The sequence below is a fragment of the Gavia stellata genome, chromosome 21, assembly GCF_030936135.1.
Source record: "Gavia stellata isolate bGavSte3 chromosome 21, bGavSte3.hap2, whole genome shotgun sequence".
NCBI lineage: Eukaryota > Metazoa > Chordata > Aves > Gaviiformes > Gaviidae > Gavia > Gavia stellata.
The window spans coordinates 12,937,536-13,059,755 of record NC_082614.1 but is presented as its reverse complement, the minus strand read 5'-3'; the positions used below and the strand labels follow the sequence as shown (position 1 = coordinate 13,059,755).

Below are 122,220 nucleotides of genomic sequence, written 5' to 3'. Positions count from 1 at the left end.
CGTTTTTGAGACTTGTGTGAAAGGGCCTATTATCAACGCATTTAAATCTGCTGAATGGGGATCTGCGTCTTCACTGGAAGAAACACAACCACCAAAAAATAAAATCGAGACCCACTGAATTAGACTGCGGTTGACCAATTCTGCCATTTGTGTGTGTAGTATTTGGCTTACTTTTTTCACAGAACGCTTGTTTTGTTAGTACTATATAACATTAATTCAAAAAGCTTTGAAACTGTTTTGAGCTACATTTCTTACCAATTAACAAAAAAAAAAAAAGTACTCAAACAGGAATCCCATAGCAGTTAAAAACAGCAGCTGGTTAACTGAAAGCATCATAAATAAATACAAAATACTTGTGCAATGGTCTTGCAGCATTCAAAGCAGCAGTTTACAAGAATGGCTGTAGAGAAACTGAAATATTTTTCCGGTTTCCATACTTTCACTAAGAAAACACTTGAAATACATTGATTAATCAGTTCTTCTATAGTGCTTATTTCAGCATGTTCTACACCCTGGTGAATTCATCCTATGTTCTAACACTAAAGAAAAACCTTACATTCATTTCACGGATGGAGAACAAAGAGAGACATTAAGAAATATCGTCCTAGCAGTCTGTGATAATACCAAGAATAAATCCCTGCTGCCTTAAAGAAGTACACCACCTTCAAAGCACAACCATTCTTCTTTACAGGGCTTACAAGGACATGCTACCGGCTTCTAGAGATTTAAATTTTAATTATTTGTAAGTACATAGAGATATATCTCTAACAGAGAGTTTCAGAAGTATAAAAAATTATTTCTACCAGAAGAAAACTGATGGACAACTGTCTGATTTTACCCTGTTTTACTGTAGCCTCTGTGGCTTTAGCAGAAATGTTTTTCATGTACTCACTCAAGCTATCTCCTTTGGGTAGGGCTGAAAATGCAAGAATTGGAAGGAAGTTATCACAGATACACATATCCCTTTGGCAGAGCTTCTTGAGATAAATGAAAGAAGAAAAAAAAAAAAATTCTTCTGTTTCTAATGGTCAGAAGTCTGGAAAACTTGAAGGTTATCAGGCACCTGACCTGACAGACAAAGCAGAAGCTGGAGGTGTCTCAGGAGCAGCTGGATGGCAACAGTGGGGGCTACATCAGTCACCCCCCTCTCCCCAGGATTAAATCATGGGTGGCCTATCTCAGCAGCACAGCAAATGGGTGGGACTTAGCTGTGACACAGGCTCGTTTCATAACCTCATTAGAAGTCTGTTTGCAATAAAAATCATATTAAGCGAGCTATAACTGGGCCAAGGAACAGCTAAGCTGTCATCTGTTGTTTCCATAGCAGAGAACAGTCCTTATACGGCCAAGTCCCTACATAAAGGAGCAGGATTAAAAAAACAAGCTGCAAGGTAGTTTGACTCGTATCAGTGCTGATTTAGATGCGAACACCCAGGCCGGCACAAACCCGAAGACCGTGTGGTTCTGCATCTCTTCCTGACCGAGACCGGACTGCTGCCGATTCCTCGCAGATCGCTAAGGGTAGACAGGGCGCCTCGGTCCCCGCTTCCTCTCCCGCCGCCAAGCCCCCCCTCCCCAAGGACTTCCTGAGGGACCCTGAGAAGGGACAACGAGCCTCTGGGCTCTGAAGTCCCGGTCCCCTCAGGGAGCACCCCTGCCCCAAAAGCTAAGCCCCCTCTAGGGACGCCCTCCCGCCACGCCTGCCCCCTCAGGGTCGCCTCCCCTCAATTAGCGACCTCTTCCCCAACTCTGCCCCCATCCCGGGTCCCTTCCTCTCATAAGTGACCCCCTCCCTTCAACTCTGCCCCCTCAGGCTCCCCTCCCCTCATAAGTCACCCCTTACCCTCCGCTCTGCCCCCCTCGGGGTCCCCTCCCCTCACAAATGTCCCCCTCCCCCAGCTCTGCCCGCCACCCCGCAGAGACTCCGCCCCCACCGCCCCCCTCAGGTCAAGCTCCGCCCCCACGCTCCCATTGGGCAGCTGCCCCTCGCGCTCCGGGATGTTGACAGCGCCACCGCCTCGGATTGGCTGGCGGGCCCGCCACTCGTCGAGGAAAGGGGCGGTGCGGTGGAGGCGGCCTCGCGGAGCTGGGACGCGGCCAAGTGCCGGCTCCGGCCCCGACAGCTGCCCTCAGGGCTCGCCAGGTTCCTACCCGCATTTCTAGAAGGCCACGAGGAGGCGTCCGCAGCGGCCCGAGAGCTGCCTCCTCCAGCGACCGTTAGGCGATAAACAGGCGCGGCCCACCGCCTCCTTCTCGGCGATTGGCGGCCGAGTTTCGAACGTGGTGGGGTAGAGGGCACTCAAGACAGAGCCCAGCTCGACGATTGGCCGTCTTGACCGCGCGCCAGGCCGCGCCTTCCGCTCTGATTCGCTACGTTGAAAGGTACGCACGCCGCCGCGAGGGGATTGGCTACTGCGGCTACGCGCCGCACAGTTTCCCAGAACCTGATTGGTAGTGAATGGGAGGCGTGCGTAAGCCCACCCCTTGCGCAGCTATTGGCTTTCTGAGTGCCAGTTAGCCTGGCGGTAACGCCCTCCTCCATGGGGTATGCATGCGCAGATGCGGCCTTCGGGGCGCGAAGGCGTGCGGGACCGCATAGGGTGGCGTACGCGTGCGTAGAGGACCGCGCCTGCGCAGTGCGGACTCAGGAGGGGGCAGTGCCGCTCGCCCCGTGTCGCCTGAGGTAAGAGGTGGCGGCGGGGCCGGGGGGCGGCGCGGGGAGCGTCCCGGGCCCGCGGAGAGCTGCCCTCGGCTCCTCCCGAGCCGCTCCGGCCGGGAGTCGGGCTGCGGCGACGCCCGGTTCGTGACTTCAGTCCGGCGGGGAGGCGGCAGGCCGGGGAGGGCCGCGGTCGTGGCGCAGGGACCGCGAAGCCGCGGGTCTCGGGCGGCCGCTGCCCTTACCTCGTTACCGGCGTGTGGCAGCGTGCCTCGTCGGGCGCTCGGCGGCCGTCAAGCCGTGCTGGAGCCTCTACTGAAATCTTGCTATTCGCCTTGTCTCCTGGGCGTATGGGACAACACATGCAGTTGTTCGTGCAAGTTTTTCTGCCACAGAGTTGCTTTAAAACGCAATTTAATGAACTCTGCAGAGTGCACGGTGCGTTGTCACTGCACCGCCATCAACTGCCCCGGGTCCTTCCCAGGGAAGCTGAGAACCGCTGGTCACTTCTGTGTTTAAAAAATGGGAGACTAGCGTACTTACTGAGACAGCTCTTCTGTAGTCTGTGCTTAAAAATCTCTTAAGCAAAGCTTTTTTTTTAAGTAATTAAAGCATTATTATCTTAAGATCCTTCTGCATTGTAAGGCAGGTGTTTCTTGGAGACTTTCTGTGCTAAGTGAAATGTCGAGAAAGCTCTCTAGTATCTCCTAGGTTTAGTCTTGTTTTATAGCTGTAGTGTCAAGTAGTAGAAATAGGCTTACAGTGAACATGATTTTTTACGTTACTTATTAAGATCAGGCAGCTCGGAGAGTTGTCAGTCTTGGTTTCAAAACAGGCTACTTTAAACGGGCAGCGCCTGTATCAAACCTGCTGTTGAGTAAAGGCTCACTTCAGAACTAGGTAGTAGTTCTGCTAATTTTTTCTGCATGTTTTTGGCAGCAGTAAAACCCGTTACTAACTTCTAGTGCCACCAAGTGGACATCTTTACTTGCCAATAAAAGCTTTCTTAAAATTATTTTTATTTCAACAATTATGTTCAACTTTTATGGATGGTTATTGCTAAGTGCCACTTCCGCATGTGCTGAAGTATTTTCTTCTGAATCAAATAAAATATTTCAAGCATAACAGCATGTATTGTTTTAATTGCTTACCTAATGCCTTGTTGAAGAGTGCCATTTGACAGCGGTACAACCTGACATTCCTCATTATCCATGAGGATAGTGCATACTTCCATGCATACCTTTTGGCCTTTGTTATTAACTTGATCTGGGAAAAATCAACATGTGACGTAGTAGTTGAAAAACCCGTGGTCTGCTTACTCCTCCATTCTTTTTCCTTTGTCAGAGCCATATGATGGGCTATATAGAAAGTTATGAGAGTAGAGCAAGACGGGCAAGGTAGTTAACAGTATCAACACAGAACGCTTCTGATTTGAAATGGAGTTTTCCCCATTTGCTGATTTAGACCACTCACCAAATCCTATGTGTGCTAAAGCGCAACCTCAAAATTTGGAAACTGCTGTAATGGAGCAAGGTCTAGGTCATGTAATCTGTTTAGGTAAGGATTTCTGTTTCCTGTACTAACCTAGCATTGAAAAGGAATCTCAAAACTCAAAATCGTGTTATCAGTCTGTAACTGTAAATATACGTACCCGAGTTCCGCTGTGTACCGTTAGCCGGCTGTTTTGGCTGAGCAGTTTTGCATCGTTCTTACAGGTAAAAATTTGTCTTTACCTTTTGACTTGTTTAAACTACTCGAGCTCAGTTCTGCCAGACCTGACTTCTGATATCCGTATCCTTGGGACGGAAATGTTCTACATACAGTCTTGTTCTTTTTTTATTTTATTGTTTTGTTTTCCCTCCACCTCCTCTTTGCAGTCTACCATGACTGTAAGCCAGTGAAGATAGGAAGCCAAGACGTTATTAGGCCAGTTAGGTTATGTAAATTTGCTGCAGCAGGTTTCTTTCAGTCATTTAGAGCGCTGTTTAAGGCAATGTCAGAGGAGGATTCCTCACCTGTTCTCCCTTGATGTAGTTCAAACATGTGTCGACATGTGAACTGCAGGTACTGCTGCCAGCAAGACACAACCTGGGCATGAGCAGAGTGTCCGCAAAGGCTTCCCAATCAGGCTGTACAGCTCTGACTGCAAGATAAGAAATATCCCCTCCTTCCTCTCCTTTTTTTAGACATCTTTAATATTTTCCAAGTGTTGGTACGAGTACTAATTTATTTATTGTTTTCCAGATCCCTTTCAACAACAAAATAATCATCTTAACTATTTTAAGAAACCTAATTGCAATGAGAACCAAAATGCCATTCGGAATGGTAAATGTTTCAAGGCAAATGCCTGTGAAACCAGTTCAAATATCCTTGAAAATAAATCTGAATATCAAAATATCACTTAAGACGTGCAGCTAAACTAGATCATCTTAGAATAAGGATTTTCATGGTAAACTCCATTCCCCACTTCTATTTCAGGTTCCATTCCAGAGAAACTGTGTCCTCATTTCTGTATGAATGTTCCAAGTTTATTTCATTTTACATTCTTACTGAGAGAAGTACGAACACCATCATGGAGACCGTGGATTTTGAGGAAGCAGCAATTTTCTCTGCCCAGAGTGCCCTTCCTTCAGGCAGCAGGAAAGAAGAACTCTTCCAATCTCCTTGGACTAACTGAGGCAGAATTAAAAGAACAGTTTGTAAGAGGTGATGGCCCAGGAGGTCAAGCCACAAATAAGACAAACAACTGTGTTGTCTTGAAGCATATTCCATCTGGGATTGTAGTGAAGGTAATTATACTTTATTTCATTAAGTCACAAATTGCATCATGTCTTCCAAGTCTCCTTTCACAGTAAAGCATAATCACAGTGCAAATATCATGGAAAAGTTTGTATGTATTGTAAAGAATCTCAGCACAAAGCAGTTTTGGTTATTGGTAGATAATAAACTTGGGGTCATAGCTGATCTTCCTGGCTTTGACATGCAGTATTATTTTGTAGTTTTCAATAAAATGTATCTTCATTGTAACTGCCTTTCAGTGGCAGCTGTCGTATTCCTATCCCTCTTGTGAGTTAGAATGTCTTCCTTAACAAGTCAATCATACTCACTTTGCAGATTCTTTTTAAGCATTACTCTTACCTACATCTTGTGGATTAATACTTTGAAATTAATCTTTGCTTGCTTATCGTAAGGGGAAGACACAGTTAAGTTAAACTCAGAAGAAGCTTTCCAAGGTAATGCAGAAGCAGTCTGGTTTGCTGACAGAATTAAAGATTAATGCAAAACCCAGTCTGACAAGTTACAGTCGCAAATAATTATTAGGCAGCCTCACCAAAATAGATCATCTGGATACAAAAGTTCCAGCAGTTCTTGGTAGGAGGATGCCCTTGGCTTGGGGGTAAGGGGATTTTTTTTTTTTACTGTAATGGCAGGAATATGTAGACTGAAAGGGAAAGCAAAAGAATAAACAGGTTCAAGTTCCAGTAAAAATGTCCTATTGTATTTCTTTAGTGTCATCAAACAAGATCAGTGGAGCAGAACCGAAAGATAGCCAGAGAAATCCTGCAGGAAAAAGTTGACCTTTTCTACAAAGGTGAAGATAGTGATGTTTTTAAAGAGAAGAAAGCATCAGAGAAGAAGAAGCAAGAGAAGAAAAGAAGAGCAAAGGAAAACCTAGAAAGAAAAAAGCATTTTAAAGAGATGCAACAACTGGATAAGAAATAAACGTGAAATACTGACTTGCCCTAGTAGGGTAAGGGAAATGTCTGTCATTATACCTAAACACAGTTTTCAAACTGACAGATGATGTAGGGCTTCATAAGCACAACTGAAATACTGAGCAGTGACCTGCTGTTACTGTAAAACCGAAAGCAGTCACGTATTCCTACTTCCGTCTGCCATCATCTCATTAATCACATTTAGCAATCAGTTTTTCTGCCAAGTTCAGAAAATTATTAACCAATCCTTGTTAAACAGGAACTATAAACTTTCCACCATGGTTAAGAGAGACAAAAAAAATCAAATAGATCTCCTTCTCCCCGGATAATACCTTATGATGCTCTGTGGGAGTTCCAGAACCTACAGAGAACAGCCCTTAGAGGTTGTAACTTTCCATCCTTACTCGGGTAATGCCTCCACTGACATAAATCCTTTATAAACAGTGACCAGGTTTAGATACTGGTTCTGACGGGGTAAACAGACGTGCTGATAGAAGAGACACCATTCACTGGCTGCCTCCTTCAGATCTGTTAGCTGAACAAATGCTCCCTCCTACTCAATTCTGAAGGAAGTTTAAACAGCAGCTTTACAAATCTTATCTGGAGTGGTGATGAGCATTGGTGGGGGAAGGCACTCCTGCAAGTGAGGAGGGTTGGTCAGTCGTGTTCTTCCAGTTCGAAAGTAAAATTGGGTCATTACAGATAAGGAACAACACGTGTTGGAAGCTGCCTCCCAAGGCAACAGAATCCAGTTCATCCAAGCTATGAAGTAATTAACTTTGCCTCTTAATACTGTATTTTCTTCAAGTATCCATAGTTCCATAGGTATTGGATATCACAGATATCCCATCTGCCTTGGGATTTAGATTTGATTGTACAACAGCGAATTACAGTCATTTATTATGTTTATGCTGTGCTGCAGTGAAGCTTGGGCATTTTGGTATCTTCATTCACGTTGACAGTTTCCCATTTTATGCAAATACTTGCAGCTGCTTTTCCTTTGTTACTGTTACTTTGAAGCCACTAGTGAAGTACACTTTCCTGGTTTAATCCTGTTAAGAACTCTTAATCGCTTAACCAGAACTTCTCTTTCATTTTTAGACAGCACCCTCACCGGCTGCCACCAAGTTCCGGCCTTCAACAGTGAAGGGAGAGTGCTTCAAGAACCAAAGCCACAGCATGGATTTTGAAAGCAATGGAGACTACTAGCGACTACACCGCCTTCTTACAGAGATCAATGGCATCCGGACTGTACCATGGATGGAAACTCTCCAGTAATCTGCAGGCCCGTTGCCTTGTCTGTTCCCGAACTTGAGCTTCCTGCATGAAGGTTAAATCTTTTATCTGTTGAGGATTCTTGTTCATGGAGTATGAATCTGATTAAAGTGACTGTACATAGTTTTAATACAAACTGTTAATGAAAATAAGCTTTATTACGTCAAGTAATAAATACATACAAAGATGCAAATAACAGTTTTAGTAATTTATCCAGAATTTTCTTTTTTTTGGCAAACTTTTAAACTGAAATCTCCAGCCTTAATGTAGAAATTAGCTTTCCAGGACCTTGTTATTATTTAATAGGTTTCCCTATTTTCCATATAACTCATGCACTTTAAGTGGACTTCAAAGCACTAACAGTCATGCAAATGTTTATGCAAAACGAACAAAAAAGGAAAAATAAGAGAAGGGGAAGGTTATTTCTAAGCAGGGTCTATGCTGTATGACAAATTGTGACTTAGCAGACTACTAGGTACAGCATGCTATTCTGCATTTATTAAAAAAAATCCTTAGAGCTTATGTCAAGCTTTGAAAGATTGACAGTTTGGGGTTAAGTGAATATAGTCAAAGGAAAAAAACAGAATGAGACTGTGGCTGGATAAGAAGAGAACTGAAATATAGCCCAGGAGAGAAAGAGCATTCCTCTGCATGCAGTTCAGTTTTCATGTTTTAGAAACATTTTAGGGAGTTTTAACGTCTTTACAAAATGCAAACCCTCAGTAAGTTGGAAAAATCCTTGTTTTCTCATTCTTAACTATACATTTTTGCAAGGGCAAAAAAAGAAAGGCAAAACATTCAAAGTAAAGGAATTTGTCTGAATGTTTCAAGAGTCAAAAGGAGTTAAGTGTTACTTTTTCTTCATTAAGAGATGGAAAATCTTGCAACTGAATTAGTGGGCTAGGATCTTGCATTTCGTTCCGTCTCAGCCAGGCATTCCCGAACTAATCCTCTAGCATGAATAATGCCTGCAAAAGAATTGGACACATTTTAAATCACCTCATTCAGGTCACACTTGCAGTGACAGTTCAGAGAAAGGTTTACGTATTTCTGTCCCGAGTTGCCAAGGCTACCACAACATGCCTCAGAAAAGGGAGAGATCTCTCGTTTCTCAAACATCAGCTGCTGCTAAGCAAGTTTGCTTTCCCAAACTGGCTTTATAAATTGAAAAGAGTCTAAACCAGGAATCAGAGCATGGTAAGATTTGTAGGTCTGCAGTGACAGGTGTATCTTAATGTGCAGCGCAGGCCTATTTAAAATCAAAGACTTAGCAGAAAGAACAAAAAAAAATCATCGTACCTACCCGTGAGCTATTTTGCTACAGTGGAGTGAAAAAAAATTATGAAGTTATTTGGGGAGTCATTTTAGCAAGCTCTAGAAGTCTTAATACCTTGGGACAGCTCTGCTCTGAAAGGGTGCATCAAAATCCAAGCCTTCATAATACTGCTTAAACACAAGTTGTGTCTCTTCTAAGAATAAGAAGTTTTTCATGGTGTGTGCAAAAAGTTACCTCCTAACACTGGCTCAGCTCCCAGTGCAAGTCATCACCACTTTACATGCTGCCATTATCTACTCTCATCTGATAGACATAATGTGGAATTTTCCACTACAAGTCCTGTTGCCTTGAGTTCCAGCAATCTGGACCTTGATTCTTAATCCTGGAACTAAATCTAGATTCATGTTCACAGAGCTGCTGAAAGAACAGACCTTGAGATAGATTTTAAAATGAGATGGACAGATTTTTCTACAACAAACGAGGTTATATTTTACTGACAGGACAAGATAGAAGGTGATTTCTCTGCTCAATCATGCTCCTTAACAAGGTGGAGAAAGGACAATAAGGCAACAGATGAGGTTTAATCTCTATTTGGAGGTAATGGATTCTGTTTCGAGAAGGCTGCTAGCCCAGATCACAGCAACAGCCTTTACATCCAAGGAGTACTGACTTGGGACTTGATGGGTGCAAGGCTTTGCAGAGGGTTAAATTGACACAAGTAAAGCTGCATCCCGCAGCTGTTGGATGCAGGAATGCGTACTCAAAGCAGTGCATTAGACCTGGATCTGGTGGCAGGACGCCCAGTTTATGCAGCAGAACTACCCTGAATTATGTAGAACACTGGGAATTTGGCCAATTTTAGAGGTCAGTAGCCTCTGTGCTTAGGAGCAGGTGGAGCTGGGGAACAGGGACTGTATTCAGGAATAACCTCCACATGGCCATGGAGGCTGCAGTCACGTGGCTACCCTCAATCGCTTTTGCTCTCCCACTTGCACATGCTCCTTCAGCCATTAGGCTCCCAAAATGGAAAGAGAGGTATGTTTGTGACCAAAAGATGGCAGCAAAAAGTATTTATTTGGGATTCTTTGCAACACTGGCAAGTCACAGTAGCAGCATTGAATCTTAAACCTGTGTTAGCCAACAAACTAAATACTCACTGCAAAAAGCAGCAAAACAACTTTTCCTCACCGAATGGGACCATTCAGTTCAGAGAACGTCTACATCTCTCCCGGCCTCTCTCAAGTTGTCCCCATTAGCCTATTGCCATTCATGATCTATTAATACTGACTCAGGCAATGCAATAAAGAGAGACTCCAGCAACATTGATTTTAGCTGGGCCAGATTCCACTTACCACTCATCAGCAGACTTTATTGCATCCTTTCCCAGAACAGCTACTAGTCATTTTATTGCATGTCATGGCAGATATATTGCTCTCCCGTAATGGTTGAGCCTTAAATAAAGCTTTGTAGTCTTGGATAAATGTAAGGGGGATTTGCAAGGTGGTGAAGTTAGTCTGTTACAATAACATTCCCATTCAGGGTTGAACGCATGAGCCAAACTCAGCACAAGGACCACGGAAAGGGAAGAAAAGGTAACTACATTATACCAGCAAAGGACAGAATGGCCAGCACAACTGTTGTCGATGGCCTTTCAGGGTCGTTTCAGGAGCTGAAGCAGTGGAATGTCCCACTGCTCCCTCAGAAATATCCCTCACGTGTCCCCTGCAGAGGACAATGTCAAGCTGATGTCAGCAGTGGGGCATGCGGGGGTTTCTTTCACACTGCAAGGAAAGGGCATTTATTACCCCTTTTAGCTGATGAAGCAAAGCTGAAGAGACCTCATCAGCCAGGCCTAAAAGCTTTCCCTTACTAGTGGACTCTTAATGACATCCACCTGACAACAGGTGATGGAGCCTAAGCAGCCCACACTCCACAGAGAGGAGGAACGGGTATGTTTGACATCTCAGTCTGAACGGCCTTGACTGACCACCTTTTTTTTTTTTTTTGTAGCTCTTCTCTCCACCAGCCTTAGTGTGAATTACCACAATGTAGTATTTCTTTAGGCAAAATGCACTTTAGTAAAGACTCTTGGGTCAAGTAGATGGGTGATGTGTATGAGAAAAAGTAAACAATGCTTGGTTGTATATTTTGGAGACTGGGGAGAAAAGGGAATTGAAGGGGCAAGTAAGTCACCAGGAACCTAGAAGCACATATCCATTAGACACCTTAAGGGTTCTAAAATAAGGTTTGAATTATTAACTGAAACTCCCCTTGTGCACATGAAACGCATTTGGTCACTGGTTTATCTATCAAATACAGCATGGATAGAGTATCCCAAGGTTTCAGTTGCTTGTTAATACACCTAGTTTAATGATGAGCTCAAGACAGCTGTCTCCTTTCAAAGCAAACAGTTGTCATGAACTGTATACAAGCAGTCAGTGCACAAAGTATATGTGACACAATTTTTTTTTTTTTTCATAAATTTAAACGTTACCTCTTTTTAGCCTCTCCATCGCACTTTTACTCCCAGCGTATGTGGGTCTAATCTCTTTTCCTAATTCTTCTATGATAGCTAGAAGTTCTGCATATTTGCTTTGTGGTACTTGACTGCTGCTGGTACCCTGTAGTTGAAAGCAGATTAATCTCAGTTAAATACTGCTAAAACCAAAACAGTTACAACAAACAGCAACTGGAAATTCATGGAGGACCAGAAATAGCCCTGGAAGCCACTTTTTAAAACAGTAAAATTTCAGGTTTATTATATAAACGTGATTTGCTTTTTGCCATTGCCGCTACAGTTGGACACAACGCTACGTGCCCTTCAAAAATCGGGATCAACTGGGAGCATGCAGCTGCAAGATTGGGACCTTAGGTGGAACAGAAGTTAAAACAGTCCTGCAAGAACAGCAAACTGAGAACTGCTTATTTAACCCTCTTTCTGCTTTTATCAATGTTTAGGTGTATATTTTCTGGAGGAGTTAGGTAGGCAGGAAGAGTGAGAAGCAGATATAAACAAAACTGCCTATATGATAAGAGAAATCCTATTAAGTCAAATACATTTCACAGAAAGTTTGCCACCGGATTCCTGAAGCAGTCCATAGGACACACACTTCATGAGACTAAATTTTAGAGTATAAATTTGCCAAAGAAAAACAGTATAGGACTATTCCTTTTTTAACAAATAATTTTAAAATATGTTAGAACCCTTACCATCAGAACATAACTCAAGACATGTTTCACTGTGACTCAGAAGGGATGGGACTAACAGTTAATTAGTAACCAATCTCACTCAGCACTCTGCCTAGTCTAATTTGATCCCAAGACATGTGCGATGAATCAGTCTGCCATTTGGGTTTGATTTCAGATCTTGGTGGGAGGGAGGAACACCTCAGATTACAGGCCACAATCCATGCTACTATGCAAACGTAGGGTCAGTGATCTGATTAAAGAAAAACAACAAGCAGAGCTGTACCTGCATCCCTTGTGTATAGCCTAGAGATGGGGGTCCGTAGTCATTTATAAGCTGTCTATATTGCGCAGATGTTGCCATACTTGTAGAGGGAGAGTGAACACTCCCAGCTGTAAGAGAAAAGAAAAAAAAAAATCTGTTACTATCTAAAGATTAATCAGTCTGTTACATTGGGACATATTTTAGATCACTTTTTTCCTAAAGCTGTGACCTCTCACCTTTGTCTAAGCCCACTAATGCTATTTTAGAGTCACACTACTTCCTAGGAAGAGAATGGCTAAATTAATGCTTCTCTAACATTTGCTGTACATTTGAAAATAGCACGGCCTGCAACATTATAAGTGCAAATTGTTTGCCTGAAAGTGAAACACAGTGTAGCATGACAGGTTGTTCTGCTTAGACAATCTGTAAATATTAAGGAGCCCTATTTTTGCATATATACATTCCACATAGATGAGTCTAATGTACTGTGCTATTTTTACTTTTTCAGTGCAAGTTATCTGAAAGTAATTTTGCAACTCAAAGTGTCATCACATGGTCAATGCAAGTTACCCTCGGTACTATTTTCAGCCAATGCCAAAACTATTCGTAGGGAACAGTCAGTTGAGGTATATAAGATCTGCTGCTCATTGTATGACATCAGAGGCAAAGAGTGCTACCATTATTCCTCTTTGTGTGATATCAAACGTTTTTAGCCAGTGATACTGTGCTATAGAAGTAAACCAAAGGAAAAATAACTTTGGGTTATGGTTACTTTTTCTAAAGTTACAAAAGATTGTATTCAGATCTACAGGGTTTTGAGTCAGCTAAGAGTTACAGAAACAGACTCTAATGTGATCATTGCCAAACTGCTCCAGAAATGAACAATCAAAACACTTCTTCCCCCTTGCCCTGCAACGGTAAGAATTTGGGTTTGAGAAACAACTTTGAGATTTTTCTTATGGGGCTTAACTGTGCTGCCCATTTCACAACAGTGTTAGAGGACCTGCTGGTTATGGACTCTACACTCAGGACTAGGGGAGCATTACACCATTCAACTTGTTCACTCTTGCAGCTGAAGTGCCCCTGCATCCACTGGTGCTGCTGCCTTTGCCTGTAGGCACAGACACAGACTGCCAGCTGCCTGGAAAAATCTTCCCCCTTACAAACTCCTTTGCTGAAAATTCCCAACTGTCTTTTGTATGTGGAACAGATCTCATTTACCAGCCTTCATTTAAATCTAAATTAAACTGATGCTAAAAGTCACTGGGGCTCAGAACTATGTAAATCTCTAGCTTTGTTTTAAAGTTGCAAGCGATTTCATCCCGTATTTTCCCCTCACTACAAAAAGAAAGAGCCAGCAGTTACACTGTAAAAAGCACTGCTGAACATACTGGAACAGACTCTTGTCCTCAGCTGGGAAGTCTCCTCCCACTTCAGAATTAATCACAGGCTATCATTGTAATGTTGTCTTCATTACAAGAACAGAGTGTGTTCTTAATTTTAACTAGTTAACCGAATGTGAAATCCTAAAAAAGGTAAATTGGGCTGGTCACTAGATCACCTTAAAAAAGCAAGGTTTCTCTTTGTCTTCAACTAAGCTGCTAAATTTTATGGCATTACGATCTGCATTTCCATTGCTAAGGTTTCACATTTTGCTGAAGCAGAGTAAAACAAAAAAAACCTCAACACCGCATCCATAGAGTACAGCACTGTGAAGGAACACACAGTTGTCAGCTACTCTCTCAATTAGTTCTTCACATTATCAGCTCAAAATACATGCAAAACTGTAAGACTTCTGTACGTACAACTCAGTCAATATCTCAAGTCCAGATGACTGAATTTCAACAGTTATCAAACATGACACAACAGCAAACCGCATCTTTCCTCCAAGGACTTCAAAATGCTTCAAAAACATTAATGAGCCCCTTGTGCTGCAAGGTAAGGTTTAATTACCTCAATTAAGCAGAGAAAGAATTAAGCAATTCTTCCTCATGTACAATAAAACAAAAGACCCGTCCTGCAAAGACTTGTTCCTGAACTGTTACTGCAAGCAGTCACATACAAGACCTGGGAGCTCCAAACTGGTTCAGAATTAAGGCAAGGACTCAGATGACCAGGCTTAGGAATCCTGCTTTACCCACTGAGCAAACCTGAGCTGCAGCCCATGCAAAACAAAAAACCATCTACCACCACCATACTGGTTAATGATAATATAGTACAGATAATTTAGTGATTGTTTCAGGTTATGTTGATTTAAGCAATGCTTGGTCTGTACGAAGTAACACAGTAGGGTATGTCTAGATAAGAAAGAAAACCCTGTTAGAAATGTGATGTGTCAAGACAAAGCAGTGAATCTAGGGGCTGACCAAGAAGAGTTTCACAGATGTGAAAGCCAGCAACACACGGCGTTGCAGTGGACAGTAGCTGGTCTCAGCATGGGAGCTTGAATCCAGCAGCGACTCAGTCAACACTGAATGACAAAAACGAACAAGAACTTTCAGTAGGCAACTACGAGTAAGAACTCCCTGCGTTGGAGTAAGAACTCTCCTGATTTGAATCAGCAGTCAGATCAGTAGAGTGGCGTCGCTTGGGCAGCCAGGGGTGCTGTATCGTTTACTGTACCCACGACATATGCAGAGCTGTGCTGCAGACACTAGAGGCCATTGCTGAGTACGGCATGCCCTGCCAAATGACAGATCGTGGTAACCATGGTGAGTTTACCCGTTTCTTTGCAGTCTGCATCAAAAATGTAATAAGACATAATGCCATGCGCCGACCACTTTATCAGCAGCAGCAGGCCCGGAGAACAAAGAAAAGGATTTGACTTGGCCATGGAACCAGCCTCCATGCACCCATGTCAGAAGTTGTGCCAGTCAAACTCAGCTGGAGGGGGAAAAAAATGAAAAATCCTTGATTTCACCTCAATTTAAGATGATGCAATCATGAAAATGAAATTAATTGTGGGGGTATTAGTATCTCACAGGGTAACGGACCTTGAGCTTTTTGACCTATCACTTCGTATGTTAATCTCAAGGAGAAGCCCTGGGTCTTGGATGACTATTACTCAATTAACCCAAAATACATCTGCATGTCTGAACATCCTGTATATCTCAGATTAAAAAAAAAATTAAAAAATATCACCAGCTATTGCTGTTACAGTTAGCAAGAAAAATTAGGCCAGCAAGTCTCACAGTCAATACCCAGTCAAAAATCAGTGTGATGATTAGGTATTCACTAGAGAGAAAAAAAAGGAGGGGGGGGATTTAAATTGAGGCTTGCTCTCTCACGTTAAAATGACAATGGAGACAAGACAGTTTAGAATTGACAGAATCGAGAAGGGAGTGTGCTTGGTACTGAATTTAAGTGACACCCTGTATCACATCCCAAATTGTCTTAGTGCTTGCTGCTGTTTAAAACCTAAATTAATATACACACTTTCCTCCCTCCACTCTCCTAATTAAATGTACACAAAACCTTTTATACACCCATTTATGCTTGTGCCAACAATGTCTTTTATTTCTGTATTCAAACAGAAGACTGCCAGAAGCATTTTCTCCCACAAAAATACAGTGATTTGCTTGTTAATCAATATTAATCTTTATTAATTGGGGGGAGGGGGGGTGTCTAACAATACAGCAAACAGAAATGAATTTTTGTGTCAAAATCTCTTCCTTCCAGCAGCCTCTCTGAGCCCAAATTCACACCCTGGGAGACAAAGGATCTCGAATCGATCTTTGTTTGCCTAAACTCCCACTGACCAGGAATCTTCCCATTAATTTCCAATAGGTTTGTAGGGATCCCTTCAGCTCCTTTGCTACTGTCTCCAAGCCTGAGCAATGATACCAATTTGCCGATCTAAGTTTTAATTCTTAATTCTATTGCTGCTGCTTGGTGGAAAAATAACTGGGGAAGGCAGCTTGCTATGCACCCTGCAAGGAAGCAGTAGGAGCAGGAACACTAGGGTACACTCACCTGATCCACTCCCAGCAGATGCCATGGCATCTACACAGCTCAACTGCCACTCTGTTTTACTCTCACCAACAGCAAAGTAAAATCAGGAATAGTTACTCAGCTCACCAAGTTACTCATGTAGAACTGACTTAGACAAGCCAAGAGCCAACCCCATTGGATATGTGTTTCTCTACTACCCTGTTACTTTGTAAGGTCCTATAAAACTGCATAGGTAAACTGCCATTTTACAAACTCTTTCTACACATGAACATGGCAGCATGTAAGAAGAGACACCTGCAGCCTGGAGTTTATCCAAGGTACATGGTATAGTCTGTGGAATCTCACTGCTTCCACCTCTATTTCACAGTCTCTTCAAGCTGAGCTTGTTTGCAACATAAAGGCTGTTGCCATTTAGATGGCTAGCGGTCATCAGCTCTTTATGTAGAGCCCAGTGCTGGAGGTTACTGTCTCTGCCCACGACTGGAGGATGTTCCTCATCTGCTTCAGATGACAGCAGTTCGATTCCTGATGGCATGCGGTATGAGACAACCAGGCTGGGATATTTTAACTGAGAGGATGTAACAACTTCTGTCCTAAACCAGACAACTTTGCAACAAAACACATGAGAAATGTTCATGTAAGCTGCTCTGCCAAGGTAGATTGCGAGGCAAGTATCTTCCAGCACAGGGGAGAGGCAGCATCTTCAACTAGCACAGCCATTTCTGCAGCGAGTATTTGAACACAGCCTGAATCACAGTTGTAGTGTTTTGGCTGACTACATGAATGTTTGATTCCTTAGCCCTCTACGCACTTTGGTTTAAGTTCAACAAGAACTCCTTGCCATCCATGGGACACCACATGCATGTCTACACAAGTAGATTTACTGCACAGCCAAGCCACACACTGAACTCTACAGGAGTTGCCAACCCAGAGCGAAAACAGACAGCCCCCATTTCCCACAACCTTCCAATATTTTTTTTAATTTAAAATAATGGACCCCATTCTCATTTGCACAAAACATTCCTTATAGCACTGCCTGTGAAAGTTATATTTTCATCCACTATTTCCCCCTTAAACAGCCCTTGTAGTAGAAACAGACCTTTCTTTGAATAAAACTATTTCCTTTTAAAAAAATCCAGTGCGCACACACATAAATATGTTCTCAAGAACTAGGACATTCTTTATCGTAACAGCCAGAGGCCTTGCTCTTTTGATCTGTCACACTCTGGGCCTTTCCTCTGGTATTCTCATTCTATTTAATCTTTCCATGTGGATAACGGTCATGTTTTATGTCTCCTCTCCCTACCCCCCTGCCTTTCTTTTTTTTTTTTAATCGGAAAAAAAAGACAGTCACTTGGACTCCCTACCATTCTTCTTTTCTAGCTTAAGACACAGGCTATTTCTATACTAGCAAGTTATTTGGCACAACAGGAAAGGATCAAAAGATGAAAGCACTTGGTACATGTATACCACATGCAGTTGGGGTGAGTAGGTATGACTTAAGACCTGATTTTAGTCTGGTCCCCCAGACTAAGTGTCTGTATCGTGGCTACGGTTCAAAGCTGTCCAGTCTTTGGTTTGGACCCTTGTGTTCCCATTAAGGGATGGAGCATTAGTGGTGCACAACTGGAGCAGAGCTACTGGTTTACTTTTATCCAAAAGGAATCAAGTTAGCATGAACCCAAACCACCCTGCAACTCAACCAACATGTGATGGGTGGAGACTATGAGGAGATTTGCTGACTGTGAAAACCGTACCATTGCTCTGAAGTGAAACACTCAGGTAGACAAAGCCAAAAATGCCAGTTTTCCAAATGTCCAAACAAGTCCAAATTACTAATTCTGCAACATGTTTACAGTGCTTCTTTTCAGACCATTTTTAACTTCAAATGGACTTCAAGAGATCAGGGAACCAGCAAACTTCAGTTTTAATCAGAGGGGGGAGTATATTTCCTAGAAATTATCCCCTCTGCTAAGGCACGAACACTTTGCTCTCTGCTCTGCCTACAAACAGTATTCTTTCCAGTACTCCCACTCAAAAAACAACCTCTCAATATGGACAACAATATCAAACATAAGCTGTCTCTGTAAAGAGCGACAAGCAAGCCATTTTCTCACGCAAGTCTGTGCTGCAGTCTTAATAATATAAGGAACAGCCCAGTGTGCTCAGTATCATTTCTCAGGACTGAATGAAAGCGGTCTCTACAGTTGCAAGCTACAGCTCCAGCTAGGGAAAATCTTTTCGTTTCACCTCTCAGTGAGAATTTGCACTTTTCACCAAGAAACTTCTGGTTGGTGTGAGGTGCGGGCAGGTGCACTGACAGCCCTGTTGGTCCTCAGCTACAGCAGTACCTGTTGTACAGGTCACCACTTGTTCATGCGGAGCCAACACGCAGCTCCTTCCCTTGTCACAGTCTGCTGGAATTTGTTTCTCCAGATCCAACATACAAAAGTTTTTAAGCTTTATTACAGGAACAGAGTTTTGTCTTGAAACCTGACATTCCTGCAAGAATTAGAATAAAACCAAAGGAGAATCCCAAGCTCCTTCTGCTGCCTTCTGTATCTTAAAACTACTTTTCTCTGACCTGTGCAAACTCTGAACAAAACAGGAATGCTGGTGAATACCCACAGAGCCAGAAAACACATGGAAACAGGGGGAAAGACAAACTACAGACCAGTTCACAGCTGGTGTAAATCTCTCTGCTTCCACTGAAGTCAGTGGAGATGCTCTACTTCACCTCAGCTCAGCAGCTGGCCCTCTTACAGAGAAATAGAGTCAAACAATATGAAACACAAGACAGATGAGGAGGAAACTACTTCACAGGATTCAGTACGATAAGCAAGAGAACACAAACAAATCAAAACATGGCTGTTAGAACGGGTAACAGAGGTTCCCCTGGGACACTGCAGGTTCAGGTGAGGCTGGGAAGGCAGAGCCACAGCACCGCAGGTCCCCCACAAAGCACCTTTTTACCGCCCAGGCAGAGAAGGTGCTTGTGCAGGAGATAAAACAGGGCTCCCCAAACACAGTTTGGAGCTGATAGCCTGGGGTGATACATGCAGAAGCCCAATTCCCAGAGCACCAGCCCTCCAGGAAGGTGACCGATAATTCAGACAAAACACTGCAAGTCTGGTTGCAGACACCCTGGGCCAGGTATCACCACTGACCTGGGCAACAAGAAAGAGAAATAGGCACCAAATTCTGCTGTGACAATGCGTTCTCCTTCCCTCAGCCTGGTGTAAGGCAGAGGAGTCAGCACCCGGATGCTTCCAGCATCCTGAGTCACTTGCGGATCAGCTACATTTTCCTCACCCGCAGTCATCCCCAGATCTGCCGACAACCCACGGAGCCTTCCTCCCCATATTTCCTCCCTCACAAACAGCTCCTCACCCTGAGGACTTCAGTCCAGGTTTCTGAATCCCCAACATGCTCCCGTGCAAGAACAGAGCAGAGTCACCCATCAACCACAACTGCTTCATCTCACTGATCCATTTACTGAGTGGAATTTAAACATGATTGTGCAGAGTGGCCACTCTCAGCCTAAACTTGAAAGGAGTTAGCTCTGCAGCAAGGACGCAGCTCCAGGAGCTGAGTCGACACTGCCTTTCCAAATACTCCTGCACCAGAAGCCCTGCACTGCAGGGAAGCAGCATTACCTCCCAGAGGAAAATCCCTGTGAGATCCACAGCTGGCCAGAGCCCTCCGTCGGCCGAGACCAAAATATTCAGCATTCATACAGAGAGGCTTCTGCAGGGCTGATTTCAGGCCAAAAGGGACAGATTTCCTGTTTTCCTCTCCTCTGCAGGACGGGGCGGGGGGTCCTTCACCCCAGGTTTGGAAGCAAACCTAGGATTTTCTACTTCTGGCTGAGGGGCATTTAATTTAAGCACAATAGAGAAGCAATCTCCTTCAACTCAGAATTAAGCTCCAGAAAGGAGGGGGCCATTTGCAGTCATATCACTCTGAATGCGATATGTGCAACTGCGAGGACTGCTTTGTCTAACTCCCTTGGCCTTAGGCCACGGTGCTGGCAATACCACTAGCTAGAGGAAGAGCTGGTGCGTGAGGATAATGGCAGAAGACAGGGAGGGAAGAGAGCCCATTTTGGATTCAGAGGAGGACGTGCTTTCATTGAAAAGATTCTGGGGGTGTTGAGGATGATCCGAACTCAGAAGAGAGGCCAACTTAGACAGGAATAGTTCCAGCATGACAGCAAACTGCTGCTAACTTGCCATTACGAGGAAAAAAGGAGCGGGGGGGGGGGGGGGGAGGAAGGGAATGATAAAACTGCATGAAAGAATCTAAAACCCTGATCGCAGCCGGAGCGTTAGAAAGCACACAGACACGGCAGCAAGAGGACTGGAGACAGAAACTTCACCACTCGGCTCGCATTGTGAGCGGCATGTCTGACCCGGGATTTTGCAGTCCTTGCTCGCAGAGCAGCCAGGCTCGGATCCCCCACCCCGCAGCATGACCTAATCCCCACCCCTCACCCACCATCGCAAAATACCACCTTTGTTTTCCCTGCAATTTTACGGCTGTTCCGGAGAGCAAGGCACAGGTTCTCGTGGGAGCCGACAGGAGAAAGGCTTCCCTTGCTGGGCTTTGTTTTGTTTCTTTTTTTTTCCTCCGGTGACACTTCTGCTTTTTGTCAAAAATCCTTAGCACATCCCCTGCTTCCTGACCCCTTTGCAGCGCAGCGCTCGGGCCCACGGTGCTCCCCACACACAACCCAGGCACGCCGAGCCTTTACACGCTCGCAGCTCCACTGAGCTCCGCTCCACGCAGGATCAAACCTACTCCTGCACGCAAGTGTCTGAGGCACAGGGACCTCGGTTCATCCACCAGCTGGTGACGATTCCTTGCAGTAAAATAAGATTGCCACTCTCCTGGTAGCTAGAACAGAGGTGCATCTCGTTGATCCCTTTCGTTCATCAATCTGCCAGGATCACAACCACAAACGGCGCTGTAAAAATCACCCAGGCAGATTTCCCTCCTTCCTAAATACAACTGCAAAAACTTTCCCTTCTCAAAAAAAAAAAAAAAAAAAAATCAGCCTGATTTCTGGCTGCGGATGGTCTGATGCCAGCCCTGCAGGCTGGGGCTGCGGGGAAGGGAGACGGGAATACTATTCTTTTAAGTCAGAACCAACTTCTCCATTTTGGTGCTGTTTAATACTAGCCGACATGCACCGATTAGCGAGATCCCCTCCAAATATCCCACAGCGAAGCAATTGCTGCTGCGGCTTTGTTCAGACTGCACTGATTTACACACACTCCCCACGACGGAGACCCACTTTTACAGCAAACACCTCAGCACAAGAAAAAACTGCTGCTACCTTCGGAAATTAGGGAGGAAAGAGAAAAGGGGGGGAATGTAGTTAAAAAAAAAAAAAAGTTAATGCCATCAAGGAAACTTTTTAGAGAGGAAAGTTGGGAGGACTCCTGTAGAGATCCATGGAGGAGGAATGATTTTTAAAAAGGGGTTTTGTAACAAATAAAGAGCAACTGCTGCCCCCCCTTCCAAAAAACCTACAGCGAGCAAAGGGCTCGTCCGCCCGGGCTGCTCCGCGCAGCCGGGAGGCTCTGAGGGGGGAGCGGGGACCGAGGGTCTCCCTGAGGCACTGGCGGCCCCCCCGGCGGCGGAGGGCGCGGGGCCGGGGTCCCGGGCGGCCCCTCCGCCTGAGGAGAGCGGCCCGGGGCGGCCCCTCCGCCTGAGGAGAGCGGCTCGGCGGCCGCGCGCGTGAGGCGAGGCGCGGCGCGAGCGGCACTTGCGGCGTCCCGCCAGCAGCGGTCCTCGCTGAGGCGCCGGCGGAATATTCCTGATTCAGATCAATCAGCCGCCCCGGGGAGCCGAGCATGGAGGAAACCCGGCGGCCGGAGCCCCGGAGCGGCGGCGGCGGCGCGGGGCCGACCCGGCGGGCGCGGCGCCCCCGCGGAGGGGCGGCGCGGTGCCGGCTCACGGCGCCGGCCGGCGGGCGGGCGCTGGTAATGGCGGCGCGGAGCCGGCGCGGAGCCGCTGCCCCGCCATACCGGACTGGGCAAAAACTCGAGTCCGGGGCTTCCCCCCAGGTACCGGTGCGGCACCGCGGCGCCCCGCCGCACGCCTCCCAAACTTGCCACCCAGTTGCCGCCGCGGACTTACCCGGGTTGAGGGGAGTCCCGGGGATGTGGGCGTTCAAGTTGGGCTTGTAAGACATTCCCAGAGACATGGCCAGCGGGAGGAGGAGAGGCGTCCTGAAATTCAGTGAAGCGTCTCCGTGTCTCCCAGACACTTTGGGTTGTTTACAGCAGTAGCAGCACCGGCAAATATGGCCGTCAGTTATATTGACACCCACAATGCAATATATCATCCATACATCACGAGGAGACGCGGATCCAAAAACTTTGGGGGAGACGAGGCAGCCACCCGCCGCGGCGGCCCGGCGCCCCGCGCACCTCGGCGCGGAGGGGGCGCGGAGGGGGCGCGGCGGCGGGGGGTGCCGCGGCCATCCCCTCACAGACAATGGAGCTCCCCTCAGGGACGCCGCCGTGAGAGGAGCCGGGCGGGGAGGGGAGGGCGGGCAGGCGGGGAGCCCGGCGACGGCGGGAGGCGGGGGGGGCGATTTAATTAACTTCGGAAAGTTTTGGCACAACTTCTCATTTAAATCGGCTGTGCCTGCGCCGGGCGGCGGGGGGGCCGCGGCCAACAGCCCCTGTCAGAGGAGAAAGGCTGACGCGTCCCGCAGGGTGGCCCAAGTGTCGCTGCCTTCCCGCCTCCCCCCCCCACCTCACATCAGGCGTTCACCTCGGATTTACTCCCCGTCTCCCCCCGCTAATGTCTGTGGAAAATACCTGTTGATAATTTTAGAATAAAGGATTTTCTTTTTCCCCCAGATGCCGCCAAGGAAAAATCTGTCATTTCCTTCTTTTTTTTTTCCTTTTCTTTCAAACCACTATTTCTCTCCACTTGAAGGTTGAAGGTTAATGTAGATTGCCGCTTCTGAGGGATTAAAAAATAAATACGAATCTCGTTGATAATTGACTCATTTTCTGCAAGCAGCAGTAAAACTTCCCCACAAAAAAAAAAAAAATCTAAATTTGCAGGTTGAATTATGAAGCTTTCCAGCCTGCATCTGCCACTTCAGAAGTCATCCTTTTTACTGCAAGATACTCAGGTTTGCTCCTTCTGTCAATTAATCTCGAACACACCTCTATAATCACTAAATTACTCCAGATTTATACCAATATAACTGCTTGGGACCTGGACAACCTCTCCTTCGGTACACAGCTCAGCCCGAGACCCACAAGTAAGACCCACCTGTGTATCTTACCAGAAGCCACTCTGAGATCGGTGAGGTAGTTGGTGGTTTAATTGCACACGCTAATTAAGGTCTATCCAAGGCGAGACACTGCTCTTAATGCTGGTGACGGCAAATGCAGAGAGCCTGGTCCTGCTCCTTGGAAGTCGGGGGCAAATTCCTTCTAAGTGACGCTGATTGAGGCCCATAGTATCTCTCGCTGTGGACTGCTCTGCAGAGGGAGGTGGGTGGCATCTCCATTGCAGAGGCATGGAAGGAGTCACAGAGCAGTTAGATGATTTCCTCAGCATAAAGGAGAACTGAGGCAGAGTGAGAAAAGCGAGCCAGCCTTTGAACCCCCCCCCCGGCTCATGCCCTAGTGACTGCGCGCTGCATGAAAGAAACATCTAAAAATTATGACTGATACCAGATGAAATACGTGATCTTGTTACAGTTTCGTATCTTATCTCCAGTCCAAGTGCGTGACTCCATCTATGGTGGCGAAGCCCGGAGTGGCACAGACTATCCTTACAACGACTGATCCACGCTCCGGTCTGTGAGAGAGGGGACCTGAGACCCCCAGGCACAGAATGACACGCTGAGTGACGATCTTTTCACACTGGTGCCTGGGGCTTTAACTGTGTAATTCTTACTAGAGTCCTGAAAGATGGCACTGGTAAACCCTCACATCCAGCGCTGTGTGAGCGAGAACTTTGCATCCCTAGAGCTTCACTTTCCAGATTTGTAAATAACTGCCTTTCTGTTGATTCCTGGAAGGCCAGCGAAGTCCTGCAGGCCAGGGGCATGCTGCTCTGGGATTTTCCATTGCTGTGCGGTTGTTTACAGTCACACCAAGTGAGTGCAAAATGGGAGTGTTCCAAGCTTGCCATGTTTTTCACAGCTTTACAACAACTCTACAAAACTGTGCTCAGAGCAACACTGTGAACAACAAGATCCCCTGTGTTTTGCTTGGGTTTTATAATGACACCTTCAAAATAGACAATATTCCAGGAGGGAGGGGGGTGATAAAGAAACTATTCTGTAAAGATTATCCTTTCTTCAGCACAAGACACAGCGAGCTTTGGAGCAAACTGTGAGGGTCAGGCTTGATGAGATGGTCAGCCTTGTAGGGCCAGATTATTTGTCCTGTAAGCGGGAGCCCAGCAGTACCACATCTCAGTATTTTATGTCTGCTCTGCAGTTCTCTGGGCACAGGTAGCAGTGGTGGCACACGACACAAGGCCTTGGTAAATGACAACCTTACTGCTTGGCCTCAGATGCTACGTAAGCTTCAACCGACTTCACTAGCTGCCTCTTGTTTTTTTGCAGACGCCGCTGAAGTTGGCTTGGGTAGGAAGTATCTGCAAGTTCTTCCTATCTGCCATGTGCTCTGTGGATTCACTTCAGTTGTTTTGAACCAGGTGTGGCCACAAGAATAAAACCACTGTTGTGCTTGGGGCCTGGGCCGACTGTTTAGCACGGTGACCACAGATTCGAGCTCCCTCGGAGAGGCTGCCTGCAGTTTAAACTTGTTTTATGTCACGAGCATGGTTTGCACCGCTGAGAGTTGTGTTCTGCACATGCACACTCTGCATCGAGTGTTAACAACTACAGTTCCAGCAGCGTGCACACTCCAGGCTGTTTGCAGCAAGCCGCAGGTCCCTGCTCTGCAGACTGATGGCACAGTCTTGTTTACTGACAGCAAAAGCAGCTCTTAATCACCAAGTGGCCAAGTCATGGAGCAGGAAATACAGCAGAGCCATTTTATCACACATGTGACATTTTCAAGCCTTCTCCACACTAAGAGGTAACTTGAAAAGAAACGTGTGTGCTTATGTTTTTCAGCAAGGGAGGATGGACAGTAAGAGGTGCCTGTCTCTTCTGTCACCTCCAAGTGCAGATGATACATTTTCCAGGTACGGCTGCGTCTTCTCAGTTGTGTAAGATCTGCAGCATTCACCCTGTCCCCCTCCTCTTTTTTTTTCCTTTGTATTTTCTCTGTTCCCTCTCCTGGTTTGACTTTCTCACCTCTGCTCCTCCCAAACCACTGGGAATACTCAGCGGCCAGTGTTTCCACAGAGCAAGCCTTCCAGTCCCTGCTTAGCCAAGCTCTGACTGATCTCAAGGAGGTTTTCCCTTCCCAAAGCTCTGCAAGGTTGGATGCCGTACCCCTCTGGTGAGGGTGGAAGCAACACAACATGCAAAGCGTGATGTTGGAAGGCGCTGGCAGCTGGTTGTCAGGACGGCTCTGTGCGGTAGAGCTAGGGGCCTTGGGCCATGCTTTAAGACAAACTTGTTTGTCCCCTTTTATCTGGAAATAAAGCTAAATAGTCATCAGTGTCTGCAGAATAACACTCTTGGAGACCTGCAAATGGAAGGCACAAACTAGGCTTGTTTCTTATCATCTTGGATTAAATCAACAATGAAGAAGTATTAAAGATGGCACGCAAGACCCTGTTTTTTCCTGGCATGTCTTTGACCTGTAAAACATGACATTTGCGCATTAATTTCAATGTAATTAATTGTTGTCAAGTGTAATTAATTGAGTGACTTGGGGATGTTCTAACTGTCCTTTACCCACCACCGAGACCCGTGAAGCAGCAAGGGGAAAGAGATGGGAAGTTGGTTCCTTTTTCTGGTGGGAGTTTATATTCAAATACTTATCCCCGCATTTCTAGGGATCCAGCATCACACATAAAATAAACATAGATGCACTTTTACTACAAGTTTCTGAGCACTAATTTAATCTGCAAACTCCAAGTCCTAACTTAGTCTCCAAACTGCTCTCTTGTGCTAAAACTAAGAGGAACATCCAAAATTAAGTAAAAAGCCTCTGATAGGCCTAGGCTGAAAATTGAGCGTTTTGAGTCTTGAGTGAAGGCAGGCTTAACCTCTTTGAAGAGCACAAGTGGCGGATGCAAGTGAGAGTTAGCTCTGACAAATAACATTTTAAAAGATACTTTACAGAGCTGAGTACCTTTCTTACTGGGATCATAATGAGCCAGCACCACCTGGTGCAGAACAACCTCCTTCCCCAGGCCCTGCTCCAGGGACACCTCACATGCTCCTGGGGCTGTCTGGGATGCTGGCACAGAGGGAAAATTGTGCATTTTATCCTTTTTGGCTCTATTTTGGCTCCCTTCTTATCGCCTTGCTACAGCTTCTTACATTCTTGTCTCTGTCCCCTACAACTGCTTCCTGCTGATGGTACAAGGTTCCCCTCCTGCTGTTTTTGTTCCAGAGATAAAGCTGACAGCCCTTGGTGGCCCTCCACTGCGATCTGCCTTTTGGCTGATGTTTGCTGCTTACTGCCCCATCCTCACCAAAACGCATGAGAAACACCCAGTCCTGAATAGAAATACAGATTCCCCGGCTCTACCCAGTTGCCTTTTCTTCCCGCACCTCAAAATTCCCCTGGAAGCTCTGGATTGCTCCCCTCTCATGGGAAAGAGCCCTCTGAGACCCTCTGCAAGGGGGGCTGCAATACAAAGTGCCGAAGCCAAAAGTGCTGCGGCAGCAGCCATGAGCCAGGCCCCAGGAAATCCTCTCCCAGCGCCTGGCCCACGTCAGCAGCCAGGCTTGCAACAATTTCGGATCGAAGTTTGGATGCCTATTCCGGAGAGGCTCTCCCCTTAAATTCTCCCAGAGAAACTTTTTCCCAGCCTAGCCCTGCTCCCCACTTTCAGATGGTTCCTCCCAGGCCAGATGCCATATTATCTGGAGTGACTTTCCCTCCCAGCCTTGTTTTCCTCCTACTCCTGAGTCCTTTGTCTGGCTGCCAAGTGGAACAGCCCTGCCAGGCAGACAGCTGCTCAGCATCGCTGCGCGGGTGCTGCCCTATGGGCTGAGGAGCCGATTCCAGGCTCATTCCATCTTTGAGGGGGACGTTCTGCCTTAGAGATGGCGTGTACCAGGAGGAGAAAAAGCAAATAGCACCTGTAAAGCTGTCAGAAGAGACTGGAAACATTTACGATAAAGACGCCTTAATGCTACTCTGGGTTTACCTTCCAGATAGTGTGAGTAGCAAGCTTGCTCTCTCCTGCTCCGGCTGGAGGTCTCCCTGGAGGACCACAGAGCGGGAATGAGAAGTTTCCAAGCCCTCAGCCACAAAAGCACAGGCCTGGAATCTCTCTAATGAGAGTTTTCCTCTTTGCAGTTTGCCAGGCAAACAAGCACCAGGCACCAATATCAAAACCAGCCCAGATTCCAATGAAAACCAGCAAAGAAAATAAGAGCAGAAAGGAAACAGCTTCGTGTTGCTTGTTAAAAACAGGCAAATAAAGCTACTGAGGCCCCCTCAGCCAGCCGAGAGCTCTCCCTGCCCTGCCGAGCACGGGGTGAAGCCAGGCGGGCTGCCCGGCCAGGGGCTCCGGCCAAGGGGCTCCTCCTTCCTTGCGGTTGCTTGCAGGGATGGATTATCACGATGTCCCCACGTTACAGGGTTTCCCTGCATCGTCTTTCCAGACAAACGAGCGCTCCACCCTGCCCAATTCCTTCAGTTTGCCTGGGAGGACTCTCCCGTCTTGCCCTGCGGGCTGGACTCTGGTTACCCTCCCACTCCTCAGCCCTTGAAGGCTGTGCCAAGGAGGGCGGCCCGGCCCAGGGCGCAGTGAGCTGGCACCGCTGGGCTGCCTCTGCCTCCCGCCCTGTGCGGCTGCGGGCCCCGGGCAGGCCATACCCCACCCTTTGGCTGGGGCAGAGGAGGCTTGGAGACTTGCTTTCATCCCAGCCCTGTCTGGGAAAGCTCCTGAACCTGCTCTGCATCCGGGAGGGGAGAAATCCACAGCAAAGCTGAGTGCTAGCTTGCCTGAAGTGCTTCCCGTACGCAGGCTGGTGTCAAACACACAAATGCCCTAATCAAATTGTGCCTGTGTGAAATAAGCATCCACGTGAGACCTGCGATTGCTGCAGAATCTCATTGCCTTTTGGAGGGACACGTTGGGGTTAAGCCTCATAGAAAACCTTCCAAGTGCAAAGCAAGTGTCACCAGATCAGTGACATATTCCTGAAACAAATAATCATGAGGCACAAACCACCTCTGTCCCTCACAGCCTCTTTGCGACACCAACTGTGAAGCCTGATGGGAGCATCCCTAATTGTTTTGTTACTGGTCATTTGAGCAAAGGAAGTGGAGGAGAGAGTGGAAGCAAAGTCCAGGGCTGGAAAAATGGAAATGACTGTGAGGAAAGGAATGTGGAGCTTCACAACAACTCGGGGAGAGGGGGCGGGGGGGGCGGGGGGAGAAGAGCACAGAGCGAGAGAAGGGAGGAGGAAAATCAGGGGGTAGCTGGCAGCAACGCAACAGCACAGTCTCGCAGAGTGCAGTGCATGGCATGGGTGGCTCTTCGGTGGTCTCTGGCCAGGCACCGTACGGCCCCCGGCTGACGCTGCCAGGCACCGGCGCTGCTTTCCCCTGCCCAGGCCAGAGCCTCAGACACAGCGTTTGCCAGGATGAGTCTAACACATCTGCTGAGTTCCTGCCCCAGCACACCCCTTGATGCCAAAGTGAGAGCCCTGAAGACATCTCTTGCTTATCTGGTGTCTGCGTACGAGGATCCCTGGTGTAAAAGCCTTTGTACCCAGCTCAGCGAGCACGTGGGTGTGGAGTCTTGCAGTGCCGATTGCTGGATTTCACTCTCCCAGCTGAGGCAGTGGGACGGGGTGATGCCCACAGCATTAGGGCTTGGCAATGCTAAGTATTTTTAGGCAGCCAAACAATCAAAGTCTGCCTAAACATCTACCTGAAGAGTGGCAGCAGCAGCCTCCTGCCCTGTAATACCTCCTGACCCTGCCTATGAACCCCTTCTTCTCTGTCTACAAAAGCAAAGAGAGGAGGCCGCGGGGTCCCCCCAAGTCTCTCTGGAGCAGACACGCTGTGGGTCTTCCCCACGAGCCGCTGGCCAGCCAGCCGCCCCGGCGGACACTGCAGCCTGGCAGCCACCGCACCGGCCCTGTCATCGGGGGCTTTCCGTGTGTGCACAGAAAGGGAGGGACAGTCCCGGATGTGAAGGATTTACAGCCCTGGCAGACGCTCGTCACAGGAGATAGCGTCGTCTGTAATTTAAATAGCGCAGTCTGAGGCCGAGACTTGCCAGCCATCGAACACAGCGTGGCTGAGGCACGAGCCAAAGGCAAAGCCCCGCAGGCCCCGAAGCATGGTCCACCTGCCCAAAAGGACTTTCAGGAGGGCAGGCGAGGCCGTGGCATCCTCCCCTCCCCAGGAGTGCCCGGGCCTGGGACATGCATTTCTCTTGCCAGGGAAGGGAGAAAACACCAGTGTTTTGCTCGAGTCCACCCTGGGAAGCAGCGAAGGGCCAGTGGGACGCACGTGGCTCAGCAGCCATCTTGCAGCCCCAAGGCCCGAACTGGGGCTGGGAGAACTGGGGGCACTCCCCCCAAAAGCAGGCAGGAGCCGTCGCCAGGAAAGTCCCGATCCCGAGCACTGCCTGTGCAAAGCAGTGCTGCCCACTCCCAAAGCCCAGATCTCCCGCATGGAGAGTGTGACGCTGGGGATGGTTTGCGGAGACCAGCTGAAGGCTCAGATCTTCACCGTTTCATTGCTCACATCTATGTTTTTATTCACCCCGTGTAACTTCAGGGGAGATCTTACCCCGGAGTAATTAAACCATTTGCACCCTGGTTTATGATTTAACTCGGTCACTCTGGCTAAGCTGATACAGATCTCTGTTTCATGCCCTGCAATCGTGTACTTAGTAGGCACAGTCAATTCTTCCACCTTGGAAGGAAGGAACACATAAACCAGACCTGGACTTCCAAAGGTAGAAGCCGTCAGCTCACGAGCTGCCTCTCTGGCGTTTTTAACGTGTATTATTTACATATTGGAAAAAAGCCAACCAAAACCTCTCTTAAGACATTTCTCCCTTACTTACAGAGCAGTCCACTGCTTTATGAAAATGAATAATTGAATTCTGAGGTTCGGGCATCTTCATTTATTGCTGAGAACTTGGCATCGTCACCTTTCCAGATTTAGGGAAAATGATAATAAAAGTCAATGTAAAATGATTCACAAAAATAAGATTACATTAGCCTGTTTATCCCAAACTTGCTCTTTGGACAAAGGAAAGATACTTCCACGCTATGCATAGGATATGAAGAAATTGATACTTTCCGATCTTGACACAGATTTTTTTTAAGATCATTACAATTAGCATTCAAAGAATGTCGTGAATCTGCTCTTAACTACCAATAAAGCCAGTTTAATTAACCAGGGAAATTAACCAAGTGAAGTGCCAGGTATTTAAATGGATTGAAAGAAAAGTTGTTTGGATTATTACAACATGACTTCTACTTGTCGGAAGGATCCTAAAAGGGAGTGACAATGATTATCTTTAATGTATGCAGAAGTATTGCTGAAAGGCATTCCAGTATAAACAACCCATGTGGTAAGTTCCACAACAGAAAATTAAAAGGGAAAAAAAACCCCAAAGTAGTAGTCGGTTTAATTTATTTAACATTTTTTTACCAAAAAAACCCCATTCAATACAGAATTCATCATGTTCCACAGTTTGTCATTTTTGTGAGTATAAATCTTTCTAAACGCTGTAATATTTTATTTCTGGGCACTCAAAGTTCTGCCACTTTGTATGAGGACAGTTGGCATGCACAGGTATTGTCTGCTCACACGGAGAACGCAGGGACGCGCAGCACAATACTGCGCTGGAGGATGAAGTCTTTAAGGTTGGCAAACGTTTCCAATTAGGGTAGGCAATAAAAAAATCACATACAATTCCTCTTAAATGTTACATGTCTTTGGAATTGTGTCACGTTGGACTATTAAAGGTGTAGACTGAAGAAGTACTAATAGCGAAGTTCTACTTTAAAAAAATAGCGTGTCCTTTGCGCAGAGGTAGTCTCACAGCGAAAGTTACTGCAGGGGTGCGGTACAGCCCCTCCACAGGATTGCTGGAAGGTGCTGAGGCAGTGAACACCCACCTCAAATAAAATTTAGTAGGCCATGGGACTGTATGTCAATGACTGAAAAATAAATCAAATTACTTGGCGAATAAAAATGCTATTATGTGCCTATAGTGAATCTGGCATTTTCCTGGTTATCCTCTCCAAATCAGAAAGTCGATACGTAAGTATATATGTAATCAGAAATACCAATAGAAATGTCTTTTTATCCTTCCCGGTGCAAATCCAGCGTAGGAAAACTACTCTTCCGCAGGTGACCTGTCTCATTAAAGTTACACCCAAAGCGCAACTAAGTTCAGAAATACTAACCAAGCTTAGTTCTCATGAAATAAAACTTAACACCTTGATTCAGGTATTTAAACATTGCAGGACTTTTACAAACAAAAGACATCGCTTAAATCCAAATGTGTTTCTGTATTGGTTAAGCTGCCTGCTTAAGTGCCCCAGATCCACTACATTCAGCACAGACGTCTGTTTTCTGGAAAGAACGGTCAGCACCCTTTACACGTGTGGCGTGCAGTTCGACAAAAACCTGCGGTATTGATCGGTTCACGACACAGCAGGCAAAAAATTCCTTACACGAGTTTTGGCCTCAGCTTAAACCTGTCCAGTCCCTATTCGTGAATCATATTACTGCCTCAAACTTCATTCACTCAAACATTATTTTGGACCAATTAAGAAATAGTGAAGCACATCAAATCAAGTAAGTTCTTGCTCGGTTTTTACTTATCACTCTTTAGCGTAAGCTTTTGCAGGCAGTCTGCCCTGAGCTGTTGTAATTGTGGCTGAGAAACACTGGTATTTCCAGTCTTTTCTTCCCTCCTTCATGTTTTTCTCCTTAAAAAGAGAGTTGTTGCTTTCCACACTCAGTATACAACCTAAGCAGCAAATGAGGCCAACACTGCTCTCAGCTGAAGCGTCAGCCCTCGAGGTTTCCCATGTCTCATTCTGCACTCAGGCATGTTTGCGGTTGCATTACTTTATTGCTTGTGCCAACTTTGTCGGTCTTTGCTATGAGAGTCTGTGACAGGGAACCACATGCTGCAGCTGCCAGTACATGACAAAAACGCCTCCGTTATTTCTCCACATTCATTGTTAAAGCTCATATTGACCACAGAAACTACCAGAAGTATTTTGCTATTTGCAGCTGGACACTTCTTGCCATGACTCTCCAGTCAACAGACTTCGCAAACCACTCAATTCGGGAAACAACTGTTGGACACGATTCTTCCCAGCAAAAGGGGAAGGGCAAAGCCTGTGTGACAACTGCTGGAAGGGCTAAGTAAGAGACGGACGATTCAAGGGATTTTGCATTAAGCTCTAACTTTGATACAAATGTATGTGTTGTTCTCTGGCCATTAAAACCATGCACCATTTTTTCAAAGGTAAGAAGTTCCATTACCTCCGTTTTGCACATTTAGAGATTACACGAAGCTCAAAACTTTCCCAGGAAATACTCTACAACAGATAGGTCTTTTCTACTCTCTAATTACCCGCCTTTCTAGAGGGCTTTTAAGACAGTTAACATTTAATATGAATGTAGTAATCATACTTTTACAGGTTAGGACAGCGGGCAGGTCCTATTGCTGATGCATTTAATTCTAGAACTCGTAGGAGCTCACTGAACGCACAACCAGAGATACTAACAAATGAAAGAAAATTGAAACGTATCTAGGATGAAAGCTCAAGATCTGAAACGCATTGAAAAGACGAAGTAATGAATAGTACCAGTCACTGAAAGACATTGGGAATCCATTTCTCTCAAGAAAATGCATTATACACTAAAAATGTAGAATAAAACCACATAGCATCCAAAGGATCATGGAAGACGGACAATTGATAGGTTTGAAAAAAATTATGACAACATATAACATCTACAGCATATGCAGACGTCCTTTGGAAGTTTTATATATGCTATATATATTTCAAAGTACACACAAGCTGCCTGTTTGGCAGGTTGAGAAAATAGGAATACATCTTGGGAAGGTCATGAAGAAAAAAAACACAAAGGAAAACAAGAGTTATTTACATTCAATAATTCAGTAGCCTTTAACATCTCTATATACATACATACTCTTTCTATATATGTACAGACTGTGATGGGATCTGAATGAAGCTTATTCCAAACGCAAAAGAAAAATACAAAAACCCCTTGATAATTCACTTGACAAATGTTTACAGGTCGCAGAGCTTTCTTCATTTACAAAGAAAATACCACACACTGACTAGACAACTAGAATCTTTGGGGAACTTTAAGTCCTTACAAGAGGTGTGTGTTCCCAATGGACCATACAGCGATTGGAAAAAAAATTGAAAACTTGCTGTGCAGAGGGGGTTTTTAGCAGGTTATAATTGCATTTACTGTGTCAGACATATCTTAAGTATGGAACTAGTTAACAAGTCAAAATTAGATTGCTGTCAAGGGACAGTTTAAAAAAGAAAACCCAAAATTTTATCCCTTCAATTCCCAAGTCAACTTAAATATGTATCCTCCCCTTCTACAGCATGCTTCCAAAACTTGGGTGGTACAGAAATTACTACGATTTTACATTCAGCTTTGCCCCTGTTGTCAGAGACATCTATCCTTTATAAATTTTATATCCATTTCAGATGATGATTTATACAAAGCAGATCAATGCCCCACAAGTACGAAAAATAGAGAGACCATTCTTGCTTAGCCTGGTAATTTATATGACATGACAATGGGTCTCTCCTTCCTCCCTGTGAGGATGTTTGCCTTAGGGACAGTGCTGCAAGAGGATACCCGCATAGCTGTTCCTTATCCCATCCACACTGCTATTTATATTCCTTTTCTCCCCCAAGCTTTATCAGCAGCTCATGCAAGGAACAAACTATGACCAAAAAACCACACCCGAACCACCAAGAACAAATTTTCAGGAGAGAAAATATTTCTGTAGCTGGAAGGCTGATTTTTTTTTTTTTGGTATTAACCTTTAAGATGTTAGAGCACTCCAGAACTGCAGATGTGTTAGTAACAGAATAACAAAGCCCAGGCATCGATGGTGGTAGGTAGCAGAGAACAGGCAAAGGAGAGCAAGCGGGGGGAACGATTTTTGGAATGGGAACAGTTCTTACGGATCTTTAAGTACTATCAGGTTTTTTTTTCCCTCCAGGGGACACAAGTCCATGGGAAGTTTAAGAGGGTCTGAGTGAACAGCATGTGCTATAAACTCTTGAAATAAAAGTAGTGTGGTTTGGTTGTCAATACGGAGAATAAACAGTATTTGCTCATCCCAACAACCAAAGTTAGCACAACAGGCTGAGAAGAGCACTTAGGAACTGAACATTTAAATAATGACTTGTTTAAAAAAAAAAATCACTAGCTGTGAACCTACCACTTCTAGAACCATCATACTGAGGATTAAGATCTAAAAAATTATGTTACCATCTCAGATGGTAGAAGATTCTACACCTAATAATAAAAAAAAAAGACAAAGTCTACACACAGCATGCTGTTACTAGCAATTTGGTTCACTATCTGCTGCGATAGTAATCTGTCAACATACTTCTCAAAATCCCATTACTTTTCCTGAAATTGATGCCAAATACATCCAATGGTGGGTACGAAACACATGAATATCCTCCCCCACACCCTGTCTGTGGTCTAGAGTTTTCCAGGGCATAACAAGCTCCTACTGGTATCACAGCACTCAGGCACACTTCCCTTTACTACCAGAGGATTAAAAAACGCCCAACACAGCTACCACCTGCACTACAAGTACTTTACAGAGATGTAGCAGGCACTACAGCAATAGGGAGCATGCTGACTTATTCTAGATCCGTATTTCCAGTTCATCACAAGCGTGTGCGGGGGATTCATCCCCTTGACCATTTCAGAGTGGGAGCTGAGGACAGCAGGGAGACTTCCCTCCCCGACAAGCAGGTGCTCTATTACCACACTGGGGTGCCGGCACAGGCAGCGTTAAGAGAACCTCAAGTGAGGTAATTCACGTAAGGCTGAAGTTGTAGAACATCTGGCCCTGTTACTTACGGAAAAACTCTTTGTGACACTGGAATCTGGCTCACCAAGTGTTTACAGAAGTGACATACACTACAGTGGATTGCTGCTCTGTCAGGTGAACCTTGCTTGAAATATGCACCAAGGTTTAAACACAGTTTAATTCTTGCCTCATTAATGAGTTCAACTGAAATAGTTGGACTGCAAGACAGAAGCCTGGTTAAAGCAGACTGGAACATGCCAAGTCCTGTTGAATTCCAATTGTACAGACTTGTTAGTTTTTTTTGGAATACAGTGATTGCCTAAACAAGACTCCACTTCTTGTTAGTACAATAACTTTTATTTGACATCTACAAGATCATTATCTTGTAGTTTTTTTGGACAGGTTTATACAATCTCAATTTTTCAATAGTGCAACCTGTGCAAGCAAGAAATGACAAACATTGTCCTTCACTTTCTTATAAACATCTACTATTATAGGCAAAACAAAACTTACCCATATTATAGATAAGTGACTATTCACATTTGTACATTACAATTTCTTTTAAACAGCTCCAGATAAACTCTACAATGTCTTACAACATATTAAACAGTATTCAAGTTACTGGGTAACAGAAACAGCACATACAGCGGAACCCTCAAGTGTTTCCCATTCTCTAATTTACAGCTCAAGTAAGGTTTCATCTTACAAGTGACAAATTAAATTACATTAATGAAGTAAAAAATATAAGATTGTATGCGAGATGGAAGTGAATTTGCACTTAAGTTTCCATAACCACCTCGGATTAAGGAAATGCTTCAATTTAAGGAAAATAGGCATCCAGCCATCTTTGCAGTACACATTAGGAATACCATTAATACATTAAAAATGAACTAATTTTAATTTAAGATGTTTATCACAAAAAGAACATGTTGTAGACTCAAATATATAACCCCCAGGAGAGAACCAGAAAAAATGCAACACCTGGGTATAAACACTATAAAAATGCAATAACCAATGCTGTACAACTAAGATTGTGTTTCTCTCTGAATTCCTCTTGTGTGTTTATCCTGTCCATGCCCGTTTCCAAAGACATGCACTGTCAAACAGAAACTGGGAAGGAACCTGAATGCATGATGTGCAACCCCTAGGTTTCATGCTTTTATAAACTCATAAATTGAAGAGAAAAACCCAATATATATTTTCTATATATATACTCAATACATGCATTCAAGGATATCTCCCACAGCAATGGCATTGATGCACTGCGTTAAACCCTGAGCACTGTATGACAAGATAAAAATAAAGCCTGCTTGGGGATTTTCAAGCATTTTCAAACAAATTGTGGTTTGTAGCTTAAAAGGCCAAAAGTAAAAGCATACAGGAAGCACTACAGAGAGCATAAGGAAAGACAGATGCACCACCATAAACAACTGCTGGCTTTCAGTTCTACCAACCTTTTTAGATCTCTTTATTCCCAAAGTATTTGAGAGCACACAACTGAACTGAAAAAGTTATATTTCTTTGGAATCTGTCCCTGATTTTTATGCAAGTGATATGCTTTTACAGCCTTTTCTCCTCAAACACCAAAGTCAACACCTGTAGTTTGTCCTCTTATGCATTGTTGAAATTGGTGATGCTTTGCGGGTGATGCTGCTGCCATATCTGCTGCTGTTGTACTGCAAGCTGTTGAGACTGGTCTGACGTTGACAGGAGGTTTACAAGGGGCGATACACAATTTGCAGGAATGATCAAACCTGAAAATAGTGACAAATCAGTTGTTTCATAAGCATGCAAAGTATTTATTCATTAAAACCTCAGGCTGATGATCCCACCATTTAATTTTGCAATAGTCAGCAGTGACCATTTCCAATGTCAAGTCTAATCAAGCACAGCTACAAGTTCTCCTTCTCAAGAAGGGGTTTATCTTCAGAAGTCAGATCCTTTAGGTCATGAAGCAATAGAAAGTTGCCATTTTGACCTGAAGACAAGTTTTATTTTTATGTTACCTGCTGCCACATAAAACCAGAAGTCAGCTCTTTTGCTTTTCTGGTCTCACAGAGGTTACAACACCATGGAAGTTTAAAACATGAAAAACCTAGTTGCAACATCTTAGGGAACTGTTACTAGAGTAGGAGCTGCCATGAGATATCCACAGGAAGTCCACATTAAAAAAAAATTATGGAGATTTCAGCCTCTGAAGTACCTGCTATAAAGGCTTCACTAAGAGGTTTAGCAACAAGAAATGACATCATCATCCTGAAGTCATTCTAAACTATTGATTAGATGTGACTTTCAGTAGCTCAAAACCCACAAAAACAACTATTTCAAGGGCTTACTATTCTTTGCCAGCAGTGGGAAAAAAGTGGAGCCCTTATGGTTTCAAAGGTAGCTTGGTTGGAATGCTTTTGTTCCTAGCAAATCAAAAGAACAGAGAGAGTAAGTGTTCCAAAGCCTGGCTGAAAAAAATTTCTTCCTTCTTTAACCTGACTCAAAACAGTGTTTGTGCTACAAATAGATTTCAACAGCTGTACTTCTGCCCCTCCCCAACATACACACTGACGGGCTTTTTCTCTTGTAAGCATCTTCATAAAAAGTCTCCTATGTGACTCTCAACATGAGGTGACTTGTAAGTTACAACTACCTTCTACTTCAAGATGGAAATAAAGGAGCAGCCAAGCCACTTACCTACGATTCTCTGCCCATCTTCTGTTCTTAGACGAACTATTTGCATTTTCACATTTGTACCACTCACAGAGGCTAGAACGCCTTCTACTTTTGTCCAGACGCTCAATACTGAACCACACAAGACATAGTAAGTTCGACAGCGGAGTCCAACTTCGCAAACTAATCCCAAGCCTGCCTTCTTACAATTGCCTCTCCTACAGTAGAAAGAAAAAAGCTTTTAAAAGAATTCTGCAAACAAAAAGTACCTAATTCAATTAAAAGTGAGACTTGAAGTTATTTAACATGTATTCAGAGTGGAGCAAGGGCTGCAAGTACACAGTAAGGGAAGGATACTTTATCCACAGCATGCCTCTCATGGTAAAGCTTTGAGAAGTATTTGCCTATTTAGGACCACATCTTCAAAATGTGCAGACAGAGCTTTAAGCCAAAGATACTACTCATTTAGATCACCTGAGAACCTGAATTTGTTACATATGAAACTGGTATCTGATCAGTATATTTCAGAAGCTCCAATATTAATCTGAAACTTCTACCAGTTACGCTGTTCCTCAGGAATTAAGACATCAGCTGCAGAGTTCAGACACACTGTTAGAAGAGGCAGCACAAGAACAGCTGTTTCTGACATCTCTCTCATCTTTATGTGAAGTAAAAATATTTTTTCCCCCAAGTAACATTTGAACTATCCTACCACAATAATAGATGAAAACAAGACACTTAAAGCACAAGCTACTCGTCGGTCATTATACGTCTACCGAGGCGCAATTTATACATTAGCATTCATCTAATATATTAGGACTTGAAGGGCAAATGCAAAGCTTCATGCTTCCACTCAAAGGTTGGGTCATTTGACTGGTCATGGGACAATTTTTCTTAAGCAAGAAACACAGGATTCCACACGAGTAACAGAAGAACAGAAGTAGTGATAAACCAGCTTAGATCAACAGTTTAAGTTAAAGCATCTATGTGCATACAAATACTAACCAATAAGCATGGGTGCAGGTGTCCGCAGAAGAATTGTACTGCTCTAACCAGTGTGGCAGAGCATCTTCAGAAGGTACCTGGAAAAGATATTCAAAGTGGGAATAAAGTAAAACACATCAAGACTTGCATAGAACAAAAGCAATTTGGTCATTACTATGAGAAAAGAGGGAGCACCAACATTTTGATGGGGAAGAGAGGTACATTATCCTGTAATTTCAGGCTATTCAATGGAAACACCATCTCAAAGGATGAGCAAAATGCTTGATCGTAGCAGAATCTCAGAGCTTTTCCAATAATCAACCTCATCTCAGAGTTTCCTCAAGGTTTTACAATTTCAACACCATAAAACTGTTTAAGAGAAGTGTTAGCTATCCTACCAGCCTCTAAACAAAATAGTCCATTACAGTATTTTAAACATCATCAGCCAACAGCTGAAGCTTCAGAGTCATTGCTTAGACTACACGGTACATAGCTGCTTATTTAAAAGCATGTTTGTACACCTTACACAGAAGCAAGACTTCGCCTTGCTAAACCCTAAAACCCCTTCATTTTATATTACCACACCACAGATTAGTTATATTCAGAAAGTTTTGGATATAGGAGTGCAGAAACCGTGTAGCCCTGCCTAAAAAGACCCAAATACAAGCTGTGCTCTGGAAAAAGCAGCCTAGTTTTTCACTTGCCAGAATCATACACAAATACCAGAAAAAGAAAGTCCGCATGTTTCTTTACGATTTTTAAGTTCAAAACTAGCATAATTTTAATGGTTACCTTCTTATATTTCTTTTTCAGGTCTGCACATGTTTCTAGTTTCAGTTGTTTCCCAGTATTTGGTCTGTATACTAAAAAAAGCTTCTTTTTAGGATTCACTTCTTTTACTAGAATAGCAGTTTTCTTGTTATTTCTTATCTGGAAAAGAAAGACAAACCAAAAACTTCATAAATTTCAACATGCTGACAGTATCTACCTTAAGTGATTCCATACTGTGTTCTTTACAGACTAAAAGTGAATATGTGTGTGTGCATACAGCAAGACAACCAGTAATAAGGACACCTTTAAAAGACAGTACCACTAATCTACATTAACTTCACAACTTTTCCTTACAGTGAAAGCATCTGGTTTCTTGACACAGGTTTAAATAAAAGCTATTAATTTGGGTTCACATTCTATCAGAAAACATCCTGAGCAGCTAAAAAGGGGTCCTTCATACTTAGAATTGGAAACAAACTTAACATGAATTTTAATGTAAGATTGAAAGCATTTTGCAAAACTGAACAGTAACTTTAACAGTAAATTTTTCAGAGGAGACCACGTATTTGGTTAGACCCCAAAAAACTTCTCTGAACATAATCCAAGAGAAAGAATCCTACCTGTAGTGATAAATAAAATCCATCATCTGGACCCGTCTGTTCTGCCCAGATCTTAGTTGCTTCGTCCCAAGACATTCCTCTCTCTACGCTGATCTACAAGAGAGCCATGCAGGGGTATTTGAATGGGAACGGGCTTTAAAACAGTTACAGACGTAAGGACTAAAGAACCATAGAACCAAATATTGCTCAGTGAAAGGCCCTCACTCAGCACATGCTTAGCTGACTGCCATGTTTTCAAAACATATCGGCAAGTTTTATTAGTTCATTCAAAGATACAGAATTAACTTACTGTGTATAGTTCTACATGTCCAGAGGTAGAATATCCAGGAGTTAAAAACTTCTTAACGTCTGCCTTCCTTACTTTCTCATCCCCAGAGCCCAAATCTTTAAAGGAAAGGATAGAGTTATTCTGTTTCTCTGTTCTTACTTAAGTACAATAATACTGAGAAATTGATTTACTCACCTAAGATGCCCATGTCATATCTTCCATTCTTCTTGGCGTTTTGAATAACCGCGTTTAACGTGTCAGAGAAGTACTGGAATAAAGCATTCTGCTGATGTACTTCCATACCAAGAATTCTATTCAGAAATTTCCCTATATTGTTATAATCTTAAAAAAATGAATAAGAAATACACGTATTAGGTCAACAAAGATTAAGTTTGATGACAACAAGCTCTCAATCAGTATTCAAAGAGTTTCAAAAAGACTACTTAAATCCATTCTTTCAGAAATGAGGAAAACATTCTAGAGTTCTCCAAAAGAGTCACTTTTTAGATAGTTTCAAATTCAGTTCTGTTGCTAGGAATCCACTATCATGATATATGATATTTCTAGTGACATTCTAAAGATACACTAAAAACACGCAAATACCTTTATCAAGTGTTAGTATTCCAGATCTGTCTTCTACATTTATCAAGCCTACGCCAATCAATCCCTGACGAACATCTAGGAAAAAGAAAGAAGTTAAATCATAGCTGCTTTGCTATCTAAAAATAAACCAATGAAGCAACAGCTTGTTTAGCATTCTTGTTTCAGGATCCAATTCCAAGACTTCTGACACCCCTCAAATACATTACTTGCAATTTTTAATACATCAATAAGCAAGACACAACTTTGCCTTCTGTCCTTCTAGGAAGCACAGGCAGGGAAAACTACTAATTGCACTATACATGAGCCCAGGAAAACAAGATATTGCAACAGATAACAGGAAAATGAAGTTGAGGAACTGTATGTAATACTTTGGCCAAACAGACATAGAACATGCCTTAGATTGAGAGAGTTCACGTATCTTGTTTCATACGTGAACTTCAACATTCAAGCAACACGCATAGGAGCAACACCCAGTGAGAGCCTATCTGGGCCAGCTGATTGGTTTAAATAGTAACAATGTTTTCTAGCTCTAAAATTATTTGCATTTTCTGCATACTAGAGAATAATCAAAAGGTAGCTATTGCATCCAGTCAATTATACCTACCTTTGAAGAAGTCTCCAGGAAAATCAGGAGGAGGTGAGACCATTGGGGAGTCTAAGTTCACAATGGATTTCATAACAATCTCTAAAGCATTTCTGCCATACTGCATGAGAAAGAGAAAGTTGCTCTAACAACAGCTTTTGTGCCTCAGCCCCAAGCACACATGGTTTAACAAGCATTTGTAATTCACAATAAAACATTTTTCTCTACCATATTAAAGGGAACTGGTTATTTGCTTTTCAATTATAAACTACACTATATAAACAGCCCAGTCTTAATTTCTAATTCCAAATTAATCTTCAGTTGTGACTGAAAGGACACATACCATTTACTTAAGACTTGGATTGTTCGCAAATGCAGAAAAGTAATTTACACACGTATGTGTGTTCCACGTGGCTTTGCAAACAGAATTAAGAATGTTTACTTGCTATCTCAGAAAAAGGCCTCCTATCAGAAAGTAATACAGTTAAAAGTAAAACACTTCACAGGAGATGGAAGAAATCCTTCCTCAACAGGTCATTTGTGGAGTAAGCACCACAGCATGAGCTTTCAAACAGAAATAGAACCATCACCTTGTTGTCAAAATTGAATCTGCTGAGGTCTCGAGTTTCTGTAGCCCGTCTGTCACCATGAGTGAGGGCTCCCTGTTAAGACACACCTTTGTAATTAAATCAGATTTTAAGAAAAAGAAATCTAAGTTGTATTTTCTCAAATGAAGGATCAGACTTCCTGAAACAATCTTACCAAACTCTCCAGTCTTTTTGCAACTATAGATGCAAATCTTTGCTCTCCTGCCAATTCAGAAATTAGGAACACATACTCTGGAGCAGTCACTTGGTTGGATCTATGAGTTCTTCCTGGATAATTAAGTAGAAGCACATATGTTAAATAAATCCCACTTCATTGAACATTTCTAATAAACTATGAATTGTGCAGAGCAAAGAAAAAAGCTAGAACTTAATCTTGCTGAAAATTAGTTTCTGCTGTAGTACAGCCAATAGAAGGTAGTACACAAATGCTCTAGAGTTGTGGCAACTTCCATAAAGACACTCGATACATTAAAAAAACCCTACGCTGCAGTGCAAGTTTGCTAGGTTTCTTTCAAAACTTTCAAGACTATACCTATGACTATAGACAAAGCTGATTCTGTTCACGGGTGAAGGAGATTGGAAGGGTCCCTCAGATTGACTAAGCAACCCCTTATTTCCCATGAATTAGCAGTAAATTCAGTTAGTATTACTGAGTATGCTAAGGAAAAGATAGGAAAAACTTATTTACCAAACTGCTGTATTGCTCTATCTGCGCTCCACGGCAACTCCAGAGTCATGTGAACTCTCCGTCTCTGATTCTTAGCTCTACGGTCTGCTTGCAATGATATACCAGAGCTGGCAGCCTCCGAGATTATGGCAATGTTCTTTTATTAAGAAAGGAGTTGTTAGTTAGCAATAAATCCAAGATCAAGCTTCAGTTTCTAAAAAAATTTAATTTTACAATTACTACTAACATGGGTCTGGAATGGTTTCACCGTTATTTGGTCTTCCTATCACACGGTGGGGAGCAGGGGAGAAAAAGTATGGCTCTCTTTATCAGAGTTAGAAACGCTAACAAATTTTGAGTGAAAGGAGTGGTTTTCGCTTTACTTTCCAGCAACACCGTTCTGTGCAAATGAAGAAAGGCAGTACGTTGCAGTTTTGCTATTCCAAAGGGCAGGTTTCTCTGATGTTGGCTGGCACTTCAGAAAGAGAAGTGGAGGGACACAAGGAGACTCACTCTGACAGCAAGCAACACAGAGAAGACAAAGTTGCTGCTAATACCGTATAAGGAAGAGGATATGGCCATTCTAGTATCTGAATGCATTTGCCTTGAAAGAATGTAAGTGTTTTGATGGTGCACAAGACACAGGAATATGAGTATTTACCCTCAAGTGTAAACAACAGACCATAGAAGTTCCACCCAACAGCTACATTTACTTGATTTGCCCTCTTGTGGTAGCATGTCCCAAATGAACCACAGGAAAGTTTTTTGTTCCCCCCCGCCTCTTTTATCAGCTTCAATTCTACCATTATTCCAGTCAGTATTTTCTTTCGGAGTGCAATTTGAAGGACAAAAGCTATGACTCTTCCCAGCATTACTGCTCAATGCTTGTTAAGGTAAACAACCTCCACCTTTTCCCTTCTGCCCCTCACTGAAAGTTTTTTCTCCCTCTCATACCAATTCAATCAGTGGTTTTCCCCATTTCTCAATTCCACTATTTCCTCTTGGAAGCAGAGGTACACAGTAATCCAGGTAAAGGAATCACAAAGATGTGGAGGGTTTATCTGCCTTTTAAACATATGCTGGTTTACAAGACCAGCTTAAAGGTGCTAGCTTTCAGTTTGGCACGCGTGTACACACCTCTTAAGCACAGACCTCTGTGGCCGCCCAAACTACAGCCTGACCTTTAAAGCATGCTGCAGCCACATATTAGACAGGACTACTGAACATACATGGTTTGAAAAACAAAGCACACAGCAGTGAACAGAAAATTCTTTCTAGTAGTACTTACAGTACCCAAAAAGTCACTGTGGGATAATGGTAGAGCCACAACTTGAATAACTTAGTGTTACTATGGCATCTGGCAAGTTTTTCTAAATCGTATCTCTAAGGATTACCTTATCTCCATCCATGAACCTCTGCTTTTCTGTGATATTTAGAATTTCAACAGGCACATCAAGTTCAGATCTTGACTCGTAAGATATGCTGCCATCATCATTGCTCACAACTCTCCCTTTGCGGCCTGTCATCTTTAAAAATAAAAGGGAATACAAGCTTATTATGGCAATACCAAAATTACTACATGACCAAAGACTTCAAGCAACAATGCTATTTATTCATACACCAACCTTAAATTAGATTCAGTAATTTACTCCAAGTGCAAAACTACATTAGGGAACCTGGATTATTTTCTGGTTGATGCCATTATCTGCTTTGCCCAACACTTATTTAGAGGTAAATCAGGGAATCAAAAGCATAACAAAGCATATCTTTGTAGAAATGACATAGTATTATACTACTGCGCATAAGGGATTTACCAGGAGGACTAAGAAAATAAACTGACAGCTGAGATTGTGATTTAAAAGACCCTGTTAAAATCAGTGACAATGATGTTTCTACTTGATAGAGATCGGTAGCTTAAAGACATGTTTCTAAAGTTATTGAGAAAAAGAGGTAATAATTCATCAGGCTTTCCACTAATGCAGTTTTATTACACAGATTCTTAATCTTCATTGCCTAGGAAGATGAACTAAAGCTGCTTCTGTTTTATATACACCAGTCTCAAATTGATTACAGCTAGTTAGAGAAATACACCACTATAAAGGAAAAGAGAAACTAGTATGATTTACCCAACAAGAAACTATCAGTCTCAGAAATAACTTATTTACCTATAAAACTCTTCTCTGTATTCTAATACAATCTTCAAGTTTCTCTTTAATTCAGAGGCATTCAGCAGGAGTAACCTATATACTTATCCCTGTGAGATTACTGTCTAAAACTGATAAACAAGTTCTCTTTAATAGATACTTAGGTCACATGCAACCCTGAAGAATGACGACACTGATTTACTGCAGCCAGATAGATATCATATGGCTACAGTAGAAAAAAACAACTTTTTCCTAAATGTGAACATCAGCCTACCTCTGCAACGTTTTCAGGACCACCCAGTTCATCTATAAGCTCATCCAGTGTATTAGGTGGAAGATCTTCAGCCAGCTTTTCCAGTTTATCAAGCAGTTCTTTTTTCATTTGTTGGGCCCTTTCAACAGCATCCTGACTTGTTACAAAGCTGCTGTTTGTGTTACTGTTTGCTGAAATTTAAGAGAGACTCTTTAAGATCTAGAATTTCACTGCCTAATTGCTAATGAAGTGAACAGACGCCAAAGAAACTTATTCTTACCTGACGTGTTGGTACTAGAAGTGGTGGTACCAACAGTGGAAGTAAAACAGCTAGGTCGTTTTGATCCGAGACCAGAAGCTAGTAAGGCACTTTGAATAGAATCTGGGTCTATACTTTTCTTCTTTTTCTTGTCTTTATTTTTTTTATGCTCTTTTCTAATTAACCAGGGATCTAAAGTTAAATAAAATATTTTCAAAAAATTTCAACATTTACTAAAAAGCCATCCTTTCCTTTGAAAAGCTACATTCTCATTACAAAAGGTGACTTACCAGAGTCTGAACCCTAGTGTGTAAAATCTACTCAAAGGAGATGCAAATCAACATTCTAGTACTAATTCCAGTCTCATTAGAATTAAACTACATGCTCAAACACTCTTATTTTTGGCTCACTGAAATGGTTAGGAAAAGACTTTATGCTTACTATCTGCAAGTACAGTTACTTGCTTGATGAAACATTTAAAATGTCTTACCATCTTCATCATCTTCACTGGATTCATCTCTGAATGGGTTGAAGTCATCATCATCTCCAGAACTCAAAAACCTGGAGCTCTCATTATCACTTTCTTCATTGTCTGAAGCATCAGACTCACTTTCACTCTCATCAGAGCTGCTACCTGCAAGGCCACCTGTTTTGCGAGCTTTTTTGGCTTCTCTGCTTATTTCTTCACCTAATACCATCACCGCCACCCCAGAAGAAACAAAAATAAAAAAATGGTTTTTTTAGACCTTGCAGTCTACTTTTGAGGTTTGTTTTACCAGCAGTACATACAAACTAGAAAAGTATTCAATTTCTAAAAATAGAACCGTTTAAAAGAATCTAATCTGAGTTTTCAGTAAGACCCCTCTTTCAACATTTTTGCGATCACCTACTTTTCAGTAAGAATATGATCAGTTTGGGAAGGGAAGTGGTATTAGGCTTCTCTTTACTGAGCCTCAAGAAAAAGAAAGCAATTATTTGCTTGACTGCATCAGGAAGTGGTTTGACACGTGCAAGGCATTTTGGGATACGGTCCCATACGATATCAACCAATTTTGAGCAAAGCAGTAACCAGAATTTACATGCTTTATTGTTTCAGCAGCAGTTTTAAAATCTACTAATGAAAATTTCTAACAAAAGTCTTGGAGACTTGTAATACATGCTCATCATGAATTACATACTGATATTTACAGTCCCATATTTTTTCCGGAGTTCACTCTTAGGCAACTCTAAAATTGCCATTTTCACTATGGCATTAGTGTAAGAACTTAAGCATTACCTTTTCGTTTCTTTATCTTGTTCTCCTTGCAAGGGCTGTCTCTGGGTGAATTGTTATTACTTTGAGCAGTCAAGTCAATTCCCAACAAGCTGAACAGCTTCTTCCTGTCAGGAGCTGGAAAGTGCTTTTCAATAAGAGACTGGAATACTCCTCTGTTTAAGAAAAAAGGGTTCTTCAGTCAAATTTGCATTTATTTAAAGTAGAAACCTGTAACATTTTAACAGCTTGCTTGACTTCTCTGAAAAATTATTCCTTGTGAATGCTATTACACAAGCACCCTGTATAATTATCACCCATATTACTGTATTTGTCACCTTCTTAAACAGAGGAGACATTTACTTTACAGCACTGTTACTTGTAACTTGTTAATTTGGTTTTGGTATCAAGTGGTATTGCTACTGCTATTTTCTTATCACTCCAAGTTTAAATGACAGATTAACTTCATTTATTAAGATCTTCAGCAAGGTAGTCTCAGGATTGGATCTGGCTCATCTGATAAAAGAGGGAAGTCGTGATTGTAACTTGCTTTGGTATAAGTGCAGTGTACACTTGACAAGTCTTCCCCTCCTCCCATTTTGAGTACAACAGTACCAGCTGTTTCACACCTGAAAACATCATTTCACAGAGTGCCAGCAGAACTAGGAACTAACCAATGGTTCACTTGAGCAATACTGTCAGATTTTATGTACAGGCAGCTTCAGTAAAGAACATCAATACTAAAGGACACCCAACTTTCTGTGCACTGATGCATGTTTTACACATGAAAGGACAAATTACTACACACACTAAGCTGGACTAAGGTTAGTTTTGTAATGGACAGTTCTAACAAACTTCAATCTTACTTTGCTGTAGAAACAAAGTCATTCAGTTCACCACCACCTTCCTCCAAAGCTTCTAATGTTCTTGCTTCTCCTGTGGACTGCAGGCCAATAACAACACACTAAGGGACAAATGAATACAAGGCATTGTCACTAAGATGACTGACTTTTATTTTTGCCTGATTATCTGCTCATTAAATAGCTTCAATACAATAAAGTACAGAAGCATGCTATTACTATGTCTGAAAATATCTGTTACAAACAAAAAAAATCCAATAGCTTTACATTTAACAAAGATATTTAAAAATAGGTCTTGACCAACTTACTTTCCCATTCTTGATTTCTTCCCGAGCTAGCTGCACCACCCTCTTCACTTTAGATGCTATACAAAGGTACTTGAAAAACCTCTGATGAGCTGACCAAAACTGACCCCACATAGACTTTTTCATTCGTTGTTCTGCATCGATAAGATCAGCCGCTTGCTGAAACCTCTCTCTGGCACTGACCCACTGAAGAAGAAAAGTGTTAATTGCTTTACATGTCAAATTTCAAGGCTACACAGGTACATTGTCTAATATCCAAATAAAAGAGAAGTTCGAAGCTACAGTACTATGGGACTGCAAGTCAAGGAAACTCATCATACATCAAAACAAAGCTCACCAAAAAAATAGCTATGGCTTAGTAAATTCAGACGATATTTACTCTCATAATGAAAAGCAGATACATTTACATTACTACCAATGCAAACATATACAGTATTTTCTAATTATCTAGTTTCTCCATTAATCCAGTCAGGTTAAGAAAGCAAAAAGCACTGCCCATAATTAATACATATAAAGCAAGATCCCAAGAAGAGAAAAACGCCACTGTCTTTGTTTCTACAACATTTTGTTGTACCATTTTTTTCCAGATTAAGTAAAGTAAGCTTTGGACGCAAGTTTAGTGATTCATTTAAACAACATTCATAAAGTGCTGTTTTAAAGTTGATGTTATACACCTGTCAAAGATAATTTTTAATTATTGTAGCTCTACAACACTAATACCGAGTCACACTTAAGCACCTCTTAAGCAGGTAAAGAACCTGCTCATTTTAATCTATGTCAAAGGAGTAACTATTTTTATCTAATACAGCAGTAGTAATGTACAAGCAGAATGGACACTCAGGAAAAAGACACTCAGCTTAGCATATGGACAAAATAATTAAGAACATCATGAAACAGATAACCAGCAGGTAAATAAAGGAAAACAGTAAAGGGAACCACAGCCTCGATACTTTAGATTTGATCTGCCACGTGATTAAAACTATCACCGTGCACTGTTTAACTACAAGCACCACTCCACAGTCCCGCTTCATTGAAGAAGTGCATGCAGCCTGTCCTCAGCTCAGTTGCCTAAAGGGGGAGGACTGGAGCACAAAAATATGACCAACAGGTGAACAGCTTTATCTTAGGCAACAATGACCAAGATCTCTGAAGTACTGCTAGAAGGCAGTGGATCCGGCAAATATTGGCAGGTGCACCCAAAACTGCAGCTTTTAAGACTCAGAACAAGAATTAACAGCTTTTTCCAAGTCTTAAATGGAGAAATCTTTACACCAAGATGAGACAAGAAGATGCCATTCATCTCTCTCAACACGCTATTTCAGGAGCATTCAAGTTTAAATCAATTAACTTCAATCTCTCAGAGCTCAATACAGAAAGCAAATTTTAAAAGGTGTTCTTACCAGTTTCACAGATTTATTGTACATTTTAACATATTCCTGTGAAAGCAGAACTTCATCAATTTTGAAAGTTACACCTGAAAAACTCAACTGCCTTGCTATGTACATTCCTCTCAGCTTCATATCCATAGCAACTATTTCCATGGCACCAACACCTCTAAAATAAAGGAACAAATTAAGTCAGTATTAGAATTTTCAAGAGCAAGGATTTCTTTAAAAAAACCCCAAACACTCAAGTGCTTTAGAAGAAAATAGCATGCTTACAAATGTGAAGGAATATGTTTTCAAAATCATTAGTACTGTTTTGTTAAACACATCCAATCAGGGGGTCTTGAAATTTAGCCTTCACACAAAACTATATCCCTGCCTGATGAGTATTAAGTGTATCCCAAGAGGTATAAACAATCAAAAAGTTACTTTTCCCCAAATGACCTATCATGCATTAGGGAACAGTACCTTACAAACTGTAATTGGATAATGAAGTTGGTCCAAATATGTAACAAAATCTTGCATTGCAATTTTATAAAATCCACTGAAGATTTAAAATAATGGATAAAAACTGTATTAAGCTATTCAGATTTATGTTGGTATGAAAATAATTAAACTAGTAGGCAACTTAAGTTCTCTTCAACAGCAACACAGCTTTAGCAATACCTTGAGAGCACAGAAGTCAACTGCAAAGCTAACCTACTCACAAGCTTGGGCCTGTAATTTCATTATTACTCATTTGATACATACTCAGTAATGGAGACTACACTTGCACAGTCTAGAAAAATCATGCATCATGTAGATGGTATGCAAGAAGATGCATACTAAGCCCTACTGTAGCATCCTGAAGTGTAGGCAAAACATAATATACAAGATGCTCACCTACCAAAGAATGTAGCAGTTGCATATTCTACTGACCTCTCACATTTAGTTTTTTTAATAAGATCTGAAATATGAAGTACTTTGCAACAGCATACATAATATTTCTGAACTGGGTTCTTATGTCAGCAAGCATAAGAACAAGACTTATTCCTGTTAAACTGCCTAAGCTGAAGGCATAAACATTAGATCACTTCTGCATATATGAGATATCAACTATACTGAGCATACTCAGTACATACAGTGTGTTTTCATGATGAGGAGCAAAGTATTTTCGTTTTGTAACACACACATTTTAAGTGGACTATTTTCCTAGCAAGCTTCTAAAGCTCTCAAGATTTTCTGTGAGCGAGGGAAACGTCCCATTTCGCACCACATAAGATAAGTTACATCTCTGCTAGGTTTAGAAGCTAGAGTCAGAAAGTTCTTAGTATGACAGGAAAAGTTTGCAGAGGACTATGAGTGAGTGAAGACAAAGGAACTTGAAAGCACAGTCAACCACAACTGTAGGCGTTCTTGCTATAGCTCTTCGAAATATTACCTTCTTTCAACAGCCTGAATAAAATCACTGAATTCCCTAAATGGAGTTCCTTCACCCCATATTCCAAGACGGTTCATGTATGCCATATTTCTTGGCTCAGATGCACCTAGGAGAAGAACACACTCTGTACCAATGCCAGTAAAACCATACAGAAACATTTAACGCAAACCAAGTAGTACGTACCTGTGGCACTAGCATAAACAACCCTGGCTTTTGGAAGTTTATTTTGGAGTTCCAATACAGCCAGACCTGTTTTTGTTGGTTTTGATGAACCAACAGGACACAGATTCTTAGCTTTATGACACTCATCAAATACAATCTGAACCGTAATTAAGGAAAAACTTTGTCCCCCTTATTTTTAGAATGGGGAGCTAAAACAGAAGACAAGAAAATCTGCTAATTACAATAGGTGGCAGCAGTAAACTGTAAAACTCAAAAGACACTAGTCATTTTTCATTAAAAACTTTGGGAAAAATATTTAGCTAGTAAGTATTTAAGAGCACAATTACCAACACCTGACTCCTTTAAAATGCTGTTAGCATTCAAAAAAATTTTTAACAGTTCACCGGAGAAAATTTTAGTGTAAACTTAACGTTCTTAAACATCGTATTTTAATTTCATGTGTTTGTCACAGAAAAAGCAGAAGCTTCACTCTCATACCAGAGTTGTGTGCCAACAATATGATGGTAATAGATTTGGCACAAAGTTGGTAAAACTTCAAGTCTAATGTCAGAGCATGCACACGATTGACTATTGTCATGAATAAAGAATAATACCTAAAAATACCGCAAATAAATATACAAGATTGTCTTTAAAGATGTAAGCTTAAATAGCAATTTGGTTACAATCAACTGAACTCCAGATAAAGGATACAACTCCATCAAAGTCTTCACCACACCAGTGAAGAAGCTGCTTTAATCTGGTTTTGTATTTACCACCAGACTGACTTTCACCAATAAGAGAAGAATAGGTAGCAAAGATGACACCTTTCTTCACACTTCCGTTATGTTTGGAAGAAATTTTCCCATACTTGAACTGCAATAAAAAGATAAGAAATTATTCAAGAGATATCCCTCCTCAAACCCACCTACCATATGATTAAGGGATACTGGTGGTCTTAACCTTAAGGTGTGTACACTTTGAACCACCTGTATCCTTGCATCATGATTAGGGCATAGCTGGCATATGGTAACACGGTTAAGGGGTTCTACAACGCCTTACTTAAGTATATATTTAAGGAAGACTAGATCTGAAGCCTCAAAAGATTAACAGCCACATTCTTTGACTACAGAGTTTCCTTAACTTAAATACAATTAAGATTTTAGTTTCAATGTATCCCTCAGAGCTAATAGGTCAAGTGTATTTACAGTTGCTACCATGACAATTTCTAAAGCTTTATTGTATTTTAGAAATTAAAACTTCACAAAGCAAAAATATTAAAACAAACTTTAAGTTCAGAGAATGCAACCAGTAATCGCACTTCACAATTTATGTAAGTGGCTGATCCTGAGCAGAGGCACAGTCTCCAAAAATAACTGCACGCGCTACCACTGCCTTAATAAATTACTGAGGAACTCTATTATTCAAGTATTACATACAAAACATATTACATATAAAATGTGTGCTGGGAGATAGAAAGGAAAAAATTAAAATGCTACAAAGGCTAAAAGATTTAAAGAATATTTCAACTGCTAGAAAATACTCTACTAGTAGTGTCAGTAGTGGCTTGAAGAGTAGTGGTTTTCTTAAAAAAAAATCACATGCTAAGACTTAATCCTACAAGGGGCCTATTTACATGATTAACTTAAAGCACTGTGTGGTTCTTCGTAAGATTAAGGCCTGTCAAACAAGACCTAGACAGTAAATTTATGGAAATTAGTACATTCTTGCTCTTAAAACCGTCAAAATGCACAACTTGTCACACAAGCGTACCTAAAGTTTTGCCTCAACTGTACATAGTAAAAAGTTTCCACACCTTGTTTAATGAATGAACCAATATGTTTTTTGCTCCAATATCTCTCAAATCTCTTTCAGCATCGTATTTCAGATCATTTGACACGCTAAACCTGAAGATATAAAACAAAGCATATATCCTGTAAGTTACAGCAGACATTCAAAAAGCAGTTGCTAGAACATGTGTCAGAGGATAGATTACACCGAATTTAAGTACTGTAGTCACTACAGTGTCTGCTGTAGCAAACCCTGACACACTTACCAGACTGCTCTTTTTCTGCCTAACAAGTAATTTTCATAGATTATTCCAGCTATGGTCCTTCCTTTTCCTACACCAGCACCATCACCTATCAAGAATCCAGCTCTGTCTCCATTGGGCAGGAATGTTTCATGTTGCTGTAGGAGAAAGAACAAAAAACTTGTACCCATTCTCCAGAACACATCACTGCGGATTGTCAGAAAGCAAACATAAGAAACATCCTATTGGATGAGACCAGTGGTCCACCCAGCCAAGCAGCCTCCCAACATCAGGAAGGGGGGATTTTATTTAGGGAGAGCATATAAGCCTTACTGCTTTATGTGATCCATTTGCCCCCTTCTTCCCTCAGCACTTTGAACTGCTCTAAAAACTGCTGTATGTATCTAATTATTTTAGCACCAACTACCAGACTGGCTGACTTTTTAAACCACCGATATGCACCTCCACAGCCTTTTGTGGCAGCAAGACCCAGACATCCACTGCCTGTGTAAAGAAGTATTCTTCTATCCATTTTAAACCAATCTCCTATCAGTTTCACCAAGTTCTCCTTCGTTCTTGTTTTGTGGGATTCCACTGCCTTCTTGATTATGTAAACCTTGATTTCATTCCCCTTCTTTTTTATCCTCTCCAGCCTGAGGCATCCCAGACTTGTTAGTCTCTTTTCATGAGGCAACTTCTTCCCTCCTGTAACCATTTTAGTTGTCCTCTAACTTCACGACCTTCCTCCCTGACATGCAGAGAGCTGCACACACAACATCTGATGTGGGCCCACTGAAGTTTAATATAGCAGCAAAGTAACACCCAGTCTTGTTCTCTGTACCCTTCCCAGTGATGCCAAACAGTGTTGGCTCTTAGCCTGCTGCTACTGCAGCCATTAAGCTATTTCAGAGAAATAAAAATAATGACTAAGATATCATTCTTGAGTTTTAAGACAGTTTGGGATCAGCATCATGGAAGTGATTTAGGCAAAGTTTTCCTAGGTGTATTACCTCACATTTATCTGAGCTGAAGCTCACCTGCCACCTTCTAATGCAACTCAAACCTTTAAGCTCTTCTTATTTTATCTCCTTGTAAAACTGACATAGCTGCACTTGTCAGATAGTAGTTTTTCTTCTTAAATTCTGTTAGCTTTTAAGCTGTACTAATGTCTAGCATACCTGGGCTGCGTAAGTGATTGCTTCAAGCTGCAAAGCTGACAACCAGCCACTATCAATTGTTTCTTCTGATATTGATGTCTGATACCACACATCAGGAGGAGTTACACTGGATAATGAGCTGGTTTCCACTACCGGGTCAGGATGACGTAGACCAATTTTTACTGGTTGAAAACAGAGGGGGAGGAAGGGAGAAGATGAAAACATAACACAGAGTTCTATTGCTGCAGCACAGGTTATTATGTTTACCAAAACAAGTTACAATTATCCACTGCAAAGGCTGAACTCAAGAACTACTATGTTTCATTGCAACAGTACGTCAAGTGTTAAACAAACTGCATCACATAGGAAATAATACATTAACCTGAATTTATGTAACTGCAATCTTAAGTTTGTTCCTCTTCTCACCACTTTCCCCCAATTTTTATGAAATTAGGTAAAATTCAGTTCATAGAAAATGGAAGTACTTGTGTACTTGACATGTTTGAGAAAAACTGGTCTGAACCTTGCCTTCCCAAAAGGCCAGAGGCGGCCTCAAGATGCCAGAATCACAAAAGCAACATTCTTCTCACTATTTATATAGTGCTGTTTTTAAACAGCATGAGAGGAGAAAAGATTTAGAACAGACATGGTTTAATTGCTGACAGATCTCATCAGTGACAATAAAAATTAACCATTTAGCTACAAACTCCATGCAAAATTTTTTGCCTTGCTTTTACAGCAGGTCAGCAATGTACCTAGGAAAAAAGATAAGCTTTTTCTCACTGGTTACAATAAAGAGAAAGGAGAAAAAAGAGAACATGGCAATTAACAGCAGTAAAAGATTCACTTTTTAAAAAAAAAAAAACAAACACAAAACAGCTCTTAGAAGTCAGTCAGGAACAATTCAGGAAGAAATGCGCTCAGGGTAATTTCACACCAAAAGACTAGATTCTTAAGCGTAGCAGTGACCACTTTACAAAACTTCCTCTGCTGAGGCACTAAGAGTCTTAACACAGGTAGAAAAGCCTGATCTTGTTTCATCGATCATATTTCTGAAACAAGTACTGCTCAAAGATACACTAAAAATAATTCCTTTTCTATTAAAAAATTCTGCGTACCCTCCAAATCTAAGCGCTACAGAAGAGAAAAACTTCCTAGGAAAACCCACCACAAATTCAGGTCCTTTTTACTTGAGTCAGATTGTAACCTATCTGGTTTTTGGTGTTAGTAACTACAGAAGAGTAAGTAACAAATTAGGTCTCAAAACATCTCAGCCTTTTGATGTAACAAAACATTAGGTCATACATTTTATTGGCATATACTCAGCATAAGTTTCTGCATGGCCCATTTCTTCTTCATCTTCTTCCTCAGGTTCTTCCTCTTCTTTTACTGCTGGCACTTTCTAGAATAGATAAATACCTGCATTACTCAAACAGAACATTGTTAATACTCTTATGTCCTGGAAATTAACACGAGAAATGAAATAAGCACAAATTTGCACTTGAATGTTTTTAACACATGTACTAGATGAACCAATGAGCAGCTGGGAAAACTACAGACAGAAATGTAGATTTCTTACACTCTGAACAACCCTTCAAAGACACAAAGTCAGGGAACTTCCTCTCCTTTGCAAGGAGATTCAAGTACACCAAACTCACATAAGCAGAATTAAAAAAGAAACACTTCTTACAGCATATTAAATCCAAACAGTGACTTAAAGAAAACCTGCCTTGAAAACACACAGCTAGTTAACAGCCAAAACCTAACTTTCAGTACTCCCATGAAGTCTCCTGCAGTTTCACATTCATTACGTAATTTCACAACTTCGGGGAATAGTTACAATACTCACAGTTCTATCCTGTATTCTCTGAAATGTGACAGTTACCCATTTTTCACTTGAATCAATGTAAATATATGAATATTTTTGAAGTACTCAGTAGATGACAAATAAAAATAAATCTTCCACAACTACTAATTTAATGTTTAATATAAAAAAAGTAATATGAAAATCCTTCTGTGTGCCAGTCATTAAGGAGCACACTGTTCATCACAAACTTCAGCCTGATTCTAGCTATCAGTCAAGATGCTGAAACTCAGGTGTGTACAGCATCAGAATGTATTTTCATTACATTTGGAAAATTGAACGATACTCAATTTACATCTTATATCAAACTGCCCAGAAGGTCAGCCATGCTAGGGGAAAGTCTTCTAGTTTCCTCGTTGCTAGTTATATGAATGGGGATATTTTAAAAGAAAATGTTTTAAACCACAGAGCAAGCGATATGCTTATCAGCTTTAATTGGAGCACACCCTTCTTTGTCCACACAATGAGATTCTGTTAAGGTCAGTAACTTCTTGAAATTGTCATTTACTATATAGGTAGTCTGCTCTACACAGCTGTTAGTTTTAGTCATCTAACCAAGCATTCATCTAGCGAAGAAACTAACCTTTTGAACGAACAGATGCACTCGATAATTCTACCACACAAAAGGCATATATGAGTAACTACTGAAACTAGTCACAGGTGGCTGTGGCCAATAAAACATACATTCATTTGGCAAATTAACCATTTGTACTACTTACCATAGTAGGTGAAAAACTTCTCATTTTAATATCATTTATCCATATTCTTGCTACCTCTTTTGTGGAAGCCTCCTTCTTTACTGCACCATTGCTTAGATCAGCTACAAAAGAAAAGCTGTGTTTTACAGGAATTCCCTCCAAACATCAACTGAAATTAACATCCTTCTCTACTAATTAGTTGGAAGAGAAGTTTAAAATGTCCAGTAGCACACTGATCCTTCAAGAATACAATCAATATTTTTGTTCAACTTAAAAAGTCTCTGAGCAAGGACTTAAATCCTGTTACTACTTTGACTGAAGAAGCTTCCCATGCAATACCACCACATCTGACACAGTTATGTATTAGTTTCAGTATTTAAAAAATAAAAATGTTTTGGACCTTCACCAAATCTATACAGAGTATTTAGAAATACTTGTCTTGTGAGCCTTTGAAGTTTAATAACAAACCAGAAAGCCCAGTGTTTCAACAAAAATTAACTTACCTGGTCTGGTGGCATTTACCACCTTAGGAGAAACTACAATTATTTCTGTAAAATAAAAAGTCAACACTTCGGACTCAATTATTTAAAGTTTGTAACAGGATCCTACAAGAGGACAATTTATTAACTTTCCTGTCCTCAGCCACATTTGGAAGCAACTGGCAATAGGGTTCAGTACAAAAATAAAAAAATTACACAAGGATAGATGTAAAACACTGAAAGCAGCTGTCAAGCTTCCATCATGTTGACTGTCAATGCATGTAATAAATTTAGCATAATTGCCCCTAAAAACAATTAAGACACTTGCACAAATAAAGTTTTCCTCAAAGAGGTTGCGTAATTTAACATTTTAATATTTTCCAATCCAGAACTCCTGCTGCCTGAATTATAAGAAAAGACCACGTTTCTTTCCAAGAGCTTCTCTGCCCTTGAATTTTCTACAAGTATTTATCAATTTTTTTATAAGCACAAAGAAGGATCCAGAAACAGAAGCACACAAATAACATCCGAAATGCAGTTCTCCAAGTTGCATGTCTCCTTTGCACTTAATACAGAAGCTACAGACTCAACTATTTTCTGCAGCTACAACAGCTATTGTGCATTGATGTTATCTATTACTTATGTGCTTCTGTGAGTTTCCATTTAGCACAAAGGAGTAAGTTAGTCCTATAAAACCTCCTCCCCCTGTGCTTCCTCATTCCTTCACGCCCCATCCCAACTTCAGTTGGTGTCTCAACTTCAATTTTTGTCAATCACTCCGTAACAGAAAGCAATGAAACAAGGAGGCACATTCTTCCTTCTGTTTCAGTCCTGACAGTTTTGTTTATTGCACACTATCTGCATATAAAAAAGGTTACTTCCAACCCTGCCTATAAAAAAAAAATCAGTAAATCTTATTTCAGAGACAATGAAAATACAGTAATCCAGAAAAAAACCTGCGTACCTTCCAGAAAAAGCAGCAATATTTTCAAACTCAACTAGTCTGATCTTAACCTCATGCTAAAAGCAGAGTAACTTGAAAGAATCAAATCATTAAAATACACACACATGCAGCTTTTCCCTTATATTGAGCTGACCATGTAAACTGTCCACATATCAGAAATAACATACAAGACAAGAAAAGATTATGAAAGGAATCACAAAATGAAGATTTGGAGTGTGGTAACAAAATACTTGTGGCATTTAAGTGAACACTACATCTAAGAAGTAACATGGAAACAAACAGCAAGTTTTTAGGACTTCAGTTTTTAAACACAATAGATCTGATACCTCCCATGAAACATACAGGGACAGAGATGTTCTCTCCCAGGAAATGCTTTACAGAAACACCCTACGATAAGAGTACTAGCATGTACTACCAATCTAGTTTGGAAGATGCAAAAAAAAGTACTCATTTGTTATAGTTGCACAGCAAGTATACAGTAGAACAGAAACTGATATAGACTCAAGTAAGATAGTTCAATCAGCTTCAGCAATGTTCATGAATTAATTTTACCAATTTGCCAGCTGCACTCTAAAATGTCATTTTCCTCATTCCTTGCAGTAAATCAAAGCCCAATTTTTTTTAAAGAGCCTGTTGTTTTCTATTACTTCACCCTGAATTCTAACACTATTAAAGTTGAATAGAATTTATCGGGTTTTCTGGACCATTTCATTTTACTGAGATATTCTACTAACCAATGAAAATACAAGATGTGCAAAGATCTTCACATTCTATTATTTCACTATTTGTCTAAATGCTGTAATTATGAAGAAAGAAGAAAACTCACTTGCTGCTGTTGCTACTGGCTGGGCAATATTAGGAGGTGGCTTCAATTTCATGAGTTCATTAAGACTATTATTCTTTAGCAGATCTTTCAGCTGAATCTGGTCCTTTGAAGGTGTAGTGGTCAAGGCATTGCGTACTGCTGGTGCTGCAACCGAGGGTCGAGTAGTTGTGCTGGTCTGAATGATTTTTGCTACAGTGATAGTCTGCCTCGTAGTTGTAACGGGTGTTGTTTTTGTCATCACTATTGTAGTCCCCAAAGTTGGAAGCTGATTTATTTGATTCAGCACAAAGGTTGTGGTGGATGGTGGTTGCTAGCAACAAAAAACCAGGGAAATTTTCAGAAGACAGTGAAAAAAGTCTTTATTAGCCTTTCATCTAGAGCATAGGAGTCACCAGTTTCTAAAAGACTCTTGTAATAAGAAACGTCTTCACATAACATGCTGAAGATGCTAGAGTAATTACCTTGTGGCACAACAGTCTGAGCAAGAAGTGTCTATTTATCAATATATTGCTGCATGTATTTTTGAAAGGTATCTAAATTTTATTCTAAGGTAAGGGAAAGGAAATAAAAAAATAGGATAAGAGATTCATCACCTAGGCACACAACATGACTACTACAGGTACAGGAACCCTGAGCTGAAAAGAATTTCCAGTATATAAACTAGCTACACAATCGTCAGAGTAAATAGCTTGGATTACTTAAAGCGTATGTGCAGCCTTTTTCAGACACAGTGAACTACATCCACCTTCCTGCAGATCTGCTTTTTATATTCTCATTTCAGGTGCAACCACCAGACTATGGCGCTCAGAATTATCTACAGCTAGAAAAGATGGCACATAGTTTGGGTATAGGAGACAAGTTTACACAACCTCCCTATCCCCAGAATTTGCATGCAGGGGAAGCAAAAGGCACATGGGACACCTCAAAATGTTTTTCTGCATACTGCTTTGTCCTCCCTTGTGTTTCTTATAGAAATCGTATCAACCCACAGGTATGCTAAGCCTTCACAGTCTCAGTACAAGCAGAACTGAGACAATGGCCAAATGGCATTTTACAGTCCCACCTCTTTTGTTACATTTTACTAATATACTGTATTGGGTTTACGTGGCAAGGTTTTGGGGGGGGGGGGGGGGCAGGCATCTACAGAGGTGGCTTCTGTGAGAAGATGCCAGAAGCTTCCCCCACATCCGATACAGCCAGTTCCACCCAGCTACAAGGACTCGTGCTGGCAAAGGCTGAGCCAATCAGCAATGTTGGTAGCGCCTCCGTAATAACTTAAGAAGGGGTAAAAACTGTTGCGCAATCAGCAGCTGGGAGAGAAGAGTGAGAATGTGAGAGAAACAACTCTGCAGACACCAAGGTCAGTGAAGAAGGAGGGGGAGGAGGTGCTCCAGGTGCCAGAGCAGAGATTCCTCTGCAGCCTGTGGTAAAGCAGGTTGTCCCCCTGCAGCCCATGGAGGTCCATGGTGGAGCAGATATCTAATCTGCAGTCCATGGAGGACCCTATGCCAGAGCAGGTGATGTGCCCGAAGGATACCTGTGGCCTGAGCCCTCGCTGAAGCGGGTTTTCTGGCAGGACGTGTGGCCATGTGGGGGACCCACACTGGAGCAGTCCGCTCCTGAAGGACTGCACCCTGTGGAAAGGGCCCACGCCTGGAGCAGTTCGTGAAGAACTGCAGCCCATAGGAAGGGCCCACGTTCGGAAAGATTGTGAAGGAGCTGCTGGAACAGGGGAAGAGCACAAGGAGGCAGGAGCGGCAGAGACAACCTGTGACGATGTCGCGAATTAAGATGAGCACAGGAAGAAGGAAGGGGTGGGTGGAAGGCATTTTTAGATTTGTTCTTATTTCTCATTATCCTACTCCATTGTTAACCAGGAATAAATTAATTTCCCCAAGTTGAGTCTGTTTTGCCTGTGACAGTAATTGCTGATCTCCCTGTCCTTATCTTGACCCATGACCCTTTTGTCCTATTTTTTCTCCCCACATCCAGTTGAGGAGGGGGAGTGATACAGCAGCTTAGTGGGCATCTGGTGTCCAGCCAAGATTGACCCACCACACATACACATACAAAATCCTGAAGTAACAGTTCTTACCCGAACATTTAATAAGGCTGGAGTAGACACAGTCTCTGGTTCTTGTTTCACAGCAGCTGCAGCCTCAGTCTCCAAGCCCAGTTCTAACGCACTAAGTGGCACTGACTGCAGAGGAAACAAAGTAAGCATCAGGAAACACTCACATTAGCAGGGAAAAAACCTTAAGACTAAATATCCACCCACAAAATGGAAATTAATGGGGAGGGTCCTAACTGCGCTCATTAACAAAGGTGTCACTGAAAATAAAGATCATCAAGTGGTTGATTTCACATTCAAAGAAGTTAAACATACAACACTTGTTAGTTAACTGGGGTGAAAATGCAATTAGTTTTGTGATGGCACTGTTCAACATGCTACTGTTCCCAGTCTATGTCTGAAATGGTTACGTTCTTGCAGACTGAATGCTGTCATGGAGCTTAAACACCATATGATATTACACTTTTTGCACATTTTATAGGAGAGCAGCTAGACTCCAGTGGTATTAGAGTTCTCCATGGATACATGACAGCAGGCCCCCATTTAATGCCCAGAAGTTAACTACATTTACCTTTATACTGACCTCAACAGTGTATTTCAGATTGCTTTTTTGCACAAAAGTTTAAAAATAATTAGCAAGTCATTTTCTAATCTCAATACTATGAAGCAAGAAAATTTATGAGAACTCCATACTCTATACCATTTGCTATGGACACCCTACGCCCCCCCCCATACATCAAGTACAAGCTCTTATGTCCTCTAGCAAATGACTATGTTCTTGTTTTAACCTGCTGAACAGCTGGAGTTGGTGCTGGATTTGCAAGAACCACGTCCGGCGAGTCAATATCAAACAGATCATTTGGACTGATTCCACTCTCACTCAAAGCAGCAAGCAACAGATCTTGTCCTGGCTCCACCATCTCTAAAAAAATTAGAACCATAAATACAAGTTACATTTAATTTGGTTTATTTTGTGCACACACACACACTCACATTTAAAGTTCCTCTTCCTGGATTTAAGAGCATACGCGATGTAGTCTCTTAAATACACACAGTTTCACTTTCTAGATTTGCTCTGGCTCTTTTGTGCATTTGTAGATTTTTCCTCTGTTTTGTTTTTTAAAAATCTTCTCAATATACCCACCATATTTAGAAGCAGGAAGAATTAAATAGTTTGCTACACAAAATACTATCACACCCATAAACTTAAACAGAAGAAAAGATGCCTTTTCTGGTCTTCATCGCACTACATTTTTAAGCACTACAAGAAATACCAAGAGGCAGAAATGGTGAGACTGTATTATGCTAATGATACGTCTTTGTCAGTGAAGCACACTGCACGAGGGAAGCACAATTAAAACTAACTCAGTTTATCTTGTAACAACAAGTTACCGATAAAAAGCTTAAAGAAAGCTTTTATTTTTTGCTTGCCATTACATTAGGTAGTAATTCATTCATTGGAGAAATTTTGTTTTGCATAGTGGAAAGAACAAATGTTCCACTACTATAGTATGTTAACTACATATTAAATAGGACACTAACATCAGGTCACAGACTCCTTTATGTGTAGGACAAGCAAAATTAATTTCAAAAAGCTATTCTAGCCAGTGTAAAAAATTATTAAAAGCACCTAATGCTCTATGTTTTAAGATGAAGAGGGAAGATAATGTGTTTTGCTTCCTTAAGAAGGAAGCTCATTTGCCCTAGTACTAAGACAAAAATTAAATGAGTCCACATTAACTTGAGCTGTTGCTTATATATTCTAAGATACAACTCAGTTAGAAATTCATTTCACTTATTCTCCACACCCCCTTGTAACACTGACTGGTAACAAAACATCAAAAACTAACAAAGCTGAACACCTACGCTAAAGCAGGTAAAGGACAAAAATATTTATTGGCATTTTAGGTACACACATTCACAGACTCTGAAACAGCATTCACTTGCTTATCTTCCTCTACAGCTAAGCCACATCCAGCTGGTTGGTCACATACAGTACTTAGCACATTTGGCAGAACAGGTAATTCTTGTAATAAATAAAGCCTCGGGCACTTAATTCTTATTCTTCCCAGTTTCAGTCTGTCCAATAGTAGGGAGAGACCTTCTTTAAGTGGACTAGTACCAAGATGGTGGCACCACAATTGAAGTAGTGGATGCAGGGGACAAGGGGAAGATACACTTTTAAACATCAAAGACTGTACTACCAAAAAGAACACCAAAGCGACAAACAATAATTGGTGGGACTGCTACTGACCACACACAATCCCATTAAACACCACTTGCTATGTCAGAACTAGACTCTACTTTTTTTTTTTTTAAAGGCATTTGAGGTGATCAGATAAACTGGCAGAATGGCCTGGTTTCTAGTTATCAGGTACAGAAGATATTAAGAAATATTAAGACATCTAGCAGATTTAATTAACATGGCAGTTCCTTCAAAGGATGTCACCTCCCATTAGTCTGTCTCCTAGAACCCTGAATGGGTCAAGAAAAATGAGTAAGAACAGACTGTTAGCTTTACCTTTCAGCAGGATTAAGTCTCCCATCTCAAAAAAAGGGGACTACACATATATATTAATTGGGTAGGATAAAACTTCAATTTTCATCAGACTTCAAGACTAGCAGCAATCATCATATCTAAGTTTAGAAGCTTACAGCATTGTTTACCTATTAGAAACAGGTGAGAGGAGAAAGATCAAGTCTGTAGATGAAGTTTTAGCTTATCAGTACTTTTGGTGTTAGGAACTTCAAAGCAGCCATTGAAGGTGAATTTCTCTACAAAAGGGGAATTAACACAGGTTACCCTGTCAAACCAACAGCTCCGAAACATTTCAATTGTAACTTTACAATTTGGGAAAGAGGCATGAGCACTCTTCCACATAGTGCAAGACCTTTACTCAACATGGTCAAATAGACAAAAATATCTAAACGTACAGAAGAAAAATGTCAGTTATGTCATTATTTAGTCTGCATGTAGTTTTGATCACACCAACTCCAAAAGAAGATATGACTAAAATTTGGTTAAGTAGCTATACTGAATAGAGGCATGGAAAGTCAGAAGCTTGGGGCTGTTTATTTAAGAGAACTAGGACAAAAAAAAAATTACTCAAGATAACTTCTGGTCTACTCTTGCAATATATGAAGGAAAGGCTTTTCTATGAAGTTGAGACTCAAAGCAAAACCAAGGCTAGAAAAAAACACACCAACACCACACAAAAACACATCTTCCCCGACCATCCTAAAATGGTGCCACAACCTATCAAGTCTGTTTCAAGTCAAGTTTAACATATCCACAATGCCACTGAACTCTACATTTTAAAGGTTAAAAAACACGATGGCTTAGGTATCTTAAGACAGTCTCACCGAGTTCAGGAAAAAAACCCACATTCATAGCAGTAATACTTTAATTGCTTACTTCAAAGTTTTCACTAGATCACTAGTGATAGAAACTAGTGTAGCAATTCCTACAACTCCAGAATAAGTATCTTCAGTTTAGAAGTATCCCTTTCTTAGCAGGGCTGTTTTCACATAAAACCCCCCGCAGCTGCATCTCTTTCATGCTATCCCCAACTTTAACAGTCTTAAAAATTAGTGGTTGCTAACAATCCAGCAAAAAGCTAATTAAAACAACAGCAATTATTCGTCTGTCAGACAGTTTGGACAATGGAATTTTGACTAGTTTCACTTATTTTGTTTCTGTACACTAGGAACAAAGCTGCATTGTTTGAAACTGGAACAAAAGGAATTCTGAACTTCTAGAATTTTTACATTAAAAAAATCACTGAATACTTAACAACAATTTTAGGCTTTGTAAAACTTCCAAGCACCACTGCTGCCCTCCCCCCACCCTCTAATTTCTCCTTCCCCCCATATAGTTTTAATTTAGTAAGGAAATTAAATGAGGAAAAAAGAAAACAGGAGAAGGTCCATCATGATAGCTTAGTTTATTTTTTGTGACATATGCTAGTCAAGCCTAAAACGTTATCAAGCTGAAACAGCTCCATGATCTTACAAGGTAGGAGGCTGCTTAGTTAACATAAGTGAAAGCGACTTTATCAAGCTCTGCAGCTCAGCTTTGGCAATACTATATAAGGACCTGTTTGCCACATCTTAAAAATCTCCAAAAGAAAATACTTATAAAAAAGTTGTGAATATTACAAGCTGTTCCCTGAAAATTCCACCAGTCAAAGAACTGTTCTGAGCATGCAGAATCTTGAAGATAAGGTTGTCTATGTTTAGTTAGCTGTCCAATGTCACTGAGCAAGAATCAACCTGTTAGATAAAACTAAAAAATACATTCATAAAATTTCAACAGTAATAGTATCTCAATTATTTCCTTTCTATTAAGAAAGAATATAAACTGCTGCCATTTCAAGAAGGGCTATCAAAACACACCAAGCATCTTTGTAAGGTGCTCTTCTGATGAAGAATACAGCCTAAAACTTTGATAAAAAGACAGTTTTGCTACTACTGCACATTATGTAAATAATTTCTGATTTAAAGAGACAAAAGCAGAATGCCATGTTTAATATTATGTCATGTATCCATGCCAACCTGGCTCTCTCCCTCCCTCCATTTTAGCTTTGGTACAAAGAAGCAAAACAAAAAAAAGAGAGATTCTAACACACATGTCGAGCAACCTGCTCTCTATTTCCCCTAAGAAAAATAATGGTAGAATCCTAAATGATGAAAAGACTTTTGATTGTTAGGTCTGTGAATTACACATTGTAACTCTGTATACCTAAAGTACTTATTTAAAAATCATAATGAACTATAGTATCACAGCTTAGCCCAAATCAAACATCAACTAGGCACAGCTGTTTCCAAACCCTTCAGACATCTGGCCTCTGTGGCATACCCAACCTGCAAACTTAGGTTTTAGTACTTGGCTTGGGACACTAATGTAGTTAAGCAACTCGTTTTCCTTTTATTGGAAGGGGTTTTCCCACTGGCATTCTGAGGAATACAGGTCACTTCAACTATACTGGAACCCATTTAAGATACCACACAAATTCTTAAGTTGTAGAGAAAAGACAAATATGTCCCCCAAATTCTCTGGTTCTCTAAACTGTGAGCTATCATCAACCTAAAAATTTCACATCTCTATCTGCAGCCTCTCACAACAGAGGTGTAAGGGCTGCTAACCCCCAATCCCACACAACAGCATTCTCTGGATATCCAGATGGGTTCTGCTCATCTTGCAGCTTTTGGCTCCAGAAGGCAACCTGGGTAACAACAAAAAGGAAAAAACCCAACCAACCCAATCCCTTCTGGTCCTTTCCAAGTCACCATCCAATCAAAGAGTAAAATGTTAATTACAGAACTCGCCCATCCTTATATGCTTTAACCTCAAGACTAGTAGTTAACATTGTATTTAAATATACAAAATTAACTTATGATTTTTGCAAAACTGATTCCAATCCTGTAAAAAACATACCAGTTTTTCAAACGCTGGTTACATCTCTAAAGTCAAAGCTCGTAAGGACATGAGGTACAGTTCAGGATACTGTGGGATTCAACTCTACCTCAAAGCTCTCTTACAACTGTTTCATGAAATTTACAGTAGTCAGGATACAGTCTGAAAATGTGAAATTCATAAGTTGTTAAAGACAACTTGCATTGCTAAACAATGCAACAATTTGGCATGAAATCAGCTTTCAGCCTATATGGTTGGAGGTGATAATTTAGCCAGCAGTGAAAGTTTTCAAGCAGTAAAAACCCAGAAGAGATAAGAACAGTATCTAAGCACTAGAACCGTTCCTCAGTTTTGGCCTGGGAATCAGTTCTAGGTGTATCTCAAGGCACAAGAACTGCATTAACCATATCTGCTCCTTACTTCAATAGCTTTTAGAGTAGCTATCAGCCAGTTTTGACACCGAAGAACTTGTCTGGCCAACAAGACAAACTGCCCACGTTTTATTTTTAAAGACTAAGATTGCATTCAAATATATCATGCTGGTAAGGAAGATCTAGAAGAACAATCCAAATGTTGTGCTGTTACACAACTTTTGCCACAGTAAATTCTTTGCTTTACCTCATCAACTCCAGTTTTTCAATTTAAAGGAAAAAAAAAGCTTGCAAAACATTCTCATATATATATAATCATTTTAATCCAGACACAACCTATGTACTCTAAAGCCAAACAGACTATCACTGAGCTAATTCTTAACTCTAGAGCAAGTATAAGAAAAAATTATTAGCATGAACCAACGACAGAAACTGAAGTTATCTAATACATCAATTAAACCTTTTTTTTTTTTTTAAGAGTTTGATTGGCCTCATCTTTAACAGGTATCAAACATCAAAAACCAGCCTACAAGTACCTGGAAGAAAATACAAGAGTTCTAATTTATACCCTCAAACACAGTGTGGAACCTGGTCAGCTAAAAATAATACCGAAACAACCGAAAAAAATAGAAGAAAAAACCACAAGGCCTCTTCCCCTTCAGAGTGTAAGGGCATTTTTATGTTAAACAATTACTCACCCTAGCAACCTCTGTTTGAGGTGCGCTCGTTAAGAGTCACTGGACTTTGAGGCCGGGTCTGTCGCTGCGGCGTTCAGCCCCACCGCTCGCTCCCCGGCAGCTGCGGGGCCCCCGGAGGGTTCGGCAGGGCGGGCCAGCCCCGCGGGAGGCGGCGGGAGGCGGCGGGAGGGTCCCCGGCTCCCAGCCTCGCCACCTTCCCCACCAACACGTGTTCCCGACATAAACTTCCGGGTTGGGCTAGAATTGGCTGCGTAATTGTGTCCCATGCGCGACTTTTTGTTTTCAGACCGTCATCTCTTTAAAGATCCCTTTAATAGCATTAGGATCCCGCAGAAGGGCGAAAGGTTGCCTCTCACGGCAGCCTTCAGAGCCGCTCAGGCACCATAAATCAACCCCCCCACCCCACCCCCTCGTTTCACCAGAGCGGCTCCATTTCAAACCTTAACAATCAAGCCAGCCGCGGAAAGAGCGCACAAAGGCGAGCGCCGCGGACCCGGCTGGGAGACGCCGCCGTCCCGATGCCATTTTGCCCGAGCAGGGCGGGGGGGGGGAGGCCAGCCCCACCGCCACCCCCCACCCCCAGCCCCGCCAACCGCTACCGACGCGCTTCCCCGGAGCCAAGGGGCTTCGCCGCCCGCCCAGGCGGCCCCTCCGCCCCCACACGCCCGCCGGCACAAAGTTTGCCCGACTCCCGGGGAAGCGGCGGCTCCGCCGAGACAGCGGCGCCCTCCCCCGCACGCCGCGCCGCCCCTGGCCCACCGGGGACCCCCGGCGGGGACGACCGCGCGGCCCGCCCCGGGCTGAGAGGCCAAGGGAGAGGCGGAGCTCGCTACCAGCACGGCGGCCTCCCTCACGGACAACCCCCCCCCCGCCTCCCGCCGCCGCGGGCCCCACCGCCCGGCGCGCGGCGGCGGGGGACTGAGGGGAGGGAACCCCCGCGGCGCCGCGGCGGCCCCACCGCGCAGGGAGCGCCCCGAGGCGGCCGAGCGGGCCCGCCGCCAGGCCAAAGGGCGGAACGGGACTCACTCGCTCTCGGTCCTCCCGCGGCCGGTCCTGGAAGTCTCCGCCGCTGGCCCCGCCGCCCGCCGCTTTCTAACTCACCGCCGCCATCTTTGCCCTCCCTCCCCTCTCACAGGGGAGGGGGAGGGGAGGGAGGCTGGGGCCGCCCGCCGCGGCGCACCACGTGACCGCCGCCGCACCGCCTCCGCCCGCCGCGGCGCACCCTCCCCACGTGACACGAGCCGTCGCCCGCCGCTGGAGCGCGCTCCGCGCCACGTGACCCAGCCCCCTCCACCCTGGCCTCCCTAGTCACGTGGCCGGCTGCCGCCGCCGCCGCCGCTGTCTCGCGCCCATCCCCCCACTCCCCCAACCGCCGCTGCCGCCGCCGGGCTTTGGCGCGCGCTCCCCGCGCTCCCCGTCACGTGACATGCCGCTCCTCGTTTCTCCCTGCCGCAGCAACAGGGGAAGGCTGCAAGTTCCCCAAAAAAACCCCCGGCGTCTCCGGCGTCCACAAAAAGCGACGTCCCCGCGTGCGCGGCCAGCCCTAGGGCGGCGGCCGGAGTCGAGACTGGCGATCTGGGCCCGGTTCCCGGTGGGTGGGGGAGGGGAAGGCGGAGGCGAACGGCTGCAAGCGGTCACGTGATCCCGGCTCCTCCAAGATGGCGGCTGCCGCGAGGACGCGAGAGGCAGCGCTCTCGCGAGATCCGGCTTTTCTCGAGGCATCATGGGAAAAAAGAGGGGGCCTGAGGCGGGGACGCCGCGGCGATGACGCGAAGCGCGGGCAGTGCGCAGGCGCGCGTCTTGTGTCCGCGCGGCGGAGGCGGTGGTCGCGCGTGTGCGCACCTGTCTGAGGCGGCGTTGGCGGCGGTTGGGAGCTGAGCGCACGGCCTCGGGCGCGGCAGAGGCGGGCTGGGCGCGGTGCTCGGCCTCCTGGGGCTGCCTGCCTGAGGAGAAATGGTGGTGTTTCGGCCTCCCCCCACCCGTGCTCCCGCTGGTGAACGCGTCTCCCTTCAGGCTGCCCCTCGGTTCCATCCCGCCGCGGTTGGCACTGGTGTTTCTGTGGAGCCGGGCCTGGGCGCGTCCTTGTGAAAGCACGCTGAGGCGGCTTTGGAGGGCTCCGAGTACTCTGGCGGGGTCGGTGCCATCCGGTCTTGGGGATACATACAGCCACCCCCCGCCAGTGCTCTGGGTCCCACGACTCCGGTGTTTCCCTCGCAGGAACTTCCTGGACCCCCCTAGGAGAATGAGGGGTGACCGAGCAGTGCTGTGCAGTGGGCCGTCCCTGCTGACCAGCCTGGGAATGCCACACTTGTGGGGATGTGTTGGCACATGACTTTTCCCTTGCAAATATTCTACAAGCTGCTGGTGTGAAATTTGCTGCTGCAAAGAACTAACTATGCTTGAAAACCTGATGACTACTTACACCAGTTTTACATTTGGAGAGATCTTTTTAAGCAGTTAAGGCCCTGAGAGTGATGGATTTTTGGAAAAAGAGACAGTCTTCCGTTAGAATGTTCTCCCAGTTGTGTCAGAACAGGAAAATGTTTAAGAACTTGAAGCAGATGTAAATAAAGTGTGCACAGTCATGAAATCTGCTTAAAATGTTCAGTACTGCTCATTCAATTTTACACAAGTTTACTTATTTCATCGTTAGACAACAAGGATTAAAATAACCAATAAAGGATTAGACAGATTTAGGCTAAGCTATTTAAAGACAAAGCAATGTTAATTAAACTGACTTAATTCAGATTAATCAGTGATGCTTCAGACACTAAGTGGAGAAAACGATGACAGAAGCCTTGCCAGAAATGAGAAGAACAATTTAAACGGCAGCTAATATCTTGATTGTTGCCCTCTACGCGCTTCAAATAAAGACACGATGAAATACAGTTCACATGCAGCGTATCTAACATTAAATGCATCTAAGCAGCTCCCTCCAATCATGACAAGAAAGCGACGCTTTTGATGTCTTGAGTTGAAAAGATAGTTATCTGTCAGACCTGCGAGCCGAATTTATGATCATCCTCGACTGGGAGAGGTGAGTAATGCCACTGATGGCAGTGATGCTTCCTACCGGCGTGAAATTGGCACGTGCGGAGTTACCTGCAGGACGCCGTTTCCCTAGGATTTTGCGTGTAACTTAAGGATCTCACTGAATGCACTTTTTTGTCAGAGATGCTCTTTTTTATCATTGGTAGATACTATTCTGAATGTAATTATATTTCATAACCTATTAAATGTAGTTAGCACCTACCGGCATTTTACTATATGACTTTATAAAACAATGTCACTTAATGGAACACAGAACAGCTACCCTTAGGGCATAGTTTTTACTTGCTTTCTAATGGAGAGTTATGGTAGCTGAAGCACAACTTGTCAGGATTTAATCTTGTGACTAAGAAATTTGTGTAAATGTTGTTATATTTAATTGCAAATATGACAGGTGCCGTGTAAGGGAGAACTACAGCAAGAATGTGCTCCCAGGAAATATTTAACAAGCATGTCTTGTTGGTATATTTGAAAGAAATTGAATTTCTGCATTCAAAAGTCCTAAAAAATAAGATTTTTTTTAAACTGGCTGAAACATTAATTTAGACTGAAGGTATTCACTCTGAAGATTTTCTTTCCTTTCTGAGCGAATCCAGCGCCTTGTTCATTCATTTTTCTTCCCTTCCCCCACAAAACAACTTCACATTTCCGCATTAAAGCGTAGTGCTCTCCGGAGCTGCCCTTACAGTACTAGGGGAGATAATATTTAGGTCACTGGGTTTTAAAGCTGGTGCTACTGGGAGTCGTGCTGCTCCCTCTGGAGTACGGGAGTGGGCCAGCACTTTCCCATGTGCTCTCTATCCCGGGTCACGGTGACGGGCGCTTGCAGATGGACGCGTCCTCTTTTGGGCTGTAGCCTCATGTGTGATAGCATTTTAACTTCCCCTCGGTACTGGCTTTTTGGCCATAACTCCCTGAGGAGAGCTAAGGGGGGCAAGCCAGCATGTTTTATTACTTCATAGCGTGATCCCACCGTGCTGGTAGCAGGGGCCGGTTACAGATGACGTTGTTTTCTTTGTTGCTCTAGGGAAGGTAATTACCTAGCTTGCTTTGCCCTCTGGTGGTGGCCCGCACAGCTTCAATGCAAACTCGGTTGCTTTGTTTAATATACATATATAAAATTAATATTAGAATAGCCAACCCCCAAAAGCTGAGCAAAACCACACTAAAGGTGTTCCCAGAGCTTTCCCAGGACATTAGGAACAGTGTTCCTCAATTACTGCAGGGAGGAAATCATCATTAGTCATTTATGAAGAGTTTTTTTCCAGTCACATCCTAGCTATGTGAAAAGAACAGTGTGAATTGGGGTGGAAAAATCAGACCGGTGTCTGCCAAGGGCTCCGGTGCTCTCCTGGAGAGCTTGGTGTGCCTGCCTTGATAGAGGAGTTCATCAACATGATGCCCAGCTGATGTCAGCTGGCTGCAGCCTGGTGTCCGCCACAGTTTACAGGAAAACACCTAGTGCATTTTGGTTGCCTTTCTGTGAAATGCATACGTATGCCTCGTTAGTGAAGCCGCAGATGTAAGAAATGATGGTGACGATGCAGAGCGGGGTTTCTTTTGCCTTTTCTCAAAGTGGTTGGTTGTGCTGAGAGTGATCACAAAATGAGGAGAGGGTAGACTGAAGCCCCGTGCTGCCTTCTGGTGTCTCCTCTGTAGTCACGCCGCGTTCGTGTCCTGTCCGGTCCCCAGCGGCCGAGGGAGCGGCTGGGAGGATGAGGCCTTCCCTCCTGGGCATGTCTTGCTGAAGTTGACAGGGGTTTTTTTTCTGTCGTTCTTCTTGAGGAAAGGGGTGGTTTTCAGGTGTATCACTGTCCTGAACTGGCTGATTGTGTTGCTGCAGGAATGCCCGAGAGACAAGCAGTGGCCTGTGGCTGCAGATAAGCCTTTGGTGGGAAGCCGTGCCCTGTGACGATAGCGCTTTGGGTCAGCTCACGTACTACGGACCCATACCCTGAGCACGCGCGGGTAGCTGTGTTAGATAAGTCTTAAAAGTGCTAACAGAGATAAGAAGAAAGATTAGTCATATGTTGTTGCTCAATATAATTGTTCTACTTAACGTGGAGCGCCAAAGAGGTCCCATGTGGTAATTTCCTAACTTCCATGATGACATCCACTAACAAAGAAGAAACTTTCAGCGTCCCTCTTGCCCCATTGCTGCTTTCATCTGTGCAATCGTACTTTCCTGATTTTGAAGTACGAGGCCTGTTGCGAGCCTCCGAGCAGGGCGTCGATGCTGAAGGCTGTTCAGGCATTTCTGGTGACGGCTGTGTGGTTTTGCCGTTTTCGCTGCCCTCGTTAGGGAATAGGGCGTTACCCAAGAAGGGCTTTGATGGTCTAGTGCAATGCTTGAGCGTTATCTGTTCTCCAGGCAAGCTTTGAGGATGGAATTAAAAGACTTAAATTTCAGCCAGGGAGGTTTAAGCTAGACATTGCATAAAGCAGTCTCATCATTTCACAGATCCCGCTAGAATTAGGGGTCCCCCGGATCCCCGCTGTGAGGTGGCGGGGACTGTGCGCGCCCACGGCAAGGGAGGCAGGAGCAGAGATCCACGTGCTCTGCTAAGAGGTGCAGGAGAGAGGAGGTGTTAACGGGACCGCGCTGGGCGATGCCAATGCACGGCCAGACCGGACAGGACGGGGGGGGGTACGTCTCGCCGCCCACCCCCGGCGCCCACCGCCGCTCCGCGGGGCGCGGACGAGCCGGCGGGGGCCCGCTCCCAGCGGGGCGTCCTACCCACGTGGCGGGGCCCTGCCGCGAAAGGGCGTTCCTTCCCGGGCCGCCAATCAGAGCGCCGGTTGCCCTTCGCACGGGCCAATCAGTGCCCAGGGAACTCACATTTAAACCCTGTTCCCGGGAGCTGCGACTATCTCCCTGTGACAGGGAGAGGGCGGGGTGCGCCTCTGCGCGCCAATCAGGGGCGCGGGAGCTGTTATTGGCACGCGGTTAAACCAATGGGGTTGCGGAGAGGAGCGCGGCGTCTCCCTGCGGAGCGGTTGATTTCGACGGGGGAGCTCCTCGGGGACTGTCGGGGCAGCCCGGCCGCGGGGGGCTCCTGGGCGCCGGGCCGCGGTCATGGCGAAAGGTGCGCGGGCGCGGCGGCGGGGAGGAGCGGAGCCCGGGCGCGGTGGGGCTGGCGGCGCGGCGGACTGTCGCGCAGGGCGAGGGCCGGGCGGCGCGGGGCATCTCCGCGGCGCAGATGCTCCTCCTGGGAGGCGCGGGGCGCCGGGGCCGGCGGGACTCCTCCCCCGCGCGGTGTGCGCAGCTCGCCGGGAAGGGGCTGGGCCGCCGCGGCTCGCCCTGCCGCATCCAGCCCTTTAAACATGGCGCAGGCCGCGGCGGCCGGGCGATGACCGCGGGCGGCCGCGCCGGACATGGCTCAGGCGCCGATCTTCCCCCCTTCTTCCTAGGGAAGAACATGCCCAAGGCCAGGGCGGGCGGCGTGGAGGAGGCGAGCCCCGAGAGCGCCGAGAGGAAGGGCCCCGGCCGCCCCCGGGCCGGCGGGGTAAGCACTGCCCGGGCCTGGGCGGGCGGAGCAGAACGGGGCGGGCGGCTCCGGGGGTCTTCTGCGCCCTCCGCTTCCTCCTGCCGTGCGAGCGAGCCGGCCTGCGCGCTGTCCCGGGGAGCCGTGTGGCCCCGGGCGCCTGGCTTCTGGGGCGCCTCGAATAATTCAGAAATCGCTTAGCTTTAAGCGGGATCGGACTCTTTCCGCGTTCCCCCGTGCCCTGCCGCAGCTGCCCTGCAGGCGCGGGGCGCTGCTGGGGCTGTCAGCGAGCAGCCAGGCCCCAGGCTCGGCAATCCCTCCGTGCCATCTTCCCCGTCCTCTAGTTTTGTTACAGGCAGTTGGTCGGAGGTTGATCGTCACTTTGCGTTTAACCCCCCGATGGAAATAACGATGGCTGTTGCATCAAATCCCAGAGCTCCTCAGCAGCCCTCCGTGTGCTCTGCTGTGCTGAGAAAAATCTCTGCTCTCGAGGGTCTCAAGCCTGGCACAGACAAAGACGTGGCAGCCGCGTCTCGGTAGCGCCAAGAGCGCAGCAGGCAGGGAGCTGGGAATGAGGGGAGGAAGCTACGCTGGAAAAATAGTCGTTCGTTTCCTGTTAATGGTGTATTGAAAATCAGAAGGCTCTGCTGTGGCAGGTGGACTGCTGCGGTTCACTGCTTTTGGCTTTCTCCGGAAATGCCCGTATTTAAACTCTTCACTAAATCTTTAGAACTTTGCAGCCCAGGGTTCGCTGCTTGCAATTGTTAAAATGGAGTGCTTGCATAGTATTTGATCCTTAAAAGCCCCAGTTTTTTAAATAAGCAAGTCTTGTCTTTCATAGGCCTTTCAGAAATATTGGGGGTCAGGGAGTGTCTAACTGACTTGCTTTTTCTCAGGCTGTTCTACTGTCACCTTAATCTTCAGTAAAGTTTATTTGTGGACTGAGATTTAAGCCTTTAACTGGTCTTATTTTGTGTGTGAATTATGTACACATTAAGTTTGTTACTCATGATTATGCTAATTATTAAAATTATCCTATGTATTCTATTGTGTGCTTTGTTTACTTTTTTAGTGTTTGTGTGACTACATATACTGGAGTATTTGTTTAGTCAGCTCTATTTGAGCTATTTCTTTAACTAATGGGAACCTTTGTGTACTTTTCTAAAAAAAAAAAAGAATGCAAGTTTTTCTTGTTTTAACTGGCTTGCAATGTCTGAAAATTGCTTTTAGTTGAGTCAAACTACAGCCAAGACAAACTCAATCTGGCCAAGTTGCATCTGCTTGTCCAGTCACTGAGATTTCACGGTTGAAATCTGTGTGCCCTACATACGCTGCATAGTCAAACTTGGCGAGGTGGCATGACTCCACTAAACTTTGCTAAATTTGATACTGTGCACCGTTGGTGTTCTCAGAGCCTGAGCCAGTGTACAAACCCGGTCTCTGGGGTGTTTGACCATGCCAGAGGGTTTTACCATTTTCCTGGCTGGGCATAAGTGCTTTGCCTAGACTCTTCAATGTTTCTTTTGCCATGAACAACTTTTACACTTTATTTTGTGAAATATAATGGATAAAAAGATAGCATTGTTTATCTCCCAGACTTCACTGAGAGGTGTCACTCAGGGTAGACTGTGCAAAACTGATTCCTATCTTGCTCTGTAGAGCATGTAATTAACTACAGTAACATTTGACACCTCATGAGAATGTTGGGGTAAGCTCATACCTCTCTGGCCATAAGAGGTGTGTTCTAGGCTTGGGCAATTTTTGTTGTGTTATTTGTATTTTTTTTGGCTTGTACTCTTTGAGGCCACCTTCCTCCTGAGGAGCTCAGGATTGTTTTATTTTTTTAGCACCAGAGTTCATACTGTGAAGCACAGGGTGGAAGCTGGAGTGAGTTATGACTACCCCATCCTGCCACATTTCATGTGAAAGTCCTCTTGGACTGAGAGTTTGCGTTAGTAATGTTCTCTGAGTGCTTACCACTGTTATGTTTTCACTTAGTAGAAATAGCAACAGCAGCAAGGATGATGCATTAAAGCAGTGTAATTTGCATTAGCCCAGTCAGCTGTCAGCCCTGGTCTTTGCAGCATGTTGTGGATGCCAACTTGAGGTTCCTGGCATCTCTGTGATGTACTGATTTTTGTGTGGGTCTGTTTTAGGAGAATGTGTTTATTGGTCAATCCAAAATCTACAGCTACCTGAATCCTAACAAAACTCCTGGTGCTCGCCCCCCGCTTCAAGAAGAAAACTCTGTCATGTATCACGAGGTGAAATGTCAGGGCAAAACACTAAATGAAACCTACAGGAAAGGAGATGGTAAGACTGATCTTTGGATTGCTTGCCTCATTACATGTGCTTTCCCCGCCCCCAGTCTGAAAACTTGAATACACAGTCAAGAAGGTCAGGCTGCTCCCCTGGCCCAATTGCTTTCCCAGTCCTACAACCCTATCAGCAAATTGGGACTCTGCAAAGATGAGAGTGTCCTTACCCTTTGCAAAACTTAGGTCACAAGTTTACCAGGCATTTTTTTCCTCTGTTCTTTGTCTGGCTATGTTTGTATTGTCTCTCTGGATATAAAAAGCTAATGCTTGCATTGTCAGTATGCCCTAATCTCCCTGCAACTCTATTCCTACTCTGATTCTTCAGGTCAGTGTTTGGCAGTTTATCCAATTTTTGGGGGTCTGTTTTATTACCTAAACCTGGTTTATTTTATAACTTGACTACTTTATACTGATTTATATAAAGGCAATTCAAAGTCAAATTGGGTATGAGATAGAGGTACTGGTAGAAGAAGAAACAATTCTTAAATTTTCAGGATGAAATAAAGGCAGTGAGAAGGAGGAACACAGATTGTGGGTGCTGAGTGCCAGCCTTTGTAGATGCTTGATTGTAGTGACTAGAAATGGGAATGTTCCGTAAGCTGGGGGGGGTGGGGGGGTGGAGCTGTCTTGTGTTTAAAGGTGCATTTAATAACCTTGGTAATTTGTCAAAACATTGTGATGCAAACACTTCTAGCAAGCAGGTATTTTAAGTCCCACTCAACACAGGGAGTGTCAGGTTTTCTGGAAACTTAGGGCCTTTAGTGCCTACTTTAGCTCACAATTTAGCTCCCCAGTTTTGACAAGAATGTGAAGATGGCTTTAGCTTGTCCTGCTGCTGTGGCCTTGCAGCTGTGCTTCATTTCTCCAGTGAGATTGAAGCATCTGTCTCAGCAGATAGGACTGTTAAACCTGGTGATTTGCTTTAAATAAAAACTTTATTCAGCTTTAATCCATGCTCACCTGCTTCTAAATCAGTTGACTGAGAAGGAGGATGTGGTCATACCAAGGTAGGATGCATGCAACCAAGAAAACGTTGGGTGGGTGCGTAGACTTCTTGTAAGGCCCAGCCCTTTAGCTCCTGTGGATTTTGTCTTGAGTGGTGTTGGCCACTTGGTACCAGTGTCTGTAGTGACTGATCACAGCCGCACAGGATCCAGAGAGGCTTCCTCTCCCTCTTCAGTGCAGGATATTGATTAGCTTATGGCAACTTGATAATTTAGGATGCCAGATGCAAACTGTGCAGTTGTTTCAAACACTCTGCTGAAGGTTCTGCTTGTTCAGGTTTAGAAAACTTATGAGTTGCAAACCTAACACGACAAAGTACTTGGGCTCCGTTTTGCCCTTTCCCTATCTCTGTTCACCCCTCCCTCTGTACTAAGTGTACTGTAGCAATGACTGGTCAAAAGTGGAGTAACAGCCTATCTGGGTTGTAGCACGAAGAGATTGTATCATTCCCTTCCTCTTTCTCCTGTTTGACAGAACTAGAAACTTGGACTAGAAACCATTGGAATTCATTTAAAGCACTCTGGTATAGATGATCCTAGGTTCAGAGCCTTACTTTATTTTCCTGTCACCAGAAAAAAAGAATGGTGGCAATATAATTGAAGGTGCTATGAAACCAGAAGACCAGAAAGATAAAGAAAGTGGGTGCAACACTTCAGTGCCCTCCTCTGATCAAAACCAAGAAACTGTAGAAACCCAAAAGACGCCCCTGCCTTCAGACTGTGCTGATGAGGCCAATGCAAAGCCAGCTCAGAAAAAGATGGTTAAAGCAAAACGTGGACCAAGGAGAAAGTAAGTGACTTCTGGAATTGTAAAAGCTTTTCTTCTGTGTGTCCTTTTGCACAAGGAGGCTTTGATCTTGCACAAGGAGGCTTTGATCTGCTTTTTTTCCTTCAGAAACTACAGTCAGACCTTTAATTAATGTTACTCTTGTTTGGGTGCCTTTTTTTTTTAAGCAAATGGTTATGCTGGGGGCAACAAATCTTAAAGGAGACTTCTTTGTTTTCTCAAGAATAATATGCTTGAAAATACAAAATAGCACCCAAAGTATTTATCTACCTTGCAGAGGACTTTTGTTGTTCTTGAGAGCAAGGCTAGGTATTTTATCTCAAGTGAAATACCTACTGATCACCTATAGAAAAAGGAATTAATGAACCATTAAGACCTACTTTTCTGTGGACAAATGGGAATGTATCTTGTCAGAAACAGAATATTAGATTAATTACAGTTGGAGACTTCCTGGCTGAGCTGATACTCATGATATCAGAGTAATGGGACCTAACGTTAATGAATTTCTTGCCAAGCAGTTTTCATGACCTAAATTTTAGAGTGCCTTCTGGCAAGGCACACAGGGGGCTTCAGACTTGTAATGTGACCTTCAGTTGGTTTCCAATGGCATCTCATTCTTACTGTTATACAATTAGTACTAGAGTAATGGAAATAGCCTGGGGAAGAAAAGGGGATGTAGCTTTTGGCTTGAAGTGAAGAGGACTGGTAGGAAACACTGGTTCATATTGATCACCTTTCAACACACCAAGCTGAAATAAAAAAATTCTTACAGATACCTCTGCCCTAGAGGTGTAACTTCACAAATAATCTGAAATATGTGTGTTCTCTATTTTTCTTATCCCTTAGAATGCAAGGAAGAACACCAAATCGAAAAGTGACAGATTATTACCCAGTTAGAAGAAGTTCCAGGAAGAGCAAATCTGAACTGGAGGTAGTGCTTCTTGTTAAAATAACATTACTTATTAATGTTGCTGGTTATTTGAACATTTGAGGAAGTGCATAACTATCTGTAAATGTTTTCCATTGGTCAAATACAGACAGCATTGTGCACTGGAAGTATTGTTAAGAACATTCTTAAAATTTGGAAATGATGATCCAGTTCTTCTAGGGCAGAATCTAGCTGCTTACGTATTTTGGGGGGCAGAAATCTGTCTCTCTACTGCTCAGTTTTGCTAGAAACATGGGATGGTTTGGAAAAATGAGTGTAACTGCTGATAATTTCCTTTTAGCTATAGAATAAGCTACAGATACTATCAACAGTACTGTGTGTGTTGTTTGTTTGTTTCCTTTGCAGACTGAGGAGAGGAGGAAAATAGATGAGCTAATTACAAGTGGAAAAGAAGAAGGAATGAAGGTAACTGCAATGCCAACCTGAGCAGCCATGTGATGTTCATACAGTATCTTGCTGTTCATCTGTTTAAGCAGAAGGTAGCAGAACTCAGTCTCAGAACTGCTGCAGTGCCTCGATAGTAAGATGAAAGTGCAGCAAAACTGGAGCACGCTGTCTTCCCTTTTGGATGGGCAATATTTGGCTTTGAAGAATATGTATGTGCAGCCTCAGTCATAAATACTGAGGGGGCTTTATAGTCTTTACTGAAAATGCACTTGTTTCCTTTAGTATCTCATTTTTTGGGTTAGCTTACAGAAATGGGGTTACATATAGCATCTTAATTGTCATATGTTTTAAAGGTAGCACCCATATATACTGTCTGTATGGTAACAAATTCTCTTAGCCTGTTTACAGCCAGTTGCTGTGGGTCTTCATTATGGCTCTTGGGATAATGGGTTGTACTAGTTTTCCTCCCCCTGCTAGCAAATACTAGTTACTGGGACCAAGTGCTTACCATTTGGGTTACTCTGGTCACCCTTTTTAGAATTTAGAGCAGGAATGGCTCCTGGAAGTGCAGAAGAGGTGTGATTCTTGAAAAGCAGCAGCCTCCAGTTAACACTGTCACATCGACGACAGTGATAGGAGAACTTTCTTGGAGTTGTCCCATTTACAGGGGGAGGCAGGAATAATAAAGTATACTGGTGGGTGATAAAAGTGATATCTGTGATTGATCTTTCTGTTCCTCTTAACTTTTTAACCTGGGCATGCAAATGGTGATGGTGCACCTGAACTGGAAAAGCTTACTGCCTTAGCTAATAGATAGTTTAAAACAAAAAATAGATAACTCTTCTCTGTGTGTGGTTTATTTAAAGTAATTCTTAGGTTTTTGATTAGAAGACTTTGTATCAAAATACCTGGTAACTCATAGGATGTGTCCCAACGCATCGTATATTTCTTCCACAGTGCTGTGCATTGGGCTTCTACAGATTTGTCTGCGATACACACAAATACCTTGCTGTAGCATTTTTTAATGACAAATCACTTATTTCCTAGTAAACAGCATATTTGCAATCATGTGAATACTTTCTAATTTCCCAGCTGATTTTCTTTTCAACTCAACAGATTGATTACATCGATGGCAAAGGGAGAGGAGTAATCGCTACTAAACATTTTAATCGAGGAGAATTTGTAGTTGAATATCATGGGGATCTCATAGAGATCACTGATGCTAAAAAGCGAGAAGCTGTGTATGCTCAAGATCCATCCACAGGCTGCTATATGTACTATTTTCAGTACCTCAGCAAAACGTACTGGTAAGCTTCTCTTCCCTTAAGTGTGATAGTTGAGTGATAGAGGCTCTGAATGCTGCTAAGTCTTTTCTTGTTTTCATGCAAAAAAAAAATGGAACCGTGAATTAGGAAATCTTTCTGGAGTGCTGTTTCGTGGTCCAAGAGCCTCCTGTACCTCTGGGCTGAAGGGAATGGTAGGTGACTCAAAGTGCTATTCTCTGAAGTGCAGCACAAGTTATATGGAGAGTTGTATCTGCTTGGATGAGACTTCTAGCTCTGCCATGGACTTCTGCCTAAATTTATTCTCTTGTAAAATTAACTACTCCTGAGTTGCAAGGATTTTGTTTGAAAAGCAATATGGACAAACTCTCTGGAAGAGAAACATTTCCTTCAACTGTCTTTGGGTCTCCTTCTTTCTCTAGTACCTGACACCCACCCCATGTGCATGCTTTATCCCTTTATTTGCTGTCTCATTTGCCCCGAACTCCAGTTCTCTCCAAGCAGCTACTCAGACTACATTCTTTCCTCCTTGACTGATGCTACTGGATGCTGGGGTGTGGGTCGCTTAACCTGTGCATGAAGCGCCCTATATTCTAAGTGTCTGACTTGCAGTCTAGATGCCATAATGACAGCTGCCATAACAATCTGTTGCGCAATGAGGGGCACCTGAGCTTTAGTATCCAGGTCTCTGGAAGTTGGGCATGTAGTATTTAGGTGTTCTCAGCCTTCTGTGTGAGTAGAGACTCTTACTGGCTTACTCAGTGGATACCACTTAGTTTGGACACAGCTTTCCTGAGGGGAGGGTATTTAAGGTATCAAGCCTTTCTGGTGCTGGTGAACCTCTGGATTCTGCTATTCCTCATGAACAGTTGAGACCTGCTTGGAAACAGGCAGCTGAAAAACATAGTACAAAGTTTTCCATTTTCTAGGGTTTGTGCTGACTTAATATGGCAATTCTGGGAGATTTTTATGTGCTGCCTGTTTAATCGTATGAATATTCTGTAATGTTCTGTTTTTCCTTCATTTTTCAAGCCTTGTGTGGATTCCTCATTCTTTATCTGATTTGCACTTTGCTTTTGGTCCACAAATGTGACTGCGTGATATGCAGCAATCCTACATTTCATTCTTGTTCTTTCAGTGTTGATGCTACAAAAGAAACTAATCGTCTGGGAAGACTGATTAATCACAGCAAATGTGGCAATTGTCAAACAAAGCTTCATGACATTGATGGTGTGCCTCATCTCATACTGATAGCTTCCAGAGACATTAAAGCAGGTGAAGAACTGTTGTACGACTATGGAGACAGAAGCAAAGCTTCCATTGAAGCTCATCCATGGCTGAAACACTAATTCATCTTCTTGGTTTGGGGTGGGTTGGGTTTTTTTGTTTTTTTTTTTTTTTGGACTGAGTGCTCTACAAGGAGTCAGTGGATTTTTTTTTTCCTGTCCTCACTTCCCTCAGCTTTCTTAGTGGACTACTTATGGTGTTCTGAGCTCCTTAAAAACTACCTTTTGCTTTGCAGTATTTAAATACCTATTACAGTTTTCCAGGCAGGCTTGAATAATTGATCTTAAATTGCCAAAACTTTTATATCGTAAAAGGAAACCCTCCCTAAAATTTCAGTACTTCTGCATAGTGACCAGTGCCACTTGAGCATGCAGTCAAAGACTTGCACAGAAACTTAATCACTTGGGTTATGCTTCTGCTTTTGCAATGAAATCTCACGCTCCACTTTGTGGGGTGATGAACTTGGCATTAGCTTTATGACAGCAGATGTACTTCTGTACTCTGACTCGTACATCCAATGGCTTGACTGCTTGTCAGACTGCTTTTTACAACCCAGTGCTGACAGGCTTCTCTGACATAGATGCTACTATCGTTCTCAAATAATTTGTGGTAGGGATCCAGTTTTTCCAGTGTCGTATCTCATGTTGGCAATGAACTTTAAATGCACTGGCGCTGAGGGAGATGGATGGTCAGATTGGCTGCTTTCTTCAGAGAAATGACTCCAAGCCAAATGAGGATGGGTTTTGATAGACTGGGTTAATACTGATTAGGAATGTGAAGATAGAACTTCACAGTGAGAATCAATGGTTGGCATGACTTATTTTCTAAAATATAAGATGGTACCTTTTTATAGTTGATGGCTGATTCTTGGAGGTTATCTCCCAGAGGATTTTAAAGAAGTAAAAGAAAAAGCTCTCTCCAAAAATTTTTTTATTACCTTCCTATGCTAATTAGCCACATCAGAAGCTATTTATTTACTGTGAATGCTTGAAGTAGAGCATAGCGGTTCCAAAAATAGGAGTCGTCTTCATATGCAGCTTCAAACTGTAATGATGGAGTTCATGCAATGAAGAAAGTAGATTCCTTATTGCCTGGTCCTGTAGGTCTGTCCAGCGTGGTCTGGTCCCACTGTCTTAAATGGGAGTTGAGCGCTTAGCATCTTGTGGATGTTTGGAACGTTACTGTTGGAGAACCAAATCTGTGATATAGGCGGGCAATACAATGCAGGTCCTTTATGTTAAAGATGAATTCTTACCAGTTGGAATTTTTGCCAAGGCAGGCTTGGCATGTGTGTAGATGAAAATGGCTGTGAGCCATCAGCCACGCTTGCTGCTGGAAGGTGTCAGCAAGGGATCTGTGGCTCTGTTAATGTCTTCTGTTCCTCATGTCTTGAAGGCTGCTGCTGTTCCAGCTAATGCCCTCTAGGACAATCTTATATGCTTGCCTATGTGATAGGTCAAATAGCAACATCCTGGTTGTATGCTCCAGCAGCAAGAGAGGTGGCTTAGTGATGTATTTTTTAAATTAAAAACTTGAAGACAATGTCTCTGTAAAATAAAGAATATATTTATTATTGATGAAGTGGCTGCTATAGTACCTGTCTCCATTGCAGATCATTAGCATTTTGAAAGAAAGCTGTGAAAATCCTTAGCCATTAAATGCTTTATATTATTTACCACTTAACACAAGGCGAGCTCGTCAGAGACAGCTGTGTATTTTTACCATTTCTGAAGAATTAACTGGAGACCTGTTACCTTACATGTACTGAGTTACAGGTAAGCTTCCTTGGCTGACTTACTTAAGTTGGCACTGATTTTTCTCTGGTCTCAGTAACAGAGACTACAGCAGTGTGTACAGTATCCTGTTTTACGAGAGCGCTTCCCTTAAGTCAAAATTGGAATTACATGCTTTCTTTTTTTATTTAAACTTTTGCTTGTTCTCTATCAGGTCAAATAGCTTAAAACCTCTGTTCTTCAGCATCGCTTTTGTAAACAAGAAAGGGGGAAGATCTCTCCCTATTTTACATAAAACGAAAATTGTCTTCTCGGAAATGCTTAACTGGTAATCAAGTAGCACTGCATCGGAAGATGGTAATAAAGCTGATGTTGCACTGCGTATGTATCCTTTACTTTTCTAGGAACATACATATATCAATCAAAATACTTTTCACAGAAACATGCCATTTGAATTTTTATCTCTGTGCCTTATAGGAAGATTTCATCTTCTAAGAAGGTGTAAAGCACTTAGCAGAGAAAGATGGCCTTGGGTTGGGAGCAGAACTGCTTTTGTCAGGCATGTGGCTTTGCCAGAGGTGGCGGGGTTGCTCTAACAGGACTGTAGCCTCTTCTGGTGTAGCCATAGTCAAGGAATTTGCTCCCCTTTTGAGAGAGAAGCTGTGCAGCTCACTTGGCACTAGAGCAGCTGCAATTATGATGGTTCTAGAAAAAGACTAGCCCCAAAAGGGTGAGGTGCTCTCCTGTCTACTTTAACTGGTGAACTCACACCTTTTTTTTTATATATATAAAGAACATCTGAAATGGTAAACTGAAAAGAATCATCACAGCTTTCAGTATTGGCTCCTTCCACTAACTGCAAAGGGTGGCCTACGGTTATATTATAGTCTTCTGTGCCTCCATGGCAGGTTGTTACTTTTGCACAGCTCTGTGTAATCTGTGCAGTTTATTGCCTGAAGTTGTTTCATTAAGACTTAGAGCGGTTAGTATGTTTTGGGGCGTAATTCCCCCTCCCCCCTTTTTGTAAGGAGATTGGAAAATACATCCTTGGATAAACCACAGGGGAGGATGGAGTTCAGAGCACACGTAAACGTCTCTTTTCAGCTCAGAGGTGTATCCTGGCTGTTGCTGATGCATGATTGTTTCTTTTTTTTTTCTCTAAACACAAAGCCTCCACTAAGGAAATGCGGTAACTTCCTTCCCTGCTACCATGCTCTAGAAAATACATTGTGGGGATGCGGACACAGCTTATTAATATTTTAAAGATGGCAAAATGACTTTAGCAGTTCTGTGCCCTAGCTAAACCAGCTTGCTTAGGTCAGACATCTTTGTTGCCTTGCTAATGTGCAGTTGCTAACAAAGTCTCTCTGAAAGGAGACTGCAGTTCTGCCTTCTGCTACGCCACATCTGCATTGTGCATCTGAGCAGATGTATGAAGTGTCCTATATTTTTCATGCTGCTAGTGTTATGAGCAGGAATCAAAAGATTTCAGAGCCTGCTTTCATTTCTGAAGAGAGTAGGATCATAGTTTGATACCTGTCACTGCTCCTTTTATGTCTGTTCAGACTTTCCTGCTCTGGAAATACTACTTTTCTAAATGTGGAACCTAATTGGTATATCGCAAGCTTCTTTTCTGTTCCTCTGTTTGCCCTGTATGCTTCCACTAGTGATAAATCTCATTACTGGGGCTAATACACAGCTTGTGACAGTTGATTGAAAGAACAGAGCTTATGAAAAATACAACTGCTACCACAGGAGACCTTTAACTGTCAGAAATGAAATGTTTGGTGCATCTGTTCCAGTTTGAGCATGTCTGCACCTCTGGAAAGACATCAGTCCTTCACGTGGGCAGAGCACGATGCAGCAGCTGTTCTTCCCTTGCTGGGCTCTTCTCCACCGTCTCTCATCTCGACCCCAAACGGCCAGTCCTGCATGTGCAGGGGTTCTGTTGTCACAGCCCAATGGCATCTTCCTTTGGTGGGGTGGGGTGTGACAGGCGCCTGCCTGCTGCTACCTGCGTATTGCCCATCTAATGCAAAGAAAGACACAGAACAAAAAGCAACGCTGGGGTTTTCTTCAAGCAGTTCTGTGTTAGCGTAAGACAATGACTTTCTGTGTAAAAGCAGTGGGGACTGCAATCCGAATGGGTTCTTCCTTCCCCGCACTTCTCTATGATAGCACTTGTGAATGGCATGGAGCTCTTAGATATCTTCCATCTTGCAAAATCATTTGGTCTGAGCATTTTGGTAGGTGGACAGGATAAGTGGTAGCACAGATCATCACAGGCTCTTTTAATAAGAATAAAAATCACCTTTGTATAAACATTTATTCTCTACATGTGGGTAATGTCTGGCTGGAATCTAAGAAAAACAAAAAGTATCTGTCTTAAACAGTTTCTAAAACAGCAAAGTAAAATCTATTCCAAAAGAATATTGTACAACACAATTTTTGAGATTGCTTATTCTCTACAGTAGGAGTGATGCTTTTTCTTCCAATCACTGACTCCCTTAATGCCTCAGAGGCTCTCATCAGTGCCCTTTCTGAACAGAAGTGGTTAAGTTCTTGAGGACGCTCATTTTCCATGTTTAAAAGAGAACCTAAAAAAAGAAAAAAGGACAACAAAAGGAAACAATGTACAACTGGAGAAGAAGGAACACACAGTGAGATGGCTGTGTCAATGTGTTCTGCTATTTTGGGGAACTTTAGGGACGCAGCCTGAGCTTGTGGGTACTGCATACAGCTGCTTCATACAACACAAACAAACCTCCAGGGACAGCTGGCACGTCCCCACAGCACAGTCTTAATGTGCTAGCAGGGGAGGCGAGTATCGCATAGTTTTGCTCTGAAATGCTTATTTTTCCTAGAAAAAAGTGATGCCCTGCTTGTCTGGGTGGAGGTTGCTGTCCTGTGGAGTGCTTTTTCCGGAGAAAAGGATTTCTGTATTGGGTTTTAATTTTGCAGGGAAAGGAGGAGAAAACAATATCCAGCCAACTAGGCCAAAGTTCAGAATTCATCCCTGGATTCACCAAGTATGAAGCATGCCATATTCTCCCATATTGGGCCAAAAAAGATGCAGAAAAACTTACAGCCGTTTGATGATTGTCTTCTCTTTGCTGTCCTTGCTGGTGCTGGGGTTGCTGCCGCTGGCTTCTTTTTCCAGTTCTTCAGTTTGGTCGCTTCTCTGTGAGATGATCCCACTGGGAAAAGAAGTGGGTTTGTTTATTTTTCATGGTTTTATGCATAGCGTGGCGTTGCTGTCTATGTTAAATCCTTCCCTGGGCAGCCTAGGACGTGAGTGAACGGGTGTTCACAGGACAGGGATGGCAGCCTGGTGTATTCCTTGTAATGGATTGCTCTTATTTTCCTTAAATACTGCAATATAATTTTGCTTTGGCTATACTTTAATGAGAAGACAAAAAGTAAGAAACTGACTTCTCCAGAGAGGAAGAATAGCAAATCGTAACAGGAGTGAAAGGGAAGTGTAATTACACGTTGGATTTGTACAGAAGTCCAAAGATAACAGGAGGGTGCAGACACAAACGGCAACCTTCTGCATGGGTGGATCTGTGGTGCCTTCAGCGCAGCCACGAAGGCTCACACCATGCAGCTGGGAACAGATGGGACATTCCCAGCTTCCCTGCGAGGCAGGTGGCTGTTACTCTTTCCATCCTATAGAGGAGAAAAGAAAGGCTTTGCCTGAGCTGTAGATTTTGTCATCCTGCTTCCATGCTGCTACACTCTACAAGGTTGTAACCGCCTACTTTAGGCAAAAGCTTCTGTTTTGCCAGAGGATGTTTTCCCTGCTTGGAATCGGGTTAGATTTTACCAGCTTGCATACTACAGTCTGTTTTCACAGCATGCCCATTTACTGTCCTGAGCTGACCTCATTTATCTTGAGAGCTGAGTGGATCAAAGCTTGTGACTGCAGTAGGTAAAAGCTGAAAGTAGCTAAGCAACACTCATCTGGGTCTTGGAAATAAAAATACAGGAGAGTATCTAAAAACTGGTGTGACATCAGGCATGGGATAATTCTGAGGCAGATTCTCTTCTTAGAGAAACGGGACTGTGAGCTGTTTGGTGACACTGCAGATCTCCAATATCTGCACAATAACTTCTACTCAGAAATCATCATTAAAAATGCAATGCTCAAACATCATCAGTCATTGTACGCCATTCTCTGGGAGGATGTCAGTTATCTTGTGCTATCTAGAGCTTATTTCCAATATACACAAGACATTTTAGCACATATTTATTCTTTTCCCCTGCACAACTACTCTTTATGGCTGTACAATTATAATTAGGATTTTACGTGCATGTTTAAAGGGAAGATGATTTTTGGCTTAAGCTGTAATGCTGTACAAGGGGATAACCACATAGAATTAGTTGAACTGAAAAGCAGCCTTGATGCACTCTCTAGGTGCACAGCACTGTGACTTAAATCACTCAGAAATGGAAAACATTCACACTGTTAATTTTTAACTTGGCCTGTAATAAGCTGTGTAACACAGGTGGGAAAGCAAGAAGCCATTCCGGTGGCCGCACAGCACAGGCAGGCAGCTGCGCTGGGGAAGTGGTGCCTCACGGCGCCGTGGGAAGTGCTGTTGAGCAGTTTGTAAACTGACTTCTCGGATTTAACTTTAACTTCTTGGCTTAACCTGCCCGTTATAAACAAGGCAGAGGGCGGGCTTACTGTATCTAAGAGGTTGCTGAGATATCTCAACTGAAATCTAACGTGGTCAGACATTTTGTGTCTACATTAAGAAGTAGTATCTTGCCCCAAGGAGTTTGTAATACAACCTGACGATGAGGGGCAGAGGTTGGGGGAGAGCAGCCTTGGAGCTGAAGGAATTTGTACTACCAAGAGCAAGGCCCCTCCTGCATCCCACCCTTTGGCTCGCACTGATTCTCCCAGGCTGGTCCTTTCTAGAAAGACCAAAATCCTTCTCTGAAAGCACTTGTTTTGCATAGTTGAAGTGCCTTACACAACCCTCTGTGGGCAGTTAAAAAAAAACCCCACAGCTTATCTTGAATAATGATGAAAGGGCTTAATATTCTGCTTTCTAGATCAATGCCATACCCACTGTGAGAGCAAAGGAACAGTAGATAAGTTAGCGTCCCCGACGGCAAGCTGGAGGAGGAAGGAAATTTTGAGTAAAGCTGAGATGGAAACCCCCGTGTTCTTTGGTATGTAGCGTGGTTTTAGACAAGAACAGTATGCGTGCGACTGCATAGATGAATTCATGTGCATGAGAACCCAGCATGTACGTGGAGTGAGAGTAACTGTATGAAGGCTTACAGCAGTACGATTATGGGAATAGGCTGCGAACTGGGCAGAATAAGAGGGAGTTTAGTCTTAAAATTACATTGCGTAGAGACTTCATCATTCCCCCATTTTTCTTTGCTCATTTGTAGGCTCTCGGGAGCACAGATGTCTCTTATATGTCTGGACGGTGCCTAGCCCAATCTAGGTGCTCAAATCTGCAATACTCTTATCTGGTAAGCTCCCCAGACAAGTAATTGTTGTTAGTTCTTTGCTGACTTCACGATATACCTCTTATAGCACTGTAGCTCCTCTTGCACCACAAGAAGCTGAGCTTTCAGCTGGTTACGCTCTTGCAATACATCTCGTAGCTCCTGTAATGTGAACCGGGGGCGATTTGGATCTGTGAGGTCTATTACCATTTTATCTGGTCCAAGGCAGAGCTGTAAAATAAACAGCGGTGGTTGTGATCTTGTAACCTGTCAAAACCAGGGCACCCCTAGTGTAAAAACTCTGAATTTTATAAATACGTAGTAGTTCTTAGGACTAGTATGAGTTCATCACCATTTTTGATTTTTTCCAACCAGTTAATTATAGTTTTTCATATTATTTTGGTATTTCCTGGGTGTCTGCATTTCCCAGCCAAGTACAGGGCCTAACTGTGACAGGCTCTGACCACAGCTAAGTACAACATCTCTGTCCCAAAGAGTTTGCAATCTACTTTGCCAAGAAGCTGCTTTTATCTGCTTTTCTGATGGTGAGAGAGGCTGAGCAATGTAACATCACACCAAAACTCTGTGGTAGAGAGAGGTGAGAACTGAGTTCTCCTTTCCTAATTTAAGACCTTTGCGGTAATGGCTTTTTCGGTCGCAGACTTCGGTTTCCCTTGCACAGAGTAACAAAGCTTTAGCGTTTGCATAAATGGCAAGTTGTCTTTATGGGACCAGTGCAGTGTCAGAGCTGTACAACGGTGGGTTTGTACTCTGTGAAACTCTGCCCATGCGTGTCTGAATTCCTGCTAGCACTGCACGTTGCTGAGCTAAAAGCGTGGTTAGTCACTACAGTGAAACAGGAGCGAGGGATCGGCAGCTCTGCGACTTGTAACAACCCTGAAGATCTCCACTCTGGAAATGGCTTCGAGGCCTCCTACAAAACTTTCTGAGACTCGTTCTGCTGCAGCAGAAGAGACCGGCGATTGCGGCAAAAGCATCCTCCGACCCATCTGGTGTTAGGGCGGGTTTCACGACCCGCACGTGGCCGAGCGGGCAGGCCACGACCTACGTTGGGGAAGGGGCCTGTGGCGCACGTGCCTCCTCGCAGCCGCTGCCCCCCGGCCGCGCTGTGCTGCGGGGCGAGCACCCACCACGGCCCTGGCACCCACCTGCTGGGGGCTCCCGCGGGACGCCTCTCCCCGCAGCGCCTCCACCTCCCGCCGCAGGCTGTCCCGCTCCATCCGCAGCTGCTCCTCGGCGAGGCTGCTCTCGCTCACCAGCGCTTCCAGCATCTCCAGCACCCTCACGATCCTGAACTGCAGCCGGGCCAGGGCGGCGGGCACCTGCGGCGCGGCGCTGAGCTGCAGCAGGTCCCGGCCCACCACGGAGGAGATGTCGTAGACATCCCCGGCCGTCAGCTGGAAGGGGCTCTTCTCCAGAGCCCTCTCCGGGCCGCCATCCTCCTCCTCCTCCAGCTCCTCCTCCTCCCGGCCCTGCTGCATGCCCGGCGCGGCCCACCGCTAACCTCCTTCCCCGGGGAAGGCCGGGCCGGGCGGTGCTGCCGGCGGGGCCCGCGGGCGGAGCGGCCCCTCCCGCCCCCGGCGGTTTCCATGGCGGAGCCGCGGTCCGGCGGCGCTTCCCGCCCTGCCCCTTCCCAGAAGGAGACACCCCCCAGCCCCCGCCGCCGGTGAGGGCACCGCGGGGGCCCAGCGGGGAGGGGCCGGGGGTGGCTGCCGGCGCCGCGAGCCGAGCCCGCGCTCTGCCCCGGGCGGGGCACCGGCACCGGGCCGGAGCGGGCCGGGCCGGGCCGGGCGGAAAGTAAACGCATCGGCTGTTCCTCAGCGCCACATTCGCCAAGCGTCGTGGCGAAGCACCTCATGCGGCTCCGGGGAGCGGGGCCGGGCGGGCTGGTGGCGGCTCCGTCTGACGGGGAGGGGGAAAAGGGTTTAAAATAAACAGGGGCGGGAGACGGCTCCCCCCGCCCCGCCGGGGCTTGGCGAATCGGCCTCCGCCGACGGGAAGAGCCGCCTTCCCGCCGCGCCGCGCCGGGCGAGGTGAGGTGAGGTGAGCGGGGCGGCCGCGGCCGTGGGGCGGGGGGTGGCAGCGGGGGTCCCGGCGGGGGTCCCGGCGGCCGCGGAGGGCGGGGGCGAGGCCTCGGGGCCAGCTCGGGCCGGGGGGAACGGGGCAGGGCCGCGGGGGAAGGACGGGGCCGCGGGGCTCCCCTCGGCCGGGGGAGAGGGAAGGGGCCGCGGGGGAAGGACGGGGCCGCGGGGCTCCCCTCGGCCGGGGGAGAGGGAAGGGGCCGCGGGGGAAGGACGGGGCCGCGGGGCTCCCCTCGGCCGGGGGAGAGGGAAGGGGCCGCGGGGGAAGGACGGGGCCGCGGGGCTCCCCTCGGCCGGGGGCGGATCCGAGCTCCCCGACACGGCTCTGCCCGGGGAGGGTGAACTCAAACAACGGCGGTGTTGCCGGTTTATTTACGTTTGTCAAACGTCTGGGGATTTTTGGGTGAAAAAGACTGTACAGCAGTGCTAAAAGTGCTGCTTGCAGTACCTGCTGTTCTTCCTCAGATACCAGTGTATCTGAGAGACACGTGTTTTTTCCCGCTAGACAATGAACGACTGGGCCCCCATAGCAAAGGAGTATGACCCCCTCAAAGCCGGGAGCATCGATGGCACAGATGAAGAGCCCCACGACCGTGCCATATGGAGGGCTATGTTGGCACGCTATGTACCCAACAAGGGAGTTACAGGAGATCCTCACCTCACCCTGTTCGTAGCAAGGCTCAATCTTCAGACAACAGAAGAGAAGTTAAAGGAGGTCTTTTCCCGGTATGGAGACATCAGAAAGATCCGTCTGGTTCGAGACCTGGTCACGGGATTTTCCAAGGGTTACGCATTTATTGAGTACAAAGAGGAGCGTGCTCTCTTGAAGGCCCACAGAGATGCCAACAGGCTGGTTATTGATCAGCATGAGATCTTTGTAGACTTTGAACTGGAAAGGACTCTCAAAGGATGGATTCCTCGGAGGCTTGGAGGCGGTTTTGGAGGCAAAAAAGAATCCGGGCAGCTACGGTTTGGAGGACGGGATAGACCTTTCCGAAAGCCCATCAATCTGCCAAACATGAAAAATGATTTCTATGGAGAAGGATCAGCAGAGAAAAGAAACTGGTCTCGTGAGGGAACAAGGGACTGGAGAACGAGGGACCGAGACCATGATCGGAGCAGAGACAAGCGATGGCCAGAAAGGGAACGGTCGTGGGCTTGGGGTGAAAGTGAGAGAGAGAGGGACTCCAAAGAGGAGAGGAGCAGAGGGAGGGAGAGGAAGGACAGAGACAGGAAGGACAGGGATAGAGACCGGAGCAGGGAAAGAGATACCAAGAAACAAAGAGACGATGATAAGCATCGGTAGGTGACAGTGCCTTGTCCTTGGTGTCTACTTTTACATCCACAACGTTTCCGTTGCAGATGTTGCCTTCAGCTTGGGGCTGTGAGCAGCATTCCCGGAACAAGGAGCTGTGCTGTTACTGTCTTGTGGCTGTGACTCTCACCTGCTAGAAGCTCGCTGTGGTTCGGTTGCTAATGCAGTTAAGATACATGTTGAATTGTTCTTCAGAGAAAATAAACTTTTGTATTAGTATTTTTGAACTGGTGAATGCTGTAAGAAATGCACCACATGTACGGGCGCCCCACTGAAATTGAGTACATACCTCGTTTGATACCCAGCTGGCTGCCTGGGTTAGGGCTCGTGAGAGAGCTCCGTATTTAATTACTTATGTGCCAGATGTCCACACTCATTTAGTGAGACAGATGCCCTTTATCAAATAATAGTCACTTGTTGAAGACATAGCAATGACATAGCAACAAAATAAGCTTCTGAAAAATGTGGCCCAAACCGGAAGCGACTTTATTTTCTTGAAAACAGTGGGACGGGTGAGGTCTTCAGTAATACTAGGTATGTCCTTAACTCGTCCTGTGAGGTGGGAGAGAAGCATGTAATAAGAAATCTTTTTTTTTTACATCATGGGAGGATGTCATTCCCTTTGATTAGAGGAATCTGCACTACAGAGCAGTAAGCAGGGCAGAAAACGCCTAATGTTCCTGATCAGTCCATGGACAATCACTGAAGGACGGTGTCACATTAAATGTGGTTGCAGCTGCGCCCGCTCTGTCCTCTCCTCCTCTCTGCGAGTGAAGTCCTGCCTGCACAGGGTTTAAATCTTCTGGGAACTGGGCTTGCTGCTGCCTTTAGCTGAATTGGGGAAAACAGAGGGCAAAGCATCTCCTTTTTCAGAGCCAGGATGTGCATACAGACACACATCTCCCATTGAAGCGCTTACAGTGCTTTCTAGAAAAGGTTCTGTCATGTTCTTTGTCATCATAAGCAGTTCCTAAATATTTGCTAATGTATTTTAAACTGTTTTTTTAATCAGCCTTTGAGTGGCCCTATCCTAAACCTTACCCAGTCTGGGGCTTTATTTCCATGAAGAGTTGGATGAGCCTTTTTCAGGGGAAAGCAGACAGACCCGTACGCTGCATTCCCAAGATGAGATGGTATTAACTTTCCACAACAAAAAGGACACAGAAGTCTTGCAGAAATACTTGTTTTTCAGAAATATTTATTAAAGTGTTAAAATGATTTACTGCCCAACCGAAAAAAAAAAAAAAACCAACCCAAAAAAACTTCAGTGATCCTGCACTTTGCAGACAGGATTGTTACACCCCTTACCTGACAACATCCTGGCCCCTTTTCTAAAAGCAGATTTTACTAGAATACTGAGAAACAATACATGACAGATCTTCAAATCTTTACATACTCTTCCCTACACGCCATCCTTTCTGATGGTACTTGGAGTGTATAAACTGGGCATTTCTAGCATGAGAATGAGGAGCAAGGTGGTTAATGCGAGCAGGTCAGGAGTAACTAATTAGATTTTTGAGGTAATGGGCTACAGAGATGAGTGTGGGAAGGTTGTACTGCTTAGTGCCGTTGTTTGAATTGGCTGCAGATTTGACCCCACAACAGTGCACTGGGCTCCGGCGTAGGGATGAGCTTTACGTGCACTAGGCCGGGAGACGTCCTTTGTAATACACCAGCTTAGGTGCCGGGGAAAAACAGTTCAGTCTGTGTATTTCTGTTATCCCAGCTCATTGCTCTCAGCTGATTGCAAAAGTGATGTGCTTGTTCAGGCCGTGCATTCGCTGCATTCTTGCATTGTTTCTGATCACTGCATCTCTTCTAAATGTGCCGAATGACTGTAAACTGTGCTAGGGAGAGACTCCACAGGCATCATTCACAATTTATTTTAACTGCCTGATATAACTGTAGTGTACTTTTTTTTTTCCTAATATGGATGTGAAATTGAGATCTTAGCAACTTAAGTATCATTAAATTAAGACACTCCCCCCCCCCCCCCCTTTAAGAATTCCTTTTCACATAAGGGAGCAAGTGCTGCTGTTCTATGGATACAGTTTTCTGTAAGCATAAAGCTTAAGATATGTTACCAAAACGTAACCAGGCAAAAGCATATCTGCCTAATACTGACCTCAGATGCTACCGTCACTATTTCACATGCAGATGTCTTTCGTATAAGGCCACATATCCCCCCCTGCCGCGAACTGCAATGACACCAGGGAGGCACGGTAAACACTTTCCCCACCTAGAACACGCAGAAGGTGCATGTTCAAAATGAAGCACAGTTAGAGTCAGGAGCAGAGCAGCGTTCAGCCCACCCCTGCAAAGAATGGTTTCCTGGCACAGTTTCACTATAGATGAGCTAAGAACCATTTGCTGCTCATACAAATTAAAGAACCCAGAGTCTTGGATCACCCTGTATTAAAAACAACTGGCCTGCACTAAACCCTCCAGCTCGCTCTCATCTAGGAGTCCTTCGAGACTTCCTCCTACATTCAGTACCTGGAGTAGTTGGCGCTTCACTCCAGCCTAAGCATTGTTTCCTGTTCTTAGTGCCACTCCTGAGAAGAGGCTCTTTATGGAGCAGATGTAGTTGCTGGGGGTCAGGTGCCAACAGCAGCTCACAGGCCCCTGCACTGAGCTACGTGCGCAGAAGTTGCCCGCGGCCTTGTCATAACTAGATGCTGCTCACCAGCAGCACTGCGCTCCAGCGCGGGCTCTCCTAGCATACAGCCAAGTTCACAGAATGACCTCAGCACCTCCCTCACAAGGAGCTACGGATGCGCTCGCCCTCTCCCGCCTGGTTAGGCGCCTTGGTGGAGTGTGTGGTGCAGCGGCAAGGGCGTGTGCTGACGCCAGACCGTACGCAGCAGTTACACTGCACGGGGCTTTAGTGTCATGGGTTTTGTAAGTACGACTGAGGTCTCACAAGCTGAAATGCAAAGCAGATGTAACTCCCACCTCCTGGCAGCTCAGCTGTGCCGGGCTTTTGCTGGTGAGTTAAGTCCCTGTAACTGCAGGCTACCCACATCAACCAACACCAGTGGAGCAGCCTGCACATACAGAATTCATCCGCTCTGCCTAAGTAGTGTTTAGTCGAGTCAGAGAAAACATTTTGAGTTGGGGTCATCTCTAAGTCAGTTAAAATAGTTGATGTCAGCTGGTTGAGGATGTCTTTCACTCTGAAGTGAGGAAGTCTTATCTAGACAGGAAAGTAGAGTGTGTCTTAATTCAAAACCTGTCTGTGGGAGAAAGACCTAATTCCTTTACAGCAGCTGTCTGCTACTCTAGGGGGAAGTCCCTGCTAAGAAGGAAAAAATTCAAGTGTTAGAATTCCTCCTCATAAGCAATTTGTTTTCCATTAATGCTGCAAAACTCATGGCAAAATGCAAGGCACGCTCACCTCATACATCCGTTTCTTCATGCTTTAGGCACTATATGCAGCAAGGGAAATGTACACTCACTATCCCTCTCCAGGCTACTCCAGTTCATAATTTTGTATCAGGTGGATTTCCAGGTGGTTACGCTGCAAAATGCAGATGCCAGCTGAACTTGACAGGACACAGCAGTGCTAAGACGTGCCATGGAGAGTGGCCAGCTGTCCTATCCCTCTTGAAAAAATTCTTACAGAAATAAAAAGCAAACATCCGATAGTGTTAACAAATAGGGTAGAATAGTCTTTGCCACTAGATATTGTACACTGCAAACAAACTTCTAGTAATGGCACAGGTCCTTTTTTTTGGTTTAAAGAAGCTTGTGTTACTGTAGTTAATGCATGAACAAGACCATAGACTTGTTATTCAGCTCAAAACAAGTCATCTAGAAGCTTCGATGTCCCAGGGTGTCAGCAACTGTTACTACAAAGCTTGGATTCTGTTTTCAGCAAACAGTCACCAAGTAAACAGCGAGGGATCCCTTCTGAAGAGTACATCTGAAACACAACCACTGAGGTGTGCAAGGCAAATAAAAGTGATGAGCTGCTGGATTTGTTTACAGAAGCTTCTTGTTACTAGACTGTTGAGATCTACTGCGGTAAACTGAACACCTCCATGTTTTAGTCACAGGTGCTGCAGGGCTTCTTGTCCTTGTTCGGTGTAGGAGTCATCTTTATTTGAATTTGACCATTCTCCAAAAGTATCCTGGAAGTGGACATTTTTCTGTGATGCCTGCATACGTTTCTTATCACGAGAGAAGAAACTAAACCTTCCGGGAAGGGAGAAGTAAGGGAGGGAAGGGAAAAGAAAGAAGATTGTTTACTGTCTTGAAAACACTTCAAACGCCCGACACGATACACAGCACAACAAAACACAGAGCAAAAAAATCTGTTTGCATCTGCAAAAATCAAGGCAGTGAAGCCTGATGGGAGTGCATGTCAAAATGTTATTAGAGATGAAGTCATTGCAATCTCAAGCGGTTTGGCTATGGAAACTTCAAATAAGCTCTAAATGCTGTTGACTCTACAAGGTGCAGGTATCATTTGAGATGTATATTCACCCTTTCCCAGCCCTCAGATGAAGCAGCGGCACAATACAGGTTAGTTTCTTGGCATAAGTAAAGTGGTATCTTTGGCATTAAATCTGTATAATTTACCATGAAGCAGAAATAGAAAATGTTTTTAAGGGTGTCAGCAGGGACATTCATAAGATAAAATAAGCCTCCACATTTTTTCCGGGTGTACAGACTTTGATAGATAGACTTGATTCCTGCAAAAATAAATGAATAAAGGCACGTACGTGCACAAGAGTTTGCAGGATGAAGGCTCTAAACAAATGCACACAAGTGTGCACGTCATTTCCTGTCACACGGCTTGGGTGCTCTAAGATAATGACGTACATGAACCAACAGCCATTTAATACAACAGCAAATTGCCAGCTGACAACAGAGCTAAAAAAATACGGTTGGAAAAATCCTTAGTACCATTTTATTTGTATTGGATGAAGTTACTTGATTAGGCAAATTCAACATTTGTCATGAGTTCAGTACAAGAGGTGTTAGTGCAGTGTTTAGGTCTGCTGAGAAATGCAAAAGTTGTGGTTCCAGCTACCAAAGGTTTGAACTGGCTGCATACCCTTTTGGTTTTCATGGGGCACTTCAGGAGGTAAATATTGTTTTGTTGCGCAGTACGAAGCATAATGCCGTTCTGTTCCAGGATGGGGATTGCTAAATGCTGCTACAGTAAGAGACTATGCAAATATAAACTCAACTTTGGCAGGTGATGGAATATTTGTCAGGGCATAAACCTGACCCTATGTCCATGCCCCACCGTCCTCAGTGTTCTTCCTCCACCCACACTCCCTCAGGTCTCCCCTCAGTACCATGATGCCAACCGTCCAAGCCGCCTTGTGCAGACCAGGGAGTTCTGCCTTCGATGTCTCTAGTCACATCAGAGGTTGTATTTGAGCGTCACATGAGGTTTAAGGCAGCCTTCCTGAAAAAATATCCTATCATACGTGCAGGTAGGCATGATGATAATTATTAAGAATATCAAGAATATTAAGAATAATTATTTCTTGACTAGAAAGTGATATAAAAAGCTACACAAGTGCAACGCCAGATAACTAATGTTGCTAGCAGGACCTGAACTTTTGCATTTCCTGGCTTCAAATGTGCAGCCTTAATAGTGAAATAAGTCTTTTGCGCTTAATTAGCCCCTACTTTTCTACCACCTTCATCACAGGAGCTCATAAATTCACACACATATGCTATGTCTTTTCAGGGCCAGATCCAATTCCAGCTGATAAAAGAAGTGTCTAGTCACTGAGGCTTTCTGCTGAGCATGTTTGGTCCTGCATGGTCAGGCTTAGTATCTTGAAGTCCACACAAAGGACTGCTGTATTTATGCAGTAAATTTCAAATGTCAAAGGTCAGTGATTTTTCACTTTACCATGAAATTAAGTAAGAGAAAAATATGTTTGTAAAATCTCTACATGAAGCAGAAGGGTTAGGCTTTTTTAACTCCTTCTGAAACAATGAAAATTGTTATTATGCCTAGAAAACTCTCATGGACGATGCCTGGAAAAAGCACGTCTGTGTGGAGGGGAAGGGAACTTAAACACCGTGTTGCTGCTGTAAACATGAAGGTCACTAAAGCAGCAGTTCTAATGCAAAGAGAGTTTGCATTAACAACTATCAGTACGCCTTCCAGGGACAGCCAAGAATAGTATGACAGAATTGATTATTGAGAGTGTATACTCTATTCCAAAATACGTAACTTGAGACAAAATATACAGAGCATAGATAGAAACACATGGAAGCAACAGCCTGTAATTAACGCTGGAAATTAATGTAGATATCAGCCATTACATTCTGTAAATCTAACCAACTGATTTGTAACAAGTCATTAGAATGACATGGATTTCTTAAAAAGAATTGGTGTGAATTGTGAATAGGCACGCTTAGTAAGCAAAATTAACAGATGCTGGTTAAAATTGCATATTGCAACAATTTTCTAAGGAGTAATGATTGGTTTAGCACGATAACATTAAGGCAAAAGGTGATAAAATGTCAATGCTTGAGGATGAGCATGGAGGACTACGATGAGTTGTGTACTGACTGGTCATTCTGATTGGCATTTTGTTCTTCTGTGATCCCACAGGCAGCCGATGAGAATGCAACCAGCAGTGCATGTTAACACAGGGTCATGCAAAAGGAAACCACGGTACCACACGTTTAAAAAAAAATTCCTACAAGGGACACAAGTCTTCTTATTGGCTGCAATGTGGGATCATCTGGAATCAATCCAGCTGCTACCATGGGCATTATGGCTGTAAAGATCCTGGTCAGAAAAGTACAGACACAGAAGAGATAAGACTGGAGCAAGGGAAAGAAAAAGCATTCCATTAAAAAGAAAAGAGGCAAACATGATACACAGGGTTACTTTGAATTATCACACAGGACATGTTACAGGGAGAGGTGGATCTGCATCACCCAAGACAGCTCTCCTCAGTGAAAAACTCTTATTTAGAAAAAGCACTCATTGAAACAGTTTAAATTGCTTTTGAATTTCTAAAAGATACCACTTTTCTCTTGTAAGGCAGCCTGCAATCCGGGTTGGATTTCATCAAGGTATTACCACCTCTAGCAATGCAGAGCAGAGTGCACATTTTTCTTCCCAGGAGACAAACAGGCACATACATAATGAAATGAACGATGAAGGTGTATGTTAAGAAATACAAAACAGGACTCTGCTGTGACTACTGGATATTTGCACAAAAAACAGGGTTAGACAGGACCAGCATTACAGTTAAAGATTTTACAAATGTTACAGTTGATAGTTTCAAGTTAAAAAACAGTATTGCAGGTGAAATCTTGAAATAACTTCCTATGCAAGCTACTTGGTTAAAGGGCCTGTGTATCTGTTCCAGAAGAACCTGCATTGTTTCACATGCAGAAAGATGCCAGCTGCAGGCAGCTAAATACTTAGGTGAAAACTTGCAACTACTCTAGCAGAAACACCTTCTCGCTGGCTAGCAGCAAGATGGTTCTTTGTAAGAGTTCAGCACTTTCACTACGCATTACACGATTCATGCAACTTAGAGGTTGAGGGAGCACGCTGGCTAGGTGCTCTATGCCCAGCCAGCCCCGCACAAACCTGCCAACACACCTTCATCCATACCTGGAACACCCTCTGTTTTTCTAAGGATTCTCCTCAGAGGTTCTCCCTTGTGCCAAATATTTTTTTGAACTGTGGACTAATGTCAATTAAAGATTAAGTTGACATCATGAGAGACATTTCACTTGTGATCAAATGCAACTCTCCCCAACACAGTCACTCTAACTGCTATTCTTAGATTAAAAATGAAAACAAACAAGCAAACGTTGTTGTATCATTAGCAGTAGCTAGGACTTCTATTTTTACACATTGTGGCATGGTCCATGAGCTGCAGAAATGAGACAGACACATCAGCTTTTGTAGACTGCAAGAATAGGAAGAAAACTTATGGCTGTTTCAGGCATTACGTCAGTGACAAACAAGCACGTATCCTTAAAGAGAAAACAAAAGGGCGTTTTCTGCTCAAAACAGAGGGAGCATTTTTAATCCTTGTACTTTTCCTCCTCAGTAAAGCCTCCTGGTTACATTATTTCATCTAAACTCTGACATGTGATGTGGTAGAGTGAAATGCAGAAATCAATCAGTCTGAGATCAGAACTCAGAGTTTTCCCCAAACGTGCAAACCCTGGGAGTAAAAAAATGTTGATTTCTGTAGCTTCTGTTTTTCTTTCTTTATGGGGATGCAGCACAGAATCACATGAGCACATCTTAGATGGCACAGGCTACGTATACACGTCTCATTCCCTGAGATACTGCGTGGTCAAGGGAAAAAGGGCACATTACACAGGCAAGAATAAAACTTCTCTCGAGAGGACAGCAACAAAGTCTCCTATTTTTGTACTTCAGCTTTTTGTTTAAATCAGGAGGAATTCTGAAGCAGAGGGAAAAGCAACCCTACTTTCATTCGTAAAAGCACCCTGTATGCAGATATCAGCATTACAAGTTTTCCTCACAGCGTTAGGTATGGAGAGTTTATGCGCTGGTGTGTTCCCCAGATAGCCATACAGCCAGGTACTGACAGCATCCCGCCTGGGAGAGGGCAGGGACTGCAGGTGGGCAGGAGGGGTGGTATAACAGGACAGAGCAGACGCTACACTTGGGTTTTTTGTTCTTCCCAGCAATGGAATTTCCTGTCTTTTTAAAGCCCATCTACAAGTATACTGTTGACAACACACACAGAGAGGAGGGAGGAAAGAAAATAAATCCACACTAGACAAATCCCATCCAGACAGGCTGCAAGAATAAGACAAACCTGAAAACTATTACCATCCTTCAGGGTACTTAAGTGGACGGTTTTATCTTCCCTTATTTAATGTGATGGCTACATGAAGAGAGAGCAGAAAGAAACCTGGGGACAGAGCATGACAGCTAAAGAAAGTAATTTCATCTTAACAGCAGGTTCAATACGTGCTTCCACTGTGTGGCAAAAGAGGACTCTTGCCTTTTCTGAAAGGGGCCAAACCAACATGATTTTATGCTTTACTGTATGCGGTTATAGTTACATGAATTTCACAAAGAATCTGAGGAACAGAAAGATTAGACAGGTGTCTGAAAATGTGCATTGATTGAATGGTCTGATGCTCAACAGGTTTCCACTGATAAATTAACTGAGAGGAAGCAAGCACTGAGATAACTTGTTGAAAACACTTATGTGCCTCCTACCATGGCTCCCTGTGTTGCTTACGCATGTATGCAGAAGGCAGAGGCAAAGCTAACACCTCGTCAGCATGTGCTCTTACAACATCTATTTACATTTTTATGCTGCCTTTGCTTCATAAATCAAGCATGGAAACTGCCATCAACACAAACTGCGTAAGCTGAAACCAGCCTCCCCCCACAATGGGATAAGCTTTAAAGAGTACTAAAATAAATTTAAAAGAAAAAAGAAGTTTTAAAGTGGAGATCTTGTGAGACAAAGTATTATTATTATCATCACAGTTGCAGAATGAAAACTTAAGTCCAAACTCAAAGTGTATTTTCTAGTAATGTGAGAGGAATGGTTCTCTCAGCAAACAAAGCAGCACAGACAGAAGCTGGAGTCTACTGAAAGTAATCAAAAGTGCCCTCCTGACTTTGTGGTGTTTTGGATCAGACCAGATCTTCCAGTGGAATTTACTCTCACAGGCCTGCTGCTATTATTAAACAAGGACTGAAGGTTATGGACATGGGGACGGAATGGAAGAGCTTTTTCTGTGGAAATTACTCTTCCAAAATCATTTATGCAGTTAACAAAGTTAAGCTTCCAGTATCACAAAAATCCAAAGGCTTGCTATAAGGTTACAAGACTTAATTTGGAATAAATAGATGTACAAGGAGGGAGTTTCAACAGACAAATGGATTGGCTAACACTGTGATTTTATAATTAAGTGATATACTAGTAAATGCACACTTCTGATAGTAAGCTTAGGTTTCAGACAGCAACATTAAATACTTCACCAGAAGAAGGTGGGGTTCTTATAGCCAAGAAAGTTGGCATCCTCTCCAGCAGCAAATTTCTTCAGCAAACAAAAGGTTTTTGTGCTGTACACATAGTGCAAGTCGGGGTCTAAAGGCTTAGGTCAACAGGGAAACGGACACAGCGAGGTCATGAGGAAACCTTGCTCTCCATGCTCAACTGCTACAGGTCTGCAGCTGGATTTACTTGCGAACAACTCTTTACACATCTTCTGAGTGTGACCTAGGGCCAGTGGTTTCTGACACTCCACCACCTTAGGGTCTGTGTGCTAAGGAACCGGGACTTTACTTGAAAAGGAGCATCGTTCCTTCAATCCTTGCACACTGAGATCTGGCACTGACTTCAGTTTCGGGCACACAGGACAGGCTGAGCGGTGCTCTGGGTAAGACCATAACTACTAGCACCTCCCTTTGAAGTATGACTACGGGGCCCAGATGGGAAAATTCTCTAGGAAGATCAGGTGTCTGTGTTTAAGAGCTCACCAGCTCATACCAGCTATAATAAAACATTGCAACACATGCTCTTTGGTTAGCCTGAACAGTGTACTTAAGAAGAAAACATTAGAACAGGAGTGGGCTTCTTGAGCACACCAGTCTGGCCCATAAACACAAGCCCATGGAGTACTGTTGGACTCCCTACTGCTGTTGGTGTGTAGGGAGCAAAAGGTACTACAGGAAATAATCTGAGACTGAAAGTTGTCCCAGATCTAGGCAAAAGTTTTGGCCAAAGCCAACTGCTGTTTCATGATATCTGTCGAGTCCTCCTTCAATGTCTCTCCCACATACATTAGGGATGTGGTTATCTTAATTTTAAAATTCTTTAAAGTCATCCTACCAATAAGAAACATTTAGTATTTGCAGACTATATCCAGTACTCTTAGAAAACATGCTACTTACAGTCGTTTGATTCCAGATTCAGGCTGAGTTGAGGGTTTTGACTGAATTATGGGTGTAGGTTGAGGGGATCTAGTTTCTTCTTCTGTTTCCTCACTTGAAAGAAAGAAAAGATAATTAATGTTCTCCTCCCAAGCTATGGAAGCACTTTAAGTTCTAAACTTCAATCTGAGGTAGTACTGTTGATGAAGAAATGCAAAAAGATCTGTTCAAAGCTCATTGACATCAATGGGAGATTTTTCTGTCAACCATGGAGCAGCACCTAGAACTGGGTCTCCTTCAATATTTTCTTCCCATTGCGACAAGGAGAGGGAGAAGAGGAATGTATTGAATAAAAGTTGTAGAATTTTCATTTTAGACCCACTCATCCTCATTTTTGAAGTTCAAAAGTATGAAATGTTTGTAATCCTGCTAAGATTCAGGATGAACCTGGGAGTTAGGGAAGGACATAGTTTTTCCCAATTTTGAGGAACCAGATTCAAACTAAAGCCGTATGCTTGCAATCTCTACTTTAAGCCTTTGCAGAAATACAAGCTTGTTGGACACTATTTAAGAGCACATTTATTGTTTCTAGACCTGCCCTATGGCTCCTCTGTGTATAGCATGCAACAGGAGAGGAGATCTAACCTACCTTTTGTAATATAAAAGCTCCTCTTGAAGTAAAAACACTTTAGATTTCAATTCATTCCTCTCATGAAGGACATCCCGGAGCTCCTGCAAGGTGAATCTTGGACGATTCGGATCTTTTAAGTCCATTGCCATCTTTTCTGACTCTGAGAGGCAGTCATCATTGTTTGGTTCTGCCTAGGAAGTGAAACGCGGGCTTTCAATTCACCATGCGAGAGCATGTCTGAGGAGTTTGAAGTATTTATCAATCTAGTTCCCAACCTCTTCCTTTCAGCACTATTAAATCCTCTTTTAAGGGAAACACAGCAATTTTAAGAGGAAAAAAATGTAGAAGGAATTTGTTTTTCATGTTAAAGACTGTCAGCAAGAACAGCTCAGTGATCTGATCACTTTGTTCTTTGCTGTGCACAGGCTGATCGATGACACACACAGGACTGGTGAGACCGTGGCAGGCCTCAGAAGGATGATCTGAACTCTATTTTACCTCTCTTCACCTGGTGTTTGGGGGAAGCATACAATCAAGGAAGACCTAAGTGTTGTGACCTACAATCAAAGCCCTGTGCTCACAGGAATCTTTCATAGAGTTACATGTTTGGGAAAACAAACAAACACCAATTGTTTCTATCAGGCCTGAGCGCAGGATCCAACCTGAGCCACCTTATAGGTGATAAGTTTTCTTGTGGAGAAGAAATTCCTGTGGAATCCAAACTGCCAGGAAGTCCACTGAAAATGTATAGTCTAATTTTTGATAAACAAGTCAGTTTAAGGGATTCATACTCTTAACAAATGGGGTAAATCAAATATCAGCCTTTTATATAAACACTGAAAAAACTCCATAGCAAAGATCATGACAGTTCCTTCCAGCTCCTCCCACACAGAGATGGTTCCTTTGGATGTAAACATATCAAGTGGAGATTTAAGTTTATATCCCGTTAATGCCTTTATTAAAAAAGCAGGATTGGTGTTAGCACCAGGATCTAGCTACGAAGTGGAAGAAAACTGCAGATGAATGCTAGATAAGGCATTTATGCACGTGTACCCACCCTTGTCTCTTCTTTTTCTCTGAAAAGAGTTCAATGGAAACTTGGAGGAATTTTATCTCCCACCCCACAGTTTCTCTGGCTCCCAAGAAGCCAGAACTTGCACTCTAGGCACACAGTTGGATTCCCAGGCCTGTGGGGCCACTTCCTGTCACCCAGGTCGACTCTAGCACTTGCACAGAACTATTTGGCTCTATCTGATTGTGGAAATGTGGTCTGTATAAACACAGCACAGAGAAGACCATCGTGCAGGCTCTCTAGTGTTGTTCCACTCAGCGGCTGCACAGAGCTGAGGACCACTTAATGAGAAATCACAAGCTTTTGGGAAGGGTACTCAGAAGCAAGATGCTGAAAAGCGGCTACAGGCCTTTAGAGGTCTGGAGGATTTCTAACAATACAAATAAATGCAGGGCACTTTGTTCCATTTGAAATGTAGCAAAGTACATTTGACATGTGATGCTTTTTGCAAAGACTGACTAGAAGCCAGCACGTGAAATCAGAGATGCCAGCAGCCAGCTCAGCCACCCGCCCTCCTAGTAGGATGCAGAGATCAGAGTCTCAGAGCTCCTGTGTAGCAGTGATGCCTCGCTGGGATACAAGCTGGAAATTTGAGGAGCTAAGTACTGAAATTCTTAAACAGAGTCCGTTTTTTCTAAGCCTGACCCTACCCTCTTTTAAGCTCATGTGTTTATGAAACAGTTTTGCTATCTTTGATACATGATTTCAGGTTAAACTTGGCTGGGCTAAGATTGGTGCAATATCAATTTCTACAGCAGGGATTGCAGTCCTTGTCCTGCAAAGACAAAGCAGCAGAGCCATGTTCAGTTGTCCATTTGTTTGATTCACCCCATTCATCCAAATGCATTTCTTTACACAGACTACAATAAATAAAGATTGATGCAACCTTACAAGAGGTTCAAAGGAAATTACCCAAACACTTCTCCTCTTCTTCACCCCCTAGATTAGGGTCTGAGCTGATGCCTCTTCTTTTGCTTGTATATTTGCTCCACACCTTTGCCCAAATAAGCTATTTTTGCTAGATTTTGCTCAAATCAGCGAAGACTGAGCAGCCTGTAATCAATGCAAATGTACTTGACTGAATCCAACAAGCAATGCCCATTCTAGAGCATGCAGCTATTCTAGCATTCTGCTTGCTACTGCAATTCCTAACCATCGTCCTGGCAAAGAGAGCGGGGAACGGCTCTAATTAGAAGAGGCACCACTGTCATGGAACTGATGAGTTAGAGAGAGGTAAAGAATGCATCCTTTCTCTCCAGAGACTGAAGACACTTTCACTCCTGCTGGCTCCAGGCCTGGGCTCCACAGCCCCGTTTACAAAGCTGGGTGTCCTGGCTGAATTAAGAGCAATGAAATCATCCTTTTCATTATTAATACAGCCCAATTCAGCAGTGATGTGTTAACACAACACTGTCTGTTACATTCCAGGGGGGACCAGGGTACCCCATGTATATTCCTGCCTACTACAAGTGAACTGGATGTTTCACTCTCTGCTGCAGTCTATCAGGCATTTACAATGCCGCTTGGTACTGGAGCTCTTACCATCGCATCCAGCCAAACAGCTCTATACGATAGCGCTCCTCTAAGTTCTTTCATATCATGATACCCCTTATCCTACTTTGTACTCTTCTACGAGCAGCATTAGGAAAGGGAAATACAGCACATTTACTTTAGTAAGACAGAAGTAGTGTCATATGCACAAAGAAAAATAACAGGAGCCACAAAGAGGACTAAGGGATGCAACAGGTCAGAGATGCATCTTTTTCTCAGGAAGCTCCCCTCAAGTTTGCGTTCCTGCTGCTCTCATCTCAGCACCAACTCAATTTGCAGATTGTCACTTTGCCTGTTCCTGCAAGTACTTGAGTATGCAAGCAGTAACATTTGCTTTTCATGAACATCTGCACTAGTAACACTTCACCGCACAATAGGAAGCAAAAGCAGAAATAGGGCCAAAGTTGGTTTCTCTAAAAGGTGCCTTCAAATATTTATATGTTGATTTGGTAGCAATAGACCAGCTTAGTCCTGACAGATCAAAAGTGCCATAAGCACTGCGAGGACCAAGTGTGCTGAGCTCTGCGTTGCCTCTGGGACCACTTCTGACACAAATTCTTTTCTACTGTGGTTCACATGCCACCACTGTCATAGTGCATTGCACCTTTGGGACCCATTAGGGCTTGCATATTTGCATACTTGGCAAAGCTTAAGCTACTTGTCAGCTGTTTATCTCTTGGAAAACCCAGACTGTTTATGGGATCAGTTTGTTCTTCTTTGGGGGAAGGGGTTGATGTGTACAAACAAAATGAAGCCAAACATACTAATACAGCAGTACCAAAACACTATCTGCCTCCAATACAAACTAACAGCTGATACTCCAGAGATTTTGGATTGCTTCATGATGTTTTTAATAGAACACTCTCTTTTGAAGCAATGATCTGTTCTGATACCTGGCGAATTCTGCAGCCTAATGCATGACCCAAAGGTTACACTCCCTAGGATGTACGATGGGTAGCCAAGACTAAGGGGAGAGCTGATCTCTAATGCAGACATCCCAGTGCTAACCCGTGCTGCCACTCTGTCTCCTGTGTAACCAGTTCCCTCCTTTAGGAAGGAGAGGTCTGTTCCACTGGGTCATCACCCACCCTAACGGGGCCTTTCCTGTCACAGTGCAATGAGAGACGTTGCTCTCTGTATGTCAGTCCAGAACACAAGACACCGTCATCAAGTCCCACCATTGCCTCTGATGTGTGTCAATAACATTTATCCAAAGAAAAGGTACTTGGTATGAAGTCCGAAGCTTTTTAAAAGGCTGTTTAAAAAGTGATTTAAAGTGCCTCTTACCTTTACTTCCTCCCCATTTTGGCTGTCCTCCCCCTGCAGTTTTTCTCTCAGTTTCCCCAGCTCTGCTCGCAGGTTGCCCATCTCCTGCTCCTTGGTTTGCAGATATGCTTCTAACTCCACCTTCTGCTCAATCAGCGCCTTCCCCTGAGCCTCAACAACGGTGATCCGGTGCCGCAAGTCATGGTTAATTTTCATTAACCTGTTCTGTTGCTGCTGAAGCTGCAAAACATTGATGCAATAGGTCAGCATCCATTCAGCTGTCAGCCACGATGGCCTAGTCCCAAACATTATGTTAAAGTAATGGCTTCCTGCTGAATGTAATCTGGAAAATTCCCCCCCTTCCTCCTCACCCCCCAGATTAGTTTTTTTTAATATCCAATTATCTACTACATATTATCTATTTGGCGACTACAGTTGCAGTCACCAAAACTTAATTGGTTTCCAGAGTAAAGAGGCATTTTTTTTCCCCTAGCACAGGGAATTCTCCAGCTAAAAGCAAATCCACCACTTCTGATACTATGTTTCAAAAAAGCAAGGTTCAAGGACAGTGTGGTTTATGGGATTCTGAATCAAATCTTAACCCAGAGTAGAAGAGAGAAAGACAGGACAGAGGAATCCTTAGTATTCAATTTATACTACAAGTACTTTGCTTTGAGCTCTTAGGCACTCTCATAGGGCAGGATGGGATCTGCTGGGCATTATATGGACAGCACCAATTTGAAAGGCCACAGCACCTGCCAGAGGCACGTGGGTAGAGCAGAGATAGTCTATGTCTGGCCCTCGCTAGGACCAGAAAAGTCCCACGGCCTAAGAAGATGAGGCAGCGTGAGGGTGGGAAGCAAAATATGGGTAAGGAGGTCACTCCTCCTGACACAGAAAGAACCAAGACATCATGTGATTCCTAAAGACACAGTGAAGTCTGTGATTCATCTAAGACTAAACCTGGATCTCTTGTGCTGTGGTCCCCAGGGCCACCCATCCTCTCAGCGACCTTCTGTTCACTGCTGGCAGAAGTGAGTGACCTGGGCTGGGCTCAGGCCCCTTCCCCCTACGCCCTTCCTGTGCAAAGAGGTAATCCACATTGCATCCCCGGTGTGGGCGTGTGTCTGTGGAGTCCCTGCTACCAAACTGTGCAGAGAGTATATGTAAAATATACAGTGGCCCTCTCACCCACAGCAGGGATCTCTGGATGGGGTGAGGCATGGGGGTGCTGAGGAAGTTTGCCCTGCCAAAGCAGAGAGAGATTCAAGAAGCCAGAGAAAGTTACCTGTCCTGTTCCCGTGAAAGGGGAGAGGTATCAGGTCTTTAAGGAAACAAACAAAACAACCTGTCCTTCCCCCATCTTCCTCCCTTGTTACACTGGTTTCCAGTCATGTTCCAAGTGTGCCTGGTCCTCCGAATGCTGCAGAGGGTGTGTGTCTGCACTGAAGACTGCCTAATCATTTTGGACACTCCAGCAGGTATGCTGGACACTTCAATTACTGGACTAATAATCTGGCACTGCTTACAAATTCTACATTAACTTAAAACTTGAAACCAGGCTATGGAAATATGGGTGAGAAAGAAGACAAATAGGAAGACTAAGAGCCACTTACAGCCTCTACATCCTCATTTTTAAGTCCAAGTTCCCGGTCCTTTGCTCTGATTTCATCCCGCTGTTTATCTACCACTTCCTTCAGCTTTTTCATGACTTGCCGTTCTCTCTCTGACATTCCTGGTTAAAAAAAGAACACAGAAAACAAAATAAGGACAATTAGGAGCTGCTGAGACTGAGAACAATAACAGTGAGAAATATTTAGGTAAAGACTCTGGTAGTTGCCTGCTGGTAGAATTACAGAGAAGCTGCTGGAAGATGCTTTAAGGGTTACTTCAAGGGTAACAGAGAAAATAGATGACACAATCCACTCCATAAAGCCACTGCACAGAAACTTCTGAAAAAAGGAACTGACAGTCCTCGGAAACATTTATAACAGTGGAGTGACACTGCTACATCTTGCTGCCTCAGTAGTTTTACATCATTGTTCACACTATGCCCCAGGAAGCTTGGTCATCTGTGTGATATTTTGTAGAATCAGGTGGCCAAGACCCTGTGAAAACTGTAAAAAAGACGGTCTGGATCCTCAGCAAGATCTAAACAACGTGTCACTATTGTGGATTGCATACAGATCCAAACCAGCTGAGGTGCACTGGACTAGAATGATTTTTTTGTTGAAATGCAGTTTTGTGTTGGATGAAAGGGAGATGACGCAGGACCTTCAGAGGGTACCCCCACCCTGAATCAAGAACAGAAATTTAGTCTGAATTATGGTGACATATTCTCCCTTCACGTTTTGCAACGCTTTCCCTATCCTATTGTGTGATAATTCAAATTTAGAACAACTGTAGTCCAGAGAAAAATACTATATACCATTTCACTTGTGAAAGACGTTTGGAACATTGCCAGAAATCCAACATTGATCCTGTTTGAAAATAAATAAAGGATTAGATTAACCTGAAATCTGACCAACAAATCATCAGGAAATGTCATAAATCACAAACCAGGAAGCATTCTTCCGTTATCTGCCATTACGGATATAATCGGGAACTGGCACTACAGTGATGGGCTCTTCAGAGTAAACACAGACCAGATGCTTTAACTCGGTGAGATGATAAATCTACTACACTAACTTTTCCTGATAACTGCACAGAGACACGCAGTTTGATGGTCCTAAACTATAACATAAAATCATGCTACAGAACATCCCATAGCATGGCTTGAAGATGAAAGGCTGTGACCAGGGCAGCGTGTGGCTGCCCTAGCCAAAGTCAAGTCCAAGCAGGAGCTCAAATCCAGGGTCTACTGCTGTCTTGTTATATTACCTTTGGCAAAGTACTTAGTTACTTGGGTCCTCAGCTTCCTCCATCTAGAAACTGCAAGTGGTGATAATTCACTCACCCCTCTGGGATGGCTGGAAAGCCACTTCCTTTTTAATATATTAAAGCAGTTCCCACATCCCACTTCAGAAATATGCTGTATACACATCAAATGTATTCAACCAGTCAAGTCTCTACTTTCTAACATCAGCTCAGACTTTCTGGTTATGTTCTTCCCTCATCAGAGAAATACAAAGCTGCTCCCATAAGAGAATGTAGGCTGCATGTCTTTTGGAACTCCAGCTTATAGATCATCTACAGTTTGAACTGATGGATAATACAGTAGAGCAAGACAAACCTGACAGAGAGAGAGACAGAGAAAGGGAGTAATTCTTTGGCGGATGTGCACTCCTGCAGCAGCTGTGGGTTCCCATGCAGGCATAAAAAGCGTACCACTGCAAACAGGGGGAACAGCAGCTCCAATCCCTCATTGCTAAAGGACCAAAGCTATGGTACAGCAGAGAACAGGTAACCGCTCTGCTGGGAAAAGGACTGGTGATCATGGCTGGCTGGGAATTTGGTTCAGAGGATGTTCCTGTCAAACCCCAGAAAACATCTGAGAGTGACATGGTGTTCACATTCCAGTATTACATTCTCATCTTTTTAAATTATGTGGTAAGTCTGCCTGCTCTGCTTCTGGACCCTGGTCCTTATCATCTCTCTGCTCTAGGTTCTAGTTCTTTGCAGGATAATTTTAATTCTTCACTATGATAACAGCTCATACCCACCAGGGAGGACAAGTAGATACTGACACACACTGCTACTTACTCTTCTGAAAGATCCACACTCTCCTATCAGAACACATGTCTGATGATACACTACTGTATCCACAAACCCCACTACAGGTTCCTGGATCCACCCTCTGCAGCCAGTCTCAGGGCTGGGGCCTAAAACATCAGCTGTATTTAAAAAGAAAAAAAATCCCAAATTTTGCCTTGAAGTACAGAGGGACTGCAGTGAAACTTTAGACTGGTGGCTTCACCCCAGCAGGAGCTAGGAATAGTGAGTGCAGCTATATTCATTAGTACTTGTGAGATGCTTTCAGATCTCTAGATAGCAGATGCTATTTAAAGAATAAAGTACCATTTCAGTGCTGACTGCTTTTCCTCCTGTCGTGCCCATTTTTCTCCCTAACATTTGGCAAGCATAAAAGACTTCAATTGTGTGCACAGATCACTACACTATCCTTTTTATTTCAGGAGGAAGGGAAAGGAAAGGTGGGAAGTGTTTGTGAAACAGTCACATCTTCTTCCACTTCCTCAGGCACTGGGGAAGAGGAGAGGGACATCACTAAGTGCCCTAAATGTAAAGTAATTATCTCTAAATGATTCAAAGTCTAATATCTGCAAGATCTTAAACGGCACACCCAGCTGGCTTCCCTAGGCACATCCTATGAGCAACTTCCTGTGATCTGCTGTGATCATAGCATTGTTCGAGCAAGATAAAGGAAAGCAGCTGGAAAAAAAAGGAAAAGAAATAGAGAAAAAAAAAACAAACATAACTTCCTTTAGGTTTGTTTAGGGACCTGTTTACTATTGTGTTTATACAACATCTATCACAACAGGACAAAGTACCAGTCAGGGCCTGTGGCACTATCCCACTACCTAAATATTCAGAACAGAAGTTTGCCTCCACTTTTGAAAGGGAATTGTAGGTTCCTCAGCAGCCTAGCACAAGAGGTTCACACAACTGTTCACATCCTGCTGCTTGTCTATAATACCACAGCCAGCCTGAGACAGCAGCTCCCCTTGCTGCAGTTAAACAGCAGCCTGCTTGTCCTGTTTGACACACGTTGGATCAAGTTTGCTTGTGGCGTTTTACTAGGATATTCCAATCAGTCAGCACCATCAAGTAGTGCTCAGTTTGAGCTTGGGAGGAGTAGCATTAATGGATGTTGAACACTCATCTTTAATCCCTCCTGTGTATTTTGTATTCTGCCACACGTCCTTTCACATGAACCCTGCTCTGCTCTGACTCTCAGCAGATGCCCTCTGTGCAGAACCCTCCTGTTTAAGGATTGCCTCTGCCTCTCTCATAAACACCTTAATTATGCTGAAGTGAGGCTCTGTGAACTCTGATATGACTATTAATTGGCAAGGATTGAATCTCAGTGTCTTGCACACCCAAATCACTGGCCTCTGTTGCCTGTGCTAAAAATAACTCCTTTAACTGTCTGGTGAGTAAGCAGCAAGCTGTTAATCCCAGGGGCTAGCCGCTAAGGGGAGACATGATCACAATACTAAATCGTGCTGAGATATGAAGACTGGAGTCTGGTCACAGTTAGTCCAGCTAACAAAGTATTTAGCTTGAAAACCTGCCTCTATAGGCTCTATATGTATCAGATCAAATGATGGAGACTGAAAAAAAGCAGCATGACTGCTTTTTGAGACTATGGAAACAAGTCAGTTGAGACAAATCTATCCCCATTCGTGGGGTTGCTATAAATTAATGTGATTTGACTTAAACTGATGATTTTGGCCAAAGAGTATCAGTGATCCCAGAATCTGATCTCTGGCATGGGTTTATGGGTTTTGTTTGTGTTATCATACTTGGGTAGACACAGTAAAAATAACATGAAAAGCATGCCTGGCATTTGCTTGGCTAGCTGAATGTGAAGAGTACGGCTATATTTAAATAGAAGCACATGAGCTGCAGTGAGCTAGATACACACTGGAAGAAAAAAAAAAAGAAAAAAAAAGAAGAGAAAACAAAGGGGAAGTTGGTTCTTTATAACAAGATGTCATAGTCCTCATGGTCCATGACTGATCACTTCCATTCTGAAATTTTGCATGGAGTTTGTAAGGCTGATGTTGAGCTACTTCTTTGATATTAATTGACCCCTAAATTGAAAATGTTCCATTTGTTTTAAAAAAGTGGTGATCTTGAGAGGTTTAACAATTTTACTTTTTGACAATTTCATTATACTCCTCCCCAGGGCAAGTGAGCAGTACTCGGCCTCTGGAAGGAAGCAAGTGCAACTTCTGCAGGGTTGGACAGAGTTTCATCTACCTACAGCAAGCCTCCATTTAATCCCAAACTCCAGTGTCTGGAAAAGGATATCCCTTTGTTCCTAATGCTTTATTAGAGAGCTGCAATGGCTCAGCTGTGCGGTCTGGTTTTCAGATTGGCTATGGACGTCATCTATCTGGACTTCTGTAAGACCTCTGACATGGTCCCTCACAACACCCTTCTCTCCAAATTGGAGACAGATGGATTTGATGGGTAGACTGTTCAGTGGATGAGGAATTGGTTGGATGGTCAAATCCAGAGAGTAGTAATCAGTGGCTCAATGTCCAGATGGAGATCGGTGAAAAGTGGTGTCCCTCAGGGGTCTGTATTGGGACCAGTACTGTTTAATATCTTCATCAGTGACATAGACAGTAGGATCGAGTGCACCCTCATCAAGCTTGCAGATGACACCAAGCCGAGTGGTGCGGTTGACACGCCTGGGGGACGGGATGCCATCCAAAGAGACCTGGACAAGCTCAATAAGTGGGCCCATGTGAACTGCATGAGGTTCAACAAGGCCAAGAGCAAGGTCCTGCACCTTGGCTGGGGCAACCCCTGGTATCAATACAGCCTGGGGCATGAAGGGATTGAGAGCAGCCCTGCGGAGAAGGACTTGGGGGTACTGGTAGATGAAAAGCTGGACATGAGCTGGCAACATGCACTCACAGCCCAGAAGGCCAACCGTACCCTGGGCTGCATCAAAAGAAGAGTGACCAGCAGGTCGAGGGAGGTGATTCTGCCCCTCTACTCTGCCCTGGTGAGACCCCACCTGGAGTACTGCATCCAGCTCTGGAGTCCTCAGCACAGGAAAGACATGGACCTGTTGGAGCAGGTTCAGAGGAGGCCACCAAAATGATCAGAGGGATGGAACACCTCTCCTGAGGAAAGGCTGAGAGAGTTGGAGTTGTTCAACCTGGAGAAGGCTCTGGGGAGACCTTATTGCAGCCTTTCAATATTTAAAAGGGGCTTATAAGAAAGATGGGGACAAACTTTCTAGCTCGGCCTGTTGCAATAGGACAAGGGGTAATGGTTTTAAACTAAAAAGAAAGTAGATTTAGACTGAAGGTAATTTTTTTTTTTTTTTTTTTTTTAAACAATGAGGGTGGTGAAACACCGGCACAGGTTGCCCAGAGAGGTGGTAGATGGCTCCACCCCTGGAAACATTCAAGGCCAGGTTGGACGGGGCTCTGAGCAACCTGATCTAGTTGAAGGTGTCCCTGCTCATGGCAGGGGGTTGGAACTAGATGACCTTTAGAGGTCCCTCCAACCCAAACTATTCTATGATTATAAATCTCTTCACTTACTCTAAATTGGCTGTAAGTCCCAAACGAGTAAGGGAACTCTAAAGGCAGGTAAACCAAGTAAAATCAGTGTCTATTCTAGGAGAATATCACAGTATTCTCCTAGAATATCTCCACGTGGTGGACTGATATAATTCAGACAAAGAAATCTTGATTTGCTGCTTTACAGTTATCCTGAGTAGATCAACAGTTGCACTTATTTTTGTGCATAATGGTGTGAAATAAACATTGCTGAATGGATTATTCTGTTTGTATTAGTAAACATAAGGAGGGCTTAAGAATGTTTTTTGCAAAATGCAAACTAAAAAGAAAAAAAAGTGACAGACCAAAAAATGAAGCTAGACTTTACTTTCAGAGATGCTTCTCAGCCAAACAAAAAGTTATTCAAGCTTTGCTTTCCCTCCTACCCCCACCTCTTACCATGTTTTCAGTGTCATCATGTATTCAGAGATTTTCTATTCAGGTGAAAAGAAAAAAACCCCAAACTCCCAAAACCCAGACCTGCATTAATCTATAGGAAAAAAGCCAGAATATCCAGTCAAAATATTTTGATGAAGTATTGCTTTTTATAACAAAAGCAAGTACTGAATTTGAAGTATCAAACTTGCCTTCATGCTTCTGAAATTCCTCTTCTGTGAAATTAATGTCTTTGTGAGACAAGTTTGTCATCAGCTGTTTATTCTCCTCCTGCAGCTGTGCAATTTGGGTAAGAAGGTCCTGTGCTTCCCCTCTCCAGACATCCTCCACCAGTTCTAATTCCTAAAGGGTAGACCGGGACAACACATTTACATTTTTAAACATGTTAAGAGTCTTTGACTGGACTATTTACAGATCAAACTAGTAACAAACCTACTATGATTCTTATAGAAAACAATTAAATGAGACTACTTTGAATTTCTTAGAAGACATCGACTTTTCTAATGCCAGCATCAAAAAACCAACTATCGAAGTCTCCTTTTGCTATATGCTGAAAGACATGAGGAGATAATTCCTGATGCAAACATTTTTGACATGCAAGTTAACTAAAGGATGGCTCCTTATGCCCCATTTTGCTGTGAGGACCAGATTAAGGAGACTGCTGTGTCAGGCAAGATAACCAAACATGAGCAAGAATTACCTCCTGCATCCCAGGAAGCAGCCGCAAAGGCTTTTATCAATGCCCCAGAAACATCACACTGCGTGAGCCGGGGGAGTCAGTGTTAGGCATGCTCATGTGAAAGAATAGCATCTCTAGTCTAAACTTCTGTTACAAAACACAAGTGTAATATCATGAGTGCATGATACAGCGCAGCAAACCCAGAGCTCCTAGTCCACATAGTAAACACAAGACAAAACTGTGCTGCTTCTTATGTAAATTGTTCTACATGGAATGTCTTGAGTGGCATCTATGTTAGTGGCAGTGAGACCAGTCAAAACAGCAACTCACATTTGTCAGGACACTGTGTGTCAAGAGCAGCTGTCACCAATCCCCGTAAAGGTCAAATTAGGACAAAAAGTATAAGTCCTCAAGGAAAAACAGTTGTATTTAGAGCTTTACTTGTTCCAAAAGCCTTTGCCATAAATCATACTTCTGCAGTGGGGGGCATTCTCTGCTCCCTTTTCATGTATGTCCTTCAAACAAAAAAAGCTTCATGCAAATCACTGGAGCCAGGCTGAGTCACTTGCTGACTTTTACATTCATCCAGCACGCCCCTTTCCTACCTAACAACAAAACACATTCAGACAACAACCCCGTCAAGCACAGCTCTAGGCTAAAATAAGCTCTGATGAGAGATTAAAGGATAGCTTTCTGTTTTGAATGTATGCTCTGATAATGGGAAATCATGTTCCAATTGACTTTTGGGTCCAAATGCCATTTTATTCCAGCATTTATTACTGCATTGCTGTCATTTTATAACGCTTGCTAAAAGTTTTGCAGAAAACACTATATGACAAATAGATTATAAGTAACATATAGGTGTTGTAAGCTATTCAGACTTAATCATTAAGAAGTAAAGAAAATTTCACAAATCACCTCTATTTTACTTGAAACTCTCTATCTTGAGAGAAAAGCAAATCTGTAATGAAACTTTATATTGCCAAATACCTAGGCTATTTACAGTGATGCTGCATATTATAACTCTGCAGCTTAAATAACGCACTGACCTAGTTTAGGCAAAATAATAAAACAGCACCTTCATCAGTTATAAGCATACTGATAAAAACGAAATAGAACACATACAAAACCCCAGACTATTTAAACTTATATCATTTATGTGTGGCCACACTGTAAGCACACAACTATATTAAGGTTTGCCTAGGCAAACTTTGTTATTTATTGCTATTGAAGAGCCCAATGAATTGGAGCAGAAATTAACTTCCAAACCCTCATTAGCAGAATTATCAGACAGAGAAGGCAGATCTATGGGCCAGCAGGTGCCAGCCAGCTCAGGAAACTCCAGGCAGTGCTAAGCCAGGTTTATAGGCAAAACAGGTTCACTTAAAGATTTTAAGTGCTAAAATCTCATAAACTGATGCTTGCAAGGACCACTAAAAGCTTGTCTGGATTGGTTTCTTGGAGACTTTTAGGTCACCACTATTTCTCAGTCTCTGGCTTTTTCTGCTTACCAGTACCTGTCCTGTGAAAGGGTTAGTCTTCAAACCCTCACACTGGAACACAGATGGATGTGACGCTACTGTTCTATAGGGACTCGGTGCACTGGGAATCAACTCCAATAAAAAAATACGTATGCATCATGTATTTTTGTTTTTCCTGTTAAAATATATTTCCACCAAAGTTTCATCTGGATTGTCTGAACACTCTGTGAGCCATTTCGTGACTATTAGAGAAGCTGGCAGAGTAGAGATGATTAACTGGTGGGGGATCGGTTGCCATCTGGCAAGTACAGTGTTATGCAGTTGACAGGTTTAGGAAACTTTTTAACACATATATGAACTTCAGAAGCATCTACACAGAACCTCAACTTGTACAATGATACTGGGTGTTGCTAACCGGGCCCAGTTCAGTATCCACTTCACCTTGAAGCATTTTGCAAATATCTGAGATAAAGCATTACTGTTGACTGGCAATACAGTGGTCTCTGTGCAATCAATGGGGAGAAGTGACTTATGGCAGTTCTTCCCAGAGGTGACATGCCCTCAGAAAACCTTCTGGCCAGCTAGGGCTCAGGAGGAGCTAATTCAATTCTAGCAGAGGGCCCAGACACAGTATAGGACCAGCACAACAGACCACCCACTTGTCTCAAAGTTAGATCTGTTAGAAAGGCACAGGCTTGGTACATGTACTTGTATCTATTCTCTAGACCTTCTCACTTCATGCTCTGGAGGCTTACCAGGGCTTTATACATTAAAGACCTTCTAACATCTTTTTCAGAGACACTGCCTGGAGACTTCCTCTGCAAACTGTTGCAGGTATTATCCTGGATCTTTTATATGCTAAGCGAAAGTCCCGTAGCCGACTCTTTTTAAAACATAAAACTTGAAATTATTTAAGTTAAAGCCAACTCTTGAAGTTTGAGGTCTCTCTTCCAGAAATTCCCTGTCTCCTTTCTATTCTGAATCTGTGTGTCCAAGCAGGAATGGCATGAGACAGCAGTGATGACTTAACACAGACACTTACTAGAAGAACCATTTCTTTAAATCAGTTATCTGGATGGTTTAAAGATTAGATCTGCCACTTTCACTGCAGTAAGCCGAGCAGCTCATGCTGTCCTGCCACATGAGGGTAACAGGATATGGCAAATGATCTCTACCTTGGGCTTTCATGCGAGTGGGGTCAGGGAACACTATGACCACCCCAGATCAAGCCAAGAGACAACATCTGACTATCAGAGGATGGAGCAGGAATCTGGGAGAGTGCTCTTCCCTACTCTTCAGCTCTAACACTGCCCTGAAATCACTTAGTCCTCCATCTCTCTCCTATGACTTGCCTACCCAATGAGTGTGCCAGGAAGACTAGGCTGCTAAATCATTCACAGCTCTGCAGAGGAGAGTGTATTATTGCCAGTGACCTTTCCAGGCCTAGCAGGAAGCAGCACATCAGGAGAGGGGATGGAGTAAGAGTCCTAATCGGGGAGACACAAGGGGAAGGAAACGCAGCGACTGCTGAAGGGGTGGAGAAAGGGAAGGAGGAAGGAAACTTCCAGGAGGGAAGGAAAAAAAACCAACAACACACCCAAATCCTCAGCGACGCTAAGGCAGCATCCGCGCAGAGCCTATGAGCCTGCCCCGGCCGTACCCACACGCGTGCCCCGCCCGCTCCCCGCCGGCTCCGCGGCATCCCGGCCCGCACCCCAGCCTCCCTCTTTGTTTTCCCCAGCCGCTGCGGGGGGGGAAACGGCGGCGGAGGGGCCGGGGCCCAGCTCTCCCCGAGGCCGGCTGCGGCAGGCGCGGGCAGCCCTGCCCCGCCGCGTCCCCCCGGCCCTCGCCCGCACCTTCTGGTGCTTCCGCTCCTTCTCGATGCGGTCCATCCTCTCCAGGCGCAGGCGGTCGAGCTCCAGGCGCAGTTCCTCCATCTCGGGGTTTATGTGGTTGCGGCTCACCAGCACCTCCAGGATCTCCAGCACCCGCACCACCTTGGGCATGAGGCGGGCGATGGCCTCGCAGCCGTGCTGGTCGATCACCCGCTCAAACTCCTGCCCTACGGCCGAGGCGATATCGTAGACATCCATGACCGTCAGCTCCGCCGCGTTCTTCTCCAGGGCGGGCGGCACCCCGCCGCCGCCGCCGTCCATGGCTCGCCCGGCCCCGCGGCACCCTCATAGGCGGCGGCCGGGCGCTCTCCTGGCGGGGCACCTCCTCCGGCAGCCGACCCCTCCTCGCCCGGCGCCCCCTCGCACCGGCCGCGGCCCCACGCAACTGCCCCGAACTCCGGCCGGCTCGGCGGGGGGGGTGTTTAAACTTGGCCGGGCGGCGTGAGGGGAGCGGCGGCGGGAGGGCGGGCGCGGCCTCCCCGCCACCACCCCCCGCCTTCGCCCCGCCGCTCGGGGCCAATGGCAGGCGCCGGGCGGGCGGAGGGGGGCCCCCGCGCATGCCCGCGGCCCCGGCGCCTCGCCGGGCTGCGGGCGGCGCGGCCCCGGCCTCGCCGGTGCCCGGGGCGGTGTCTGGCGGGAGGAGTCGGGGTGGAAGCCGCGGCTCTGCGGGTCTTCCCGTGTGCTTTCCCTGCGCTGGGGGAGAGGAGCCTCACCAAAGGCGGGTGCTCTTCGCTTGCTGCGTGCGCCGAGGTGCTTCAGCAGCGGGATTACTCGTGGTATCAACCTCTTCTGCCCGAGGCTTCGTCGTCCGGGGATGATAGCCACATGTTTGAGGGATCAGAAGTCACACCCACGCGTGTCGAGGATTCGCGATCCCACGTTGATGGAACCCAGCACCGAAGCGGGTTCGTGGCAGCGGCAGGGCCACACCGTTGTGTCTGTGGCACCGCGGTGCCCGGGAGCGAGGGCAGCGTCCCTGTTCAAAGCTGGCTTGTACGGTACCCCGACAGAAGGGGGAAAGATGATGCCCTGCTCCAAAAGAGGACGAAGGCTAACAGATGGCTGCAGGCAAACGTAACGGGGTGAACAAGTCATTCTGCAGATGGCAAGGGTCTCACACAGCGGCTCACATGTCGTTAGGGTTTTTAGGCCCTCACTCTGCAAGAGCAGAGTAAGTGAGTCTTTATGCCTGGACACGTTCAGAGTGTCAATGGAGATTCTGTACGTACAAGTAGTTTGCTGACACAGATCCACTTACAGAGGAATTTAAACCAAAACATATTTTTCTGCTTAAGTTTTTCAGTATTTTTGCCTTCAGGCATGACTGTGCACTTTTAAATGTTCTTATCCTCACGGTGTTCCGTAAGAGGTGCTCCAGATGAGTCTTTAGAGATAAATTAAGCATGCCCTGAAATAATTTTAGGTCTCAATCCTGCCACTTGCTGTATGCACTGTAGGAATAATGCATTATATTTTGAACAAGATACCATGAATAATGTCAAACACTTTAACTAGTCAGGAGAAATAAAACTGGAGTTGCAAAAGCCAAGCTTGGAATGAGCACTATGTGCTGCATGTTGTGCGTACAGCATTAATTCTCTATTTTTGGCAGATGCTAAACACCAATGCAAGTGAATGGGAGGTATGATTGACGTGAAATGCAACACTGTGACGCTCAGACAAACTTTTTCATGCAATACTGTTAATATGTCACTCTGTCACAAGTTACAAAATTTCTGTCTTCCTCAAGCGCTCATCTTCATTGAGCTGGGCAGCCAGGAGGATAACAAAACAGACTCCAAACATCTGAGTTTGACATTCAATTGCCTAACTTCTAATAATAATCAATGACATCCTGTGAAAACATATCTACATGTCATTAATGAAATTTATTGCCAAAATTGAACACCGCAGGATATTGCACAAAGTTCCAGAGAGAGCATGAGGATGAATAATGGCGTAGTCATCCTTTCCTGGCAAAGAGCACTTAAGAAAGCATGAAAGGGGCAGCAGTATGAGCAGAACATTTGGAGAAGAAACACTCTGGTGTACCTCGGGG

General features: G+C 43.9%; 7 protein-coding genes across 9 annotated transcripts; 3 read left to right on the top strand and 4 right to left on the bottom strand.

Annotated features, from left to right (window-relative positions):
- The first annotated feature begins 2,660 nt into the window (after positions 1–2,660).
- On the top strand, positions 2,661–7,752 carry MTRFR (mitochondrial translation release factor in rescue). The gene is made up of 4 exons (XM_059827665.1): positions 2,661–2,683; positions 5,135–5,445; positions 6,167–6,407; positions 7,474–7,752. Exons 2-3 carry the CDS (start codon positions 5,170–5,172, stop codon positions 6,377–6,379), a joined length of 489 nt encoding a protein of 162 aa, XP_059683648.1. The 5' UTR covers positions 2,661–2,683; positions 5,135–5,169; the 3' UTR covers positions 6,380–6,407; positions 7,474–7,752.
- A 105-nt stretch (positions 7,753–7,857) lies between these two features.
- On the bottom strand, positions 7,858–22,735 carry CDK2AP1 (cyclin dependent kinase 2 associated protein 1). Its single transcript, XM_059827664.1, has 4 exons — positions 22,470–22,735; positions 12,396–12,502; positions 11,418–11,544; positions 7,858–8,615 (listed from the first exon to the last, which is right to left on the bottom strand). Exons 1-4 carry the CDS (start codon positions 22,675–22,677, stop codon positions 8,548–8,550), a joined length of 510 nt encoding a protein of 169 aa, XP_059683647.1. The 5' UTR covers positions 22,678–22,735; the 3' UTR covers positions 7,858–8,547.
- A 13,019-nt stretch (positions 22,736–35,754) lies between these two features.
- SBNO1 (strawberry notch homolog 1) lies at positions 35,755–68,946 on the bottom strand. Its single transcript, XM_059827538.1, has 32 exons — positions 68,906–68,946; positions 62,183–62,316; positions 61,419–61,523; positions 59,324–59,633; positions 57,076–57,176; positions 55,798–55,894; positions 54,514–54,674; positions 53,360–53,493; positions 53,120–53,210; positions 52,018–52,179; positions 51,328–51,463; positions 51,145–51,250; positions 49,740–49,893; positions 48,343–48,525; positions 48,041–48,138; positions 47,199–47,350; positions 46,413–46,610; positions 45,944–46,114; positions 45,685–45,854; positions 44,661–44,792; positions 43,288–43,423; positions 42,754–42,866; positions 42,582–42,653; positions 42,013–42,112; positions 41,409–41,483; positions 41,001–41,147; positions 40,827–40,921; positions 40,538–40,630; positions 39,939–40,076; positions 39,168–39,244; positions 38,187–38,380; positions 35,755–37,255 (listed from the first exon to the last, which is right to left on the bottom strand). The coding sequence occupies exons 2-32, from the start codon at positions 62,312–62,314 to the stop codon at positions 37,113–37,115; spliced, it is 4,176 nt and encodes a 1,391-aa protein (XP_059683521.1). The 5' UTR covers positions 62,315–62,316; positions 68,906–68,946; the 3' UTR covers positions 35,755–37,112.
- Positions 68,947–70,622: 1,676 nt separating this feature from the next.
- On the top strand, positions 70,623–82,489 carry KMT5A (lysine methyltransferase 5A; the record flags this gene model as incomplete). Its single annotated transcript, XM_059827918.1, is given in 9 exon segments — positions 70,623–70,707; positions 71,955–71,959; positions 73,897–74,433; positions 76,569–76,725; positions 78,308–78,524; positions 79,368–79,452; positions 79,816–79,875; positions 80,974–81,164; positions 82,279–82,489. Coding segments are annotated over 9 exon segments (1,548 nt in total), but the record flags the coding sequence as incomplete, so codon positions are not given.
- Positions 82,490–86,485: 3,996 nt separating this feature from the next.
- Positions 86,486–91,134, bottom strand: RILPL2 (Rab interacting lysosomal protein like 2). Its single transcript, XM_059827628.1, has 4 exons — positions 90,802–91,134; positions 89,712–89,863; positions 87,247–87,357; positions 86,486–86,757 (listed from the first exon to the last, which is right to left on the bottom strand). The coding sequence occupies exons 1-4, from the start codon at positions 91,132–91,134 to the stop codon at positions 86,733–86,735; spliced, it is 621 nt and encodes a 206-aa protein (XP_059683611.1). The 3' UTR covers positions 86,486–86,732.
- A 1,108-nt stretch (positions 91,135–92,242) lies between these two features.
- On the top strand, positions 92,243–93,136 carry SNRNP35 (small nuclear ribonucleoprotein U11/U12 subunit 35). The gene has a single exon (XM_009808129.2). It carries the CDS (start codon positions 92,243–92,245, stop codon positions 93,038–93,040), a length of 798 nt encoding a protein of 265 aa, XP_009806431.2. The 3' UTR covers positions 93,041–93,136.
- Positions 93,137–94,238: 1,102 nt separating this feature from the next.
- RILPL1 (Rab interacting lysosomal protein like 1) lies at positions 94,239–120,422 on the bottom strand. 3 transcript variants are annotated; one of them, XM_059827484.1, is made up of 8 exons: positions 120,123–120,399; positions 116,298–116,448; positions 110,062–110,180; positions 108,467–108,685; positions 104,575–104,747; positions 103,947–104,039; positions 99,731–99,818; positions 97,207–97,246 (listed from the first exon to the last, which is right to left on the bottom strand). In XM_059827484.1, the coding sequence occupies exons 1-8, from the start codon at positions 120,357–120,359 to the stop codon at positions 97,241–97,243; spliced, it is 1,086 nt and encodes a 361-aa protein (XP_059683467.1). In that variant the 5' UTR covers positions 120,360–120,399; the 3' UTR covers positions 97,207–97,240. The 3 variants fall into 3 exon arrangements, with proteins under 3 accessions (XP_059683466.1, XP_059683467.1, XP_059683468.1); XM_059827485.1 differs by lacking the exon at positions 99,731–99,818 and adding an exon at positions 100,659–100,734 and having other exon boundaries at positions 97,210–97,246; XM_059827483.1 differs by lacking the exon at positions 99,731–99,818 and having other exon boundaries at positions 94,239–97,246; positions 120,123–120,422.
- Positions 120,423–122,220: the final 1,798 nt, after the last annotated feature.

What these genes read in the sequence shown, in the direction of transcription:
- RILPL2 (XM_059827628.1), bottom strand. Translation starts at nt 91,134, where the DNA reads ATGCAGCAGGGCCGGGAGGAGGAGGAGCTGGAGGAGGAGGAGGATGGC. An exon ending in CCCGCGGGAGCCCCCAGCAG is followed by an intron (nt 89,864 to 90,801) that starts GTGGGTGCCAGG and finishes TTTATTTTACAG; the next exon opens with CTCTGCCTTGGACCAGATAA. An exon ending in AAGACAATCATCAAACGGCT is followed by an intron (nt 86,758 to 87,246) that starts GTAAGTTTTTCT and finishes TTCTTTTTTTAG; the next exon opens with GTTCTCTTTTAAACATGGAA.
- SBNO1 (XM_059827538.1), bottom strand. Translation starts at nt 62,314, where the DNA reads ATGGTGGAGCCAGGACAAGATCTGTTGCTTGCTGCTTTGAGTGAGAGT. An exon ending in TAGAGCAATACAGCAGTTTG is followed by an intron (nt 42,867 to 43,287) that starts GTAAATAAGTTT and finishes TTAATTATCCAG; the next exon opens with GAAGAACTCATAGATCCAAC. An exon ending in ATATGACATGGGCATCTTAG is followed by an intron (nt 40,922 to 41,000) that starts GTGAGTAAATCA and finishes TTTCCTTTAAAG; the next exon opens with ATTTGGGCTCTGGGGATGAG.
- CDK2AP1 (XM_059827664.1), bottom strand. Translation starts at nt 22,677, where the DNA reads ATGATATATTGCATTGTGGGTGTCAATATAACTGACGGCCATATTTGC. An exon ending in CGGGACTCCCCTCAACCCGG is followed by an intron (nt 12,503 to 22,469) that starts GTAAGTCCGCGG and finishes TTTCTCTTACAG; the next exon opens with CTGGGAGTGTTCACTCTCCC. An exon ending in GCTATACACAAGGGATGCAG is followed by an intron (nt 11,545 to 12,395) that starts GTACAGCTCTGC and finishes TTTCAACTACAG; the next exon opens with GGTACCAGCAGCAGTCAAGT.
- SNRNP35 (XM_009808129.2), top strand. Translation starts at nt 92,243, where the DNA reads ATGAACGACTGGGCCCCCATAGCAAAGGAGTATGACCCCCTCAAAGCC.
- RILPL1 (XM_059827483.1), bottom strand. Translation starts at nt 120,422, where the DNA reads ATGGACGGCGGCGGCGGCGGGGTGCCGCCCGCCCTGGAGAAGAACGCG. An exon ending in AAAATGAGGATGTAGAGGCT is followed by an intron (nt 108,686 to 110,061) that starts GTAAGTGGCTCT and finishes AATGTTTTGCAG; the next exon opens with CTTCAGCAGCAACAGAACAG. An exon ending in AAAATGGGGAGGAAGTAAAG is followed by an intron (nt 104,748 to 108,466) that starts GTAAGAGGCACT and finishes TTCACTTCCTAG; the next exon opens with GCAGAACCAAACAATGATGA.
- MTRFR (XM_059827665.1), top strand. Translation starts at nt 5,170, where the DNA reads ATGAATGTTCCAAGTTTATTTCATTTTACATTCTTACTGAGAGAAGTA. An exon ending in CATCTGGGATTGTAGTGAAG is followed by an intron (nt 5,446 to 6,166) that starts GTAATTATACTT and finishes GTATTTCTTTAG; the next exon opens with TGTCATCAAACAAGATCAGT.